The 144179-nt window shown below is 44.8% G+C and overlaps 2 protein-coding genes across 2 annotated transcripts in view; both read right to left on the reverse strand.

Annotated features, from left to right (window-relative positions):
* Positions 1-26916: 26916 nt before the first annotated feature.
* On the reverse strand, positions 26917-89088 carry SCARF1 (scavenger receptor class F member 1). The gene is made up of 11 exons (XM_068265998.1): positions 88850-89088; positions 64378-64439; positions 62831-62932; positions 61107-61632; positions 59261-59479; positions 52852-52980; positions 49736-49839; positions 48187-48301; positions 37696-37820; positions 37415-37552; positions 26917-28085 (listed from the first exon to the last, which is right to left on the reverse strand). Exons 1-11 carry the CDS (start codon positions 88966-88968, stop codon positions 27046-27048), a joined length of 2679 nt encoding a protein of 892 aa, XP_068122099.1. The 5' UTR covers positions 88969-89088; the 3' UTR covers positions 26917-27045.
* Positions 89089-114612: 25524 nt separating this feature from the next.
* Positions 114613-144179, reverse strand: part of RILP (Rab interacting lysosomal protein) — a 109792-nt gene continuing 80225 nt past the window's right edge. The window contains exons 4-8 of the mRNA XM_068270293.1: positions 138425-138619; positions 127850-128010; positions 122776-122898; positions 117335-117418; positions 114613-115127 (exon numbers count right to left, since the gene is read on the reverse strand). Of these exons, the coding sequence (XP_068126394.1) occupies positions 115016-115127; positions 117335-117418; positions 122776-122898; positions 127850-128010; positions 138425-138619 (675 nt within the window). The 3' untranslated portion in view covers positions 114613-115015. The remainder of the gene's footprint in view (positions 115128-117334; positions 117419-122775; positions 122899-127849; positions 128011-138424; positions 138620-144179) is intronic.

The raw sequence follows: 144179 nt of genomic DNA on the forward strand, positions 1-144179 counted from the left end.
CCTCTAGTATAGGTAGCCAGATGACTCCCTTAATCCCTCCTTTTCCCACCCCCACACTTTTCAGTATAGGTAGCCAGCTTGCCTCCACACCGCAGCAGCCATCAGTGTCACTCATTTCTCCGCTCATCCCCAGTGCCGAAGCTTCCTCTTCCCCTCTGTCTCCAATGCTGCCCAAGTCCATAGCCGCCGGGCACAATGCAAACATGCACAGAGAGCAACAGGCTGTTGGCCGCAGAGTACCGCAGTCAGGCACTCTCCTGATCTCCCTGCATTGCAGCATTTGCAAGTTTGCAAATGCTGCATAAGTTCAGCCTGCTGCTTTGGTGCCCTTGCTCCTGTGGTGCCCTAGGCCATGGCCAAGAAGGCCTTGCCTGAAATCCGGCCCTGCCTGGACTGGTGGACTTTCCAGAGCCAATTGCAGGAGAACCAGGAGGCAGAGGAAGACAGCGAGGGAGCAATAAGCCTGGAGGGAGCTGGAGGAAATCCCAGGTATAAAATTCCTCCCCCCCCCCCATCTCAGGTTTACTTTAACTGCCAGAACTGCTATTTCCATAGTGTAGTAAGTGTTGCATATGTGCTATTTGATTGGCTCATGCCCAGTTAGCACCTCCTCAGTTCTGCTATAGTTTTCCTTGTCTGTGAGTATCTATTTGAAACCAGGTGGCCTGGCTGCTGACTTTTACTGCTCCATAACCCATTTGCATTTTTAAGCTCTTTGATATTGTATAAATGATGTATGAGTTAGAATATGAATTGTTTACTGTAAATTGGTTCAGATGCGTCTGGGCTGCCTTGCGCAGATGTACCACTGTCACCCAGCAGGGATGGGACTTGATCCCTCAGGCAACAGTTTGGGGCTAATACTTTACAGATGTGCCCCTAGCCTGTATGTTAGTGGCACATTCTGTTGCAATGAAAGAAGGAACAACCATGCAGCGAACTACACAGTGACATGGAACATGCGGAGTGAGTAGAAGAACAATGCCCTTGGCTGAGAAGATCCAACCAAGCAGATCGCTCACCCACAGTGTTAAGGGGGCCACTATACACATGCTAGATTTTAGGAATGCATGTGATCCGACAGCACAATTTTCATCCCTGACCACGAATTTAGATAACACCTCTTGATAAGTAGATCAGAAGGATATGAAACTAAAGAGGTGTATAGAGATGGAACACAAAAAGAAGTCCAACAGCCTGAAGTTCAAGGAGAACCCAATAAAGAGGTCCAATGCCCAAGTGACAGAGAATTTTAAGTGTGAGTATTGTTGATTTGCATCTAGAGGAAAGAGAAGCCTGCAGACCAAACCTGCATGAGTGTGCACTCATACATGCGCAGTATAGAGCAACCTGTTTTTTGAAGCTCTCTCAGACAGGAGTGCTCTCAAAGCCTTCTAGGACTCCCGAAGGCTTCAACGGGGACGGGGTGAACCGTGTGGAACTAAGGACACAGAGAAAGGATCGGGAAGGTTCGATGGGATCCAGAGCCTTACCACTCTGTAGGTGAATATCTGATTTAAAAAAAAAAAATTTACAGATCGCTTTAGTGTTACTTAAAGATCCATATTTTGTGAGTTCTTTTTGTGAAATGTTGTTGCTGGTAATTCATGCTGCCAAATAGGTATCGTGCAATATTTCTTACAGTGCTATATATGGTTCAGGCTATAGGTTGTCATCCGAGGGGATCAGGATTCACTTTGGGCAACAGTTTGGAGGTCAAGCGCTGTATAGATGCCTTGCTCTGCTATAGCATCAGTTGCTATGGAGGGGGGAGGAGTGATGACGCCCAACACACAACAGTGGCTTCATGTGGGAGGGGTAAGGAGGAGAACAATACTCTCAGGTGCTGCTGTCATTCAAAGATTCTGTGCTCCGGATGTTTAAACAAGCTTGGAAGACACCCATCCACACACTCAATTCTCCACTTTGGCTGAGTTCCATCTAGTGTGTGTACACACCTTTGGTGTAGTAGCTTATCATCGGGAAGAACATTGATGTGGTTGGTCAGCGTTAACAAATTCTGAACACGTTTGTGAAGTCATAAAAAGCTGTCACGGACGATTGCGGGGACGCAGGCGCGTCCTGGAACCGCCCTTGAAGAAAAGCGATCGCACTCGATTCTCTGCGTCGATTGCGCTTCAAATCGATAGAATCTGGATTTATTGTGTAGGAGGTCTGCAGTCCCTTCTTAGCAGAGGAATAGCATCACCTTAACTGCAGGATGGCTCTTTTGATATGCTAATGAGCCTGGGCCCAGAGAGTCCCTGGCTTCAAGCTGTGCTGATGGCCCATCCATCAGGTATAAGGTGACAAACACCATGACAGAACCAAATTTAGAGTGAGGGAACTCAGACACTCCGACTCCTTTTCCCAGCAGGGAGCCGACATGTGGCTTGCTGCTGCCAACTTCAAAGAACCTTTGCCTGGGAATGACCTGGTATAAATCCCAGGGGTCTCTCATATTCCATAAATGGCTATATGTATCATATTTTCTGTGTTGCCAGGCTGGCAGACCCTCCAAACTAACAGAGCAGGTAGGGCCCTGCCTGGCGTTGGGTCTGAGAACATTTCAGAACCTTCTGAGGTAAAGACTGCCCGTTAGGCAGTCCAACAGTGCCCTAATGGTACCACAGGGGTCCCACCCCTCATGTTTGGTATCAGACTGCTGGGTACATCGAGGCAGATCTGAAAATATTAGTAAATCTGCCCTGACCTGTACGGTTCTGTGAGATAGAGCCCATATATGGTTAAGGCATGATTTCTGGTCTCCGGGACAAGGGCAGGACTCATCTCATGTTCTAAGGGGGTGTGTGGGCCCGCCCTCACTTCCTCCTACTGAATCAGGGGCATAAGAATGGGAGAGGAGCCAAAACTCAGGGTCCTCCACACTGAAACATCTTGCACTCATCAGATGCCAGCTTGAGGATATGCTGGCATCCACCTGGTCTGAACTCTGAACTCTGGACTTTGAAACCAAGGACTTTATGATTCTTCCCACAATAAGGACATCTTTCCAGGAACTAAGTATTTTTTCTCCCTTCTTTTATTTTTCATACTGGCTATTACTGTTTTCATAATTGTTGATTTTCATAATTGTCTGTATATATTAATTATTTATATTGCGTGAATAAACGACTTTCTCCAAGTCATTCACTTTCCGCTACCCTGCTTATCAGCACACACAGAAATGATCCCGGGTCTCTGAAGATACGCTACTGTTTGTTTGTTGTTGGCTAGACAGAATATCGTGTGTTTAACTGTTTTATTCGCAGGATTAGTCAGTCAGTTAGTGGGCCCCACGGTCCCATAGTAACCGCGGTGGTGGCAGTTTACTCTGAACCAGTAGGTGACGTTGTAATCACCCGTGTCTCACAGGCTCCCTTCTGAGTTGTCTGCGGCTAATTCTTAACGGTTCCTGCGCATTGACTGCGACCAGAGTTCGCACGATCTGTGCGCTGGCACCGTTTAGAAGGCTAAGTGCGGTCAGCCACGGAGGGCTCCTGTGACAGTGTTAGGCAGCGGTTGGATCTGTGTTGTGCTGAAAGTATCTACGATAGCGCTAGCGCTATCGAGAAACGAACTAATTCGTTGGTGTAGCTGGAAGGCAATATATTTTTTATATATACAGAGAGACTGTGTAGCCAGTACCCCTCCCCAAAAGTTTTATTTTATTTGGCATGGAAATGTCCGGGAACTACCAGAACATGTGCCTAGCAGACCTGGAAAATCTTTGCGAAGAGAGGGGCATTGGCATCCTCCGCAAGACAAAACGGGACCTGATGGCAGACTTGTCCAGATGGGATGCCCAGCAACTGCGGGAGCTGGGAGTGTCCGCTGAGGTGGATACCAGCCCATCTGACAATCAAGGGGAACCAGAGGCTGAAGATCTTAGGCGTACAGAGGTTGAGCATCCTGCGGGCCCTGTTGCAACAGTTACGCCAGAGAATGTCAGTGTGGACCCCAACCCCAGAGTTTCTGAAAGTACTCGCCTGGAACCGGCCAGTACTGGACTGTCCATGGGTGCTGACCCGGTAATGCAGCAGGCATTACAAAAGCTGATGGAGACTGACCTGGAAAAGTACATGCAGTACATGGAAGCACGAGAGGAACGGGAGCGCCAATCTGCAGAACGCCACGCGGAGAGGGATGCCGCAGAGGCGCGGGAGAGACGACAGCATGAGCTCAACATGGCAAAGGTGCAACAGGCCAGCCGGAGTTCACCGCCCAGCCTCCCTGCTGAAGGAGCTGCAGCACCCGTAAGTGCAAAATTTAAATTTGCTAATATTGAAAAAGACACAGACATTGACTTGTTTTTGCGGTCTTTTGAAAAAGCATGCCGTCAGTATCGTCTGTCCCCAGACCAGTGGGCCAGACATCTGACACATTTGCTGCGCTACAAAGCGCTTGATGCCTTCGCAGAATTGCCTGCGGAGAAGGATAATGATTATGCTGCTATAAAAGACGCTATCATTACTAAGTACCAGCTGACGCCAGAAGCCTATCGGAAAAAGTTCAGGGCCTGGCAGAAAAAGTCTTCTGATTCGTACCGAGATGTGGTCAGCAGCTTGCTCACCACACTCCGCCAGTGGACGCTAGGCCTCACCAACGGGTCTTATGGCGTCCTGGAGGACTTGATAGTCCTGGAACAATTTCTGAACATTTGCCCTGCTGATGTACGACAGTTTGTGTTAGAACGCAGGCCGGCTTCAGCCACTGTCGCTGCAGACCTTGCTGAGACTTTTGCAACTACCCGGGTGGCTGATACACGCAGAACTGTCCCATCCAGCTGGAGAGGAGGTCAGCCCAATACCTCGGCAGACCCTCCTGCCCCTGTGAGCCGTCCGCCACAGAGGCCACCCAGCGCAGCTGCTGCACCCAGGCCTGCAGCGCCTGGAGAGGTCACCTGTCACTACTGCCGCCAGCCCGGACACATGAAATTCGACTGTCCGGAGCGGAGACAGACACCACCAGCACCTGGATCATCTGCATCACCTGTACCTCACCCACAGCAGAGGCAACCCGCCAGCGAACCACAGCCTGGATCATCAGATTTTGTCCTGTTTGCACGCGGACAGGAAATCCGCGACCGAACCGACCAGCAGCAACTTGTTAGAGTGAACGGCAAAGTTGTCACCGGATTTCGAGACACCGGAGCTGACATCACGTTAGTTCACTCACATCTTGTGCCAAAGGAGAGCATCAGCTCCAGCCGATCCCTTGCCCTTACTGGAGTAGAGGGCACCCTTTTCCACATAGCCCACGCAAGAGTGAAGCTGGATTGGGGAGTGGGAGGGGTCCAAGAAAGGGTTGTTGGGGTTATGAAGGATCTCCCAGTCCCTGTGTTGCTAGGGACTGATTTGGGCAAGCTTGTGTCCTACTATGAACCTGCCACGACCGCCTTGTCGCTCACGGAAGGAGACGGACTCTCCACCCACCACCAGGTACTTTATACACTTGGGGGAGCACCAGGGGGAGGTGGGTTGAATGTGCCCAGTTCAAGGGTACCAGGTTCAATAGTGCCTGCTTCAAAGGCACCTGAGTTTGAGGTACAGACTGTCTGTTGTGATGATGCTGTAACTGTACCTGAGTCTCCTGTACAACCTGTCTGTAATGAAAAAATGTCTATACCTGTCAATGTCATTACTGCATGCAATGATGATCTGAGTAATGTCCGTCTGTGCCATTCTGACAGTGTACCTGTGCTAGCAATACCGCGCAGCTGCACTGCTCAGAACCCGAGCTCAGAACAGGTGGAGGGGGTTCCGGCCTCCTCCCCCTCCTCTGACCGCAGGGATGAGACCTTTCAGCCGCTGGCCTCGTGTGACATGAGCCAGTTGGCTGAAACTGACAGCGCCGTATTCTCAGCCGCACTACAAAGTGACCCAAACCTGGAGGTGCTCCGGCAGCAAGCCGCTGAGCCCCTCGCAGACGGGGCCGCTTTCAAGGTGTACTGGGAAGGTGGGAGACTGTACAGTGAGTCTGTACAGCCCCCTACCGGTAGATCACACGCGAATACCAAATGGCTTGTGGTCCCGAGTGCGTTCAGGGGACATGTGCTGAAATCCGCACATGGTAATCCTCTGACAGGGCACTCAGGGGTCCGCAAGACACTCGCCGGTATTCGGAACCAGTTTTATTGGCCCCGGATGAACAGGGATGTAGCAAACTACTGCAGGGCATGTGCCGTCTGTCAGGAGCTGGGAAGGTCCAGGGATTCCCGCGGGGTTCCCTTAGGTCCACAGCCACTTAGCAGGGGAACCCTGCGTGGGCTGGCTGTTGACCTAACCAACCCACTGCCCGTTGTCAGCAGTCCCGGCAGACACCACGTCCGACTGCAGTGGCGCAAACGCCCTGTCCAGAACGGTCCATGTTGGGTCAACCCTGAGGGTAGCAGACCGCGACCGGTCCAGGGGAACCGAGCCACAGGCTCCAATAGGTTTTCCCGCCGTACCGGCAACTCGAGGCCCGTCAGCCAGGTTAGCGGCGCCGCCACACATCTTGCGGATGAGTGGCTAAGCCACGGACAAGGGGGGGGGGGCTGTCACGGACGATTGCGGGGACGCAGGCGCGTCCTGGAACCGCCCGTGAAGAAAAGCGATCGCACTCGATTCTCTGCGTCGATTGCGCTTCAAATCGATAGAATCTGGATTTATTGTGTAGGAGGTCTGCAGTCCCTTCTTAGCAGAGGAATAGCATCACCTTAACTGCAGGATGGCTCTTTTGATATGCTAATGAGCCTGGGCCCAGAGAGTCCCTGGCTTCAAGCTGTGCTGATGGCCCATCCATCAGGTATAAGGTGACAAACACCATGACAGAACCAAATTTAGAGTGAGGGAACTCAGACACTCCGACTCCTTTTCCCAGCAGGGAGCCGACATGTGGCTTGCTGCTGCCAACTTCAAAGAACCTTTGCCTGGGAATGACCTGGTATAAATCCCAGGGGTCTCTCATATTCCATAAATGGCTATATGTATCATATTTTCTGTGTTGCCAGGCTGGCAGACCCTCCAAACTAACAGAGCAGGTAGGGCCCTGCCTGGCGTTGGGTCTGAGAACATTTCAGAACCTTCTGAGGTAAAGACTGCCCGTTAGGCAGTCCAACAGTGCCCTAATGGTACCACAGGGGTCCCACCCCTCATGTTTGGTATCAGACTGCTGGGTACATCGAGGCAGATCTGAAAATATTAGTAAATCTGCCCTGACCTGTACGGTTCTGTGAGATAGAGCCCATATATGGTTAAGGCATGATTTCTGGTCTCCAGGACAAGGGCAGGACTCATCTCATGTTCTAAGGGGGTGTGTGGGCCCGCCCTCACTTCCTCCTACTGAATCAGGGGCATAAGAATGGGAGAGGAGCCAAAACTCAGGGTCCTCCACACTGAAACATCTTGCACTCATCAGATGCCAGCTTGAGGATATGCTGGCATCCACCTGGTCTGAACTCTGAACTCTGGACTTTGAAACCAAGGACTTTATGATTCTTCCCACAATAAGGACATCTTTCCAGGAACTAAGTATTTTTTCTCCCTTCTTTTATTTTTCATACTGGCTATTACTGTTTTCATAATTGTTGATTTTCATAATTGTCTGTATATATTAATTATTTATATTGCGTGAATAAACGACTTTCTCCAAGTCATTCACTTTCCGCTACCCTGCTTATCAGCACACACAGAAATGATCCCGGGTCTCTGAAGATACGCTACTGTTTGTTTGTTGTTGGCTAGACAGAATATCGTGTGTTTAACTGTTTTATTCGCAGGATTAGTCAGTCAGTTAGTGGGCCCCACGGTCCCATAGTAACCGCGGTGGTGGCAGTTTACTCTGAACCAGTAGGTGACGTTGTAATCACCCGTGTCTCACAGGCTCCCTTCTGAGTTGTCTGCGGCTAATTCTTAACGGTTCCTGCGCATTGACTGCGACCAGAGTTCGCACGATCTGTGCGCTGGCACCGTTTAGAAGGCTAAGTGCGGTCAGCCACGGAGGGCTCCTGTGACAAAAGCCTAAACAATGCTACAAGCACTTTTATTGCTGTCTGTAAAAAAAATAATAATGTGTATCAAGTTTGAGAAAGCACAAGGTTAATATGTGTACTTATACAGCCTAGCCAGGAGCATACAAAGATCAGGCAAGGATCAAGTGCGCATCAAGTAACTAAAGGTGATGTTTTAATGGAGTCCTATGACTGTAGTTATGACTGCAGTTATGTACACATTGTCGGTGAGCAGGTGATAGCTGCAGAATATGTGCATAAACAGGTTACCTGTGGACAGCTTGTGCAGATTGTCACTGGTATTTTTGGCAGATTATCCATTGTTGCATTGGCCACAATCCCATGCCCTCCCAGTCCCACCACACTGAAAAGATCAAAGCTGCAATGATTTCCTGCTAAGTTTTGTGGAGAGTAGGGTTGAGTGCAGGGGTGTAACTATAAGGGAACAGCTCGTTCGGGGAAGGAGGGGGGGTGCAGAGCTGTGAGCTCCCTAAGTACTAACCTTCCCTACCTCCAATCAAGGGGTCCATCCTTCAGATCCACTGCTTTTGTGGCTACATGGGTTCGAAGATTATGATGGCCACACTCGTTTTATGCCCCTTTCAAGATGGGCCCCCAGACTGTGCGGGTCACCAAGGATAGACAAGGGAAAGGGTGTGAGCATTTGGAAGGCCCCATCAAAGCTATGCAAGGGAGGGGGCATTTTTAGTTATGCCCTTGGTTGAGCAGCACGTTCTATAAACAGGCAGATTTCCACTGACCCAGGAAGTGGAAACAGTGGGGATAAGGGGGTATCGGGTTCTGATTGGGATGAAGTTCAATCCTAGGTTAAAGTTCCTCTTTAAGAGTAAGTTAGGTTAGTTAAAGCGAATCTAAACTGAAAAATAATAGTCAAAATAAACAAGCACATGTCATACTTATAGTACCTTCTGTGAAGTCTACCCATCAATCTCTTTCTCCTCTCCTACACCCTGTTTGTCCACTGTGATAGATGGAATTCTGGAGGAATTTGGAGGATGACCCCGTAACAGCTTCCGGGTCAGCCCTCCATTAACCAGTAATATTGCTTGAGCCATAGAGATATGTGGACTAATGTGGACTCAAGCAATATTACTGGTTAATGGAGGGCTGACCTTGCATATCAGTTGTCCTTTCAGTTATAACGGACTGCAACTGATATAATGAAAAAGGGCCCTAAGGCTTTGAGCTTCTGGAGAAACAAGTCTGACTAGATCTAGTCAGAAATGGAGTTGTTGTTATAAGAAAATGGTGGGCTTTTTAGAGGAACTGATGGTATGTGTGTATTATTTATTTGCAGGTACATTGTGTTTATTTTAAATAATTTTACTTGGTTCAGGTTCTCTTAAAGTATATTGTTTGGGGTAAGTATCAGATTTAAATTGCATTCAAGAAGGTGAGTTGTTAGGCCTATGTATGCTAGGTACACACGTTAAGGTTTTTCGTTCAATAGATGCGTTCAATTGATATTTTCTGCAATGTCCGATAATTACTCTCAATCGTTTACTGCTCGATTTCTCATAGAAGTGAATGGAAATTGATAAGAAAAGATGAGAGTATTGAGTGGGAAATCGAGCGGAAAAACAATCGAAAATCAATCGAACGGCAGAATTGACCGAAAGAACATGATGTGTGAACCCAGCAATAGGCACCAGGTAGGGGAAAGTCTAGGAAAGGGGTTAATGATACATTTATATGGGGGGTACAGTGGTGAGAGATGATTAGGATTAGGCACAGAGCAGGGGATTAGATTAATGTAAAGCTATGTTCAGATACAAGTTAAAAGCTTCCCAAAATGATTTTAAGGTGACAACTTATCAGTTTCTGGAGATGTACTCTTATCTCACTCCTTGTATTGAGAGGTGGCAAAGCAGCAGGATTCCACCTGAAGTTCTCAGTAGGAACTACAATCTTGGTCAGCTGAGAAGTATCCAATTCAGCATCATTATGCTTTTATTTTTGCAACACTTTTGGCTGCTGAAGTCTATCTTTCAATGGGTATGCTTGAAAACCCTTTAAACAGCAGTGTTTGGAAACCAGTCACCAGGTGCTGACGTACTGATTTGTGCCTCTCTAGAGAAGTTTTCTCTCATGGTGGCATGGCTTGCCAACAACTCCTTTTTTTTAACTTGTGTTGCACAAGAGTACTCAAATATTTAATAAATGGTTGCAAAAGCTTGAAAAACACCAGCGCAATACACACAAAAAGCTTGTTGTCTTACCATGTGAAAATTAAGCCTTGTACACTATCATACATCTGAATACACCCCTTGTTTTCACAGCCAGCCCTCCAGTCTTCCCACAGTCTGACATTGTAAAGTATGTCCCCTGAAAATCAGAGTAGGCTTCCATAGAGCAATGCCCAGAGCCTGCTCATCCTGTTCAGAGTACCAATTTTGCCCCAATGAATGTGGAGAGCGCTCAATGCTCATACTCTGACATTCAGGAAGCAAGTGTAGGTAGTTTTGTGGTTTAAAAGAACCTGAGGTGAGGGACATATGGAGGCTGACATATTCATTTCCTTATAAACAATACCAGTTGCCTGGTAGAGATGTCACAAACATAGAATTTTCCATTCGCAAATGGCGAACGCGAACTTCCGCAAATGTTTGCAAACATGTGAACCGCCATAGACTTCAATGGACAGGCGAATTTTAAAACCTACAAAAACTGTTTCTGGCCACAAAAGTGATGGAAAAGTTGTAACAAGGGACCTGGACTGTGGCATGCCAGAGGGGGATCCATGGCAAAAGTCTCACCAAAAATTATGGAGTTAACGATGAGTCGGGTTTTAATCCCTAGAGGGCAGAAATCACATTATGCACAGCTCTGGGTGTCAGTGGGCTGTGGAGTGTCACACAGAGAAATGCAATAGTACTATCAGAATACAGTGAAATAATGCATGGGAGTGGTACTGTGTCTGCAGCTTAATGAGGCAACAGCAGAAGTGTGCACACAGCTCTGGTTGTCTGTGAGCTGTGGAGTGTCACACACAAAAAAACCACACAGGAGACCGATATGCTAGCCCTCAAAAGGGCTGTTCGGGGTGAGGAACCAGAACACAGGCCCAGCTAATGCTTATCCTACCTATTTTTAGCAAGTCTGACCATGCACTCACTAACAGGCAGCAGCCAGCAGAGAATGAATCCAATATGGCCACCGCAACTGCTTTTTGATAGTGGGGTTCAGGAGGGGGTGCTAGCTGATTGGCTGCCATGTGTCTGCTGACTGTGATATAAGGGGTCAAAGTTTGGCGCAATGATGATTTAAGGGGGCCGGTTGAACACGCCATATGTTCGCAGTTCGCGGAGAACGCGGACAGAGGAAGTTCGCTGGATACTGTCTGCCAGCAAATTGTTCGGGCCATCTCTATTGCCTGGCTGTCCAGCTGATCATTCTAGCTGCATTAGTGTCTGAATCACACGCCTGAAACAAGCATGTGGCTAAACTTGTCAGATTTTTGTCAGAAACCTCTGATCTACATGCTTGTTCAGGATGTATGGCTAAAAGTATTAGAGGTAGAGGCTCAGTAGGACAGGCAATGTGCATTGTTTAAAAGGAAATAAATATGTCAGCCTCCATATGTCTCTCACCTTGGGTTTCATTTAAGGTTTCAATCACTTCCCATTTCAAATAACCTTTGTGCAGAAGCCAGTAGGTGTCTCCCTATTCACACCTCCTAAGCAGTGACCCTGCGAATCTTTGCAACATGCTTTGCTTCAGCGAAATCCTTCTGATACAAACATTCAACTCTTTTCTACATAGCAACCCCTCTTTCATGTTCAGGTGCCCCCTTGGGCTGCTGCCGCCCAAGGCCCGGGTCTTAGTGGCCTTTCCTGAAATCCGGCCCTGCTAGTTTCACTGTCTGTAGTTAGCAACAATACTGGTGACCACACGCAGCAATCTACCCCACTGACTACATGTTGAACTTAATTCTGTAAAATCTACTAATCTGACTGTTATTTCTTCTGAAAATACTGTAAAATGCTTATTCAATTGTAGGGGCATTGTTGATAAAAACCAATGGCAAACAAGCAGTGGGTCATTAGGTAGAAGGTATGTAGTGCTACATGAAGCAGTGCAAAACTATTCAGACTGGGCTTGCAACTGCATGGACTCCAGTCAGAGAACTCCTCTAAATCTTAGGCTACGTTCAAACTATGGGCAAAGCTGGTTCAAACCACGGAACAGACCACAACGGACCAAAAAACATCAAACTTATTAAAAGTGTACTTGTCATATGTAACAAGATGTGATAAACATATACACAAAAGCCCTATTAAGAAATTATCTCAAGTGTTTTTCTGTTTTCCAGAACAGCAAGAGTAAAAAAACGTAATTTGTGCAAAAGAGTTTGTCAAATTTAATTGTTTCCTGAAAAGTAAATAGAAGCTAAAATGCTGATTTCTGTCAGTGAGAATGTAGATAATATGGCATTAGGTTTGGTTCCCACAGTGTGTGCAGCCAGCGAGAGCAAACAGTGTAGTGTCTGCTCTGATGGTCCGCTGTGGTCTTGCTGGAGCCCAGAGTAGATGGCCATGGGTTATATGGGGAACGTATCTGCTAGGCATGGGCTCACGAGTACTCACAAGTGGCTAAGCACTCGAATATCTGATTTAATTGAGACTTAAGGCCCATACTCACGGGCTGCAGAAGTTGCCTGTCGCCAGCACACGTGAGCGTGTGGGCGACAGGCCGGCGACAGCTCCTCGCCAGGTCCCTCCGCGTACACACGCGGAAGAGGGACCAGCGGCGAGGCGGAAGCTGTCGCCGACGTTCCTCCTCCCCCCGCCGGAAGCTCCATATGATACAATGGAGGTTGCTGTCGCTAGTCCGCGTACTCACGCGGACTAGCGACAGTTGCGGGGGAGGTGCGGCGGCGACTGTCGCCATGCGATTGAAAGTTTCAATCGCATGGCGACATGAGCGGCGGGCGACAGTTCGGGGTGCGCGCGCGTGCGGCGGCCCATACTCACGAGCGACCTGTCGCCGCAACACGCGCGTGCCGTGTGTTGAGGCGACAAAAGTCCCTCGTGAGTATGGGCCATTAATTGCCTCAGCTGTGCGGCCGGGAAACAAGGGGTTATTTACCCATAAGTCTGTCGTGCGCTACAAATATCTTGAACACGTCCTATTGGACGCGTTGCAAGACTCACTATCATGCACTTCCTCCTTCAGGCTTGAAGGAGTAGTGAGTAGTGCGTGGTAGTGAGTCTTGCAACGCGCCCAATAGGACGTGTGCAAGCTATTTGGAGCGCACGGTATACGACGGACTTATGGGTAAATAACTCCTTGTTTCCCTGCCGCACAGCTGAGGCAATTAAGATTCATTTAAAACACGTATTTGAGTGCTTAGCCACTCGTGAGTACTTGTGAGCCCATGCATAGTATCTGTCTGTCCAGAATTATCGCAGACTACACAGAAGTGCAGCCCCCTTACAGGCAGCAATGGATCCATTGCAAGCTGACAAGTGTGAACGGCTCCTATATATAAAATAAGATCCGCACACTGTCAGTTTTGTGTTGAGCAGAGAACAAACCAAAAATGTCTGTTCCCAGCTCATTTGGGTACACAGCCTAACTGCATGAAAGTTCAAAGGGTCATTACTTTTTTTTAAATCTATTTCCGCTTAAAAGGCAGGATGTGTATTTTAGTTCATACAACAGACAGGGATATATGAGGTCCGGCACTGCATCAATTGTAATAAAAGAGCTTTATTTCTAATGGCTCTTCCAGTTGCTAAAAGATTCCTCATGCAAAATGAACATGTATGGTGCACATACCCGTTGTGGTCAGAGGAGGTTGTGGGGCATGGTGGTGGTTACGGCCCGCCTAACGAACGTTTCGCTTTGGCAGCGTCTTCAGAGGCAGTGTGGACTGGTGTATTTGCAAGATTGGAAGAAGTGAATTGCCTTGCACGCTGTCGTAGTGCCAGTTGCTGTGTTTTTCTACTGCCATATCAAAAGGATGTGTATTTTAAACTGCAGCTGTGAAAGCCTGATGAAATCTTAAAATGTTTTTTCTCCCCGATGTTTTTAATGATGTTTAGCACCATTCACAACCTCTAGCGCCCCCTGTGGTCCTCGCACTGCTCATCCCTAATATTCGACTAAGCAGAACCTTGATTATGGACGGGGAGGAAGTGGCAGTTCCACTCTCCTAAGCCTGTCCTTAGGAACACCCCTTTCACTCCCTGCTTATTGTTCCGATACTGCACACGGTGTGCAGGAGAGCTGTGATGGGCGCGTGCATCCGAACAGTTGTAGATACTTGTGCGCAGGGGCGTTGCTAGCCCCAAAGATCAGTGGCACGTGCCCCGTATGTATTCTGGGGTGCCCCGAATGTCCCCCAGGCAGAGTCAGCTGTGATGCCTCAAAGGCGGGCATGCTGGGTGCATCAATCAGGGTATGCTGGGTGCTGTGGTGCTTCTATGTAGGCATACTGGGTGCTGTGGTTCCCTGCTGGGCACTGTGATGCCTTTATGGGGGAATGCAGGTAGTTATGGTTCTTCTGTGGGGGCATGCTGGGAGTTGTGGTGCCTCAATGGGGGGCCCGGGGGAGCATGGGAGGGGGTCCACTAGAAGGGCAGGGAATGCTATGGGGCAACTGCCAGGTAACCTAGACGCAGGCCAGCCCACTCAGCAGAAAGCCAGACCAGCCAGCACAGAAGCCAAGCAACTCTGCCTATTTATGTGATATGCCGCATTTTTTTTTTGTATATAAATGGAGAGGGGGCTTCAGCCAACATTTTGCTGGGCAGGCCCACTTAGACCTCTGTTCAGTTCATGTAAATGTGGCTCCACCCATGACCACACCCCCATCCTAGTGCATGACCACACCCATTTTCTGGAGTGCCCAAAAGTGCCCAGGATCTCTTGGGATCCTAGCAACGCCCTTGCTTGTGCGCATACATATAATTTTGCTGCCGGGAGACTTGGGTGCAGGATACAGCTTATCCTGCTGCTGCACAAAATCCCGGTGGCGTTAATTACTATTCCCCCTCCAGGTCGATGTGGATAGTGGGGAATTATGTAGTTCGGCTTCCAGCTATTACTGGAAGCCGAATTACAGTGTTTTAAAGTAACTTTAGCTCCGTCCTCTGACGGCACCGAAGTTACTCACTGAGCGCCGCTATAGCCGTAATTCCTATTACGGTCTATTGTGGCACCGGCTGCGGCCAAACCTCCTGCGCTGTAGTTACAGCGCTCGATTTGTGCAGCAGAGTTCCTTATGGTCTGACCATACTAAATATAAAGCTATAAAACTGAAACAACAGTATATTACTAATGTTCAACACAACAACACAGAACACTTATATCGTGTTTTCTCCTGGCGGACTCAAAGCGCCAGAGCTGCAGCCACTAGGATGAGCTCTATAGGCAGTAGTAGTGTTCGGGAGACTTGCCCAAGGTCTCCTACTGAATAGGTGCTGGCTTACTGAACAGGCAGAGCCGAGATTCGAACCCCGGTCTCCTGTGTCAGAGGCAGAGCCCTTAACCATTACACCATCCAGCCAATTCTTACACCATCCAGCCACTTTATCCAGCCATGTTCTATTTATCATCCATACTGCACATACTTCAAACGTGCACGATTTTTACTGGACACCGGACAGAAGTCAGACACATCATAGATAGCATGTAGCGGATGTTCCAGAAAAAAATGGAGTGGTGCTGTACACAGTGGCAGCGCATGCGCTATCGCTCTCAATGGCACAAACCCATTTATAGTAAACCTGAGATGGCTGCAAAGCAAAAATGTATACATGCCATGTATTAATACGGATGCGCGGCCCCGCCATGTGCCCCATCGCACTATGCCTGTGCCGACTGGCCGAAGTTACCAAGAGAATTACAGAGGATATGGGAGGCGGAGGATGACGTTGAGGGAGCAATCAAGCCAAAGGGGGCTGGAGGAAGCCCCAGGTATGTATACATTTTTGCTTTACATTCATCTAAGTTACACAATATGGCCCGTATGCAATTCACTTTTTCACCTGATTTTTCTTCGAGGGGATATTTTCACAACTTCTCATAAAATGCCTTTTAAGCTACCAGCACGCAAGAAAGTACTCAATCTGAATTTATGAATGCTGAAAAGCTTGTTTAAAGAGAAAATGAAAATTATCTCCTAGGAGATATCTCAGGTGAAAAAGTTAATTGCATATGGCCCTAAGTGTGAACCAAGCCTGAAGGTGCTTTGACAGTTTCCCTTTGGTTTTTTTCACAAAAATATTCAGCAGGACCATGTTAAGCTGAAACTGCTAGCGATACTCTCAAATTCCCCACAACTGTTCACATTCACAACCTGATTATACTAAAGGCTTATCAGTCCCAAGTGAAAAGTTTGTTTAGACAAAAGGATTGTTTGTTGGTGCCCAAGAACTGTCCCTGGTATTTATTTATCTTTCCACATCATTGGGATTTTTAATTTTTGTAATAATGACTATTTACAAATTATTTTGTTTTTAACTATATAGTCCTAGTCTTCTTCTGACAAACACTTTGGGCGCGATCCAATTAACTTTTCCTCCCAAGTCGCCTAGAGATTATTATTATTTTTATTTATATAGCGCCAACATATTCCGCAGCGCTTTACAAAGCACAATAAGACGACAAGGGGAACATAGATACAACTAACAAATGTACAGCAGAGTTCCAAGCAGCCCAAATATTGTTACAAAAACAGTAAACATTAGGAGGAGGACCCTGCCCTTCCGAGCTTACAAGCGAGCTTACGAGCTTAGAGATAATTTTTCATCTTCCATTTAAAATAAATTTTCAGCAATCTGCAATTGAAAACGTACCAAAAAGTAGGAGAAAAAGCACTGTCAAAATAATTCTGAATATTTTCTTGATTGCTAGTGGCTTAAATTGCATTTTATTTATAAGATGTGAAAATATCACCTAAGAGAAAATGGAGGAGAAAAAGTGAATTGGATCAGGTCCTTTAAAGGGTACCTGAAGTGCGGAATGTTTAGAATAGAAGCTAAGAAATACTAATCTCCCTCTCCATGCCGAACTCTAACCTCCCCTCTCCACTCCTAACACTCCTAGCCTTCCTCACCATTCCTAACACTATCCTCCCTTCCAGGGCCGGCGCTACCATTAAGGCAAAGGAGGCAGCTGCCCCAGGGCCCCAGAGCTTGTAGGGGCCCCCAGTGGCTACAAGAGGAAAAACATTTTTTTCAAATCGGCCTTATAGTTTTTGAGAAAATCGATTTTAAAGTTTCAAAGGAAAAAAAAAACACATTTAAAAACCTGCCGACTTTAATGGTTAATAGCAAATCCACCTTAAATGCTAGTAACCCTAAATTTGCAGGATATGTTAAGGAGATCATTAGGAATAGTAGAAAAAAACAATTTTTCAAAAAGACCTTATAGTTTTTGAGAAAATCGATTTGAAACTTTCGAAGGAAAAAAGTATACTTTTAAATGCGGTAAATGTCACTTTTAGTAGCAAACCTAACGGTAGTGTAATTTTACATGCATCAAACGAAAGCGCAATAAATTTCCTGACGAGGTTTCCAGGGGGTCTATACGCTTTGGCCAGGGATCGCTATACAGCCGCAATATGGCTGTATGAAGATCCCTGGCATTTTTTCCTATTTTCCCAATTTTTTTTTTATGTTTAGAGTGTGGGAATTTTTTTTTTTTTTTTTTAATTATGTGGGGTCCCCCCTCCTGAAACTTTTTAACCCCTTGTCCCCATGCAGGCTGGGATAGCCAGAATGTAGAGCTCCGACCGATTGGGACTTCACACCCTGTTATACCAGCTGCAAAAAAGGTCCCCTAATGCCGATTTTTGTTCCGGGGTATATGTTGGGGGCCCCCCAGGTTTATTTTGCCTTGGGGCCCCATTGTTGCTTAAACCGGCCCTGCTCCCTTCATGCCTAATGCTAGCCTTCCTCTCCACTTCTAACACTATCCTTCCTTCATGCCTAACACTAGCCTTCCTCTCCACTTCTAACACTATCCTTCCTTCATGCCTAACACTAGCCTTCCTCTCCACTTCTAACACTATCCTTCCTTCATGCCTAATGCTAGCCTTCCTCTCCACTTCTAACACTATCCTCCCTTCATGCCTAATACTAGCCTACCTCTCCACTTCTAACACTATCCTCCCTTCATGCCTAACACTAGCCTTCCTCTCCACTTCTAACACTATCCTCCCTTCATGCCTAACACTAGCCTTCCTCTCCACTTCTAACACTATCCTCCCTTCATGCCTAACACTAGCCTTCCTCTCCACTTCTAACACTATCCTCCCTTCATGCCTAACACTAGCCTTCCTCTCCACTTCTAACACTATCCTTCCTTCATGCCTAATGCTAGCCTTCCTCTCCACTTCTAACACTATCCTTCCTTCATGCCTAACACTAGCCTTCCTCTCCACTTCTAACACTATCCTTCCTTCATGCCTAATGCTAGCCTTCCTCTCCACTTCTAACACTATCCTTCCTTCATGCCTAATGCTAGCCTTCCTCTCCATTCCTAACACTATCCTCCCTTCATGCCTAACACTAGCCTTCCTCTCCACTTCTAACACTATCCTTCCTTCATGCCTAACACTAGCCTTCCTCTCCACTTCTAACACTATCCTCCCTTCATGCCTAATGCTACCCTTCCTCTCCATTCCGAACACTATCTTCCCTTCATGCCTAACACTAGCCTTCCTCTCCACTTCTAACACTATCCTTCCTTCATGCCTAACACTAGCCTTCCTCTCCACTTCTAACACTATCCTTCCTTCATGCCTAATGCTAGCCTTCCTCTCCATTCCTAACACTATCTTCCCTTCATGCCTAACACTAGCCTTCCTCTCCACTTCTAACACTATCCTTCCTTCATGCCTAACACTAGCCTTCCTCTCCACTTCTAACACTATCCTTCCTTCATGCCTAATGCTAGCCTTCCTCTCCATTCCTAACACTATCTTCCCTTCATGCCTAACACTAGCCTTCCTCTCCACTTCTAACACTATCCTCCCTTCATGCCTAATGCTAGCCTTCCTCTCCATTCCTAACACTATCCTCCCTTCATGCCTAACACTAGCCTTCCTCTCCACTTCTAACACTATCCTTCCTTCATGCCTAACGCTAGCCTTCCTCTCCACTTCTAACACTATCCTTCCTTCATGCCTAACACTAGCCTTCCTCTCCACTTCTTAAACTCTCTTCCCTTCATGCCTAATGCTAGCCTTCCTCTCCATTCCTAACACTATCCTCCCTTCATGCCTAACACTAGCCTTCCTCTACACTTCTAACACTATCCTCCCTTCATGCCTAATGCTAGCCTTCCTCTCCACTCCTAACACTATCCTCCCTTCATGCCTAATACTAGCCTTCCTCTCCATGTCTAACACTATCCTCCCTTCATGCCTAATGCTAGCCTTCCTCTCCACTCCAAAAACTATCTTCCCTTCATGCCTACCGCTAGCCTTTCACTCCACTCCTAAGACTATCCTCCCTTTATGCCTAACGCTAGCCTTCCTCTCCACTCCTAACACTATCTACCCTTCATGCCTACCGCTAGCCTTTCACTCCACTCCTAACCCTATCCTCCCTTCATGCCTAACGCTAGCCTTCCTCTCCACTTCTAACACTATCCTCCCTTCACGCCTAATACTAGCCTTCCTCTCCATTCCTAACACTATTCTCCCTTCATGCCTAATGCTAGCCTTCCTCTCCACTCCTAACACTATCCCGCCTTGTCATGCCTGACACTAGCCTTCTTCTTCACTCCTGAAACTATCACCAATTTTCATGGCTGACACTAGCCTTCCTCTCCACTCCTAGCACTATCCCCTCCCTCTTCATGCCTAACACTAGTCTTCCACCACTTCACTCCTAACACTATCCTCCTCCCTCTTCATGTCTAACGCTAGCCTTCCTCTCCACTCCTGACACTACCCCCCCCCCTTTCATGCCTAATACTAGCCTTCCTCTTCACTCCTAGCTCTATCCTCCTTCCTCTTCATGCCTAACACTAGTCTTTAACTCCACTCCTAACACTATCCTTCGCCTCTCCATGACTGACACTAGCCTTCCTCTCCACTCCTAACACTATCCTTCTCCCTCTTCATGCCTAACACTAGTCTTCCACTCCAACCCTAACACTATCCTCCCCCCTCTCATGCTTAACACTATCCCCCCCTTTTCATGCCTAACACTAGCCTTCCTCTTCACTCCTAGCACTATCCTCCTCCCTCTTCATGCCTAACACTAGTCTTCCACTCCAACCCTAACACTATCCTCCCCCTCTCATGCTTAACACTATCCCCCCTTTTCATGCCTGACACTAGCCTTCCTCTTCACTTCTACCACTATCCTCCCTCTCTTCATGCCTAACACTAGTCTTCCTCTTCACTCCTATCACTATCCTCCCCCTCTTCATGCCTAACACTAGCCTTCCTCTTCACGCCTAACACTATCCTTCCCCCTCTTCATGCCTAACACTAGCCTTCTTCTTCACTCCTAACACTATCCTTCCCCCTTTTCCTGCCTAACACTATCCTTCCTCTTCACTCCTAACACTATTTTTCCACCACTCCATGCCTAACACTAGCCTTCCTCTTCACTCCTAACACTATCTTCCCCCCTTTTCATGCCTGACACTAGCCTTCCTCTTCACTCCTACCACTATCCTCCCCCTCTTCATGCCTAACACTAGTCTTCCTCTTCACTCCTATCACTATCCTCCCCCTCTTCATGCCTAACACTAGCCTTCCTCTTCACGCCTAACACTATCCTTCCCCCTTTTCCTGCCTAACACTAGCCTTCCTCTTCACGCCTAACACTATCCTTCCCCCTCTTCATGCCTAACACTAGCCTTCCTCTTCACGCCTAACACTATCCTTCCCCCTTTTCCTGCCTAACACTAGCCTTCCTCTTCACGCCTAACACTATCCTTCCCCCTCTTCATGCCTAACACTAGCCTTCCTCTTCACTCCAAACACTATCCTTCCCCCTTTTCCTGCCTAACACTAGCCTTCCTCTTCACTCCTAACACTATCCTTCCCCCATTTTCATGCCTGACACTAGCCTTCCTCTTCACTCCTAACACCATCCTTCCCCCACTTCATGCCTAACACTAGCCTTCCTCTTCACTCCCACCACTATCCCCCCCCCCCCCTCCTCATGCCTAACACTAGCCTTCCTCTTCACTCCTACCACTATCTTTTCCCCTCTTCATGCCTAACACTAGACTTCCTCTCCACTTCAAACACTTTCCACCCCCCCCCCCTTTTTCATGCCTGACACTAGCTTTCCTCTCAACTCCAAACACTATCCTCCCCCCTCTTCATGCCTACAATTAGCCTTCCTTTCCACTCGTAACACTAACCTCCCCCTTTTTCATGCTTAACACCAACCTTCCTCACCACTACCTTATCAATGAACACTAACCCTCATGGCTTAGCTATAGTATAGCTGAACCTTGTTCTTATCTCCTACCTTGTACTAACCTACTGGCCCTGTTGTTATCTGAGTGAGCCTGTCCCCCGTCATGTTTTATAAAGGAGTCTCAATCATTGATAATATCAGAAATTTGTCACTAGAGTGTGGCCAGCTAAAGCCTTGAGGTTGTCACCAGGGTAGACCACTTTAACAATCTGCTTTTATGTGATGGAGAAAACATGAGAAATGAAGGGTTGTGCTTTAGCTACATTGCATGCATGTAGCTGTGGAATCACCATAAGATTTGTTTTTTTACAGATGCTCTACTTTTCCCAATTAATAGATTATTCCTTGATCTGGGGGCGTGCAACTGGAAGTCTACAAAATTACAAGACTTGAGAAGAATTTTAAACCCTACTGATTTGCAAGAGCCAGCTGTATTTTTTGTATTTATTCAAATCTCTTGGAAAGATTTGAGATTAAAATGACTTTTAGAGGCTGTTGTTGATCAAGGCCCTAAGAGAGTTCAGTAAAGCTTTGTTCTGAGCCACGGTAAAACAGCACCCTCTTCTGGGTATTTCTGATCAGTTCATCTGTTTACTGTTCAGTTTATCATCAGTACATTATTATTACTCTTTTTTTGTTATTGCATTTATAAAGACTCCAACACAGTATACAGTATTGTATATTTAAACACAGGTGTAAACTGCATAGTTTAGAAAAACACTAAAGGCATTTGACAACAGGACAGATCATCCTAACAAATTATTTCGGATGCAGCCTGCTGTAGGATGCGCTGGCCCTGACCTCTCTGTCTATGAAATGTAAGTTACATATTTTGCCTAGCCTGCTCCCAGGTTTATACATTTGTTGTTTTAATTATAGGTTAGGTCTCTTGCCCGGAGGTTTACCTCACCGTGGTGCAAGAGTCCAGTACATGATACTTTGCATGCACACTACATTGGAAGCCAAAATTCCTCCATAGTGTAATAAATGCAGCATTTATCTGGACGCAGGGTGTGCATTGTAACCTGGTGGTAGAGGTGCATGCCTGAGCGATCAACCAGTCAAGTGCAGCATGTTTAATGTTTTTGGATATGTGCAGTTCCCCCTCACCTTCTTCTTTTTGCTAAAATATCAGTAATATTTACCCATATTTCACTATGAACTAACCTCTCCCTAGTCTCACACTGGACCCCTACCCTGGTGATGCCCAACTTTAACCCCCTGGGTGGGTGCCTACAGCTGGCACTCAACTATACAATAGCTGATCACCAGTGCTTGGCTGTTCTAACCAAACACCTGGTGTCATGGGGAAATTATAATCAGCACTTGGCTAAAGATTAGCCAAGCACCAGCAATGCAATAGCCAATATGCAACTGCAGAAAACCAATGCCCAAAGTAAGTACCCTGTACTACATAGCCACAACTTTACATTGTGGTCTATGGCGGTGCCTAATATAGCCAAGTGCCCCCGTACTCAAATCACCCGATCTGCTCTGCTGCAAAAGATTAGCCACAGCATGATAACCTTTATGAACAACATTTCTTCATTATGATTTAGGCTACTTTCACGCTACACGCAGCACCTTGTGTTGCAGTACTCTCCCCCAACCTAGCTCGATGCGAAGGCAATGCAACTCTATGGAGACTTACAATTGCATGTCAGTGGGATAGAAGTAGCGAAATCACCCCAAGTCCACTGAAAACTTTCCAGTGCAATGCCGCATGATCCTTGCCTACCACAGCAATGCATATGGTGACGGACAGTAATACGATAAGTGTAAACCATTGATCACAGTAGCGGTGGCACCAGGGCCGGCTTTGGGGGGGGAATTAGAGGGGGCAGCGCCCCCTCAAATAAATATCTTGCCCCCTCAAATTAACGGGGGAAAACTCTTCTCGTCTGCCGCTGCGCATCAGCCGACAGTTCCTGGTCCTGAACCGCAGAGAAAGAGGCGAGGCAAGCAAGACACGTCACATCAGCTGAGCAGTGGCCATGTGACTGCCCAGTCACATGACCGCTAGCCGGCTATTTCCTCCTTCCTCCTTCACTATGTAATGCATAATGACGTGCAGCGGCAGCGCGCCTACGCTTATTGTCCCACCACTCTCACGGACGTAAAGAGAGCTGACTGAGCACACCACTCAGCACTTCTGTCACTGTGCTTGCTACTTTGTCTTCAGTGACAGTAACACCACGCGCCACGGTCACCACTGCCGCCTTTGACATCTAGTCTGCCTGCCAGTGTCAAATATTGCCTGATATTGATCGCTAGTCTGCTTGCCAGTGCCAGATATTGCCTGATATTGATAAAGGACAGACCGCCAGACCAGTAGTCTGTTCCCCAATTCCCCCAGCTGCTCGAACATGATGTGTACACATGATGCCCCCTTCATATTTCTGACTGCCCCCTCATATCTGCCTGTCTAGAACCGGCCCTGGGCAGCACGCATCCAGTGTTCCAGTAATCCAGTGACTTACTTCCTGTCCAGCAGCAAGTACAGCGCTACGCATATTACCCTGTCAGCACAATCTGCTGCAGGGTAATGTCATGTTCATGGGGTATTAGCTATGGTGTGATTATCCTCCCCCCAGGCTCTCCTGCTGAAGGACAACCAGACCGCACAAGTGTAAAACCAGCCTTATGGCACGGGCGTAGCAATAGGGGGTGCAGAGGTAGCGATCGCATCTGGGCCCTTGGGCCAGAGGGGCCCACCCTCAACTACAGTATTAGCTCTCTAGTAGTCCTGTGCTCATAATAATCACTTCTATAGATACTTTGAATAGTAGTAATCATTAACAAACTGTTCCCTATCCCCTTCTTGCACCTCTGACACTGTAGTTGCCATTGGCAGATTTTGGTGCGCCGTATCAATTGTTATGTATAGAGTGCTTGGGGGGCCCCATTGTAAAACTTGCATCGGGGCCCACAGCTCTTTAGCCGCATCTACACGCGTAGATGCGGCTCCGATCCTCCTTATCAATCGAGCTGCTAATGCGGCTCGATTGATAAGATACGACAAGACGGATCTTGCTTCCGCCGATTCCCTGCTCGCTCCCCGCGAGGGGACAATGGCAGGGAATCGAGCGGAAGATAAGCGCCACCGGCGGGGACGAGCGGGGAATCGAATGCGGCGCACGCGCGGCGAGAGGGGACGCGGCGGGCACGAGCAGGGACGCGAAAGAGGCGATCGGGCGGCTAATCGAGCCGCCGGATCGCAGCCTCATCTACGCGTGTAGATGAGGCTTTTAGCTACGCCACTGCCTTATGGAAATTTAAATTTACAAGTTGTATTTAGTCTGCAGGGAGCAATGAACCCGAGCTCCACCAGTCTACTTACAGCTGCTGATAAACAACCAATTAGACACTTTAATCTGTCTAAACAAGCACAGGAACAAAGAGCAGCACAGCACAGATTTCTTCAGCACCTTTATGTGGAATAAAGACTTTTCATTGTGTATTGCTAGAGTTTTAGGGTGCGTACAGACATGCGACTATAGTCGTTTGAAACGATCGTTACGACGGCATTGCCCGACGATCGTTTGTAAAAAGTGCACAAACGATCATTAAAACGACCGACCAACGAGATATGTCGTTGGTAAAGAACGATCCATTCTGCCAGATCTTTTCCAACGACCATCGTTCAAAAAGTAATGTCTGTACAACGATCGGTCGTTGATCGTTCGTTCTCAAAGCTTTGCACATGCTCAAACAGTTCTTTTTGACACTTGTGTTTGAAATCAGTTTATACATCATGTTGCGCACGCAACGCTCGTTCCAAGATCGTTCGTACACGAACGATGCTCAAAGTAGCCTTTCTTCAAACGATCATCGGCCGATACCTCCTTTAACATCGTTCGTCGTTCAGAACGAACGATCGTTATCGTATGTCTGTACGTACCCTTAGTCGGCTTTAAGCTCAGTTCAGTACACTGATTTGTTTTGGTGTAGAAAAAAATTTCACCAAACCTACAGACCCCTGCTTAATGAGAGCAGTGAGTGTTATAATCCCCTGAGCATGCTATGCAGCCATAGCATGCAATGTTAAATTACGCTCTGCCGAGCATAATTTAACAGCGCATACTATGGCTGCATAGCATGCTCAGGCAGGCCCGCCATCAGGGGGGTACAAGCGTGACTGCCGTCACGGGCCCGGGGCGGGCCTAGGGCCCGCAGCCTCGGGCCGCCCCCCCCCAGGCATTAACCTCCTGAGAGGTCTTTTCCCACCTCCCCTCCCCCAGCGGCCGCCGCTGTTAATACCTTAGCAGCGGCCGCTTTCCCCTCTCCGCCGCACGTACTTTTCAGCAGCTTCTCCCGGCTGCTCTGTGTGAGGCGGCAGGAAGCATGGCTCGGTTCCCATAGTAACGGCAATACAGATCGCCGTTACAGGAAGCCGCTGCCATGCTTCCTGCCGCCTCACACAGAGCAGCCGGGAGATGCTGCTGGAAAGTACGCGCCGGAGAGGGGAGAGCGCCGCTGTTAAGGTAACAACAGCGGCGGGGACGAGCACCACCTACCCATACTGGGGCGCTATACTGACTATACTGGGGCACTATACTGACTATACTGGGGCACTATACTGACTATACTGGGGCACTATACTGGCTATACTGGGGCACTATACTGGCTATACTGGGGCACTGTACTGGCTATACTGGGGCACTATACTGACTATACTGGGGCACTATACTGGCTATACTGGGGCACTATACTGGGGTACTGTGCTGGCTATACTGGGCACTGTACTGGCTATACTGGGACACTATACTAGCTATACTGGGGCACTATACTGGGGCACTGTACTGGCGCGCTATACTGACTATACTGGGGCACTATACTAGCGCGCTATACTGACTATACTGGGGCACTATACTGGCTATACTGGGGCACTGTACTGGCTATACTGGGGCACTATACTGGCTATACTGGGGCACTATACTGGCTATACTGGGGCACTATACTGGCTATACTGGGGCACTATACTAGCTATACTGGGGCGCTATACTGGAGCACTATACTGGCTATACTGGGGCACTAGACTAGCTATACTGGGGCACTATACTGGCTATACTGGGGCACTATACTGGGGCACTATACTGGCTATACTGGGGCACTATACTGGCTATACTGGGGCACTATACTGGCTACACTGGGGCACTATACTAGCTATACTGGGGCACTATACTGGCGCGCTATACTGGGGCACTGTACTGGCTATACTGGGGCACTGTACTGGCTATACTGGGGCACTATACTGGCTATACTGGGGCACTGTACTGGCTATACTGGGGCACTGTACTGGGCGTGCACAGCAGTCTGTAGGGGGGCCCAGGCTTGATGTTGTGTGAGGGGCCCCAAAATTTCTGATGGCGGCCCTGTGCTCAGGGGATTATAACACTCGCTGTCACTGCTGTAATTAAGCAGGGGCCTATAGGTTTGTGAATCAACCTCTGTATCTGTAATTACACATTTGTAATTTTCAAGAGAAACTTCAACACAAAATGAGTAGAGTTGTGTTATTTTCCTAATAATAAAAACAGGAGAAGGTTGCTCATGTAACTTTGTTCTTACATAAACCATAACCAACAATAAGAAGTTACTGTGTGATATATACATTGTCCTTTAAGAACTTTATGTCTCAGAGGTCATTTGTGCATCTTCATATAGGGGAGAAGGGTTCTGCTCACTCTCTACGAAATTGTTAGGTATGGTTACATTTTCATACTTTGGTTCTGAGTTTTCCCCACCATCTGGAGTCTGATAAATGTGTTCAGCAATATCAGTATCGGGCCCTGGTTGCAAGGTCACAGCTTCATGCAAGTTGGAATACATGTTCTCAGGCTTATCACAGCTGTCATGTCCATCTTCAGGGAAATTTTTCTTCAGGATAGAAGATGTCTGGTTAACTGGTTTCTTTGCCGAGTTGTCATGCAGCTTACCAGTGGATGAATGTTTATTTGAGAATTTTGAATCTTCTTCGTTAGAGTTCTTTATCTGTGAAAGTCTAGAATTAGATTGCTGCAACAAGCTTTTTCTAACGGGTTTTGGAATCCCTTTCTGAAAACTTCCAAAACGTTTCAACACAGCCTGAACTGCACCATCTACGTTGCCTTCTGACCTCCTCCTAGGCTTGTAAGGCTTCCGGGGAGGACCAACACTCACATAAACCGTAGTAAGATTGTGGCTTTTCTTTTTTGCTTCAGAGCTGAAGTCTTTTAGGCCACACTCTGTGATTTCAGTTTTAAAGGTTGACTTTTGAGCATTAGACATAGTCCTTCGTCTCCCAACTGGAGCATTTCTCTGAAGCTTAGGGTGCTCTTCTGGTTCTGGATTGGGGCTTACTGTGTCATAATGTTCAGAGCTGTCCTCATCCTGCTGAGACTCATTTTCATTCGTTGCTTGTGACTGTACAGACGGCAGTTTCGGGAGGCTTATGGCAAGTTTTGGCTTTCGCGCAAGATTAGGGGTATCGGTTGTGGAAGATCTTCTGCTTTCAAACTTGGTTCCTTCAGCAAAGGATACAGATGGCCTCTTGGCTTTGGCAATGCTAGATGTCCTTGGTATGGCAAATGGAAGAGAAACCTCCTCTGCACTGAGAGCCATCACATCGGGGAACATGTTGCATTTGGAGCTTATCTCTTGAAATCCATTAATGTCAGCGACAGACATTCCTGTAATGTAGAGGCATAGATATTAGTAATTCAGCTGTTTAAAGGGCTATTCGAGGTACAGACCTTAGCAGCTTGGCCCAAATTACTGTACATGCCAAAAGAGCAATCTCGCTATCTTTAGCTAACACCCCTACTTTTATCTTTTGAGGCCAAACTAATACACAAATGTGTCAGTCTACACAGTACATATAACAGAAGCAGTCAGTCTGTCATTTCTATCTTTTTAAAGTTCCTCGCATCACATTAGTATATTATTATAGGTTATTAGGTTCATATGCATTAAAATATTACCACTCGATGAAGCTGGTTGAGACTAGCGATGCGTAATGTGTGTTTTTTTAACATAAAAAGTCATCCACCCCAATCCATCATGTAGCACTCCACCCATATACTGGCCTAACCAGTAACCGTGCAGGTGAATTTTCTTCCACTGAATAGTTCATTGGAGGTAACGCCAATACTTATTGTTCATTTTGAAAGGATAATAATTAGTTGATTTGGGTAAATGCTTCTTGATTGCTTTTCTTTTGGTCCTGTTTTCTTGGCACTTGTCTTTGTAAGTCAGTGTTTACAGGGTGACATCATTAAAGTCCCATACCCACCAAGCAATTTTTCCAAACGGTTTTGCGTGATGAACAATTTTTTTTGCAATATCACACATCGTTTTAACGAAAATTCATTAAACGATGTTTCGCGACACACCCCACCCGAGACGATTGTTTGTTTTTGAATGGACGCCATGTTCGATTAGATTGTGGAGGATCAATCCTATCCTCAAGGGATCAAGTCCCGATGTCGGTGGGTTCAGTGACCGTGAGTATGAGGCTTTGCCATAACTTCCATCTTTTCACAGTGCATAGCCCCTACATGTCTATCGACCATTCATTAACCTTATCCACACTTAACCCTTTCCAATCCACTGTCAGGCCTGTCTGGTCCGATAGTGGTTTCCCCCAGCTCCTGTCCTTATGTCAGACATAGCCCGTTCTGGAGCAATACAGTTGCTGGAGGCGGCGTCATTGGATATAATCTGACAAGGCACCAAGTCTAGCGTCCCCATGCTGCACCATGTCCTATAAATATTATGTGGGCGCATTTGAACTGCCCGATCCCTCTGCGGCCGGATCTAGTCAGGCATGGCTTTAGGCCCCTCTGATCAAAGTGTCAGATCCCCACTGGCACCATGATGCAGAGCTGTCTCCCTCCCCCGGCAGATCACCACTTGCATAGTAATAGGGTATGCAGATGTTGTGACCACACTGGGGCCCCTGGACAAGAGGGACCCACTAGGGGCCCTCCTTCATCCATATTATTGGCTAGTAATGAACGTCTCAATATGTGCATTGCATGGTGATAGATAACTGTTTCCTTACTCTGATTACACCTCTCTGACACTGCAGCTGCCCTTGGTAAGTTCTACCATATGCATGACAGTCAGGTAAAGTTGTGTTGGACAGCTTGTGTAGCACGTGTTACTCTACCAATGCTTGCGTTACTTAGGTAACGCGGGTTGCTCTAATTGCAAAACGGATGCTACATTTTCAGCATGATTAACAATAACATTTCCCTGCAGATGACAACTTTACCAGACTCTCGTGCATTTGTCCCACAAACTTAACAATCCGTTTCCCAAAGTCTGGCCTGAGGAAGAATATCATGCACATTATAAAAGTATCCATTATTAGAGATGGTCAGTGATATGCTAATCTTTTTAGCTTTATGCAAATGTAGTGTTAATATTATGCAGCTTGGAATTGGGCAAATTAGTATTGACAGCAAATGTTTTTAATTGGCCAATTTCCTAGCTGCATAGAATTTGCATTAAATTAGCATACAAGTCAGAATCATTATCATGTCATTCATCATCAACCATCAATATTATCTTATGTTTATATAGCATTAACACATTGTGCAACTTTTACTCTGTGGCATTGTGGTAAGCTTTTTACCGCAAGAGGCTGCTAAGCAGTGGCACTGGCATAGCTAAGGAGCTATGGGCCCCGGTGCAAGCACTCTATATATAACAATTGATATGGTGCACCAAAACCTGCCAAGGACAACTACAGTGTCAGAGGTGCGAGAAGGGGATGGGGAACAGCTTGTTAATGATTACCACTATTCTAAGCATCTGTAGGAGTGATTATTACCAGCACAGGACCAATAAAGAGCTAATACTCTGGGTGAGGGAAGGCCCTTTGGGGTCCTCTGGCCCAAGGGCCCCAATGCAGTCGCAACCTCTGGCTACGCCACTGTTGCTAAGTCAATGGAGAATTTCACACCTACGCAATGCACTGCACGGGAAGTAGTTAATTTGCCACATAGCCGCCACAAAGTCATCCATGCATTACCGTAAGTGTAAACGACGGACCAACGGGAATCCCAGTGATGTACTACCTGTCCAGCAGAGAGTACGTCACTAAGAGTGGGGCGGCCCTATGCATATGGCCCTGTCGGTGCACTCTGCCGCAGGATCATCTGAGTACGGAATAGTGCGGTGATCCACTGGCAGTCTGCCCTGCCATGAGATCACTGCACTGCACAAGTGTAAAGGTGCCCATACACGGTACAACCAAATAGTTTGATTTTCCTGTTTATTCAAACAAAACGATTGAATAGAGAAGAAGTTGAAAAGAATCTTTTTTTCTTGATCGATAAAAAACAATTGATGATTCAATTTTTTTCTGTAAAAATCTGATCAGATGTGTTGGGAAAATGAGGTTGATTGGTTTGAAAATTGAATGGTGTGTGGTAGGTTTGATAAAATGATCTAATAGATCAAAATCTTGTAAAAATAAAAAAATGAATCGAGCATGGGTACCTTAAAGTGACACTGAAGCAGAAAAAAACGTATGATATAATTGAATTGTATGTGCAGTAGGGATAATTAGTAGAAGATTAGTAGCAAAGAAAAGAGTCTCATGGTTTTATTTTGAGGTGTATATATATATATATATAGCTTTTTTTAACTAACAGACTTACGTTTAAAATTAACCCCTTATCTCCCACACTCCCCAATAAAAGTATACAAATAAATAAAAGAGTATACAATTTAAAAAAAAATCATAAATCCTTAGGAATTGAACTTTTTTAAATATGTATGTCAAGTGGGTATATTACTGTTACTTTATAAATGATGGGCTTGTAATTAGTGATGGACGCAAAACTAAAAAAAATGCACCTTTATTTCCAAATAAAATATTGGCACCATACATTGTACTAGAGAACATTTTTAAACGTTGCAATAACCAGGACAATTGGACAAATAAAATGTATGGGTTTTAATTACAGTTGCATATAATTTTTTTAACCTATAATGGCCGGAAACTGAGAAATAATGAGTTTTTTCTTATTTTTCCTGCTAGAACGCATTTAGAATAAAATAATTCTTAGCAAAAAGTACCCCCAAAAGAAAGCCTAATTGGTGAGGGAAAAAAATAGATATAGATTGTTTTGTTGTGATAAGTAGTAATAAGGTTATAGGTGAATGAAAAGAAGGAGCGCTGACAGGTGAAAATTGCTCTGGTTTTTTAAGGGGAAAAACCCTTGGAGTGAAGTGTTTAAACTTCCATGCAGTAAAAATATTATCTGAAGCTGCCTCTCACTGTTTCTTTGAAGTATAAGTGCCTCAGAAAATAGCACTGTAGCCGACTAAACTGCTCAGAGAAGCTCTTTTGCATATATAACAACTGAAGTTTCTTAATTCTCCCGGTACTGGAAACAATATAAGGCCTGGAACCCACTATAAAGCACAAAGCGCTATCACATGGCCGTTTCTAGGGCCGTACGGCCCGTGCCGCCGCCCTGAGCACTGTTGGGAGGGGGGCGCTGTAATGGAGGGGGGAGCCGGAGCCGTGGGGAGGGCAGCCCGACCTCTCCCTCCCTTCCTCTCCTCTCCCGGGCCCTCCGTGCTCCCCCCTCAGATGCAGAGTGAAGCGAAGCAGGAAGCGCTGTATACAACTCACCTCCCTGCGTTCCAATTGCCGTTCACTAGCCACTGGACTCGTCTCTGCATAGACGCTGATACACACACTGCTTCCTGTTTAGCAGGAAGCAGCGTGTGTATACGTGTCTATGCAGAGAGGAAAAGACCGGCAGCTAGTGAGCGGCGATTGGAATGCAGGGAGGTGAGTTGTATACAGCGCTTCCTGCTGCGCTTCACTCTGCATCTGAGCAGGGAGCACGAAGGGTCTGGGAGAGGAAGGGAGGGAGAGGTCGGGCTGCCCTCCCTGTGGCTCCAGCTCCCCCCTTCATTATGGGGGGCAGCTACCTATCTAACCTATACTGGGGGCAGCTACCTATCTAACCTATACTGTGGGCACCTACCTATCTAACCTATACTAGGGGGGCACCTACCTAATATAACCTATACTGGGGGGCAGCTACCTATCTAACCTATACTAGGGGGGCACCTACCTATCTAACCTATACTGGGGGGCAGCTACCTATCTAACCTATAGTGGGGGGCAGCTACCTATCTAACCTATAGTGGGGCACTTACTTATCTAACCTGTATTGGGGGCACCTACCTACCTAGCTAGCCTATACAGGTGGCAGCTATACTGGCTACCTATATTGGAGGCACCTACCTAACTAACCTATACTGGGGGCACCTACCTATCTACCCTTTGCTGGGGACAACTATTCTGGCTACCTATATTAGAGGCACCCACCTAGCTAACCTGTACTGAGGGCACCTACCTATCTAACTTATACTGGGGCACCTACCTATCTAACCCATACTGGGGGCAACTATACTGGCTACCTATACTGGAGGCACCTACCTGGCTAACCTATACCAGGGGCAACTATACTGGCTCACCTATGCCTGGCTACCTATACTGGGGGGACCTATAGCTGGCTACCAGTGGCGGCTCCAGGAATTTTTTTTAGGGGGTGCTATGCAGGTGCTGGACCAGTTTCCGGGGTAGCTGATGACCTGCGGTGCGCGAAGCGAAAAATGGGTGTGTCTACAACCTGCGGTGGCAAAAAAATGGGCGAGGTCCTGCCTGGATGAGGGCGGGGCTAACTGTAATTTAAAGTGAACCCGGGGTGAGAGTGATATGGAGGCTGCCATATTTATTTCCTTTTAAACAATTGTAGTTGCCTGGCAGCCCTGCTGATCTATTTGGCTGCAGTAGTGAACTGAATTACACCAGAAACAAGCATGCAGCTAATCTTGTCAGTTCTGACAATATTGTCAGAAACCCCTGACCTGCTGCATGCTTGTTCAGGGTCTATGGTTGAAAGAATTAGAGGCAGAGGACCAACATGGCAGCCAGGCAGCTGGTATTGCTTAAAAGGAGATAAATATGGCAGCCTCAATATTATTCTCACCTCGGGTTCCCTTTAAAAGTGCAACGCAAAGACAGAGGGCCCAAGTTTTGGTGACCCTTTCCCCAGAAAATTCACATAATTGTGCAGGTTTTCTAAAGAAAATACACGTAATGTGAGCAGATTTGAACAAAAAACACGTTCAATAACCCCAATATGCACAATAGTTATCAGATAGGACCCCAATATGCACAATCGTTATCAGATAGGACCCCAATATGCACAATCGTTAGCAGATATGACCACAATATGCACAATCCTCGGCAGATATGACCCCAATATGCACAATCCTCAGCAGATCTGACCCCAATATGCACAATCCTCAGCAGATCTGACCACAATATGCACAATCCTCAGCAGATCTGACCACAATATGCACAATCCTCAGCAGTTCTGACCACAATCAGCAGCACCACCTGAAAAAGAAAAGAAAACCCATTTACTCACCTACAGGCAGAAGACCTCCTGTCCCGACCTCCTCCTGTCCCGACCTCCTTGTGGCGCGCAGCTCCCACGATCCTCTTCCTTCACGTGACTTTCTGCCTGCAGCCTGCATTACCCGACGAGCAGGGCTACAGGAAAATGGTCGCCCGAAGCCCTGCACTGCAGACTCCAATTCTGCAGAGCAGGGCTTCGGGCAGCCATCTTACCGTAGCCCTGCTCTGCTGCTTCGGGCTGCCGCTATGAACTGACTCTGCATCTCTTAGACGCCTGAAGTCAGTTCACGCCAGGGGGTGCTTTGGGCGTGCTTGGACAATTCTAGGGGGTGCTTGAGCACCCCCTTGCACCCCCCTGGCGCCGCCCATGCTGGCTACCTATACTGGGGTACCTATTCTTGGCTACCTATACTGGGGGGACCTATACTAAGTGCAACTAGACCTGGCTAACCTATACTGCGGGCACCCATACCTTGTTTGGGGGGGTTGTGCAATTTTTACTCCCTCGCCCTGGGTGCATTTTAGCCTAGAAACTGCACTGCGATATCGCTAGCGATTTTGAGAGAGATTTCCCTGCTCCTATACAATTCATTAGAATGGAAACGCTCCCAAAATGCTGCATGTCCTGCGATTGTGATTTTCTTAATCGCAATCACTGTAGTGGAATTTATCCCATCCATTTACATTGCCAGAGCATTTAGGAAAATCACTAGTGATTTAAAGAGCTCCCTAAACACTCTAGTAACCCACACACTACAAACGATATCCTATGCGATTCACCTTCACATTCGATTTGACCAATGTTGTGTCTCCATGCTTTGAATGCAAACATTTATCCAGAGTCGATCGAATGACATATGAACAGTAGCCGATTCATGTGCGATGGACCGATATCTTGCATCCGACTAAGCTTTTCGATTTGACATGAAATCAGCCACTTTTCATCGATTAAGAGTTCTGGAACACACTCGATTCTCTCACGATTCCCTCAAATGATCGAATCAAATAGTCAATCGCACAGCCAAATCGTTAGATGACCTTATGGCTACCTTAAGGATGATTTCTGAGTTAATCAGAATCAGAATCAGAATCACGTTTATTTCGCCAAGTACAACGGGGGTTGTACCTGGAATTATTTTTGGCACAGACAGGGTCGGAGATGGTACAAACACGTGCATGCAGTCCAACATATACAGTTAGGTACAGTAGAACAAGTAGCATATACTTATATACACAGCACTTATATATACAGCACACTAGCTATACTGACGGACGAGTGGGGAAGTCTGGAGAGCTGTGTGAGGGGAGCAGCCGGTGGCCGTCTGCCGGTGGCGCTCGCTCAGCTCCGCAGCAGCTCCAGACGCCCGCCGTGTGTCCTGGAGAAAAGTGGACAGCGAAAGAGAGAAAAGTGGACAGCGAAAAGAGAGAAAAGAGAAGGAATAGCTAAAAAGACTGAGGAAGGAAGAGAGAAGAGAAGGAGCCAGGGCAAGAGGAGAGAGACAGAGGCAGAGTCCCACCCCAGGGCTGCAGGATAAAAAAAAAAAACAGTCCGAAACAGAGTCTGTCCCCATGGAAAGTCGCCAGGTGCCTGGCTGAGTGGTGGAGCAGGCACACCGCTGGTCCTTCCGGCTGAGTGGTGGGCGATACGAGCTTCGGCGGTGGCGGATGACCCTGATAAGGGCTGGGGGCTGCGTCTGGAAAGGACCCCCCTACCACGTGGGAGACCCGGAAGGTAAGGCCTCCTGCACACATGGAGTGGCGGTGGCTGTTTGTGCGGCCGGGCGCACCGCTGGAGGCCTGCACGGAGGCCTGCATGACATTTGTCCCCTGAGTGTGCGGAGTATGGTGGCCTCTCCCTAGGAGCCAAACCTGGTCGTCGGGCCTCAAATGCTGTGTGGGGGTCGGTGGCTCCGGCGCGGATGGTGTCCCTGATGTTCCGTGGGCAGCGGCGACAGATCAGCGAAGCTCCGTGCAGCTAAGTTCCATGCTGCACGTGGGCTCCTGAACAGCTGATCCTCTGCGGCGCGGATGGTGTCCTGATGGTCCGGGGGCAGCGGCGGCAGATCAGCGGAGCTCCGTGCAGCTAAGTTCCATGCTGCACGTGGGCTCCTGAACAGCTGATCCTCTGCGGCGCGGATGGTGTCCTGATGGTCCGGGGGCAGCGGCAGCAGATCAGCGGAGCTCCGTGCAGCTAAGTTCCATGCTGCACGTGGGCTCCTGAACAGCTGATCCTCTGCGGCGCGGATGGTGTCCTGATGTCCGGGGGCAGCGGCGGCAGATCAGCGGAGCTCCGTGCAGCTAAGTTCCATGCTGCACGTGGGCTCCTGAACAGCTGATCCTCTGCGGCGCGGATGGTGTCCTGATGTCGGGGGGCAGCGGCGGCAGATCAGCGGAGCTCCGTGCAGCTAAGTTCCATGCTGCACGTGGGCTCCTGAACAGCTGATCCTCTGCGGCGCGGATGGTGTCCTGATGGTCCGGGGGCAGCGGCGGCAGATCAGCGGAGCTCCGTGCAGCTAGTTCCATGCTGCACGTGGGCTCCCGAACAGCTGATCCTCTCCGAGCAGCTCACCGCTTCCTTGCCTTCCCACCCGCGGTCCGTGGCTGTTTGCGGGGCCAGACTGGTTCCACCGATGCCCTCCGCCTCTTACCCCAGCACAAGACGAAGCAAGAGGTGAGTGGAGGGAGAGACCTCCTCAAATGGAAGAAAAAGGCCGGAGCCCTGTGGCCGAGGCGTCCGGGTCCGGCGCCATCTTGATCTTGATCTTAATGTTCTATTTCTTGGCTGTACTACACATATGATTCATTATCTCATTTCACTTCAGATTCCCTTTAAAAGGCACTAAAGCATATCTGTGATACTAAAAAAATAAACTGATGGTCCCTTCCTTGCCTCTGACTTCCAGGCCCGGATTTACTTATACAATACAATACAATACAATAACATTTCTATAGCGCTTTTCTCCCATAGGACTCAAAGCGCTTAGGCTCTCTCAGATTCAGTAATTAGTAGGATGAAGTATTCACACAACAAAAGTTATATTTCTGCAAATGCCAAACTGAACAGGTGGGTTTTCAGTCTGGATTTAAACACGTCCAGGGATGGAGCTGTCTTACTTAACAGGAGCCTATAGGCACAGATGTCCAGGCACCCTAGACTTCACCCTCCATAAACCTACAAACCCCCACCGAACCGCACTGCAAGTGTGCTGGCTGGTCCAGCTATGACTTCTCCGTTACTTCCTTTGCCAGTCATAGGGAGCTATAGGCGCCCCTGAGTATTAGGTAGCCAGAGGTACCTTCAGTACTAAGTAGCTAGAGGTTCCCCTGACTGAAGGGAGATCTCGTCAATGGAATGTCGAGAGCTCGGTGAGTAACCTCTCATTTACTCTCTGCTCCGGACTTTGCATTGGGAGGGAGGCGCTCTAGAAGCAGAGTGAACCGCCTTTCTATCATTCATCAGGTGCCTGTAGGCACGTGTCTACAGTGCCTTATGGTAAATCCAGCCCTGCTTACTTCTATTTGTAATAAGAGCTGACAAAAATTAATGTTACATAACATTACCTTCTTTTGGAGGAACGCAATAGACTGGACCTTCCTCATCTGACTCAAATGAAGAAAATGAATTTTCCGAAAGCCAACCCGTGGAGGGAGATTCGATGAAGCTATGATTGAAAGGAAGTTCTGCATCATGGTGAGACACTACAAAATAAAACAACAGGAGCTAAAAACAAGTATAACACATTTTTTTACTGTATCGATAGTAATTATAAATATATAAGAGTTTTATATAGTCAACAACCATAAGTACATTCAGTCAGGTACATTCAACCAGTGTTTTTTACCTGTAACCCAGGAAACTTTATTGTTCCCAACAGAACAGCATGATAACAGGGAGCTTATGTTTATCAGAGTACCCTGGAAATTGTGCTTCATTCTTGATAAACATCCTTCATCTGCATCAGAAGAGCTGTAATGAGAAGGAAAAATACACATGAGGAATTAGCAGAGAAAACCACAAATTCGGTTTGAAGCGGAACCCACAGAAGACATGGTCGCCCAAAGTGCCGCTTATCAGAGCAGTGGCTTTGGGGAGCTACTTGTATCAAAACTTTACTCTTAAAGTGTACCTGAGACGAGAAGCATCTCAGGTACCATACTTACCTGGGGCTTTCTTAAGCCCCCTTTAGGCTGCTCGTCCCTCACTGTCTCCCCGGGTGGCTCCTGTCACCTGCAATAGTGCCCGGAAGCCGGGCCAAGTCACGCTTTATCACGCATGTGTGGTCCTGCCAGGAGTGCTCCCGTCACGCTCCAGGGGCTAGGAGTGTTCTGCACTTGCACAGTACTACGGCGCAGAACACTCCCAGGGGCTGCAGCGCAACGGGGGAGCGCGCCTGGCCACGCATGCGTGATGAAGCGCGAATCGTCCTGGCTTTCGGGCCCTATTGCGGGTGACAGGAGCCACCCGGGGAGACAGTGAGGGACAAGCGGCCTCAAGGGAGCTCAAGGAAGCCCCAGGTAAGTATGGTACCTGAAACGCTTCTTGTCTCAGGTTCTCTTAAAGTACCTGATCTTTTCACAAGTCCTTCTGAAAGAAAGTCCTGCTTTACTTACAGAATTCCAATGTGGTTTTCTGCTACTCTAGGTGGTTAACTTACAGCCCAAATACAGGCTATTTTTATGTCTCTAATAAAACAGCTATGTAGAAAACATTTTTGTAAACAGTTTTTCATAGAAAACTGTCTGCTTAGAATAGACTGCCACATTAGACAGGCATGATTACAGCCAGTACTGTACATCAACCAATTCATGCAGAAAGCCCAATCATACCATATCACAACTCGGTCCTGGTTTGGTTGTGTCCTCCCCAAAACCCTCTCTACCCCCACCCCCGATTCCTATTCAATTTCTGAAGCTACATCCCCAATTTTCGACGTATAATTTGAAGGCCAGCATGAGCACAAGTTTCTTTTAGCTTTTTGGGACATTTCCTTTTGGTTTAGAAACATTTCAAGCATACGGAGTGCTTATGGACATATGATATCCACCTCCTCTTAGCCACACACCATACAATTTATTTTAGTATTATTATTGGTTTATAAAGCGCCAGCATATTCCGTGGCGCTGTACAAAGTAGGAAAACAAACAAGGGATACATAATGATACAGACAATGATATACATCAAATATGGACACTGGTACAGAATACTGAACTGGTGGTTACAATGACAGAGGTAACATGATGAATAAAATGTATAACAGAGTGTGAGCTACGAAATGAACAACAAAATCCAAGACGCGTAAGCGTTAGAGAGCCCTGCCCTTGTGAGCTTACAATCTAAAGGAATTTTGTTTTGTTTCGAGCATTCCGATCCAATTTTCCGATTGATTGGAGGTTTCGATCAGAATATTCGATGTACCACACACGGAAATGCGAGATTGCCACAATTTCAGGATAAACAATTGCATGCTCCAAAAAATTGGTTGGTTTAAATAATCGAGAGAAAAATGTACTGAATAGTTAAATACACTTTTTTTCTGGTTGAATACAATTTCAGAATCCATCACACACCATACAATTCTTGATTAAGTTAAAGTAAACTTTTAATTGTATGGTGTGTGACCACCTTAAGGCTTGGTTCCATATCAACAGAATAATTTTGCGTGGAAGCAGGAAATTGGGGCAACCGCTAGCAGCGGAAGTTTTGGCCCACAACGCACGATAAATATCAGGAGTTGCGGTCGCCCCCAATGCAAAACAGCCCGCTATACGTAGTCATCTTTTGCATTGTGGACGGCCCAGACTCCCGCTATTTATCGGGCGCTGTAGGCACCCAGGTTATGGGGGGGAGGCAAGGGGGTGTGTGTTGGGGGGTTGTTTGCGTATTGGAGTGCCCGGGAGGGGGGGGGGTGGCCTTAAAGAGAACCTGAACTGAAAATAAAATGTCAAAATAACCATACACAGGTCATACTTACCTCCTGTGTAGTCTACTCCTCGATTGCTTTCTCCTCTCCTGCGTCCCATTTGTCCACTGTGAACAATGGAATTCTCTGTCCTCCATTTTAAAAATGGCCATTACCCCATAACAGCCAGGGCCGGAGCTACCATAGGAAAAAATGGGCAATTACCCCAGAGCCTGTAGGGGCCCCCAAGGTGTCCCTCCCCCATCTTAACTGTTGCTCCCCAGGGACTCTGCAGAGTCTGTTAAGTTGGGAGGTGATTGGGGGACGGTCAGCAGCCAGCTCTTGGGCCCAGGAGGAAAATTTGGCTGCAACAAAGGGCCTCCAATGACGCTTTTTGGTCGGGGGGGGGGGGGTGTCTGTTGAGGGCCCCCCAGGCTAATTTTGCCCTAGGGCCCAATTGTTACTTGAACCGGCCCTGATAAGAGCTTCCTGGTCAGCACACTGTTTAACTATAATATCACCCACTTGAGCCATAGGGAAACATAGACATTACCTGGCACATGCAGTTATAACTGACAGCTGCTGATATCTAACTGACAGTAACTGGTATATTTCAGTTCTGACAAAATATTGTCAGAACTGGAAAGGATCGATGAAAGAAGAAAATGAGAGCTTCTGAGAGGAACTGACAGTGAGGTTAGTATGTAATATTCATTTGCAGCTACGTCATGTGTTTATTTTAATTATTTTACCCACTTCAGGTTTCCTTTAAGGTTAGGTTTACTAATGTTTAGCTCTAGTAGTATATCAGTATCTATTACTAATATTTTACTATAGATATACATTTTACCGATTGTAAATTTACCAATATTCTACTACCGGCAGGACAGCCAGGCAACTGGTATTGTTTCAAAGGAAATAAGTATGGCAGCCTCCATATCACTCTCAGGCCCAGTGCACACCAAAAACCTCTAGCAGATCTGCAAAACGCTAGAGGTTTTCGAAGCAGATTTCAGAGCGATGCTAGGCATGTTTAGATATGTTTTCTAAACATGCCTAGCTTTTTTGGAGCGTTTTTGTGAAAACCGCTCTGATCTAGCGTTTTTCAGAGCTGTTTTCCACTTTCCTATACTTTAACATTGAGGCAGAAATGCCTCAGAAATCTAAAATATGCTGCAGCCCCTGAGTTTGTGTTTGTGGAAAAAACGAGCAGCTCTGGTGTGCACCATCCCATTCACTTTCATTAGTCAAGCGGTTTTGCCCCTGCAAGCGTTTTAAAAAACACTTCACAACCGCTCTGGTGTGTACCAGCCCCCACTTCAGTCCTTTAACTTTTGCAGCACTGACTAAACGTTAAGTCTGTTGCAATCAGCATCATTTCAAGTAATTTTATAATCTTAAGTAAGTGAATTATGATACCCACTGCATTGGGGTAATCCAGGGGAAGAATGACTGCCTTCTCCCAGTTTATCTGGAAACCACAGTATCTACAATATTCCAGAATATCATCCAAGATGGCTATCAGGGAGGACCTGAGTGTGCCAAGTAAAGGTGCAGGTCATCACCATAAAGTAACACCCTCTCTACCCTAGAGCATAATTTTAACCCCACTACCTGTTCGCTGGACTGGAGAAGCATTTGCCAGAGGTTAAACAGCCACAGAATATAAAGTTGGGGATCCCTGCCATGTTCCCTTAGTAAGAGGAAAGGAAGGAGATACATTAAAGTGAACCGAGCACCTTTTTAGCACTCAGGACATTTCTATAGCACATGAAAAATGCATGCCAACAATCTGTTTCATTATTAAAATAAACTTTCATTTACCTTTGTATTTTACAATCAAAGTAGCAGTATTAGCCTGTTTCAGCAGACCTGACCGTCCGCAGAGCTCTCAGGACGCTAATTCTTTTATTGAGCTAATTACCCATAAGTGAACAATAGCTTTTCTCTCAACAAAGGGGGTGGGTAATTAGGACTGTTTGACACACACTAGGTCTTTGAAGAAACAGTCCTTCTGGGTAATTAGCTCAATAAAAGAATTAGCGTCCTGAGAGCTTTGCGGACTGTCAGGTCTGCTGAAACAGGCTAAAAATACTACTTTGATTGCAAAATACAAAGGTAAATGAAAGTTTATTTTAATAATGAAACAGATTGTTGGCATGCATTTTTCATGTGCTATAGAGATGTCCTGAGTGCTAAAAAGGTGCTCGGTTCACTTTAAGTCCTGTCGTGACCCTGGACTTAAATGTGGTGTACAAGATCCAGAGCCACATAATGAAGGTGCTACCAATGCTCGATCACTGAAGGACCTGCCATAGTCCACTACATTGAAGGCCTTTTCTGCATCTAATGAGATTACCACCCGAGAACCCATCATAATTCCTCTTAATGCATGCATAAAAAAACCCTGACAGAAGTGGAGCTTTAGTTGTAGTGTACCGTTAGTTCCTATATCATAGTGGACATTATCCTCCTTGTTTCCTGTCCTGACTCCTGTATGAAGCAGAAGATTAAAGTTTTTACCTTATACTTGTACAGCCTCTTGCTGATCCCACCACCTGGCCCTTTATGTGCTTCCATACAGCCATGTCCTACCCCCAGATGACCAACAATAGTGTGCAAGGGCTGTGATACAACTATATGTCAGTCTGAATTACAATTCATGTAGAGATTTGGGGGATTTGGTAGTAGGTGGCCTGTTGGCTTTAGACAAAATTAGGACATATGGGTTTTTTTCTAGTAAGTTTTCTCCTAGGAGATCATTTTTCATCTTCAGGTCAAAACAACATTTTAGCAATTGAAAAAAGTACCACAATGCAGGGGAAAAAGTACTATAAAATGATCCTGAGTATTTTCTTGCTTGCTGGTGGCTTATAATGCATTTTATTGGTAAGGTGTGAATATATCACCTAGGAGAAAACTTGAGAAGAAGTGTATTGCTTATGGACCATAATGTTAAAGCCACAGCTTGAGCCAACACCTCCAAATCAAAAGTAAAACTATTCCCCTGAAATACATTTAGGGTACAGAGTTTTCTCTCCAGGGTTTTGGATTTTCATTTGGCCCCCCACTTTCTCCTCATCCGGACCCCTGTGTCTCCTTTATGGTCTGCAGGACATGTGTGTCAACAGGAGGCCAAACAAGAGATTTTCAGCTGCTGAGCCCAGAATGAGTTGGATGTATTAAGGGATGATGATATTGACTGTAATAGTATTCAATTTTGTTTTCAGTAAAAAATAAATAAATAAGGAGAACTAGGAGAAGATGTAATTTAGTAAACAGATACATTTGTAGAATCACCACTAGGTGGCAGAGTGGGAATATATATAAATATCACCTCCGGAGACTAACAACCACCATATACCACAATTTTTGAACAGCAATGTGAAGTAATAATGTAATGTGTTTGATCTCCAGTAAATAGATCGCTTCATGTGTGAGTTTTAAGTGTTATCTGCTGCTGAATAAAAACTTTGTGGCTTTCCTTTTCACATGGTTTCTTCTTTCCTTAGTTTCCCTGAATTGTTCCCTTTGCTTTAGAAAGTCCTCATTCTGGTTACACAATTTTAAATCAGGATGATACCATTTATTGGCTAACTAAAAAGAATAAGAATAAGCAAGCTTTCGGCCTTGCAGCCTTCGTCGGGCTTAAATCCTGTTTGCTTGCAGGCTGATAGTACAGACAGCTTTATACATGCAAAATCAAAAGGGAAGCATATGAATGGACACAGGCACACTATTAACGATACCAAATCTGAACTCCCAGTTGCTACACACTTTTGTTCCAATGGACACAGCATGTATGATCTTCGTGTCACTGCCCTGAAGGGTGGCTTCAAAACGTCAAATGATCGATTAATAGCAGAAACAAAATGTATAAATTGGTTCAAAGCTGTGGACAAGGGCTTGAATAAGGACAAAAACTTTTTTATATTGGTATGAGGCTGACGATAATTAAACTCTTTCTCAGCCTATATAGCTGAACTTGTGAACTCAGAATTTACGATACTTCTGTGTCAGTCCAACTCCCAGGTCTGTGAGCATGGTATAAACAAGGATTCTTATCTCAGCTAGTAGTAGCAGTAGGGTATTGTACTGTGTAAACTTCTTGCTTTTATCTCAGCTAACAACCTCTCACCCCATTTAGATGTACTGTTTCACTTAAGGCATCTTAATGACATGTATTTACGCTTGAAAAAAAAAATCTATGTTTTCCCTTTTGATGTTGCATGTATAAAGCTGTCTGTACTATCAGCCTGCAAGCAAACAGGATTTAAGCCCGACGAAGGCTGCAAGGCCGAAAGCTTGCTTATTCTTATTCTTTTTAGTTAGCCAATAAATGGTATCATTCTGATTTAAAACTTCTTGCTTTTACTAATGGCTAACACGGTACAATACCCTACTGCTACTGGTTACACAGTGTGAGACAGTGGCCTCGCACACCGTATAACCAAACTCCTCCTCTTCCACTGCTTTTCAAAATGCCAGACATAATTGGGTTGATTAACGATAACAAGTAGCATGCCTTATCAGAGTTAACCTGCCTTATCAGAGTATCTTGACGAGCACTACGAACGTATGCCTGCTAATTGGCATTGACGAGAGCTCCACTCGACCTGACCCAGCCCCGGACTGACCCACCGAATTGCCGATGATCCAATCGGTGGGCCCCAGAGCTGGCACAGCGCAGAAAGGGGGGAAATTGGGCACACAGAGCGGCGGGGAGGGGGGAAGCTTCCCCCCTCCCTCACCTAGGGGCCCCCCCTTCCGCGCTCCCCCTTCCGCACTCCCCCTCCCTCCAAAATGTCAGCCAGCGGCAGCGAGCGGGGAATAGCTTTACCGGCATAAAGACATCAGTCTTCAGAGGAGATCCATCGCTCTGCGTGCCGCTGGCTGGTCTCCGTCTCTCCTGCAATGCACTGACCAATCATGCTCTTACAGGAAGTACTGCAAGAGCGTGATTGGTCAGTGCATTGCAGGAGAGACGGAGACCAGCCAGCGGCACGCAGAGCGATGGATCTCCTCTGATGACTGATGTCTTCATGCCGGTAAGCTTATTCTCCGCTCGCTGCCGCTGGCTGACATTTTGGAGGGAGGGGGAGTGCAGAAGGGGGAGTGCGGAAGGGGGGGCCCCTAGGTGAGGAAGGGGGGGCAAGCTTCCCCCCTCCCCGCCGCTCTGTGTGCTCACTGCCCCCCTTCCTGCGCTGTGGGACACCTGTGACCTGCGGCCTGCCTACCTAAACTGGGGGGGGGGGGGGCTCCAGGTGAGGGAGGGGGGGGAAGCTTCCCCCCTCCCCGCCGCTTTGTGTGCCCACTGCCCCCCCTACCAAGCTGGGGGGGATATTAGACCTACCTAAACTGGGGGGGGGTGCTCCAGGTGAGGGAGGGGGGAGCTCCAGGTGAGGGAGGGGGGGGGAAGCTTCCCCCCCCCCACCTGCCACTCTGTGCCCACTGCACCCCTTTCCAGCATGGGGGCCCCCACTAACAGGGGACCTGACTTTGTGGGGATATCTGCCGCCAATTTGATTGCATTTTGTGGGGATATCTGCCGCCAATCTGTTTGCATTCTGTGGGGATATCTACCGCCAATTTGATTGCATTTTGTGGGGATATCTGCCGCCAATCTATTTGCATTCTGTGGGGATATCTGCCGCCAATTTGATTGCATTTTGTGGGGATATCTGCCGCCAATCTGTTTGCATTCTGTGGGGATATCTGCCGCCAAATTGATTGCATTTTGTGGGGATATCTGCCGCCAATCTATTTGCATTCTGTGGGGATATCTGCCGCCAATTTGATTGCATTTTGTGGGGATATCTGCCGCCAATCTGTTTGCATTCTGTGGGGATATCTGCCGCCAATTTGATTGCATTTTGTGGGGATATCTGCCGCCAATCTATTTGCATTCTGTGGGGATATCTGCTGCCAATTTGATTGCATTTTGTGGGGATATCTGCCACCAATCTATTTGCATTCTGTGGGGATATCTGCCGCCAATTTGATTGCATTTTGTGGGGATATCTGCCGCCAATCTGTTTGCATTCTGTGGGGATATCTGCCGCCAATTTGATTGCATTTTGTGGGGATATCTGCCGCCAATCTGTTTGTATTTTGTGGGGATATCTGCCGCCAATCTGATTGCATTTTGACGGAAAATCTGCTGCCATTTGACTATTTGATGAATTATCATGAGGCATGTAACTACTTGATGATTTTATCTAAAATGTATCTGGTCGGACCTAATCTCTGTGAATACAACCGCTACTTATTTTGTGTGTTTTTTTTTTTTTTAAAGTCTGCCCATGACCCATCATGACCACGCCCATGTTCCAGTGCGTGGCGACACTCATTAATTTTTGCTGTGGCGCGCTGCGCGCGCCGCATGTGGACATGCCCCTATTGGACACTGTCCTCAGAAGTGTTTATAATCTATTCCCTACCATAAAATCATGCAAAATTTCTAGAGTACATGTATATGTGAGCCCAAAATGGGATGGGGCGGGGGGAGGGGGGGGATGGGGGAGGGGGGGGGCGGGCCCCAGGCTGAAACTTCCTCGGTGGGCCCTTAGTGTCCCAGTCCAATCCTGCCCTGACCTGAGCCCCTGCGGGTTCAATCACTTTAAAGGACATTATCCCCTCACTTTGATTGGCTCAGTAGGCTGCCTGTCAAGTTTCCTGTTAAGTGGCAAATCAATGTGCGGGGATAATGTCCTTTAAAGTAATTGGACCCACAGGGGCTCAGGGCAGGACGAGTGGAGCTCTCATAATTGCCAATTAGCAGGCATAAGTGCATAGAGCTCGTTATGCTACTCTGATAAGGCATGTTAACTCTGAAAAGGCCTATTAACTCTGATAAGGCATGCTAACTCTGATAAGGCATGTTAAATCTGATAAGGCATGTTATTTGTTATAGTAAATCAACCCCATAGATTGCTGAAATTTGAAAAAAAAAGACACAAGGTGGCCACTAACGATCCAATCTTTACCAAATCTATGTAATATAAGGGTAAATTGGGTGAATATATAATATACTCTCCCAATTTACCTTTATATTACATAGATTTCAATATACCGTATATTGAATGAATAATTTAGTCAGTTCGCTTATATTACACAGAAATGGTTAGATTGAATGAAAAAGATCGGATCATTAGTGGCCGCCATTAGTAAAGCAAGTTTAGCTCAAGAGCTTCCCTGTTGGTCAGTGGAGGTTTCCATCACGCTAAGGACTGTTAGGAGGGGTCAAGCATTGGAAGAGGTGGACTCAAGGTCAACTTTTAGAAGAGCAGTTGATATGTTCATATTGCTTCAGCAAACAAGGGGCCACATTCACAAAAGTTCATTAAAGTTTACCGTTACTTACACTGACAAGCTTGCACTCATTGCATTAGCACGGCCCCTGTTACCTAGGTAAGAATTGTTGGAGAAGAGCATGTTACGCAAGTAGCGTAACTTGTGTAGCGTGCATTACTCAAGCAATGTAACATGGGTTACGCTAATCACGCAACATGTGCTACCGTGTCAGTTCAAGTAATGGTAAAATTGCTGTGTGCTCCCTGCACATGGCAATTTACTGAAATTTTAGGAATATGGCCCGATGTATCATAATTAGAGATGAGCTTGTTGTGTTGGAGTCGGAGATCAGCATTCTGACCATCCCTAATGTGAACCAAAAGAGTATTCTGAAAAGAAGGTTTCACTGAAGACATTGATTAAGTATGGTTAGTCATATGCTGAGTATGGATTATGCAATCTGGTGGCAAGTGTATTTTCAAGAAATGGACAAAAATTTTTTTTCAGATTGACACCTGTTATCCCTAATACACTGGAGACCAGGGTTTGAATCTTGACTCTTCCTGTTCAGTTAGCCAGCATCTATTCAGTAAGGAGACATTGGGCAAGACTCCCTAATGCTACTGCCTATAGAGCACAACCTAGTTGCTGCAGCTCTAGCGCTTTAGAGTCCAGCAGGAAAAAAGTGCTATATTAATGTTCATTTCATATTCATGTCATTAGCAGAGAGGAAAAACAGATTTAAAATTGTTAGATTATTTACATCAATAAAGTACCATCATTATGAGTATGAATAACTGAAAACGGAATTACAAAAGGATTTGTTTTGCATGGATACATTAGTCAAAAGTGGCATTACATTTAAAAACATCTTATCAGAAGAACAACCAATCATAAATAAAGAATAAAAGTTCAATGATTCATTGATAACTACAGACAAAGCTGCAGAAGAAACTGTCTAGGGAAGTAATACCGAGTGACAGTGATATGCCAGCCCTGTCTAAAAAAAGAAAAAGAAAAAAACACGCTGTCTACATTTCATTTAATGAGTAAGATCTGCACTGAAAGTTTGTGAATACGTCTTCCGCTAGGATTTGTGCTTGGCGACAGAATTTGATTTTAATGCAGATTGCTATTCACCTGTGTTTACTGTCCAGTTGATTGTTCCCACAGCAACAGCAACAGCAGCAGAGGAGGAAGAGCAGGCATATGGGGACCAGAACTCCAGCAATTATAGCTCCTTTCTGGCTGGAGGCTACGGAGGAAAAGCATAAACCTTTACTAATGAATGCGTGTCACTTCAATGATTGTCACAATATGAGAGCAGGAATATATTGTCTTAAAAAAATAAATAACAGATTGAATTAAAACTAAATAAATGCAATAACATGCTGAAGTAAAGGAGAGTAGTCAAACCCTTAAAGCGATATCACACCCCACCTCTCTTTTCCTAACAGGACCAGGGACCATCAAGGTAGGCACCAATCCCCATAACCTAGATATATTAGTTACTAACTAGCAGAAAAATATCCTAATATGCAAATCTCCATTAACGGAGTAAAGAATAACATTTAGCTTATCACAGCCTCTAGCTGCTGGCTTATTAAAGCAGACCTCTGGTTTTAAAATAAAATCCACACTATTACTGCAGACAGCAGACATTATAACATAGTAGCAGGAAAAATAGTCTACAAAAATGACCACTGGTGCCATAAAATCTAGGGTTTGTTGGGTAGTCATGCCCCCTTTCTGAAAAACTGCCATGGCAGTTGCAAACACTGCTAAGAGATTGTGTCATCTGTGAGTGGGAGGAGCCTTATAGTGTGGCCTGAGGGGTACTTTGCTTCTACCTGTGCCTCTGAGCCGTTCTATCACAGAGAGGAGAGGTGAAGAGAAAAGCAGTGCAGTACAGCCACAGTATGCTGTATTCCAGAGCTGCCACAACGCTTCTGTGCTGCAATCAAAAAGTCAGCCGTTGCTGTATTGGGTAAAAAAGAGGGGAAAATGTACATATATGCACAATGCTCAGCGATCAGTTCTAAGCCAAACTGCCTTAGGTCATTGTGTCCGACTCGGCCTACTGTGCTTTACACTTCATTTTCCAGCTCGTGAAGGAGGAAGTATTCGAGAACTGGAACATAATGTGGTGCGCAGCGGGCAGAGGCGGCGACAAGGGTGAGTTAACATCCCCTGACGCTTTACGCATATGTAAGGATTCAGGCTTTGATTGGAAGAATGTAGAACAGGGTTCCGAATTCAAATATTCTGATCACGTCAACGTCGACACTAAATTGGATAAACTGTTACAACATTAAATAAAACAATAAATAAATAGATAAAGGGTCCAGTTCAGAGAGGTGGTTGTATTGGTGGTAGTTAAGCGGTTAAGCAACTGCCAGCTAATTGATAGGCAGCTGCTCACTTTGCTACTTTGACTTCTCCCAAGCCAGTGGAAATTTGCGCATTAGGAGAATTTTTTACTCATCACTGATAATAGATTAGTTGGTCTCCACAACACGCAACACTTAAACAAATATTTCCGGTCAATACTGACTGGATGGATACATAAATACTCATGAGATGCTTATTTAATAAAGAAATGCAAATCATAATGATAAAAGATGAGCCCACAAAATAATTATGATGAGCATAAAAGTTATACTGTATTCATAGCAGGAAGGGAACTTACTGAGCAGACACTTTCCATACATTGGGTCACAGGGGCCACCACCACAGTCACACGCGCTGGAACAGTTACCACCGAAAAAGCCATTCGGACATGTTTCATTACAGCTGTAACACGCAAGAAAGAAAACACTCATTAATAAATGTTTGGCAGGAATTTTTAGGTGACTTTTAATGCATAAAACAAGTAGAAGTTGATGGCAGTCTGCTAAAAATACAGATACTAAATAATATTGGAAGAGTTTAGTATTCATTTTTGACTTGCATATGAAAAAACACAGATGAGCTGACAACCAGGTTAGGAAAACTACATTCACCTTTTTACCTTTTTCTATCTTTGGTATATTTTCTTGGCATTCGTAATATTCTCAATATAATTAAATTAATACTTAATTAGATTTTTAATTCATTTAAATCCTCCTGGCCATTTTAGTATTTTCCATTTTCTGTGGTTGTCATGGGATATGGGGCGGGGTGGCCTTTGCTTATAGGCCTGCCTGCCACCATGCTGCGTGGAACTTGGTTTGCTGTGCTCTCCCTGACGACACCAAGGTATCCCCAGTGAAACTTGTCGGCTTCTATGCTGACAATTCTATACTGGATGAATTGTTAAATTCTGTGGCTGTGCCCTACTCCCGGTTACTTGCCTCACCTCCACGCATGGCAACACTGCGTGACAACCTATTGTTTTTCTACTACCTGGGAACTGTGCAAACTCCATATTGGACACTCATTGACTATCTTGACCGTCACACCCAACTGCCCATCACTACAGGCTGGAGAACACAAGTATCAGCCGATTGCAACCTTTCAACTCATACATTATTATGCTGCACATCTGATATCTGTGAACTGTGGGAGTGTACGAGATCCAGAAGCCGTGAATGCGACAATCGCATAGTGCTGCGTCAGATGACTTAAGAAAGTCAGCTGTATGTTCTCTCTGTACTATTGTCTAATCCTTATTACATATTTGTAAAGCAAACGGCTTTCCTGTGTATAAAGACTGCTTCTTCCACCAGCAGGTAGACTCTAAACATTTCTGAAATATTCATTTGTAATATTTGTAATATTTCATTGATTGAAAACTATAGTTTTTTTAATTCTATTTTTTTTTAATCTTCTAACTTAATAAAAAGATGGAAGTGCAGGTTTGGTCATGTCCTGCCTGGACTCCTGCAACGCCCTCCTTTCAGGACTTCCTGAGAATGAACTGACCCCTGCAATCTGTTATGAATGTTGCTGCCAGGCTTATCCACTCCATCGTTGCGCCTCTTCAGCTGCCCCACATCGAGACAGTCAACACATTTTTTTCAGTAGAAAAATACATATATTAACACAGATCTGTACATCAGTCCTGAAAGGGGGACAGAGGGATTTGGTTCCCAAAGAGGGACTACTGTCCCTCCAAAAGAGGGCCAGTTGGGAAGTATGCATTAGCAATGTCTAGATTTCCCTCCTGACTCCATGCAATAAACAGGCATGACTAGCAGAGCTGACATTTCCTGTTTATGACAGTTGGTAAGTAGTTCTATCATAAATATCTGCATAACTCATCAACGTTAAGTGTCAACAGGCTGGCAAATATGTAGTAAACAACAATGGCTTTCTGATCAGGAGAGCAGCAATTGCTGTGTTTCTACTCTCCCTTTCCCTCTCCTGTGCACCTCTAGTTCATATTTTCTCATCTCAGCGCAGCGCAACACACAGCGGAGGAGGTATATTACCTGTGCCACCACTGTATGGCGACTGCACTTGCTATGGGCCCGTTCACACCTAGGGCGTTTTTGCCCTTTTTTCAAGCGCCGACGATTTTGAAAATCGCCCTAAGAAGCTTGTGCAGTGATTCCCTATGAGAGTGTTCTGAGCGTTTTTTTTTCCGATCCGCTCAGCCTGTACCATTTTCTTTGTGATTTTGCTCAATAGAAGGTATAGGAAAATCGCAAAGCGCTTGAAAAAGCGATTTGTATAGTGATTTCCCCAGCGCTTTGATGAATAAATACATTGTATTTTTTCATTTCCGGGTCCAAGAGTTCACTTCCTGACTTGCGTCAGGAAATGAAAAAAAGCCGAATTGCTCTGCAAAAGCGATTAGAAAATCCTGCAGTGCCCACCTGAGCGCTGGGAGGGGGAAAAAAATCACCCACAACATCGCAAATCACTGGCGTCAGCGATTGCGATTTTAGATGTGAGCAAAGCCTAAATGACCCTGCTGGAGTCATCACAGTGGAGGGGAACACAGGCAGAGGGATCCCATCAACGCTTTAGGCCCAGGTCACATTGGCCTAAAACAAACAAACGGTTTTGCAGACCGTAACAGAACAGACAAAAACAGATCCAATTTTACCCATTAGACCCGTTCACATTGGTTTGTTCGAACGGGTCCGTTCTGCCACACGGGCCACAAGTTTGGGTCTGCAGTGATTTTTCCAGATCGCAGCATCCGGCGCATTGAGTGCAGGCTGATGGAGAGTCACGGCTGGAAAACTGAAACCTTTAAAGACTGATCCATTCCACAAATCAGTTTTTACATGGATCAGTCTTCCATCTGTGCCAGTGTGAACCAGGCTTTTCTGGGGAGCCCATGATTTGGAAGTTATACCGGATCCTTAAAGAGAATCTGAGGTGTGTTCTAAGAATCGAATAAGCATACAGAGGCTAGGTCTGCATATAATGCCCAGCCTCTGTTGCTATACCGTCTCCCCCAGTCTCCCCATGCGCTCTGCTGTGCCCCCATAAATCAATCGCTGTGCTGGCGACACGCAGCCGGCTGTGTACATCTGAAGTGTCAGTCTCTGCCGCTCCCCCGCCTCCGATATCGCCGCTCCCCACCTGCGTTGCTTCCCTCCAATCAGCGGGAAGGGATGCAGGCGGGGAACGGCGCTATGGAGGAGGCAGGGGAGCGGCAGAGACTGACACTTCAGATGTAAACAAACAGCTGACGACACGCTGCATGTCGCTTGGCACGGCGATTGATTTATGGGGGTACAGCAGAGCGCAGGGGAGAGACTGGGGGAGACGGTATAGCAACAGAGGCTGGGTATTATATGCAGACCCAGCCTCTGTATGCTAATTTGATTCTTAGAACCCACCTCGGGTTCTCTTTAATCTATTGCTTACCTCTGTCTCCAGTATCCTAAGTTGCAGACGCAGTCTCCTGTCACTGGGTCACATCTGCCATATATACACGATGGACATGTATGCTGACATTTCTCTCCATAATTCCTTGCTGAGCAGCTGGTTTCACATCTTTAAAAGAAAATTCAGCAGTTAACACCGGTGTCCAGCCTGTCAGGTATTCCAACCAATATAGTTATATTGCTGTCTACCAGGCAGCTAAGTGGGTAGTGCTTCTGCCTTGCAACAATGAGGTTCATTTCTTCAGGCAACATCTACATGGAATTTGAATACCTGACTGGTGCTCCACATTCATCAAAGAGAGTATACACCTATAGACAGCTATACATGTTTACAGCAATATTATGTCCTATGGGGCATCATAGAGCCATAGCTACAGAACATGGAATTGCATGGAGGACTAGAATAGCAATACAGAGGAATCACTAATATCCAATAGCGTAGTATGGATACAGAGGCGCCAAAAGGATAAAAGCTTCTAAAAAATTTCAAACATGAGGAGGCAGTGGTGGACTTACCTCCTCCAAGCAAAAACAAAAATTGCCAATGTGTTTGTCAAATAGAACAAGTTTATTTACATACTTCGGGGGACAATGCAATGCGTTTCACAGGTTTCATCCCACTTCATCAGACAATAACAACGGAGTAATAGCATATGTGGTAAGTAGAAGAACCAGGCACCTCCTGTCTGGCTCTTCTACTGACCACATATGCTATTACTAGGTTATTATTACCTGATGAAACGGGATTGCATTGTCCCCCGGTGTATGTAAATAAACTTGTTCTATTTGACAAACACATTGGCAATTTTTGGGTCTGCTTGGAGGAGGTAAGTCCACCACTGCCTTTTACCCTGTTGGAGCCTCTGTATCCATACTACGCTATAATAAGTCCACCCCTGGAGGAAGGGTGTTACCCCTTTTTTTCTCATCTACGGAAAACGACTTCTTAATCCTGAGTGGGGTCAGGACTAATCTCCCCACCTGCCTATACAGTGGTTGCCTTTGAGGTAACCCTGCTTTGTGAGTATAGCTTATTATGCTATCATACTTCATTTCAACTACCAGTACATACTACACTATATTTGGATCTTGTTGTCCCTACTCTGTGCACTAATATCCAATATTTAATCATTTATCAATATTGTAACACCATTTGGCAATGTATTTCTAAAATAATGCCTAGGGAATATAATTTACAAGATGTCAGACTGCTGCTTATCAATATGTTATGTCCAGGGCCGGATTTACCATAAGGCACTATAGGCTCGCGTCTACAGGTGCTTGATGATGGAGGGGCGGTTCACTCCCCTCCCCTAGCGCCTCCCTCCTTCCCTATGCAGAGTCCTGAGTAGAGCATAAATGAGAGTTTAGTCACCTGGCTCTCTGCATTTCACTGACAAGAGCTCCCTTCAGTCAGGGCACCTGTAGCTACCTATGACTGCTAAGGGAGAAGTCACAGCTGGGTCAGCCAGCTCACTTGCACTGCAGTTCTGCGGGGTTTGTAGGTTTCTGGAAAGTAAAGTTTAGGGTGCCAGGACATCTGTGCCTATAGGCTCCTGCGATGTAAATCCGGCCCTGGTTATGTCTCAATATCATGTTTGCTTTAGCTGACAAACAATATTCAGTGTTGCTGGATGCCATCATACCACACATTCTGTACTCGTGTTGTTAGATGTTCTAATTGTACTCAGTGGGGTCGCAATAAGGGATGCAGAGGTTGTGACTCACCAGGGCCCCTGGACCAGAGAGGCCCATTAGGGACTCTCTTCATTCATCTTATTAGCTATTCATTGGTGCTATGCTCGTAATAAACATCTCTATATGTGCACTTCCCTTGGTGGGTTTTGGAGCTTCGTATCAATAGTGTTTTGGGCCCCATGTAAAATTCACCATGGGGCCCCAAGCTCTTCAGTTACGCCACTGTATAAGCTATGTATGTATTTATGGTCCACAGTATTGTACTCTGTACAGTGAAAATGATGATGCTTTATAAATAAAAATGGATAAGAATAATAAAATGTCACCTAACAGCAGCTAAAGAAAAGAAAATATTGGGATGTATAAAAAATAAAATAAAAACATGAACGCTTATATGCTGTTGCCCCTGCTTATATGGATAGTGAGGCCACATCTGGGGTATAGGATACAATTTTGGGCACCACATTACAGGAAGAACACTGGAGATCTAGAACGGTAACAGGAATGAACTACACTATACCGCTTTATAAAAAAAGAAACCAGATACTTACCTGAGGAGAGGGAAGGCTCTGTCCCAATGAGGCTTCCCTCTCCTCTGCAGGTGCCCCCGGTGATGCCCTGGCTCCCCTGTTCAAATCCCCGCTGCGGGGACTTCTGAAGTCTTCGGGAGCCGAGTCCTCCCCAAGACAGGCGGCTCCATACTGCGCATACTGAGCTCCCTTCAGTCAGGGCACCTGTAGCTACCTATGACTGCTAAGGGAGAAGTCACAGCTGGGTCAGCCAGCTCACTTGCACTGCAGTTCTGCGGGGTTTGTAGGTTTCTGGAAAGTAAAGTTTAGGGTGCCAGGACATCTGTGCCTATAGGCTCCTGCGATGTAAATCCGGCCCTGGTTATGTCTCAATATCATGTTTGCTTTAGCTGACAAACAATATTCAGTGTTGCTGGATGCCATCATACCACACATTCTGTACTCGTGTTGTTAGATGTTCTAATTGTACTCAGTGGGGTCGCAATAAGGGATGCAGAGGTTGTGACTCACCAGGGCCCCTGGACCAGAGAGGCCCATTAGGGACTCTCTTCATTCATCTTATTAGCTATTCATTGGTGCTATGCTCGTAATAAACATCTCTATATGTGCACTTCCCTTGGTGGGTTTTGGAGCTTCGTATCAATAGTGTTTTGGGCCCCATGTAAAATTCACCATGGGGCCCCAAGCTCTTCAGTTACGCCACTGTATAAGCTATGTATGTATTTATGGTCCACAGTATTGTACTCTGTACAGTGAAAATGATGATGCTTTATAAATAAAAATGGATAAGAATAATAAAATGTCACCTAACAGCAGCTAAAGAAAAGAAAATATTGGGATGTATAAAAAATAAAATAAAAACATGAACGCTTATATGCTGTTGCCCCTGCTTATATGGATAGTGAGGCCACATCTGGGGTATAGGATACAATTTTGGGCACCACATTACAGGAAGAACACTGGAGATCTAGAACGGTAACAGGAATGAACTACACTATACCGCTTTATAAAAAAAGAAACCAGATACTTACCTGAGGAGAGGGAAGGCTCTGTCCCAATGAGGCTTCCCTCTCCTCTGCAGGTGCCCCCGGTGATGCCCTGGCTCCCCTGTTCAAATCCCCGCTGCGGGGACTTCTGAAGTCTTCGGGAGCCGAGTCCTCCCCAAGACAGGCGGCTCCATACTGCGCATGCGCGATTGCACAATAGAGGGAGTACTCGGGCTCCCGGAGACTTTCCGAAGTCACCTTCACCGGCGGAAGGAGCAGTATTTGACCAATTTAATCAGGCAGAGGAGAGGGAAGGCTCATTAGGACCCAGAGCCTTCCCTCTCCTTAGGTAAGTATTTGGTTTCTTTTTTTTATACAGAAGTTCCCAATGACTTTAAAATAATTTTTTTTAGCTCTTTTCAACTTAAAAAGTTCTGAAAAGTAGGTGAAAAAATACGATCAAAATTATTTTGAGTATTTTCTTGCTTGCTGGGGGCTTAGAAGGCATTTTATTGACATGATTAAAATATCACCTAGGGGAAAACGCAGAAGAAAAAGTTAACTGCATATGGAAACTAGTTATGGTAAATTCTATGCGCACTAAAACAGGGCTTGGTTGCCTCAGTTACTCCGAAGGACATCCACAGCTATAATTACTAGGTATAGGCTGGTGACACCTTGTTCAGGGAGAACATATTTACCTTTCTTTTTTGTAGATTGAGGAAAAGAAAGGGTCAGGAGGTTGATGCACAGGTGTCTTTTTTATCATCCTAGAAAGCTATGTAACTTTGTAAGCTTAAAGGACCACTATCGTTATAAATGCATGCATATGTATCTAAGATTTGCATGTGTTCCAGGATACCATGTACTGTAAATTACTTTTTTTCTATGTTGCTTAAAGGACCACTGTCACGAAAATCATAACATTTAAAATATATATAAACCTATACATTTAATTATTATTATTATTATTATTATTATTATTATTATTATTATTATTATTATTTATAAAGCGCCAACATATTAAGTGGCGCTGTACAATGTAAGAAGACAAACAAGGGATACATAATGATACAGACAATGATATACATCAAATATGACCACTGATACAAAATACAGAACTGCTGATTACAATAGCAAATTTAACATGATGACTAAAAAGTATAAATGTCTAACAGAGTGCAAGCAATTAAATTAATACCATTCCAAGACACAAAAGGGTGAAAGCCCTGCCCTTGCGAGCTTACAATCTAAAGTAATGGGGTGGAAACAAGAGGTGGGGGAAGTATACAGTATATGTACAGGCAGTGCGTAATTAGGTTATTTAGTGGGTGCATGGCCTAAGCTAGAGAATATGCTTGTCGGAAAAGGTGGGTTTTGAGGGAGCGTTTAAAGATTTAAAAGGTGGGAGCATGGTGGATGTGCTGTGGAAGGGCATTCCAGAGGAGGGGTGAGGCACGTGAGAAGTCTTGTACACATGAATGTGAGGAGGTAATTGTGGAAGAGGATAAAAGAAGATTGTGTGCAGATCTGAGATTGCGGTTGGGTTGGTATCTAGTGAGGAGATGTACAGGGGAGAGAGATTGTGGAGAGCTTTGTAGGTTAGGGTTAAGGGTTTGAAATGAATCCTCTGGTTAATTTGTAGCCAGTGAAGAGCTTGACAGAGAGGAGCAGCAGAGGAAGAGCGAGAGGAGAGATGAATGAGTCGAGCAGCAGAGTTCAGTACAGAATTGAGTGGTGTTAGTCGGTTAGTTGGAAGTCCACCAAGCAATATATTGCAATAGTCCAATCGAGGTATAATAAGCGCATGTACTAACATTTTGGTTGTGTCATTAGAGAGAAAAGGTTGGATATGTGCTGTTTTTGAGTTGGAGATGACAGGAGCTGGTCGGGGAGTTAATGTGAGGAATAAATGAGAGAGAAGTACCCCTAAGTACCCCTAAGCACCGTGCTTTGGGAACTGAAGTTAAAGACCTGTTGTTAACATTTATTGTAATTTTAGGCAAAGAGGTGGACAGGGATGGTGGAAAGACTATTAGTTCAATTTTATTCATATTAAGTTTTAAGAAGCGAGAGGACATGAAAGAGGATATAGCGGACAGGCAGTCGGGAACCCGTGTGAGGTGGGAGTTAAGGTCTGGATCTGAGAGGTACAGTTGTGTATCATCTGCATATAGGTGGTATTGAAAACCAAATGAGTTGATTAAGTTACCAAGACCATGCATGTAGATGGAAAAGAGGAGGGGACCGAGGACAGAGCCTTGAGGTACCCCTACAGACAGAGGATGTGAAGAGGAGGCCTGATCTGAATAAGAAACAGTGAAAGACCTTCCAGAGAGGTAGGAAGATATCCAGGAGAGAGCATAATAAGAAGTATGTTTCTTCCAGAGTAAAATGAGCTAAAAATCACTTTGTTCCTGTCACATAATGTAAGTCGTAGAAATCTGACAGAGCTGACAGATTTTGGACTAGCCCATCTCCTCATGGGGAGTTCTCAGGGTTTTTCTTCATTTTTTAAAGCACATAGGGAATGGCAGTTGCTCCGTCCAACTTCCACAAAAGTGTACGGTGAGCGGGGAGGCTGGCCAGCATCTTTGTATGAATCTTTTTCAGGAAGTGTTTTTATAAAGAATAAAGGCCATGCTGAGAATCCCCCATGAAGAGATGGACTAGCCCAAAACCTGTCGGTAATGTCAGATTTCTACTACCTATTGTAAGTGAAAGCAACATAGGAGAGAAGTAATCTATGGCTCATTTCACTCAGGAAGAAACTTACTTCTTGTTTGTATGTGTTTACGTGCATTTTAAATTTAAAGATTTTTTTGCGACAGTGGTCCTTTAAGAATTTCTTTTTAATTTGGAATAGCTGATAAGATTTAATATCTTATCTGAGAAATAGTGTTTACATGTGTTGGAGAACCTTTTCTGATGGCTACAGGTTCTTCAGAGAAAAGCTGCAGTTAAGGTCCGTATACAACCTCTCCCTCCTGATCTTTAGCATCAGATAAAATCTCCAGGCCACTGTCCTCAGGACTCTATAAATATAATTGTATTTTACTTCTATTTAAAATAATGTCAATACATAGATATGTTGCATCGATTCTGAAAAACAAGTTCCAAACTCCTCCTTCTGCCACTGTCCTGTATACAGTATGTATTTAATGTATAGACATACCGGGCCCCCATCTTGCCGGCGTCACAGTTCTGACACGTCCCCGTTCTTATGTTGCACGCTTCATTTCTGCGGCACTTTGGACATCTCTGTGAGCAGTTCTCTCCATAGTAGCCTGATGAGCAGGGCACATCGCACCTTGTGCCATTCCAGCCAGGGTCACATGACACGCAGGAGCCATCCTTCCTGGAACACATCTGTCCATCTTTACATCTGCCACAGCTAGTTATATGAAAGGAGAAACCAGGATGACCACATGCAGCTGTTTTCCAGTAAAATAATCCTCTCCACTGTGTGCCAAATAACTACTTTTTAGATGACTATTACAGTTCTTTGCTCTGTTGTATGGAAATAAATATGTGTTGCGCAGACATTTGTAGGATATATCCAGTTTTTAAAACTTTACTGTTACTTACACTAACTACACAGCAGGCATTGTGTAATCGGCGCAACCCGTGTTACCTAGGTAACACCTGCATTACTAGGGTAACACTACGCAATCCATGTAAGTACAGCAATGGTAAAATTGCCATTACAAGTTTGCCGAGCGGCTGTGAATATGGCCCATGGTTTATGCTTTTCCTTATTTGTTGCCTAATGCATGGAGATACTGGGCTTGATTCACTAAGACAAATAGCATGCCTCAAAGAGGAAATCCAATACCTTATCAGAGTAGCATAGTGAGTGCTACGAACTTATGCCTGCTAATTGGCAATGACAAGAGTTCCACTCGTCCTGCCCTGAGCCCCTGCGGGTTCGTAGCGCTCGCTATGCTAATCTGATAAGGCGTGACATCTTTGATAATGCATGTTAACTTTGATAAGGCATGCTATTTGTATTAGTGAATCAAGCCCACTCTGTGCATTAGTGTCTACAAAAAACCTTATGCAGCTCTACAAGATAAAAAGGTACCGTATTTCAGTATGTCATCATCAAAAAGGGGGGGGGGGGTACAAACTTCTGCTACCACTTTCTTCACCTATCAACCCCCTGGACTCCACAGTAGTAGCAGAGCAGGATCATCCACAAGGCAACCAAGGGAGGTACCTGGCACTTAGTGGGTGTTGGGGGTCCAATTACCACTTTGACCGACCCCTTTCCAATCTCAGATTAACAAAAGGCTCATAAGGGGAGGGGGCAAAAATGACTAACTTGCCCAAGGCCTTATTTAATTTTATCCCATTTCTGAGTAGTAGATATAACCACTGCTGCGTCTTTATATCTGTGCAGTTGTCCTGATCCAAACCCATCATATCCATGAAGATGTGATTATCTGATAGGATATTTATTATGTATCCCATGTTTGTTCCTTACTTTGTACATCGCCAAAGAATATGTTGGAGCTTTATAAATCAATAGTACTTATTATAATATTTGAGCATTTATAGTGCTATCAGAATTCCATCCTCTCATAAAACTGTATATTGACTTTAGGACTAAATGTAGCAACACACCATATAATGTTCTACTTTTCTTTTCAATTCAAGATTTACAATCAATTTTTCTGATTGATTTTAACATTTGAAAACCTGACCAATGTACCACACATGTGCGTTCATTTTTTTCCTCAATTATGAAAAAAATTACTGAAAACTCTAAAAAAAATTGCTTGCATCTCTACATTACAAAATTGTAAATCTACCACACACAATACATTCTTGCAAAAAATAGATCAGATATTTCCACCACTCTCGATCGAGAAAAATCAAATAAAATGGAAAATGTTATCAGAATCTTTACTCAAAAAACCTTCATTCTTTCTGTAGAAACTATAGTTTTTTATTGAATTGCTGTAAAATTGGATCATGTTGTTGTATCCGGTGTGGCCACCTTTACATTCATGACTCACCTTTTTTGACATTTGGGGCCGTAATATCCAGGAGAACAAGGCTCTGCACATCTCTTTCCATGGTAGCCGCTGTAGCAGTCGCATTCCCCATTGATTGGGCTGCACTTCCCATGCACACAGTCACACTGATGTTCACACTTAGGCCCATACCAGCCTTCTCGGCATTTGCAGGTACCTTTGCTTTGCAGGCAAGGTGATTTGTTGCAGTTACATTTGATGCCACACCGCAGGCCCCACCAGCCGCTGTTGCACATACACTGTCCATTAGTCTGGTTGCAGAGGGAGGTTTCCAGGTTACACTGACATGATTTGTTACAATGCTGGGACCACCAGCCTGGCTCACAATGACATAATCCTGTGTGGGGGTCACAAGTACCATGTGAGCCGCACTGACAATGATGCTGGCAGTTAGGACCCCAGTGACTAGGAAAGCAGGTGCACTGTCCAGTTTTTCCATCACATTTCCCATTAGGATAGCAGGAACATCTCTGTTTGCAGTCTGAACTCCAGTACTGGTCAGGACACGCTTAGAAAAAAAACAATTGATATTTAATTACTTTTGGATTGATGACAGTAACCAAATAAAACATAACAAAAATCTCCACTGTTGCTAGACAATAAGCAGTATAACACAATACTTAAATGACAACTAAAGTGAGAGGGATATGGAGTCTGCTATGTTTATTTCTTTTTAAACCATACCAGTTGCCTGGCAGCCCTGCTGATCTCTTTGGCTGCATTAGTGTATGAATCACCCACCTGAAACAGGCATGTGGCTAATCTTGTCAGATTTTTGTCAGAAATACCTGATCTTCAAGCTTGTTGAGGGTTCTGGCACGTTTACTGCCTGAGGGAAGATGCTGTTCCTGTGCCTAGAGGTTTTTGCTGGTTTATGCCTGAAGGCATAAGTTGGAAGATGGAGTGAGCAGGGTACCTCTCACCAGTCGGTCAGAGGAAATCTTGGTCACTTTCTTTCTGCATAAGATCCTGCAGGGAAGGTAAGCTACAGCCAATTATTTTTTCCGTATGATATATGAAGATCCAGTGAATAATTCAGAAACTTCCTGTATACGGTTGTCAGCATTTCTTGATGGTTTTTTTTTTTGGTTCTACACCATCTCTTCCTTGCTTGATGAAAACTTTAGAAGATGAATTGGGTTAGGCATAAGCCACCAGTGAGGACCGTAGTGCTAACCACAAATACATCAATTGTGTATCAATCTAGACCAGGCATGGGCAAACTTGGCCCTCCAGCTGTTAAGGAACTACAAGTCCCACAACGCATTTGCCTTTATGAGTCATGACTGTGACTGTAAAACTCCTGCAATGCATTGTGACTTGTAGTTGCTTAACAGCTGGAGGGCCAAGTTTGCCCATGCCTGATCTAGACTCTACTAGGTTTTCTTTCTATTTGGTAATATTGTTCTCCTATTTGCCACACACTTGTTTGTTGTTTTAGTACAGTATTATGTAACCAGTTGAATAACGTCTGCTTGCTATTTCTCATATATCTATTGGGAAAATAAAAATGAAAGGGATGTTCACATAGTTGTATTATTGATTGGTCTGATTCCAGCCTGTGTGTGGGCACTAATAGTGGCAGTCAACCATTCGTGCAGATCAGTATACATCAGGTGACCCCGGCCGCAACCACTGCAGGTCAGGTCAGTAACTGCCTGTCATTATTCTACTACATCTATAGCAAGTCCATAAGTTGTACTCACGCGAGTTGCAATCAGCACCAAAGAATCCTGGCTTGCAGCGACAGACTCCAGGCCTAATACAGACTTCATCCTTTTTGCACTGGTCAGCTCCCTCACAGATAGCTAGAAAGAATCAAAATTATTATTAAGTCAGTATGGTTTAAAGGACACCCGAACTGATAGGGATATGGAGGCTGCCATGTCTATCTGCACCACTTTCTGTTGCTGCAAAATTTCATTTATAAGCGGCATGCCCAAATTATACACTGGGTGTCACTATGGCCACAATGTTTGTTTACTGTGTGTTCCAAAACCAGCAGAAATAATACCTGGTCTCCCAGAATGCTCTGGAAGGAAAATTCGGCATAACTAAAAAGCCTAGGCTAATCATCACTAGGAAGGCTGAGTTACAGATGAATATGCAGCAATATATAGCTATAGAAAGTGTTTCTGATGCAGCATTATTAAAAGTGGCTATCCTGAATAATTTATTACATTGTACTATATGTTACTATGGTGCCTCTTTACTGTTTACCCAGCATGGTAAACATGCAGTGAGAATGTTCACTCACTGCAGAACAGCTGGACAGGGTAAAAATACCAAAACAGGTAATTTGAAAGCAATTGGCGCGCTAATAAAATAGGCGTTACATACATTGCAATCTTAGGGCCGGTTCACACGGACGCTTGTGTGGGCGTTTACTGCTATCATCCGGGACTCATCGTTACACGCTCCCATTCAAGTGAATGGCATCAGGCGGCATGTATCGTTTACCGACGTTTGCACAAACATGGCACTCTGATCCCGATTTTTCCCGTCGTTCCAGGCTAGGGGTGTTCAGGGCTAGGCATTGATAGAGGGCGTTACATACATTGCAATCTTAGGGCCGGTTCACATAGACGCTTGTGTGGGCGTTTACTGCTATCATCCGGGACTCATCGTTACATGCTCCCATTCAAGTGAATGGCATCAGGCGGCATGTATCGTTTACCGACGTTTGCACAAACATGGCACGATCCCGATTTTCCCCGTCGTTCCAGGCTAGGGGTGTTAAGGGCTAGGCATTGATAGAGGGTGTTAGGAGATTGAGATTCATGTGTCTGCTCCACCTACAGTGACATGGAAGTGCTGCATTCTGGGTACTGCATTCTAGCTGTGTGTAAATGTTAATATTGTGTTTCAATAAAGTTGTTGTTGTTCCTCTCACCATAAGGCTGTGTTAACAGAGGGTGGGTTCAGATGAGAATAAGATTAGGTTTAGAATTAGTAACATATCAGTAAAAATTACTAATAAAATTACTAATACTATCGTAATACCCATTGCCCAATAGTAAAATATCCTTTTTCACGTGTATGCGAAAACACTACCCCATTAAAATGGCTTATGCATAATGTGTTAGTGTTATGGTATTTATGAATATGCATTATTATACATAACATTCTATAATGTTCACTGAAACCCAAAGCTGTTAAAACTCCTGGCGTTGTCAACTTAGAAGACGCTATAACATGAACAGTTTAATGTCCAGTGTTCTTTTCATGTTCAAAGATCAGCATTCTGACTTACCAGCTGTACACTCTCGCCCTTCCTGTTTCCAGCCGGGGCAGCAGACCAGGCCCTTGGTGACACTAAGGGAAGGGAGAAGCAGGAAATGGATTATTTTCACCATTTTGTTTTGATGACATCCTGGAGTTCGGTTCTAGGCAGAGGATAAGAAAGATGGTCCTTTACGTTAAAACATCTTCCTCTATTTCTCTACTTCCTGTTCTCTTGAGTTCTGTGCTTGCGTACATGCTGTATTTATCGTTGGCTTTCATAAGTGACCAGTTAAGAGAGCAGACATGGTCAGACACATCTTAAGAATTCAACTCCGTGTACACATTTTCCACTTACACAAGAAACATTTCCAATTATTATATATAGCTAATACAACTATGTATTATTTTGTCCCCTTCCTAGTGGCCATATAGCGTCTCTCCCCTATACATGTATGTTCTCCTTCACAAGAATGGGTGGTCTCATACTAAATTATATAAGTTCTCTGGAAATGTATAAGTAGCTGCAGGTATGTAATCTCCAGGATGGGAAACTAGACACCTAAGAATTAGGGAGCCAAAATTGACATTCAATTCACCATATACCGGTATGAAATTCCTTTCACATCCCTTCTTTGTGTCTACTACAAATTATGCATTTATGAAGCTTACTGTAATTAGGAATACTGTCATGAATAAACATATACAAAAAAGTGTATGAAGTTGACGGTAGTTCCTTGCTCCTCCTTTATGGCTGTATTAACCACTTGAGGACCGCCCCCAGCCGATGGGCGGCGGCAAAGTCCGGGCCCAAACGACCGCAATACGCCCATCGGCGGGGGCGGCATCAGCGGTGGCTGTGCGGCGATCGCGTCATCAATGATGCGATCGCCGCCGGCAATAGGCTCCGCCCACCCTACTCGGAAACCCGCCGGCCAATCAGCAGCGCCGGCGGGTTTCAAACTTGCGCGATCTGGCCAATCAGAGTGTATAATACACTTTGTTATTGTAACAAAGTGTATTATACTGGCTGCCTCCTCCGCTGATGGTCACTCGTCGTGCGACCATCAGAGAGGACAGGCAGCCTTAGCAGCTAAGTAAAAAAACACTTTGTAACCCACACAGACCCTCCGATCGCCCACCCCAGCCCTCAGAACCCCCCCTGACCACCCCAGCACACCACTGCTAGCACCCCACCACCCACCTAAAAACCCATCAATCACTCCCTGTCACTATCTAGGGACGCTATCCCCTAGGGTAGGTCCCTAACTGCCCCCTAGGGTACCCTGATCACCCTACCTACCCTCAGATCCCCCCCAGACCACCCCCCCAGACCACCCCCCTGTATACTGTATACGTTTGTATACAGCTGCCTTACCCACTGATCACCTGTCTATCACCTGCTTATCACCTGCCTATCACCCCTTGTCACCACCACCCATCAGAGCAGACCCTAAACTGTCCCTTGGGGGCACCTGATCACCCACCCAGACCCTCAGATTGCCCTCAGCCCCCCCTGCTGATAACCTCCCCAGTGCATTGTTTACATCTATTCTCCCCTGTAATCCCTCACTGATCTATCGTCACCCCCTGTGTCTGCCACCCACCAGATCAGGACCCAGTCTGCCCCGTGCGGACACCTAGTCAACCCCCCACACCCTCTGATCGCCCTCAGACCCCCCTCTCCCCCCCCAATCACCTTCCCAGTGCATTGTAATTGATTGTGCTGTAATTGCATTTGATTGTGCTGACATTCAATTTCATTGTGCTGACATTCAATTTGATTGTGCTGTAATTGTATTTGATTGTCCCGTGATTGTCCCGTGATTGTCCCGTGATTGGCTTTGATTGGCCTGTGATTGGCTTTGATTGGCCTGTGATTGGCCTGTGATTGGCTTTGATTGGCCTGTGATTGGCTTTGATTGTCCCGTGATTGGCTTTGATTGTCCCGTGATCGGCTTTGTCCCGCGATTGGCTTTGATTGTGCCGTGATTGGTTTGATTGGCCTGTGATTGGCTTTGATTGTCCCGTGATTGGCTTTGATTGGCTTTGATTGTCCCGTGAATTGAGTGCCCTGTGATTGGCCTGCGATTGCCTTTGATTGTCCTGTGATTGTTTCTGATTGCCTCTGATTCCCCACTCACCACCACCCCCCTGTCACTATCCTAGTGATCTAAAAACAGTGATCAGTGAAAACTGTCACTTTTTTTGTATCACTAGTGTTAGCAGTTAGGCCAGTTAGCTAGGCCCCTTTGTAAGTGTCAGTTAGTGCTCAGCCCACTGCACCACAGTCACTAATTAGCGTCATCACTGTCGCTAATCAACATTGGTACTATATAGTATCTGTAAGTGATCATTACTGATCGCAGTCAGATCTATTAGGGTCACTAGGATCCACAAAAAAAAAACCGCAGTGTTTGCCCGATCAGGCCTGATCGCTCGCCTGCACTTGCGTTCAGCCCGCCCCACCGCAGTGACAGAATTTTTTTTCTGATCACTGCAAAAAACACTGTACAATAGCTGTGGCACTGTAAACCTCAGTTTTGATTTATTTTTTTTATCAAAACTCAGTGACCACAGCTTTCTACCTCTCAAATACTCCCTAAATTTAGCAGCCCACCATGGCAAGAAAGGGGTATTCCGATGATGAGGTTCTCAGGTACATGGCCCAGTCGGATGAGGACAATTGGGACGCCTCATTCGACGAATCTTCCGGGTCAGAGTTTGAACCTGAATTGAGCAGTGGCTCACTGACCGATAGTGATGACGAGGTTGAGGTCCCGGCTAAAGCCAGGCGTACCACACCCCATGTTGTTGGACCGCAGGTGGCGCAGGATCAGCCTCAAGGGCAGCAGAGTGGTGTTCGTGCTGGTCTGAGATTTCATGGTGGGGCAGGCACCAGCAGCACAACATCTCCTGGACCTAGCACCAGTACTTCCGTAAACCCTGGTGAAGTGGCGAGCACCAGCATGGAAGTTGAAACTGGTTCGGTGGCACGTGCAGTAAGATCCCAGTCGCAGCCACCAAGAAGACGGGCCCGTACTACCCCTAATTTACCAGAGGTGCTGGCAAACCCAAATTGGCAATCCCCTGATTCCGCCGCACCCGTACTTCCCCCTTTCACCGCCCAGTCTGGAGTCCAGGTGGAGACAGATAATCTAGGATCGGCCCTAGACTTTTTCTATCTGTTCTTCACCCAGGATCTCTTGGACTTAATTGTGGCAGAGACCAACCGTAAGGCCACACAATATATAACCGCCAATCCGGAAAAGTTCCTTGCCCAGCCTTTTCGGTGGAAACCAGTCCAAGTTTCCGAAATTAAAATTTTTTTGGGCCTTCTCCTTCACACGGGACTAGTAAAGCAGAATGTGTTGCGGTCTTATTGGTCTACGGACCCAGCACATCATGTTCCCCTGTACTCTGCTGCCATGTCCAGGACACGATTTGAGAACATCCTGCGCTTCCTGCACTTCAATGACAACGAAACCTGTCATCGAAGTGACCACCCTGCTTTTGACCGGCTCCACAAAATTCGACCCCTCATAGACCACCTGTCATCCAGATTTGCAGATGCTTATACCCCTGACCAGGACATCTGCGTAGACGAGTCCCTCATACGCTTTACCGGGCGCCTTCGCATTAAACAATACATCCCAAACAAGCGCGCCCGGTATGGGGTGAAACTGTATAAGCTCTGTGAAAGGGCCACAGGCTATACATCTTATTTTAGGGTCTATGAGGGAAAAGACTCAAAATTGGAGCCGGTCGGATGCCCTGACTACCTGGGGAGCAGTGGAAAGGTTGTGTGGGACTTGGTGTCACCCTTGTTCCAGAAGGGGTACCATCTTTTTGTGGACAATTATTACACAAGTGTGGCCCTCTTTCAGCACTTAAAAATAGAAAAAATCCGATGCTGTGGCACCGTGCGGCCTAGTCGCCGGGGCTTCCCCCAACGGCTCATTACCACCAGACTTCAACGGGGGCAGAGGGCCGCCTTGTGTGCTGATGACCTGCTCGCGGTGAAATGGAAGGACAAGAGGGAGGTTTACTTCCTGTCCACCATTCACGCAGACATGACAGTTGAAATTCAACGGCGAACTGAGGTCATTGAAAAACCCCTTGTCGTCCACGAGTATAATACTAACATGGGAGGGGTGGACTTCAATGACCAGAGGTTAGCGCCCTACTTAGTTGCCCGAAAAACAAGACGCTGGTATAAAAAAAGTGTCTTTTTACCTCATTCAATTGGCAATTTACAACAGCTTTGTTCTCTACAGTAAGGCTGGGAGAACTGGCTCGTTTATTCAATTTAATAAACAGATCGTGATGGAACTCCTGTATCCAGGAGGTGCCGTGGCCCAACCCCAAGATGCAACTAGCCGGCTGCATGGAAGGCATTACGCCTATCCAATTCCGACTACCCCAGGTCAACGAATCCGAAGAAAACGCTGTCGTGTCTGCAGCAGGGCTGGAATAAGGCGTGACACCACTGTTTATTGTCCCACCTGTCCTGACCAGCCTGGCCTATGCCTAGGGGAGTGTTTTGAGAGGTACCACGAGCAGGTACACTATTAGAGAGTAGGGAACTCCACACACAGCGGTAGGCACACAAGGGTCTCTCAGTGCTATTTCACACTGCTGCGATGCGTTAGGGCAAAATGCCTAGCAAAAGTCACACTTTGCGGTCCCCCCCTACGCCGGAAGTGCTTGACTTAACGCTAGTGCATGCCTACGTTACTGCGTGGCTTCTGTGGCAATATCGATCGGCCCGGAAGTCATGTTAGTCTATGGCGACGCAGTTCATTACTAGGCCGAATGCTACTCTTGTGGTATTGCCTGAAGGTCTGTTTTGGACGATACGGTGCGGCGGGCTCGACCCACCGGATATGTCAATATGCAGTGTGAAACCAAACATCGGGTTTCCAGAGACCCTAATACACAGGGCTGCCAGAAACCTCTCCTTTCACTTGGGACAAATTGCGTAATGTATTTCGCCACAACTCTGTGCGATTTGCACTTCGCACATTGTTCCATGGGGGAGGAGAGGTTTGTCCTCGAGAGGTAAGTTAAAAAAAAACAAAAAACAGGTAAGCAAAGAAGTTAATGTTTGGTTTGCAATGTTAAGTTTTTTATTAAAAAAGTTCAAAGGTTATTAATGTTAATGAAGTAATTGCTTTGCTGCTTGCTTGTTTTTTGGGTTTTTTTTTCTCTTTTTCCATCCAATAACCTTCCAGGTGGACCGAGCGAACGACTAACCAGCTGCAGTACTGATGGTGCATCCTGACAGAACGTTGCGCGTCTGTCAGCTTACACACAAGTCGGTGCATGCAGCGCTGCAGGACGAGATTTCTTCTCCGCAGTCAAAAAGATACGTTTGCCGAGGCATATGGACCGAGGAGTGGTGTTGGGGATTCATATGCTTTGGCAAACACTTTGTATCAAAAAAGAACTCTGGCAATGATTTGTTCATCCACATCGATCGGTGTGAATGGATAAATCAGGTTTGCCAGGGCATACGAGCTGGTGGGTTTGGATTTTTGGGGCGGCAGCTCCTATGTCCTGGCAGACGCCTTCCCCTCCTTTTTGTATTGTTTTGTCTTTTTTTCTTCTCTCTTTTTTTCTATCCAGACCGACCAATCAGCTGCAGCACTGATGGTGCATCCTGACAGAACATTGCGCGTCTGTCAGCTTACACACAAGTCGGTGCATGTAGCGCTGCAGGACGAGATTTCTCCTCCGCAGTCAAAAAGATATGTTTGCCGAGGCATATGGGCCGAGGAGTGGTGTTGGGGATTCATATGCTTTGGCAAACACTTTGTATCAAAAAAGAACTCTGGCAATGATTTGTTCATCCACATCGATCAGTGTGAATGGATAAATCAGGTTTGCCAGGGCATACGAGCTGGTGGGTTTGGATTTTTGGGGCGGCAGCTCCTATGTCCTGGCAGACGCCTTCCTCCTCTTTTTTTTTTTTCAAAATTTTTTGGCAGATATTTTTTCATCCACATTGATTGATTGTTTGACGTTCATTTTTCCTTTCAGCCCACAGTGCATTACCCTTATGCCCAATATAAGGAGTATAGCAGAAACTCCTAATACTAGCCATACATGTAATGATTGCAGAGACCCTAAAATGCCAGGACAGACCCCACGAATGATGCCATTTTGGAAAGAGGACACCCCAAAGTATTCCGTGAGGTGCATGGTGAGTTCATAGAATGTTTTATTTTTTGTCACAAGTTAGCAGAAATTGTGGTTTTGTGTTTTTGTTTTTTTTCACAAAATGTCATTTTCCGCTAACTTGTGACAAAAAATAAAATTTTCTATGAACTCACCATGGCCCTCATGGAATACCTTAGCGTGTATTCTTTCCAAAATGGGGTCATTTGTGGGGTTTGTTAACTGTCCTGGCAAGTGGGCGGGGTGCTAAATTTTGAGCACCCCTGTAAAGCCTAAAGGTACTCATTGGACTCTGGGCCCCTTAGCGCAGTTAGGGTGCAAAAAAGTGCCACACATGTGGTATCGCCGTACTCGTGAGAAGTAGTATAATGTGTTTTGGGGTGTATTTTTACACATACCTATGCTGGGTGGGAGAAATACCTCTGTAAATGACAATCTTTTGATTTTTTTACACACAATTGTCCATTTACAGAGTTATTTCTCCCACCCAGCATGGGTATGTGTAAAAATACACCCCAAAACACATTGTACTACTTCTCCCGAGTACGGCGATACCACATGTGTGGCACTTTTTTGCACCCTAACTGCGCTAAAGGGCCCAAAGTCCAATGAGTACCTTTAGGATTTCACAGGTCATTTTGCGGAATTTGATTTCCAGACTACTCCTCACGGTTTAGGGCCCCTAAAATGCCAGGGCAGTATAGGAACCCCACAAATGACCCCATTTTAGAAAGAAGACACCCCAAGGTATTCCGTTAGGAGTATGGTGAGTTCATAGAAGATTTTATTTATTTGTCACAAGTTAGCGGAAATTGATTTTAATTGTTTTTTTCCACAAAGTGTCATGTTCCGCTAACTTGTGACAAAAAATAAAATCTTCTATGAACTCACCATACTCCTAACGGAATACATTGGGGTGTCTTCTTTCTAAAATGGGGTCATTTGTGGAGTTCCTATACTGCCCTGGCATTTTAGGGGCCCTAAACCATGAGTAGTAGTCTGGAAATCAAATTCCGCAAAATGACCTGTGAAATCCTAAAGGTACTCATTGGACTTTGGGCCCTTTAGCGCAGTTAGGGTGCAAAAAACTGCCACACATGTGGTATCGCCGTACTCGGGAGAAGTAGTACAATGTGTTTTGGGGTGTATTTTTACACATACCCATGCTGGGTGGGAGAAATAACTCTGTAAATGGACAATCGTGTGTAAAAAAATCAAAAGATTGTCATTTACAGAGATATTTCTCCCACCCAGCATGGGTATGTGTAAAAATACACCCCAAAACACATTATACTACTTCTCCCGAGTACGGCAATACCACATGTGTGGCACTTTTTTGCACCCTAACTGCGCTAAAGGGCCCAAAGTCCAATGAGTACCTTTAGGATTTCACAGGTCATTTTGCGGAATTTGATTTCCAGACTACTCCTCATGGTTTAGGGCCCCTAAAATGCCAGGGCAGTATAGGAACCCCACAAATGACCCCATTTTAGAAAGAAGACACCCCAAGGTATTCAGTTAGGAGTATGGGGAGTTCATAGAAGATTTTATTTTTTTGTCACAAGTTAGCGGAAATTGATTTTAATTGTTTTTTTCCACAAAGTGTCATGTTCCGCTAACTTGTGACAAAAAATAAAATCTTCTATGAACTCACCATACTCCTAACGGAATACCTTGGGGTGTCTTCTTTCTAAAATGGGGTCATTTGTGGGGTTCCTATACTGCCCTGGCATTTTAGGGGCCCTAAACCGTGAGGAGTAGTCTTGAAACCAAATGTCGCAAAATGACCTGTGAAATCCTAAAGGTACTCATTGGACTTTGGGCCCTTTAGCGCAGTTAGGGTGCAAAAAAGTGCCACACATGTGGTATCGCCGTACTCGGGAGAAGTAGTATAATGTGTTTTGTGGTGTATTTTTACACATACCCATGCTGGGTGGGAGAAATAACTCTGTAAATGGACAATTGTGTGTAAAAAAATGAAAAAATTGTCATTTACAGAGATATTTCTCCCACCCAGCATGGGTATGTGTAAAAATACACCCCAAAACACATTATACTACTTCTACTGAGTACGGCAATACCACATGTGTGGCACTTTTTTGCAGCCTAACTGCGCTAAGGGGTCCAAAGTCCAATGAGCACCTTTAGGCTTTACAGGGGTGCTTACAATTTAGCACCCCCAAAATGTCAGGACAGTAAACACACCCCACAAATGACCCCATTTTGAAAAGTAGACACTTCAAGGTATTCAGAGAGGGGCATGGTGAGTCCGTGGCAGATTTCATTTTTTTTTTTTGTCGCAAGTTAGAAGAAATCGAAACTTTTTTTTTTTTTTTTTTTGTCACAAAATGTCATTTTCCGCTTACTTGTGACAAAAAATAATATCTTCTATGAACTCACTATGCCACTCAGTGAATACTTTGGGATGCCTTCTTTCCAAAATGGGGTCATTTGGGGGGTATTTATACTATCCTGGAATTCTAGCCCCTCATGAAACATGACAGGGGGTCAGAAAAGTCATAGATGCTTGAAAATGGGAAAATTCACTTTTTGCACCATAGTTTGTAAACGCTATAACTTTTACCCAAACCAATAAATATACACTGAATGGGGTTTTTTTTATCCAAAACATGTTTGTCCACATTTTTCGCGCTGCATGTATACAGAAATTTTACTTTATTTGAAAAATGTCAGCACAGAAAGTTAAAAAAATCATTTTTTTGCCAAAATTCATGTCTTTTTTGATGAATATAATAAAAAGTAAAAATCGCAGGAGCAATCAAATAGCACCAAAAGAAAGCTTTATTAGTGACAAGAAAAGGAGGTAAAATTCATTTAGGTGGTAGGTTGTATGAGCGAGCAATAAACCGTGAAAGCTGCAGTGGTCTGAATGGAAAAAAAGTGCCTGGTCCTTAAGGGGTAGAAAGACTGTGGTCCTGAAGTGGTTAAATGTGAGTAGATTCAAAAAAGTCTGAGAGTCTGCAGAGACATACAGTTGAAACCATAACTATTAGCCCCCCCCCCAGGAATTCTGGAACATTTTCCTAAACTTCTTCCTAATGTTTGCAGCATTGAAGTAACTTGATATAATCAAAAATTCATCAGTTCTATTGAATAGCTTTTGGTACATTTTCGTAATACGAAATACATTTTTAGGCAACCTTTATATCAAATGTAGTAAAAATGGGGTGGTTAAAAATATTAGCCCCATGTGAATGTTTGCTTTCAAAACACACCTACAATGACATTCACCGGAGCCATAAGTGGGGGGACCATGGAAATGAACCAGAGGATGCCGAGGGACCTTGCGAGCTACGGGAGGGGGGGGGGGGGGGGGCAAAAGAAGCCCCAGGTTTGTCCAGATTGTTTTTTTTTTCAGGGTCAGGGTCACTGTTCAGGGTCCCTTTAATGGCCAGAGGGGTAATAATTTTGGATGTCTTATTATTGTCCTTTCTTGTTTCAACTCGGTGTATCAATAATATATACTAATTAAACTTGGTGGGCATTGTTTTTTTATGGTGTATTTTTTTTCCAAAATAACAAACACTTGTTGTTATGGCCATTTTCATAGAGCAATCCAGAGTGTTGTCTAATTGCATAAGGTGGGGCTAATAACTTTGGCCTCAACTGCACCATTATATACATTTATTGTTCTTCTGCATTTAAAGAAAATGCTGTCAACAAACCATTTCTATTATTCAACATTGGAAATTAACTTGAATGGAAAAAAAAATAAAAGACAGAAAAGATGCAAGTGTATTAAAATGCTAACCAAATGATGCAACTTGTAAAAGGGAGAAGGTAATAGAAAAAGAAAAATAAGCAAGATCAATATGCAAACTCCTTCCTGCAGTTACTGTCAGAGCCTGGACAAGGTCCCCCAGCACCCAAGGCTCCCCACCATCCCTCCCACCCCCACTGTCACACACTTATTGCTTTTAGAGTACGCGGCGCCTAAGGCCCACCCCCCTTCACACACACACGCACGCACACACACGCACGCACTCACGCACGCACACACACACATACACATACACACCTTAATCTCTAGTTATATCTGGCTTGCAGTCACTGCCATGTAACACCTTTTCTTATTTCTCTTTGCTTCAAACACAATAGGGGAATGATAGCTGAGTGAGTTGTGCGCCCCCTCCTACACTGCGCCCTGAGGCTGGAGCCTCTCTCGCCTCTGCCTCGGCCTGGCATTGGTTACTGTTTAAACTTAAGTGGTGTAAAACTGCTGTGCACAGAGGACGCATGGAAATGGTACTGGTACTATGGATGGTTAGATAGCGCACGTCAGTTGCACAATTAGCACGACCTGCATTTCTAACAAGTACATTGCCTGACTATGTATGCGTTACCTAGGTAATGTGTATTGCGCTAAATGTGCAATGCAAGCTACCTAACTGTGGTTTGTACTATTTGTACATGGCAGTTTTACTGGTGCTTTGTGAATGCAAAATACAGAAAATACATGTATAATTTTAAATATGCTTAATTCTGGTTAAAATAATAAAAAAAAAAAAGAAAAAAACTACTGTACAATACATGGCACCACACGGAAGCCATATCTGTTCATAGTAAACAACAATATTAGGCATGATCGTTCCAACAACTTTCAGCATTAAGGTCTGGCAATTGTTTAACGTGTGGGGAAAATAATTTCAGATCTGATAATGGGGGCTGTTGATTTCTCACTATTATTGGTTGGTTCAAGCTACCATATTCAGTACCAGCAACCTCCCAACAGAGAGAGTATTCCAAGTCAATTTATATTGAGCCTCCATTAGATACCTCCCGTTCTACAACATGGTTCTGCATGGTATGCTTGCAGCAGCAGTATTCTCTGCTGACCATCGCCGAGCTCCCATCACAACTTGCTTCGGTCATGTGATAGGAAGCTGGTGAATGGCAGCAGAGAGAGAGTTCTGTGATGCATGGAGGAGACCCGCAGCACTGGAACAGGTAGCGAGTGTAATATTGCCTGCTTCCAGTGCTGCAGGTTTCATTGGTGCATCACAGCACACTCTTTCTGTTGCCATTCACTGGCTCCCTATCAAATGACTGATGTGAATCATGTAATCGGAAGCTAGGCGACATCAGCTGAGAGCTTCTGCTGTGATACATGGAGATATGTGGTGCTGGAAGCAGGTATATATAACGCTCCCGGCACTACTCAGCATGCGGATGGGAGGAGGAGGAGCCCCTAAAGTTCTCGGGGTTGCGGGGGGTATTGTTATGCCCATGCCTGTGTCTGAAACTCCTACAACTATACATTTCTTAGAAACTCTAATGCCTATATAGCATGTCTGGTGCTAACGTTGCCACCCTACCGCATCAGCGTCCACTGGAGTTACCATGTATTCCAAGACATACTGTAGGTGCATCACCTCTTTATGGACAACTAACCTCTCCATGACCCCAACATCATTCACTTATAAACAGACTTTCCAACACATTCTGAATACTGACCCATATCACCCAGCAAATATACAGCATAGATCAGCGAATGGACAGACAGATGAACGTTTGGCAATTGTAATTATAGTGGAAACATGGAATGCAGTTGATTAAATTGGCATTTATATTTATATATCCTCTGTGTTTTCCTGCTCTAGACAGTCTGTTATTTCTGCAGATATTAATGTCATTTAAGAAGCGTATCCTGAGCAATTCCAGGAAATTATGTCCGAGCCAATTGTCTGTTTTACAACTGTTAACTGACTTGACCCATAAGTATGCCAGGCTGGTTCTCCACAGTACAGTGCTTACTGCTGGGTTGTGCAATCAGTAGGTACTTAGCAACAACATGCATTATAAAAATTATCATTCTGTTGTAGTACTCTAAAGATGAAGTAGGATTTCTACCTGTTCTAGCTGTATCTTAAAGTATACATGAACTTTTGCAAACAATTTCCTCTTGACAAAGATAATGTCATACACACCGTAAAGAGGAACTTTAGCGAAAGATTGCAATAGGGGAAATTATAAACCAATATACTGCAAAGCGAGAAGTTAAAAAGTAGATGATAGATCAAAAAAAATGATAGATAATCACTTTGTAATTTGTTCATGTTGTTTGAACCACAATGAGCCTGCGGGTAATCAATCATCTTTACTATTAAACTAAGATTGATATACGGTATATACGGTATATACATATATAAATATATATATATGTATATATATATATATATATATATATATATATATATATATATATATATATATATATATATATATATATATATATATATATATATATATATATATATATATTAGATAAATGGATTTCTCATGGGAAGAGGGGTATTGGATACGTCTAGAGTGAAGAGCTGTGATCGTACAGTGCTGACTGTTTGACCTTTGTGTTTAAACACTTTCACTCTCAAAGGAACTTAGAGGTGGATATAAAATGTAGAGAAACCGAGAGCCCAATATAGTGTAGTATGTTAAAACATAAACAAAGTAAGGCAAATCAGTGAGAAGAATATACTCACAAACGTGGGTTACCACACAGGCAACCACTGTATAAGCAGGTGAGGAGATTAGACCTGTCCTCACTCAGGGTTAAGAAGTCGCTCTCTGTAGATGAGAAAAAGGGGTAGATCGCCCCTCCACCAGGGATGGACACGATTTTGCAGTAGGAGAACAGAGGCGCCAGTAGAATAAAAGTGGATAAAACCTTTAAAATTTGCTTGGAGGAAGCGGTGGACTTACCTCCATAAAGCAGACACGAAAGACTGTCTTTTCACAGGTATGTGACTTTCTCCATCTGCACACGATTCTCAAATTGCATCTGCCTGTGTATGTGACTTTCTCCATCTGCACACGATTCTCAAATTGCATCTGCCTGTGTATGTGACTTTCTCCATCTGCACACGATTCTCAAATTGCATCTGCCTGTGTATGTGACTTTCTCCATCTGCACACGATTCTCAAATTGCATCTGCCTGTGTATGTGACTTAATTATTTTTTCTGATCTGCCCTTACTCTAATATCTAAATTGCTTTCATTTACCTGTAACCCCCCCCAAGCTATTGTTATCTTACTGTCTGCTCAATTCACACCTTCTCATCCACCCAGTTCTAAGTATTTGCATAGTCCACCCCCATGCTGGTCAACTTCCTGCCCAGCTCACAGCTGATTGTAGTGGAGGCTAATGGTCTCTAGACCAATCTTATTCAAACACTAGGGCTGTGTGGATGTTCATAAGGATGCTGTGTAATCGGCTTTGACGATTGTCGGCTCGCATTTTAAGGATCTTACTAATTGAATTTACCAGAATTCACCAGCAATACAGCAGCATTAAGCAGCCACTGAGGTATTTGCATTATTTACAACTTTAAACACTGCCAAACATCTCGGCCTGCACAAACCATCTCTCCCTACTCTCAAACTCCATGACTCCTCCACCTTTCTGCACACCTCTTCCTCCTCTATCTACATATCACAATATGCTCTTCCTCCACCTGCTCTTTCACCACCTAGTCCTCACTAAGGTCACCTTATGTAACTCTAGCCTCCCATTTTGCCCTCCAACCCCACGCAACTCCCATACCACTCCATCACTGACTCCATGCACACCCCACTCTAAACATGTCTCCACCCCCCTCACAGTTCCTTCCCGCACCCACACTCACTCCCTCTCCTCCCTCATTCCCATCCAGACCTTTCACAAGCACACCACTCGTCTCTCCTCTGAAATGCTAGATCAGTCCGTAATAAACTAACTGAAATCCATGACCTTTTCCTCTCCAACTCCCTCACCCTCCATGCCCTCACAGAGACATGGCTCACCCCCTCTGACTCTGCTGCAGCAGCGGCCCTCTCCTATGGGGGGCTTCACCTCAGTCACACCCCCAGACCAGAAAACAGGTCTGGGGGAGGGGTGGGTCTGCTCCTCTCCCCGTCCTGCACTTTCCGTGTCCTCACGCCACCCCCTTCCTTAAACTTTACATCCTTTGAGACACATGTTATCCGCCTCTACCATCCCCTTCCAGCAGTCATCGCAGTCCTTTACCGCCCCCCATCCACCTCCATTAAACAATTCCTGGACAACCTGGCCTCTTGGCTCCCACACATCCTCTCCTCTGACCTCCCCACAATCATACTTGGGGACTTCAACATCCCCATGGACAGTCCTTACTCCCCTGAAGCCTCTCAACTGCTCTCCCTTACTACTTCCCTTGGCCTCTCCCAACACACCAATTCCCCCACCCACCGTGCTGGCCACACTCTCGACCTGATCCTCTCAAAATCCGCCACCCTCCCCAACCTGGACATCACACCCTTCCCCCTCTCCGACCATCACCTTCTCACTTTCTCCATCTCCCCATCATGCTCCCCCAACCCTCCACCACCCTCAGGTCGTTGGCAGAGAGATTTGCATAACCTAGACCCAACTGCACTAGCCAACCCCCTCCACTCCCTCACATCCACCCTCCCAAACGTTACCTGCCCAAACCAAGCCGTGGCCAAATACAACCAGGCCCTTTCAGCAGCCCTAGACATTGCTGCACCCCCCACATTCCGCCCCAGCCGTCCCATCAACCCCCAGCCCTGGCACAATGCACACACTCGCAACCTCCAAAAACAGACACGCACCTATGAACGCAAATGGAGGAAATCCCGCAGCAACTCCGACTTCTTGGCGTACAAGGCCAACCTGCAGCTGTTCTATACCGCATTAACTGATGCTAAACAAAAATACTTTGCTGCCTTGATCGGATCCCAAGCCTCCAACCCTCGGCGCCTCTTCGCCACCTTCAACTCCCTCCTTAACCCCACCACTCCTCCCCCCACCTCCGCCCTCTCAGCCACTGATCTGTCCACCCACTTTACCGACAAAATAGCCAGCATCCGACGGGAAATCTCATGCCTCCACTCCACCACCTCTTCCTCCCCCACCAATACCTATTCCCCACCCCACCCACCACTCACTGCCTTTTCTCCTATCACAGAGGACCAAGTCAGCCATCTCCTAGCCACTTCTCCTGCCACCTCCAGCCCCCTAGACCCTGTGCCATCCAAATGCCTCCGTCCTCACTTCCCTGTTCTGGCTCCTGTCCTCACCACTCTGTTTAACCTCTCCCTCTCCACGGGTACCTTCCCCTCTGACTTCAAACAGGCCACTGTACTTCCCCTACTTAAAAAACCCTCACTAGACCCCTCACTTCCATCCAGCTACCATCCCATCTCCTTACTCCCTTTTGCATCTAAACTCCTGGAGCGTTTAGTCCACCAACGCATGACCCATTACCTTGACTCCAACTCCCTGTTTGACCCCCTACAATCAGGATTTCGGCCAGGCCACTCCACCGAGACTGCCCTCACCAAGGTCGTCAATGACCTCACGCTTGCCAAGGCCGAAGGAAAATACACTATCCTTCTCCTAGACCTGCTACTCCAGTCCCTGCAATCTGTGGGTATCCAAGACCGTGCCCTAGCATGGTTTTCCTCCTACCTCTCAAATCGCTCCTTCAAGACCTCCTTCAATGGTTCCTCCTCAACCTCCTTTCCACTTTCAGTTGGGGTCCTCCAAGGCTCTGTTCTTGGTCCCCTGCTGTTCTCCATTTACACCGCCTCCATCGGAAAACTCCTCTCCTCTCTGGGTTTCAACTATCACCTATATGCAGATGACACCCAGATTTACCTCCATACCACTGACCTCTCCACCACCACCATGGAGAAGGTGTCCTCTGGTCTCTCAGCTATTTCATCGTGGATGTCTGCCAGGTTCCTAAAATTAAACCTGGATAAGACTGAGCTCCTAATCTTCCCGCCCCGTGCTGCTTCACCCCCCACTGACCTCTATGTCACTGTCAATGGCACAATCATTCATCCAACCACACAAGCCCGCTGCCTGGGTGTCACCCTAGACTCGGCCCTCTCCTTCACCACCCACATCCAAACCGTAGCTAGAGCCTGCTATTTCCACTTACGCAACATCTCCAAGATCCGGCCTTTCCTGACCCCAGACACTACCAATCTCCTTGTCCATGCCCTCATCATCTCCCGCCTGGAATACTGCAACTCCCTCTTGTCAGGCCTACCTCAAAACCGCATCGCCCCCCCTAAAATCCATCATGAACGCAGCAGCCAGACTCATCTACTCCTCCCACCGCTCTGTCTCCACAACTCCCCTACGCAAATCGCTTCATTGGCTTCCAATTCACTTCAGAATCAGCTTCAAGATCCTATGTTTGGCATACAAATCCATACACAAGTCCTGCCCTACCTACATCTCTGGTCAGCAGATATACACCTGGCCGCCCACTTCGCTCCTCCAACGACCTTCTCTTAACCACCCCACGCATCTCGCACTCCCATGCCAGACTGCAGGACTTCACTAGAGCTGCCCCTATCCTGTGGAACTCTCTCCCACTGCCCATCAGGCTCTCTCCCACCTTCAACACCTTCAAAAAAGCACTCAAAACTCACTTCTTCAAGGAGGCCTACATCAACTCAACACTACCCTAATCCTTTCTGCCAATAACTTCTTGATGCACCCCCTCCTTTTGTGTCACCAGCCCCTCCCTCTAGATTGTAAGCCTTTGGCAGGGCCCTCCCCCCTTGTGTATCATACTTGACTGTGTGCACTTTACCCAGAATTTGGAACTGGTAATTTTTTACCACTACCATTACAGTTTATGATCTGGCATTGTACTATTATCTGCATTGTGTTGTGTATCTTATTGCTATTACCTGTATTGTTATATCTATGGTCTGTTACCTGTATTGTTCTGTCAACCCTGTTATCATTGTCTGTAATCCTATTTATTGTACAGCGCTGCGTAATATGTTGGCGCTATATAAATCTAATAAATAATAATAAATAATAATAATTACATTTATTATATAGTACCCCAAAAGTGCAACATGTTTCGCAGGCCGAGCCCGCTTCATCAGGCAATAAACGTGGGGACAAAACTGTAGACAAGAGACAGTACATTATGCTATAGTGAATTCTGCAGTTACAAGATGCATATTAATATATTACATATCATAAAGCATACCATATGAAAAATTGCTTAGTGGAGATAGCATAAAAGGTTGGGTGTACAATTAAACAATAGGGCGTAGAGGCTTTGGTGCTCGTGATAGTAATGGGCTATGGGTGTTTTTTACACAGATTTGCAATGAGTGGTATTGGTAATGAAAAAGGGTATATGTCAGCAAGTGTAATGGGTAATAGAGCTGGATATAACCTTTTATTGTCTGAAAACATATTCGGATAATCATGAGTTATGGAGGTAATATCATGTTCAGAGTTTTCAAGAAACAAGGTGGCAGCTCCCATAAGGTAGAGACAACATATTCTGCAACTCTGTCCAGCAAGGTTAGATGACAGTGTGCATTAGTAAAAGTACTTAGGTATGTAGAACATGACAGAGATATGATTAATGGAAGCTAAGTTTCATACAGATTTACTTCAACACTGCAGTGAGATTTAATTTCCCGTTTCATGCATCCCAGAATTGTATTTGCTTTAGTTGCTTCTGCTTGCCGTTGAATACGTTTCATTTGTTATCAACCAGTGTCCCAAGTCCTTCTTCAAATCTGATGTGTGCAGCTTTGTGCCATTTATTTTGTATGGTACTCTGCCACTGACATGTACAAGGTGCATGACCTTGAAAAGTGCACTGTTACTTGCGTAGAGCACATAACCCTAGTAATGTGAGTGTTACCCAGGTTACACGGGTTGAGCTAACTGCAAAATGCGCACTACACAGCCTGCAGCAGTAATGATATTGCTGAGTGCTCCCTGTGCATTATTTCTGGGACTAGATAACAGAAAGTTTGCACTGTTTAACTTTATCAGTTAGCCATTAAAAGGTATTACTTTTACAAGACTTTGTTTTTTTTCTACCTACATATATTGTTTGGCTAACACGGTACAGAATTTTTTTTACTGAACATAGCCCAAATTCAATATACCACTATTCTGATTAATGCAGATAATGCTGCATAATTTTGTATAATCTACATAGATGGCAACATTATTCTGTATTCCATCCATTAACCTCCTTGGCGGTAATCCCGAGTCAGGCCCAAGCCTCTCAGGGCAACTCAGAGTAGTAATCCTGTGCCAGTTGAAAGGGAATGGCCCTAACATCGACCCTTGTGGTTCTCCTCTGTTCTCAGTTTCCCATTTAGAGTGTGATCTGTTTACCACTGCCTTCTGTCCTGTACCTAGTTTTCCTACTACCTGTACTCCCAGCTTCTGCATCAGGCTATTGTGGGGAACAGTATGAAAAGTCTTTGCAAAGTTTGAGTATACTAAATCTATTGCTTTTCCAAAATCTAAATTTGCTTTCACTTCTTCATAAAAACTGAGCATATTGGTCAGACAAGACCGGTCTGTAGTAACCCTTTTAAATCTGTATTGCTAGATGTGGTAAGTACAGTGTGCTGCACCCTATAATTGTTTTGATCTATCATCAAATTTTTAACTTCTCATATTTCACCACTTCATCCCATAGGGGTTTTTACCCTAACGGACAAGAGCAATTTCACCTGTCATTGCTCCTCCCTGTTATTCGCCAATAACTTTATTACTACTTATCTCAACAAAATGATCTATACCTTGTTTTTTTCGTCACCAATTAGGCTTTCTGTGGGTAGTACATTTTGCTAAGAATTTTTTTATTCTAAATGCATTTTAATGGGAAAAAGAAGAAAAAAGGGGAAAAAAATAATTATTTCTCAGTTTTCGGCCATTATAGTCTTAAAATAAAACGTTCTCCAGTAAATAAAACCCACACATTTTATTTGCCCTGTTGTCCCGATTATTAAACCATTTAAATTATGTCCCTATCACAATGTATGGCAACAATATATTATTTGGAAATATAGGTGTTATTTTTCTGTTTTTTCTTTGTCCGGTCCATAATTACAAGCCCCTATGTAGCAAAGTAATAGTAATATTCCCTCATAAAAGATAGATTAAAAAAGCTGAGTCCCTAGGCCAACTATTTATGTAATTTTTTTAAACTGATTTTGTGCAGAGCAACGGCGGGAGCAAGCGATTTATTAAAACATCCTGGAGCCGTTAACAGGCTCAACACAGGACGTTTTAATAAGTAGGTATGACATAAAGTGGTTAATATATATAATACAAACATAACTGGAACTGGTGTGTAGCCTTTTTAAAAATAGCTAGCAGTGTAAGGCCAGGTTCACATCTGCATTTGGAGCCAAAAGGATCCGGTGAGCGGATCCGGTCTCCGCTTCACCGGATCTGGATGGCTCTGTCCGCGGTCCGGTTCACATAGTGAAAACGGATCTGATTAATGATTGATTGGATCCGTTTTCACTCAGCAAATACATACCTAATCTTTAGTAGCAACTGGCGGTAGAGGCTTCCTCTTCTTCCGCTGTGACTACACAGCGCGTCATGTGACTAGTCACATGACGCGGAAGAAGATGGATGCCGCTACCGCCAGCTGCAACAGAAGATTAGGTATGTATAAACCCTCCCTCACCCAACCGCCTGGCTGCTGCACCCTACCCTACCCTCCTGTTGCTCAGGTTTGCATCGGCCCATGCCCCCATACCCCGTGGAACGGTCCGTTTCTTCGCTAGTGTAAGGAAACGTTCCGTTTTCCATTGTCCCATTGCTGCAGCATTTTTTGTCCGGTTCCGTTTCGCTGGGCAGAACGGTCTTGAAAATTAGGGCCTGCAGCAATTTTTAGATCCGGGGACCGGAACGTATGAAACGTATCCATACCAACGGACGCATGTGAATGGATCCATAGGTTAACATTGGTATCCTTTCACATCTGTTCCGTTTGTACAGTATAAATTTACGGAAAAAAATGCTAATGTGAACCGGGCCTAAGGGTTAACAGAACACCTTAGTTTGGCTTATTTATATGTAAACACATAAAACATAGGATGCGTTTACACTATTGTGTTGCTGCTCTGTGCGTTGCTGCGCTTGAATGCAATTCCCATACAACTGTATGGGCATGTTCACATCTCTGCATTGTAATGGACCACACTATCCAAACACACTTTCTACAGTACATTTCTGGATAACACGTGCATTAACAAGCATGTTACCATAGCAATCTGCTACCAAAGGGTGACATGCCTTGCAGCCTTGTGCCCCCGCTTTCTACTTTTTTTGCATGTTACATATGACATCAGTTTCCCAGAATGCTCCTGTTTACATGGGCCACACCTGGGACAATTGGGTTGGCCAACTGATGTTAAAGCAAACTTGTGACTTTTACGGGGGTGGGGGGAAGATACTTACTTCGGTAGAGGGAATCCTCTGGATCCTCCTCCGCACTACCCCTGTTATCCAGGACCCCCTGAAAGTTTGCAGCTGCACTCCAATGAATGAGCATGGCCGCAAGACGAGCAGCTTCATGCTACTGCGCAGGCACGGACTGTCAGTGTGCATGTGCAGTAGAACAAAGCCGCTTGTGTTGCTCCATGCTACTGTGCAGCCACATACTCTTTTGAGCCAGCACTGTACATGGAGGGCAGAAAGCCTCTATGATAAACATTCCCAGAATGCTCCTGTTACACGGGCCATGCATGGGACGATTTGGTTGGCCAAACTTGTGATTACTTGACCACTGCATGTGGTGTTACCCTTAAAGAGAACCTGAACTGAAAATAAAAAGTCAAAATAACTATACACAGGTCATACTTACCTCCTGTGTAGTCTACTCCTCAATCTCTTTCTCCTCTCCTGCGTCCCATTTGTCCACTGTGATCAATGGATTTCTCTGTCCTCCATTTTAAAAATGGCCATTACCCCATAACAGCTTCCTGGTCAGCACACTGTTAAACTGTGATATCGCCCACTTGAGCCATAGGGAAACATGGGCATTACCTTGCGCACTCAGTTATAACTGACAGCTGCTGATATATAACTGTCAGCAACTGGTATATTTCAGTTCTGACAAAATATTGTCAGAACTGGAAAGGATCACTGTAAGAAGAAAATGAGAGGAACTGACAGTGAGTTTAGTATATAATATTCATTTGCAGCTACATCATGTGGTTATTTTAAATAATTTTCCTTGCTTCAGGTTCACTTTAAGGACCAAAGCAATTTTCACATGTTAACACTCCCACCATTCGTTTCGCCAATAACGTTCATTACTTTTTACACCAATTAGGCTGTCTTTGGGTGGAACTTTTTGCTAAGAGTTATTTTATTCTAAATGCATTTTAAGTGGAATATTAAGAAACATTTCTCAGTTTCAGCCATTATCGTTTTAAAATAGAACATGTTACTGTGGATAAAACCCACACATTTTATTTGCCCATTTGTCCCAGGTATTACAACGTTTGAATTATGTCCCTAATACAATGTATGACGACAATATTTTATTTAGAAAAAAAAGTGTATTTTTTCTGTATTGCATTTGTTTAGACATATCACTAATTACAAGCTCTTATTTGCAAAAATAACATTAATATACCCTCATGACATACATATTAAAAAATTTCGTAAGGTAACGATTTTTGTATTTTTTTTTGTAACTATGGGGTGTGGGGAGTAAAGGGCATTATTAAATAGGAATTTATTTATTGTTCTTTAATATAATGTTTGTAGGGTGTCTTTTTACTTTTTGGCTACTAGATGCCCCCCCAGGTTATTCCTGGGTACTGTGGACAGTACACTGGAAGTAATGTGTGTATGCCTTTACTTTCACTTTAGAGAATGACTAACGGCATCTCGCCGATCGGCATCTCGCTGATGCCGTGGTCATTCATTACAGGCAATTTGATCTGTTAATTGGAAAACGTGTACTAACCTTTGGCAACAAGAACGTGCGCAGGAGCACGGAGCGACCGATTGTGGTGAGGTACGTATATCTACACCCCTGGAGCTAAGATGAAGTGTCAAGGGGCATAGATATACTGCACCCAGGACAATAACTGGTTAATGGAGGACAAAAGGCAGATACCTACTTCTGTAGAGGTAATCCTCTTTAAAAACCAAAGAACATGTGGGCTCAATTAAACTGCATGCCACTGTGTATAACTGCAATTATCCAGCAGATAGTACTATTCAAGGCAACACTTCCCCCTTTCTGGGTACACCCAACATACAGATCTTCCGGATGACAGGGAACCCTCTCATTCCGCCTCCACACTATCTCCGTTACCCAGGACCCTCTGAAAGTTTGAGGCTGCACCCCGTTCCATGAATGAGCACAGCCGCAACACAAGCGGCTTCATGCTACTGTGCAGGCATGGGCTGTCAGTGTGCTGTGCTTGCGCAGTAGCACAAAACCACTCATGTTGTTCCATACTACTGCACAGCCACATGCTGTTTTGTACCTGCATAGTGGCGCCGCGCTTGTACACGGACATGAAAGCAGTGGCGCAAACGAAAAACCTCTTTGTTGAAGAGGTTAAGAGGGTGCCAGCACTGGAACGGCGAACTCGAGGGTGATGCAGGATGCCCCTGGATTATCTGCCTTGGGCACTTTTTTCCCTACAGGTACACTTAAAATTTAAAAAGAATACGATCATATCGGCAGGAAATGACATGCAAATTTTTCTCCCAAAAATAAAAAAAACAATCAAAATTGATGTAAAAATTGATGTTTGAAAGGTTAATTACAGTGGGAAATTCTACTTGATAGCATCTAATGAAATATTACAGCCTGGAAGAATTGTTCACATTACCTCAGCAACGATGGTTTAAAATCAGTCCCGCGTGGGGCCAATACTAGACAGACCTTCAGCTTTACTACCTAAGCAAAGACACCTGATAAAAGCTCCAAGGCTTTTTTACTATTAAAGCATGCTGGGGCGTGGGGCCGATTCCTAACACTTTTCTCATGAATTATCTAATTTTACTTATTTCTCTCCTCAGCTATAGAGAGAGAAAAGTCTTGAGATAAACAGATAAAGGCCTTGCTTCAATTAACTTTTCTCACAAGAGATACATTTTCATCTTATATACAAAATAACTTCAGAACCTATCAATCAGAGATGGATTAAGATGTAATGGGATCCCAGGCAAGGTAGAGGCAGATGTGCCCCCCTCCCCTTGTGGGGCTTTTGGTAAGCTGAAGTGGAGAGAGGTCAGAGAAGGGGGTTGGTGGGCCCCTTGATACCCACTAGCCCCAGGCAGCTGCCTAGGTTGCTAGGTGGATGAAACTGCTCTGCTGTCCATTAAAAAAGGTTAAAAAGTAATATCAAATGTATATTGAGTATAACTTGCTTGCTAGGGCTTAAAATATTGTTTACACCAGAGCCGGGACAAGGTCCTCCAGCAGCCAAAGCTGAGACACCAAGCTCCATCCCTCCCACCCCAACTGCCACACACTGATTGCTATTAGACTAAGAGGCACCCCAGGGCCCCCAACACCCTAATCTCTAGTTATCTGGCTTGCAGTCACTTCATGTATCCCCTTTTCTTATTTCTCTCTGCTTCAAACACAATAGGGGAATGATAGCTGAGTGACTTGCACCCCCTCCTACACTGCACCCTGAGGCTGGAGCCTCTCTCGCCTCTGCCTCGGCCCAGCCCTGGTTTACACTATATATTCAAATCCAACGTTGTCCAAAAGAAAATAATTTATCCACATTCCACTATACATAAAACATGACTTAACTTTCAAACGTATTCAACTTTCAAACAACCTCCTGGAACGAAACCAGTTTGTAAGTAGGGCACTGCCTGTTTAGGCAGCCTGTTTATGCAAACCTAAGCCTGGTAAGTACTTTTTTCAAAGGCCAATCATTGACCAATTTTACCACCTCCATGTAGTATGAGAAGCAACAGATTTTGAATACTAAGACCAGATTGTGTAGGTAAGCTCTCTTTCTACATGGGGGTGGTAAAATTGGCCAATCACAATTGGATGTGTGTACACACCCTTTAGACTAGAATGATAGATCCCCTTTAGCTAACCAGTCAAAGCACTGACAAAAATATGAACTAATCATTCACAGGCAATGACTGCAGACAAAGCCTTTTGCTGAAATACACACTACCATCACACTATCATGGGCTGTAGTCATGTGATATCGGTAAAATTGCTGTGGGCAGTGTGTAGTGCGCTGCACCCTTGCAACGTATGCGTTACCTAGGCAATGCAGGTTGGGCTTGTGCTACGGAACTGAAGTAATGGTAAAATTGCCGCACACTTTCTGCGCATGCCAATTTCATAGAAATTATGTGAATACACCTCCCATTTCTGTAGAGTTCTGTAGAGTAGCCCAGATAGCCAGCAGTGTCTTTCCCATAAAGTATTAGTGTGTACTGTAGCTCTGAAAAAGTTAAATCTCAGTTGTAGCTAGAGAATGATTACCAATAGCAGGCTTCAATACTTACCCATCAGACCTACAGACATTCTTCCCATTGGGATCCAGACCATCCTGAGAGTTTAGTCCTGGTGGCCAGTTCCATAACATCAATAGCATTAGCGTGAGCTTTGAGGTATGAATGAGCATTGTAAGTGTCCATAGAGTCCGTGTGAGGCCGGTAGCAGGAGATTTCTAGATAGGCTGGGCATAGATAAGCCAGGGGCTGTGCTGGACCTCTTCCACCATATTCACAGGCTATTCTCTTCCCTGCACTGTCCCACAGTAAATGTCCTCTCTCTGAGATCAAGTTCCTATTTGACTTTTTTTTTCCTGAGGAAGTATAGGAGGGGGTGCAGAATTCCTGCCATTGAATCTACGCAGTGGGAGGGGGATCGATGACACACAGGATCTTAAGTGTAATAAAGACCTGCATGCCTAAATGTTGCAACATAAATAGATGCACAAAAGTCTTAGATCTCCTGTACATAAATTACAATACACTTGTATTGCTTATGGACTTTACTTCAGGAAGGAAAAGGAATATTCTCATTTTTACCTATAAATATGTATACATCAAACATCACATTAAATAGACTAGGAAAGCAAGTGGACCGACATTTACCTAGCTGTGAGCTTATATAAGGGGTTGGTACCGCTGGTATCACTATATGAACCATTTTATAACCAAATTCTATTGGATAATGTCTAACAACATCAGTCTGTAACTGCTATAGCATTTTTAGGAAGCTTGCTGTAAACCATGGCAACAGTATACAGCTTGATGTAAGAGTAAAGGTGGCCACTAACGATCCAATTTCTAGTGGAAAATCGTTTGAGCGATCAGAAATTCTGATTGGAAGAAAAATCGTTCACTACACCATCAAGGAACCCATCTTTGCTTACCATCTATCATAACCATCAAGAAAATCCAAATTTTGGTTTGACCAAAATCCAATCGGACGACTATTTTTATAATCGTTCAGTATCAATTGTGCCCATCAATGGAGATTATTTACAACCAATCCGATCAGAATTTCTGATTGCTCGAACAATTTTTCGCTATAAATTGGACTGTTAGTGGCCACCTTAAGTTAGAATGCTCCCCATTTGTTTAATAAGTCTACATAAAGCAGGAAGTAATATTAATGCACCCTTTACATGATTGGCTGCTTTACTGCAATGAGAGGCGCCTTATTTGTGGCTACAAGCACTATTAGGCACTGCTATTTGGCCTGAGGAAGTGGTTATGCACCCACGAAACGCGTTGCCAGTGCAATAAAATTCTTTTAATACGTGAATTTGTCTTCATTGAGGTAAGCCACCTCACTTTTTTATTTTATTTGTTTTTAACGCATTTTATCTTCTCTGGGCGTATCTTTCCCCTTTATCCTGTGCCTTCACCCTCCTTTTGGAGGGGGATCAACCCTCTTTGACCAATTTAGGTCATTTGAAGTTTGCTTTTTATCAACAGTGTGACCATCACCAACTCTGGTCACTCGAGTGGAGTCGGGGTTATACATCTCCACCTGCTTCTAGTGGTCAGTTGCCCTTCTGCAACCCAACTGTGAGTATAATTCATCCGCATATTTTACATACTTCTGGTACTGTGACATATTGCACCATTTGGGATCCTGTTGTCTGTTTTCTTTTTTTTTTTTTTTTTTATTATCCCTACTTTTTGACCTTACTGCAATGAAGAACACTATAGGTGCTCACATACAAAGGGATGCTGGGATATGTACACATCCGTTATGAGTAATCAATTCCATTTCAGAGAGGAATCAATTGTTCTGCCACATTGGGTGGCAATCTAAAGCAGGCCATACACTTAACCAATTTTTTCATTGATATCCGTCCGATTCCATCATTCGACCGAATCCACTAGAAATTGATGTTTCAAACTATTCCCAATCAACTAATTTTCATCCAAAATCAGTCGATCAGCGGAGGATCAGGAGCACATCGCTAGCAGAGTTCCACTCGGTGACCAACAATGCTACTCTCACCTGTCCATGGTGAAGTTCAGGTCTCTCTTCTCCACTGGCTGCTTCTTCCTTCACTTCCATGTCCCTGAGCACCTGAGTAATGTAATGCAGAAGTCAAATACTAGAGGCCTCTAGTGGTTACAGCATCCCTAGTGTCTGTCTTCTGCATAACATTACACAGGCACCCCGGGACTCGGAAGTGAAGGAGAAGCAGGCGGGGAGAGCAGAGTCCGGGACCGCGCGGTGGACAGGTGAGAGTCAACTGAAATGTGGATTAATGATTTACTTTCAGACAACTCTGGATTCAGACATACCTGTATAGTATAAACTATATTTTTTGATTGTTTTGAAAGTGATTTTAAATAGTTTTGTATTATAACAGTTTAGCTTAGCTATGCCACTGGTTGTGTGTAAGTAGGGTACTATCTGTATTAACTGATCCATTACAGAAAGGGGATATAGAATTATTTATGATTAATTGGTACAGGACTCCTTCTCTACTGATGAAGAGGGGCCTCCTGACTTCAGATAGTTGCTTCAGAGGGTGTAGTCAGTTGATAGAGTAGACACACTATTTATGGTCCGGGCCCTATAGCCCAGATCTCAGTGGCGTAGCAGTAGGGGGTGCAAAGGTAGCAACCGCATCGGGGTCCTTGGGTTAGAGGGGCCCACTGGGGCCCTCCTTCATCCATCTTATTAGCTTTTTATTGGTACTATGCTGGTAATGAACACCTCTATACGTGCATTGCATAGTGGTAATCCCGAACAAGCTAATTTCTTACTCTGTTGTACCTTTCTGACACTGCAGCTGTCCTTGGTAAGTTTTGGGGCTCCATATTAATAGAGTGCTTGGGGCCCCATATAAAACTCGCACCGGGCCCCAAGCTTCTTAGTTAAGCCACTGCCAGAACTTGTAGGGAAATTGATTTCGTTTGACTTCTGAGGTGCTGGAAACTCCCAATCCATAGGCGGTTCTATTTCACTGAAGAGCTTCTACTCTCACTAAACTTCAAAATTCTTTGTTGGTGCAATTTTGTAATGCATGTTTATGTTGGTATACTATTACTGAAGACATTGGCCTCAATTCACTAAGCTTATCTCCTGTCTTTAATAACGTTTCTCTAGTTATCACCAAAGTGACAAGGCATGTAGTACTCAGGAAACATTTTACCTCAGGCAAACCTAAAGTTAACTCTACTGTCTTTAAGTTAACTCTTCAATCCTTAAAATAACTCCAGCATTCTAGACAGGCTGTTAATTAACTGCATGTGAAAATAACTACAGAGGAGGTAACAATTACAGAGGAGGTAACAACTACAGAGGAGGTAAATTAACTACAGAGGAGGTAACTTAAGGAATGAAGAGATAAGATAACTCTCTCACTGTGTGGAGGTAAGTTTTCTCTTGCCTTATTATGTCCAGCATGATCTTAGTGAATTGAGGCCATTGGCCCATATGCAATTCCCTTCTTCTCCTAAGTTTTCTCCTAGGAGACAATTATTCAACTTCTGTTTAAAATAACTTTTCAGCATTTCGCAATTAAAAAGAGTACCAAAAGTAGTTGAAGAAGTACTATCAAAATCATTTTGTGTATTTTCTTTCTAGCTGGAGGTTTAAAAGGCATTTTATCAACAAGGAGTGAAAATATCAAGTTGAAGAAAACTAAGGAGAAAAAGTTAATTGCTTTATTCAATTGACATTTTCTCCAAAATTTTCTCCTAGGTGATATTGCATGCAGGGCGTTACCATTCCGCAACCTGTTATCCCGCATCACACCCAATGCACTGTGAAGGTCGCATTGGTGGTGCATTGCAATGCGGCAAGCCAAATGACAAAGCAGCCAATACACCACACCGCACCCCACCACTGTGAACGTGGCCTAAAGCCAGGGCTGTGGAGTCGGTCCAAAAATCCACCGACTCCGACTCCTCAGTTTAGGATTCCACCGACTCCGACTCCACGACTCCGACTCCTCTAATTTGCATATTACAATTTTGTTGATTAAAAGTATGTAACATGAAATTCGTCTCTTAACTGCCAACGCTTAGGAATTTTACAAGACAACTGAAGTGAGAAGGATATGTAGACTACTATATTTATTCCCTTTAGACTAAAACTAGTCCTTGGTAAGAGTACTTGTAAAAGGTACAAACCGGAACAAAGAACATCTATCAGGCCCTAGGCAATGTAAGTGTGGGTACATGTAAGAATGATGTGCAGGTACTCTGCAGGGGAATGAGGAGATTGTAAACAGACAACACCTCTGTGTTCAATGTGGACAGCATTCTCAGTGGATTCCCTGCACCTCTGTGGGGAGTGCATATGTAGAGTATAGTACTACTGTGTAACAAAGTAAACCTGAGACAGATGAAATTAAAGTTTTATACATACCTGGGGCTTCCTCCAGCTGCCTTCAGGATAATCAGTCCCTCTATGTCCTCCTCCACCACCTGGATTTTCTGCTATGAGTCCAGGTACTTGAGCCAGTCGGGCGTAGTGCGCATGCACACACTCCGCCGCCAGGAGCATACTACACCTGTGCAGCACTATTGCGCAGGTGCAGAATGTTCCTGGCTGTGGGAGCGGCATGCGGCCGGACAGCGCTGACTGGCTGAATTACCAGGACTCATAGCAGAAGATCCGGGTGGTGGAGGACAGCGAGGGACTGATTAGCCTGAAGGGGGCTGGAGGACAAGTAACTAATTTTGACTGGTTTATTTCATTTTTGTGGACTAAGCACAGCTATTACTGTATATATACATTATTTTTAATGACTATTATCTGAGAAATAGAACATTTTATCATATTTTCTATTTTAATTACAGTTACAAATTCATTAGGAGTCGGAGTCGGAGTCAGTGCATTTTTTCCCGACTCCGACTCCAGGCACCCAAAATTGCCCGACTCCACGACTCCGACTCCACGACTCCGACTCCACAGCCCTGCCTAAAGCTGGTCATACCATGGTTGTTGTGGCTCAACAGATAGATCCATCTCAGATCATTATCTAATCAGAGAGAAATAAATCTGATTGAATCCCTTCACACAGATTCTCAATAGATTTCAGCATGAAATTATGTGCGCACAGCCTGCCAGGGCCCCAGGTCTCCCACGCACCTGCACCGACCACCAGACATTCAGGAAATCAGAGTTAGCATGTCAGTGAAAACATGTCCATGCGCTACAGAATACTAACAACTGTTTGCTTTGAGTCAGAAGACATGTTCTTCCTGTATTTGTGTGTTCCAGTGACTATGGATCAGCTGTGTAAACTATGGAAGGAAAGTTTCTGTGCCAACCACCAAAACCTGGTTTCTATATTATCTTTTATGTACTTAAATAACGTCTGGAATCTGCTTTTTTCTTTTCCGATCAATTGTTGGCAAGGGTTACACAGACACTCTTTTTTTTAATACTTGCAGTCTACATACAGCACGTGTATCGGTGCTTCTATTGGTTCTTGCCTGTGGCGAGGTCACTGAAGCATGTAGACATTCATTAGGAATTGAAACTGAACTTGCCAATGTCCTTGTCAGGAGTTAAAGGGTGGCATATGGCAAATTTATGAATTTGAGTTACCTAGCCTAGAGATAAAAGAGAGATAAGAACACAATGAAACATTTAACTTGTGTGACAGAGCAAGGTCTCCGTCCCTCCGATGGATTCCTGTGCTGGAATTCAGGCTACAGGGATGCCCATTAATCTTCTACATGCTGCTTGTTGAATAGTACCAGTACTCGGTGTATGGAAATGTTGAGTGCAGGAATAACAGAATAATTGTTCTCCCAATAAACTGTGTTGGGACAAAAAAAATGTGGAAACTGGATAACAAACAGAATGGGACCTCTAAGCTACTCTCACTATCTCGTGAAAGTTTCACCTCATTCATTTCCAAACAAGCTGGTGGTGCTGGTTTGAAAACAGCTTCTCATTGGGCAGTAAGAGTTTTAGGAGGGTGCATTCTGGAATACACATCACTTATCGCCTACTGCGGGACTAATTCAGTGTAATTGTTTAATATAGTTTGTATTTAGTTTTTCTTTACATTTTTTTGGAAAAATAAAGTGTGCTTGAATTGAAGTATTTGTTACACAATTTTTCACTGGCTGTTTGTGGTGTTTCATTAGGCATCTGACAATAGACTCTTGGCCCATATACAGTAATCTTCGGTAAAGTTGCTGTGCACAGGGGCCCATATGCAATTCACCTTTTCTCCTGAGTTTTCTCCTAGGAGATAATGTTTTATCTTCAATTTAAAATACCTTTCAAGCACTTTTCAAATGAAAAAGTAATGAAAAGTAGGTGAAAAAGTACTTTCAAATTTATATTGAGTATTTTCTTGTTTTCTGGTAGCTTAAAGGGCTTTTATTTACAAGTTTAAAAATATCATCTAGGAGAAAACTCCAATTCCATATGGGCAAGGGAGTGCATGGAAATGTCACTGTTACTTCCTCAGACTACATAGCACGTGCTGTGCAATTAGCGCAACCCGCGTTACATGGTGCCCAGGACACTCTTAGCCTGCTGTGCACACCGATGAGAGGGCGTGCCCAAAGAGGGCAGACAAGTGGAAAGAGCAAGTGCTCTTCATGGAAGAAGGGGGCGGGATAAAGCTGCAAAATGGAGGGTAAGCTGGTGAAACGGAGGGGCTATACAGTTTATGGGGGCACAGAAGGAGCCCTAGGTATGGACACCTTTTGGTGTGCTTTAATTGTCCTTATGCACGTAGCCTTTTTTTTTAGAAACAGGAAATAAAGCAGGAATATAAGAAAAGTAGTAAGTAAAGAAATGAAACATAAGAGCAGAGTAGACAAATCCCAGAGACCTCCACAATTTTGGTATTTTCAGTGTGGTTCTTATATACTAGTCACTAGTATAGAAGAGACACACACACACACACACACACACACACACACACACACACACACACACACACACACACACACACACACACACACACACACACACACACACACACACTTAAATAGTGACCTTTGTTTTGAAGCAAATGCTGTGAAGTCACGGCGTGCTGAGTGTATTGTGAAGAGCTGCAGCACATTGATGAGTCATCACACCCATTTTGTCCTCCTGCGGGTGTGATCAGTGTGTTTGACCGGCAGCACAGGATGGCCACTCCCCCTATCAGATTTCAATTGTATAGGGAATTGTAGGAGACAGATTTAAGCATTTACTCTAACTGTATATACAAGTATATAATGTCCTTTCTTTTTCAAGTATAAAGTAATCCCAGTGGCAGATCCAGAATGGCTCAGAGTGAGTTCACTCGCTTGCACTTCCCTCAGGTACTTTGCATGTTCCTATCATTGTTACAGCCTCTGCTTCTCCTTGTCATAATTCACTGGCCAGAGGAGTCAGCAGATTTGTAGGAAGCACCTTTTTCCTGAGTATATCAGCAGATCAGGCCAGCTCTTCCTGGCAGCCCCACTCTGTCCTTTGAGTGAAACAACCAGGACGCAGCTTCTTCTCCTTCTGTCCCTTCAGCTTAGGACCATTGCCTGACCTCAGACTGAAACCATAACTAACAAGAATGCAAATTATTAAAGTATAAAGAAAATAAACGGAGTCTAAATATAGCTATCACACAAGGCAGCTGAGCATTCGCCCGACTAATAGGAAATCCAGCACACTCGTCTTATGCTTTTCTTTAAGGCCAGATTGTCTTTGAGGAAAGCACAGGAAGTGTGTAAACATGAGAGGAAGTGAAGTCCAGTTTTTCAGTGGCTGGCAGGAGAATGACTCACTGGTCATTGTGTCTGAATCTGAGTAGGACAGACGTACAAAGAGCTCAGGATCTGGGCCGAGCAAGCTGTGGAAAGGCCATGCTGGTTATACAGAAATGTTGCATTTCAGTTTGTTCAGGGTTTCTTGGGCATCTATGATGTGGCATCATACGTCTGTCACACGTTATCTGGATTGAGATCTATTTACATTTTTTAAACTGGCATAACTAGAAATTACTGGACCCCACTGAGAAAAAGAATGTTTTACTGCTTGACACAGCAACTACATCTAGAATCTTAAAGCACAATTAAAAAGGCGTATCACCCAAACACCAATTAGGCAAGATACCCCCTGCTATCACCCACAAATAACACAATTAGGCACCATTCCTCCTCCCCCAAATATAAACAGGCCTGCATGACCCCCAAATGATGAGGCAACATTTAGGGTACGTTTCCACTTGAGCGGCGCGATTTGCTCGCGGAAACCGCGTCAACGAATCCGCATGCGGTTGCGGATTCGTTGACGTTTCCATGCGGATTTTCACACGGAATCGCCCGCGGTTTTAACGATGCGATTTTAACCATGTCAATGCCGGCAAGCATTGACATGGGTTTTTAGACGAAATCGCACGCGGAAATGCCAGGAAAACCACAAGACTAAAGAGCTTGCGGTTTTCCTATTTAGTTACATTACTGACGATTCGCGTGCGGGTGTGCGGCGTGTGAATTCTGACGGCTCTGCTGTGCAGATTTTTTCTGCATAGCGAGCTGCACAGAATTCCTGACAAGTGGAAACAGCGCCATCCACTTGTATTGGTTGAGCGAATCTGCATGCAGGAAACGCATGCAGATTCGCCCAAGTGGAAACGAGCCCTTACTTCCAAAACCAAGGAAATAAAAATCACTTCCCCTAAAAAAAGCATCAAGCAGAGGAGCATTTATATTTGCAAGTTCTCTGTGTCTGCCCACAGTACTGGTCCTGAACAGAGCCTCCAGGATCCTGTTGCCTACTACACCGGGCAAGAGGGGATTGCTCAGGATGCACTAGACAGGAGGGGGGAGGCTCTGAATAACCCTGCCACCCCAGCCAGATGCTAGTGACAAGTGGCCTGGTTAACCTGATGACAGACCCCAATGTGTCCTCAGGGCTGCAGGGTCACAGGGGCTATTGATATACTCTCAGGTTTAAAGCGACTATCCAGTCAGGATATAAAAAGCTTTCAAAAACATTCTTGTACAGTAACTGTCAGAGTTAGTTTTCTTACCCCCTTACTACTGTTGGCTGGAAACAAGGTTAGTCCACGCCCCCTGTAGGAAGGCGTGCAGTGACACTGCACTGCCTTATAGGACAACTGTAGTGAGAAGCATACGGAGGCTGCCATATTTATTTCCTTTTAAGCAATACTAGTTACCTGGCAGCCCTGCTGATCTATTTGGCTGCAGTAGTGTATGAATACAAGCATGTAGCTAATCTTGTACCTTGTATTACTTAAAAGGAAGTAAATATGGCATCCTCCATATCCCTCTCACTACAGTTGTCTTTTAACAATTAGTGCTCTGCTTCTCTGCACTTCACAGATGCAGAGTGATGATGCAGTTTCCTGCATCTAGTGTGCGTGTGTGAGATTAACATACCACCACCCCTAAAGAGTGTATACTGACATCTTCAACTGCCCTATCCAATATGGCTGCTATCACAACATGCCACATCACGGGATATTACTGTGTCTTGCATTCATATGAAGAGGTAACAGGTCACTATTTAAATCATGTCTATGTCTCTTTATTTGATCTCTGGGCTCAATTAGCATAGCGGTTTTTCACTGATGGTCCTCCTTAAGGCTCGTACACACGTCTGACGGAAGGCAACGACGGGTCCGCCGGCACCTCCCGCTGGGCGGGTTTTCAGCAGACAGTACAGCGTGTGTACAGTCTGTCGGCGGACTGATAAGGCTGTTTCTGAGCAATCCGCCCGGCGGATAGTGGTGTTTCATGTAGCTACCACTTTGCTAGCCGCGCGCACAGCTTGATCGCCGCCACTCTGCGGCGATCGCCCGCACGCAGCGGTGGAAGAGGGCCCCCGCCAGATCCCTGCGCTGCCCGGACCAATGAGTTCCAGGCAGCGCTATGGGCTGGATCGGAGGCGTCTGACGTCAGCTGACGCCCGTGACGTCATTCCGATCATCGCCATGGCGACAGGAGAAGCCAAACAGGGGAACGCGTTATATACGCGCTCCGCTGTTTGCTATTGATGCCGGCGACGATCGCACTAGAGGGACACATGCGCCCTCCAGTGGTGTTTCATGTAGCTACCACTCTGGTAGCTTCACATGAAACAAAAAAAACAAATTAAAAAAAAAATCGACCGCCAGGAGGGTTAAGGCTGCTCATCCCTCGCCATCTCCCCAGGTGGCAACAGTCCACTGCCATTTAGCCAGAAAGTCTGGCCAAGTCGCGCTTCATTGCGCTCCTGCGAGTTGGAGCGTTCTATGCTTGTGCAGCACTACTGCACAGGTGCAGAATGCTCCCAGGAGTTCGCGCCTGGCTGGGCAAACGCGAAGAAGCGTGACTCGGTCAGGCTTTCGGGCTGAATTGCGGGGGACAGGAGCCACCAGGGGAGATGGCAAGGGGCGAGCAGCCTTAAGGGGCCCCAGGTAATTATGGAACCTGAGACAAAAAGTGTCTCAGGTTCCCTTTATTTGTGACTGCGACAAGCAGTGGTGGGGAGAGTAACGTGACGTGGCAAGTGTAAAAGGACCCTAGATCACTGTTTTAGGGCTTGTTCACACTAAGGGCATTTTTGGGTTTTTTTAAGCTACAGTGATTTGTAGCCTCCCTGGTGGTAAAGACGAGGATGACTCGTTAAAAAACTTGCTACAAATGGTCTAGATGAGTTGGCTTCGTCCACGCTGAAACTAGCCTGGAAAGAGTTATAATGGTGTATGTGCACCACCTACTGGCAGTAGGCACATATTACAGCATTACAGAAAATTACAGAAGCATTACAGAAAACGTCTGGAATCTAATACAATACTGAATATTGTACAGAGAATGACACTTATTGCCACACTGGTCTGAACTCGGCCGTGACGGACTATAACGACCACCATGGCTAAGAGTTGTGCAGCAGACCAGAGTATGTACAGTGGCCCAATGACGATCCCTAAAGATCTGGCATGTCGGACCTTTAGCTATGCCTAAGCATGGCCCAATGGCTTTGTTCTTGGCACCTCCCCACCCGCTGCTAAGTCAGATGCGCTTGTCGTCCCTTCACCCCCCACGCATTGCAACAGAGGCGTCACCAGCCAAAGGCAACAGCGAATTAACAACACTGTACAGAAGTGTCATCAGCCTTTGCACATGATGAGTCTTTTGCTATGCAGGAGGGAGCGGAGAAACAATGAGTGTGTGTAATGGAGAAGTTTCTGGTGGTAGGAGCAGCGAGAACAATGCAATGAATTGATAAAAAAAAAATCGAACACGCTGGATCTTCATGTAATCATTATGCGCCTGATGTAGCCACTCAGGTCTGACCATAATGACCTCCCCCGCCATGGCAGTCATTATGGTGCACCACTCAGAGTTCAGACCAGCGTGTGTACGGACCTTTAGGGCTGGTTCAGGCGGATGTCTCAATCACCTGCCCAGAGACCCTGTCCAAATGCTTTTCTGCAAGCTTGCAGAAAAGCATTTGTCAACTTTCAGCAGCGATTCCCAGCGATCATCATTTTTCATCCGGCAGGGGGATACAGGAGTGTGACGCTAATGGACCCCAGAATGACCAGACCCTGCTACTTCCAGATAGTGGAAAAATAAAGATCAAAATGCTGCTTTTGCATAAGCGGCAGTAAATGACGTGCAAGTGTGAACTGGCCCTTAGTTGCTGTACCACACCACACAAGAGAGATTTTAGGTAAACACTGTACGGTATTTATTTCTGCATCTGTAGATTTATTTCTTCATCCATATTTGAGAAGGATTTTTCTATTTGTGATTAAAGTTTATTTTTAGAAATTGTAATTTAATTTTTTGACATGATTTTGTTTTGAAACTTATACTCAAAATGGATACTAGACCCTTGCTTCACGAATTATAGTAAGATGCGAGCAAAAATTTAACGAAAATTAATTGAACCACTTTTTGCACAGAAATCCTGCAGAAATTGAATGCTAGGGAGGTTAAAATCATCCTAAAAGCGCTTGTGCAATGATTCCCAATGCGAGTGTTCCCATATGAGCGGTTCGATTACGATCCGCTCAACAAAGTGCTGCCTGTACCATTTTTGGGGTGATTTGCCTCAATGGAAGGTATAGGGTAATCGCAAAGTGATTGAAAAAGCGATTTCTATAGCGATTCCCCGAGCGCTTTTAGGAATAAATACATTGTATCTATTCTTTTCTGGCTCAAAGAGTTTATCTCCTGACTGCCCTCAGGAAGTGAAAAAAACAAATCGCAGTGCAAAAGCGCATAGAAAAGCACTGAACAGAAAAACGTGCAAGTGCCGGGAGGCGCTAAAAAAAAAAACACGCACAAAATCGCATACGCTGGCGTCAGCAATTGCGATTTATGATGAGAACAAGGCCTTACTGTTTAATATTACATTTGCATGGGAGGAAACATTATGGAGAACCACAAAATAATTAATTTTCAATTTCATTACTTCCATTCTTACACAAATTTTGGGCATCTGTCAAAACATACATCAGGCTATTTTAATAAAACATACAGGTTTACTCAATTAAGCAACGTGTGGTAATATAGCAGCGTGTCAGATTTCATTCTTCACATCTGTTATACCAGTAGGAAGCAATCCGATTGGTTTGCATAAGAATGTGAAATCTTTTGTCCAAACTACTCTGCTAACCATTTGAGTTTTCATAAAGTAAACAATATTGCCATCTAGTGGATAGTGGTAATATCTAGGTCTGTAGAATGGTAGAGTTTTGAATTATACAGCATAGCTCCCAAATGTCCCTCTTTGGGAGCCCTGTCCCTCATTTGTCCCTCTTTCAGGATTTTGTCCCTCTTTCTATGTAAATATATATATTTCTATACTAAAAATGTGTTTGATAGACTCTAAACTTTATTCCCATCCTTTAAATTGATATATTACTCATTTTAAATGTTACTATGAAGCAGGGGAGGACTGGCCAGGGGGGAAGGGGGGAAATTTCCCCCCAGGCTGCCTCTCATTTAATGTTTTAGGGCTGGTACAGTGCCTGGTACATGTTTTTGTATAAGGCAATGTGAACCACTAGGCTGGTCGAGGGAAATCAATGCCTAATTACAGAGTAATTAGAGGGTGGGCAAGTTGGTAAATATAAACAGCATGATGCAGAGCAGAGGCTTTCCTGCAGGTCCGTGGGAAAATATCTGTCTGATTTCAGGTGGAAATTGGTTGAAAGTATCGATCTGAGAGGCTGGGCAATCTCGGGCTGATGAGGTTGATCCAGTGTGATAATCACGAACAATGAACGCGACGGAAACCCCGGCCATTGTAACTCAAAATATTTTATGTGTCCCCCCCCCCCAATTGCCAGTGCATTATACTTTACCTGTCACGCTGTTCCTCATTTGTCCTTGCTGTATTTCCCATAAGACTTTTGGCATATAGCACGTGGGGCACGTGTGTGATGTAATTTAGGGCCCGGGCTGCCGTGAAAATGGGCCGCTAGTTTGTGTTTTCCCTCCAGGCCAAAAGGTCCCAGTCCTCCCCTGCTATGAAGGAAAATGAACCAGGATAGAAAAGACCAGTGTGGTTTGAATTATAAAACAACAAATTTTCTTATGAAATCTTTATAGTATGCACGACTAGGGGCGTGATGGGGCGTAATCAGGGGTGTGGCAGGGGCAGGGCTTAAGTGTACATTCTTCTCATCTCAAAAAGTTGGGAGGTATGTACAGGATCTTCTCAAAAAATTTGCATATTGTGATAAAGTTCATTATTTTCTGTAATGTACTGATAAACATTAGACTTTCATATATTTTAGATTCAAATACACACAACTGAAGTAGTTCAAGCCTTTTATTGTTTTAATATTGATGATTTTGGCATATAGCTCATGAAAACCCAAATTTCCTATAAAAAAAATTAGCATATTTCATTCGACCAATAAAAGAACAGTGTTTTTAAAACAAAAAAAAGTCAACCTTCAAATAATTATGTTCAGTTATGCATTTAATACTTGGTCGGGAATCCTTTTGCAGAAATGACTGCTTCAATGCGGCGTGGCATAGAGGCAATCAGCCTGTGGCACTGCTCAGGTGTTATGGAGGCCCAGGATGCTTCGATAGCGGCTTTAAGCTCATCCAGAGTGTTGAGTCTTGTCTCTCAACTTTCTCTTCACAATATCCCACTGATTCTCTATGGCATGCTTTCTCAACCAGGGTTCCCTGGAACCCCAGGGTTCCTTGAGGACTCTGCAGGGGTTCCTTGGCATTTTACCCCATCGTGAGGGAAGTATAGTAGAGCACATTATAATAGGGGTACTTGTAAAAAGAAGCACTAAATTGGGGTCAGAATAATAATGAGCACATTATAATGAGTGTCAATGTAATATGAGGCAGTGAAATTAACAGCCTCACCCACTTTTAAAGACCCTGCCTTCTGCAAAATAAATGCAGGGGTTCCTCAAGATCGAAAAATTGTTTGCAGGGGTTCCTTGAGATTCAAAAGTTATTTGCAGGGTTCCTCCGGGGTAAAAAGGTTGAGAAAGGCTGCTCTATGGGGTTCAGGTCAGGAGAGTTGGCAGGCCAATTGAGCACAGTAATACCATGGTCAGTAAACCATTTATCAGTGGTTTTGGCACTATGGTATTACTGTGCTCAATTGGCCTGCCAACTCTCCTGACCTGAACCCCATAGAGAATCAGTGGGATATTGTGAAGAGAAAGTTGAGAGACGCAAGACTCAACACTCTGGATGAGCTTAAAGCCGCTATCGAAGCACCCTGGGCCTCCATAACACCTGAGCAGTGCCACAGACTGATTGCCTCTATGCCACGCTGCATTGAAGCAGTCATTTCTGCAAAAGGATTCCCAACCAAGTATTGAGGGCATAACTGAACATAATTATTTGAAGGTTGACTTTTTATGTTTTAAAAACACCTTTCTTTTATTGGTCGGATGAAATATGCTAATTTTTTGAGATAGGAATTTTGGGTTTTCATGAGCTGTATGCCAAAATCATCAATATTAAAACAATAAAAGGCTTGAACTACTTCAGTTGTGTGTATTTGAATCTAAAATATATGAAAGTCTAATGTTTATCAGTACATTACAGAAAATAATGAACTTTATCACAATATGCTAATTTTTTGAGAAGATCCTGTATACAGTACCAGATCAGAATGGGGCGATGTGAAAAAAACAATTCTTAAAGATGGCAGGAATGCCAAAAGTAATGAATGCTCTAGACTGCACTCATGTGCCATTAATTCCACCAAAAAAAGCAAAGAGGTAGTGTACAGAAACCGTAAGCATTTTCACTCCAGTAATCTGCAAATCCTGTGGAATGCTGACATGATCACCACAAGTGTGGTGAGTGGATTGCTGCAGCCCATATATGGTGGATTTCCTCCCAGCAGCCATTACACAAGGTTTCTCCTTCCCTTGACCTCTCTTCTAGAACTCCAGACTGCGAGTGGCAGGAAAAGCAGGTCACGTGTTGTCTAAAAGGGACTCCGAGCTCTAATTATAATCAAAATCTGAACTTACCTGGGGCTTTCTCCAGCCCACCATAGGTCGGGAGGTCCCTCGACGTCCATCTGGCTCTTCTCCCAGGGCCTGGTCAGAAATTGCTCCCCGGCGGCTCCGGGCCCGAGTGTCGGGCTCCTCTTCCTGAAAGGTGACGTCAGTCGTCACCATGCTGGCCGACTCGCATCATCACGGCAGCCGGCGTGACAGTACTGCGCATACGCGGTTTAATCGTGCATGCGCCGTACTGTCACGCCGGCCGCCGTGATGACGTCAGCTTTCAGGAAGAGGAGCCCGACACTCGGGCTCAGTGCCGCCGGGGAGCCATTGCTGACCAGGTCCTGGGAAAAGAGCCAGATGGATGTCTGTTTAGGAGTTGGAAATTTCCTGCTGATAATCATTGACACTTACCATGTTTACTGCACTTTTTCTTATGTTCTGCCTGTCTGCAAACATCTACAAGTTGCATTGCAATATGCATCCTCCCAGTGTACCTCACTCCATATTCATTTCATCTGCTCTGCTTTGCTCACCTTACTCAGCTTTTCATGAACTGTTAGCTCTCCTGAAATCTCTCTCTCCCTCCAGCAGCTCAAAAACCTCACAAACATTTAAATCCCATTCACATTTGCTTACTCTCTCCCTCCTACTCTTACTTGCTGCTGGTGATATATCGCCTAACCCTGGGCCACAGCCTGCTGCCAGACAAGCATCCCCTGCTGACCCGCTTCACAGCTCTCTGTCCACAAATAACTTCAACACCCATCCTCGCCCCAACCTCATTTCCATCCATCCCACTCACAAGCACATGCTCCCCCTACCCTGCGGTCTCTGGAATGCCAGATCCGTCCGCAATAAACTTACAGAGGTCCACAACCTCTTCCTCTCCAAATCCCTCACCATCCTCGCACTCACTGAGACATGGCTCACCCCCTCTGACTCTGCCGCAGAGGCTGCCCTCTCATACGGGGGGCTTCACCTCAGTCACACCCCCAGACCAGACAACAGGACCGGGGGAGGGGTGGGTCTGCTCCTCTCCCCATCCTGCACATTCCGTGTCCTCACTCCACCTTCCTCCCTACAATTCACATCATTTGAGGCCCACACTATCCGCCTCTACAATCCCCTCCCAGCCATTGTTGCAGTCTTATACCGCCCTCCGGGCTCCACACGACAATTTCTCGACAACCTTGCCTCCTGGCTCCTACACATCCTCTCCTCTGACCTCCCCACCATCATCCTCTGGGATTTCAATATACCCATCAATGAACCCAAGAACTCTGTTGCGACCCGGCTACTCACCATAGCCAACTCCCATGGCCTAGTACAACACACCAACGCCCCCACTCACACTGCACGTCACACTCTCGACCTTATATTCACTAAATCCACCACCATTGCAGACCTCGACATCGCACCATTTCCACCCTCAGACCATTACCTTCTCGCCTTCAACCTCCTCACGGAAGGCACCTCCAAACTACCCGCCCACCCACCTGGTCGATGGCAGCGAGACCTACGCAAGCTCAACCCTGGCGTCCTTGCTGACTCCCTCCATGGCCTATCCTCCACTCTCCCCACCCTAACCTGTCCTAATCTTGCTGCAGCTCAGTATCACCAAATTCTCTCATCAGCCCTAGAGAAAGCTGCTCCACCAATATTCCGCCGCAACCGACCCCCTAACCGCCAGCCCTGGCGCACTACCCATACTCGCAACCTCCAGAGGGAAACACGCGCCACTGAACGAAAATGGCGGAAAACTCGACTAAACCAGGATTTCCTACAGTACAAGACTAACCTGCAGCAGTTCCACACTGCCCTTGCTCATGCGAAGCAGGAATACTTTACCAAGCTCATCGGAGCACAAGCTTCCAATCCCCGGCGTCTTTTTAGCACCTTCAACTCCCTGCTTAAACCCACCCCCCCACCTTCTGTTTCCTCCCTCTCTGCCACAGATTTAGCCACCCACTTCACCAACAAAATAGTCTCCATCCGTCAGGAAATATCCAATCTTCAATCTTCACCTCCCACCTGCTCACAACCTACTCCTTCTCCACCCTATCCTCCCCTCACCTCCTTCACTCCTACTACCACTGAGGAGGTCAACCACCTACTGCAGACTTCCCATACCACTACCTCCCCCCTTGACCCTATCCCTTCTGATCTACTTCAGCCTCACTTCACGGATCTGGCCCCAGTCCTCACTACCATGTTTAACCTCTCCCTATCCACAGGCACCTTCCCCTCAGACTTCAAGCAGGCCGCTGTACTGCCTCTGCTCAAGAGACCCTCCCTCGACCCCTCGCTACCCTCCAACTACCGCCCGATCTCCCTCCTCCCCTTCGCCTCAAAACTCCTTGAGCGTCTGGTTCACAAACGCCTGACCCAGTACCGCAATGCCAACTCACTACTAGACCCACTGCAATCTGGATTTCGGCCTGCCCACTCAACCGAAACGGCTCTCACCAAAGTGGTCAATGACCTTGCCTTAGCTAAAGCTGAAGGTAAATACACCATTCTCCTCCTCCTTGACCTTTCAGCAGCTTTTGATACAGTAGATCATCCCCTACTCCTCCAGTCCCTCCAATCCATGGGCATTCACGATCTCGCCCTGACCTGGCTTTCATCCTACCTCTCCAACCGCTCCTTCACGACCTCCTTCAATGAGTCCTCGTCCACCCCCAACCACCTCTCAGTGGGAGTCCCCCAAGGCTCGGTCCTTGGCCCCCTACTGTTCTCCCTATACACATCCTCCATTGGCAAGGTTATCTCCTCCATGGGTTTTAACTATCATCTGTATGCAGATGACACCCAAATCTATCTCCACACCCCTGACATATCCACCACTACCATGGACAAGGTCTCCTCCTGCCTATCTGCCATTTCCTCCTGGATGTCCGCTAGGTTCCTAAAACTAAATCTAGACAAAACGGAATTTATGATCTTCCCACCCCGGTCATCCCTGGACCTCCCAGATGTGCAGGTCACTGTTAACCACACTACTATTCACCCTACCTCTCAAGCCCGCTGTCTGGGTGTCACCCTGGACTCCGCACTCTCCTTCACTCCCCACATCCAAAACCTCACAAAGTCCTGCAACTTCCACCTTCGTAACATCTGTAAGATACGCCCTTTCCTGACCCCTGCCACCACCAAACTCCTCATCCATGCCCTCATAATTTCCCGCCTCGACTACTGCAATGCCCTTCTGTCTGGACTCCCTAAGACCCGAATAGCCCCACTGCAGTCCATCATAAATGCGGCTGCCAGAATTATCCACTCCTCCCATCGCTCCACCAGGGCGGCTCCCCTCCGTGAATCCCTCCACTGGCTTCCTATCCAGTCCAGAATCAGATTCAAGATATTGTGTCTGACCTACAAATCCATCCACAAAACCTGTCCAACCTACATTTCTGATCTTACTCAGAGATACACACCAAGCCGCTCACTCCGCTCCTCCAATGAACTTCGCCTGACCGTCCCCCGCATCACCCAGTCCCATGCACGCCTCCAAGACTTCTCAAGAGCCGCTCCGACACTATGGAACTCCCTACCTCCACCCATTAGGGCAGCCCCCTCCTTCAACACCTTCAAGAAGGCCCTCAAAACTCACCTTTTCACTCTTGCCTACCACCCCTCACAATTGCTCTAAACCCACAGCCGAACTCTGGTCCCCTACCTCTCGTGTCCCTACCTCTCCCTCTAGATTGTAAGCCTTTGGGCAGGGTCCTCACTCCTTTTGTGTCCTACCTGATCATGCACCTCTATTACTGTGCACCCATGCTATGCATTTGAGTGAACCTAACTTGCCTAACTCCATGCTCCCATCCAGTGACTGACTAAGCATTACCTTGTACTCATACTGTGCTGTGTGATCTGGTTTTCTTGTATTCCTGTATTGTCATATTGCTGTTTGTCACCCCTAAATATTGTCTGTAACCTAAATTAATGTCCAGCGCTGCGTAATATGTTGGCGCTTTATAAATACAACAAATAAATAAATAAATGTCGAGGGACCTCCCGACCTACAGTGGGCTGGAGAAAGTCCCAGGTAAGTTCAGATTTTGATTTTAATTAGAGCTCCGAGTCCCTTTAAGCCAGCCTTATTTATCCATAACGCCACACGTTCCGCCCGTCTGATTGTTATTTATAAGTGTGAGGTATTTTACCAAAGTGTTATGAAAGGCATAACGCACTGATACCTAACAGTTACCTAAGGCTTTCGGAAAAATAGCTCATGCGGCTGTGAAGTGATACAATTTTGATGAAGGCTTCAAAAGAGCTGTAAACTTCTCATGAGGTAATTAACACGCACGCATTTATCCAACACATGTTGATTAACTGAGGCCATAGATTTTAATACAAAGCGTTGGAATAATGTGATCAGTTACAACGGTGAACAGGTCCATAGAATTACATGGGCAGGCACGTGCAGAAGGGGGGGGCTCTGGGTGCCCAGGCACCCCCTTCTTTTTAATTAGCAATTAAGAGGCCCCTTTAGCTGTGGGAAGCCCCACCCAAAAATCACAGGAAGCCCCACCCACTAATCACAGGAAGCCCCCGAGAAGCTCAGCAAGTTCCAAGGGCAATGGCTTAGTCATTTCAGCCTGCCCTATCACTCAAAATCTCTGCCTCCAAGTCGTCGTCCCCCCCCTCTTCCCCAGCTGCGTGAGGGAGGTTCTGGGAAGACACCAGTGGTGTCCTGCTCTGTTCACAGGGCCTCCATGATAACCACATGGCCCCCTCCACATGCTGTGCAACTCCACCCCTGGTGCAAGTAGCTCCGCCCATCTAAGGAACATGCCTGTGTGCTGGTTTCTCCCCTGCCTTTCCACAGCATTGGCCAGCATAGCGCAGCTCAGTGAAAGAGGAGGAAGATGTGCCAGTCTGCCAGATACCTGCTCCAGAAAGGCTCTGCCCCAACAGAGGAACAGAGGGAAACTTTTGGTGAGACACTCTCCTCCTGTTCTCCATCTATTGCTATAGTTTACAGTAACCCTAATAATGCTCATTATCTCACTTCACTCCCACCAAACCCCTATAAAGACCCTCTCACCATCTGTCCTCCCACCTACCCCCAGCACCCTCAGTATGCCCTTCTGTCCTCCCAGCTACACCTCAGCACCCTCAGTATGCCCACCTGTCCTCCCAGCTACACCCCAGCACCCTCAGTATGCCCATCTGTCATCCCAGCACCCTCAGTATGCCCACCTGTCCTCCCAGCTACACCCCAGCACCCTCAGTATGCCCATCTGTCATCCCAGCACCCTCAGTATGCTCATCTGTCCTCCCAGCTACACCCTCAATATGCCCTTCTGTCTCTCACCTACCCTCCAGCATCCTCAGTATGCCCTTCTGTCCCCCCACCTACACATCAGCACCCTCAGTATGCCCTTCTGTCCTCCCACCTAAATCCTCAATATGCTCTTCTGTCTCCTACCTACCCTCCAGAACCCTCAGTATGCCATTCTGTCCTCCCAGCTACAACCCAGCACCCTCAGTATGCCCTTCTGTCCTCCCAGCTACACCCCAGCACCCTCAGTATGCCCTTCTGTCCTCCCACCTACATCCCAGAACTCTCAGTATGCACTTCCGTCTCCAGCACCCAGCATTTAGATTCTCCCACCCCAACCAGCACCTAGATGCTACCTCCCACCTACTCAACCCCCCAGCCAGCATCCAGATGCTACCTCCCATTCACTCACCCCCCTCCCCCAGCCAGCACCCAGATGCTGCCTCCCCTCCACTCCCACTCCCCCCCCCCCCAAGCCAGCACCCAGATCCTACCATTCACTAACCCATACACCCCCCCCCCTACCAGCCAGCACCTTAATGCCTCGCTAGCACCCGCCCAGTGCCTACTCCAGCCAGTGCCGTGCACCTAGATGCTCCCACCTACCACCTTGATTCTCTCTCTCCCTACCCCACCAGCACTGGTGGGGGGCAGTTGATAGTGGGCTTCGAGAGGCAGAATACCACAAGTGGGCACTCGTTGATTGCCTGATACCATCTCAGGGGGGGTTCCCTTTTTAGAATTTGAGCACCCCCCTCTTGACGATCCTCTGCACGGCCCTATATATATGGGCAGTGAGTTAACAAGCTTAATTATTCTGCAACGCAACTGACCACTGTGAACAGGGCCTTAAAGGGAAGGTCCAAGCACAAAAATAAAAAACCCACTTACCTGGGGCATCCTCCAGCCCCCTGTATCTGTCCTGTGGCCCCCAGTCCCTCCGATGCAGACCTAGCCAGGTTGGCATCTGCTTGCACTTCACAATGTGGCTCACTGAGTCGCACCGACGTCATCTGGACTGTACTGCGCAGGAGCAGTACTGTGCCTGCGCAGTAGTATGAAGTCAGTGCGACTGAGAGCCGCTTGCGCAGAGGCAGTGGGCATCTTGCGACGGAAGGGACCCCGGGCCACCGGCAGGGAGTGGAGCTGCGGTGAGGGCACAGGCGCTCGGATGTGTCCTTTAAACTCATACATTTTTCTAATACAAATGCATTCCCGGTATCTGTCGCCTCCTTGGATATTGAGAAGGCATTTCATACCCTGCAATATGCTAGAAACTTTACAACTGTTTGGAATTCATTTTAATAAATTGAGAATAGCCAATGTGTTCAAATTATCAGGGATCTATATTCAATGCCTGTAGTTTATATAAAACAGCCTCTCATTTCCCATCACTAGAGGTACAAGGCAGTCCTGTCCCTAGCAATTTTTGCTCTAGCTATGCATAGATCCTTTAGCCGATGAAAGTTGGTCACAGAACCTACAAAAAACAGCACTGTTTGTGGACAATATTATACTTGCGTTATCTGACCCCGCAGTGTCTTTACCAAATGTCCTTGATCTTATGAATCTCTTCTCTACCATTTCAGGCCTTACCCTCAATATCAACAATGTTCTTACATATGCATGCAGCTCAGGGCCCTTGGCTCCGTGTACACTGTAAAAGGCCGTCCACTAATTTGGGTGCCTGGTTAAGCCACCAATAGAAAAATCAGTAATACTGTATTACCGGTATTCTACTACTGAATACTATTAGTTATCTCACTAATATTATAAATGGGAAAGTTTGGAGGTTTGTTAATCACACAAAAATGGCAGAACAAATGAAATTTGGCACACACATACCGTAGTACATTACCTGAAACTTATAGAATACTTTTTATCCCCATAACCAAAAAGTGGGCGGAGTCCAATACAAATTTCACTGGGAAAATGTAATCTGCAGCCATTCTTACACTGCTAATGGCAGGGTTCTCAAACTTTGCATAGTTGGTCACTGGGTGACTGGGATACATATTCAGAAAAGTGAGTGGAGCCTACAAAAGCCAATCAAAATTCACCTATTGAGTTTCAAGGGGGATATTTAATTGCTGCCATTCTTGCACTGTTAATGGCACAAACCTCAAACCTGGTAGTTTGTCATTGTGTGACCAGGGTTTAAATTCAGAAAAGGGGGTGGAGCCACAGCCAATCAGATTTAATTTCAATGCAAATTATTGATTCCAAAGACCGTAAAGCTCACAAACTTGGTCATTGAATAATTGAGTGTTAGGGTTAGAAAAAGTGGGCAGCGCCAACACCAGCCAACTACATACTCGGGCAACACCGGGTAATCAGCTAGTAGTAGAATATTGGTAATCACTTTACCTAACCTTCCTACCTTATTTTATCAGTGTTTGTCCAGTGTAAGATCTTTCCTCTCCCCGATTTACATTCTGAAATGTATCACTGGTGGTGATATCTTTACTTCTGCCAGGTGATCTGTACGGAATGTTTGTTACTGAGAGTTCTATGCACAGAGGGGAGATATTACTTGCTTGGCAGTTGGAAAAAGCCATTATTACCCATAATGCCATGAGGTTCACAGACCGCAAACTATCAGGACCATGGTCATGATATAGTACTGTGGGAGGGGTTTCATCACAATATCAGCCATACATGGGCAGCATGGTGGTGTAGTGGTTAGCACCTTTGCCTTGCAGCGCTGGGTCCCCAGCTTGAATCCCAGCAAGCTCAACATTTGCAAGTGGTTTGTATGTTCTCCCTGTGTCTGCGTGGATTTCCTCCGGGTACTATGGTTTCCTCTCACATGCCAAAAACATACAGATAAGTTTATTAGCTTCCCCCTAAATTGGCCCTATACTATGATAAATGCACTACACCATACATAGACATAGGACTATGGTAGGGACTAGATTGTGAGCCCCTGAGGAACAGTTCAAGACAATATACTCTGTACAGCGCTGCATATGTCGGCACCATATAAATACTTAAAATAAATAAATACACAACTCCCTGACGATCTATTACAAAAAAAGGTAAAGATTTCTTGTGGGGTGTTCAATCCTTGGTTAAAGTTCCTCTTTAAAAAGCAGGTAGCAATTAAAAAGGAACTTTAACCAAGGATTTAACTTTATCCCAAATCAGTAGCTAATAACCCCTATACCATGAGATATTTTTACTTTTTTTGTCTAATAGATCATCAGTGGGGTCTCTGTGGCTGAAATTGTGGTGAAACCCCTCCCAGTGTAATGTCATGACAGTTTCCTAGTTTCCTGACTGTGAACCTTGTTGAATTATGGGAAATAACAGTTTTCAGCTGCCAAGCATCCAGTATCTCCCTCTGTGCATATGTGTATCTATTAAAAAAAAAAAAAAAAAAAACACCTTTTAGCCAATCACATTGTTAGTGGGTGTGTTCAGTTGTTTTGCAGAGAGCCTAATGGTGCCCATACATGGTACAATATTTTCATTTTCCTAAATTAGATAATTTTGTTCGGTTACTCAGATCGAATATAAAGATTTTTTCAACATGTCCGATTGGATATTGAAAAAACTGGAGTTTTTCTTGATCGAAAAAAAGATTTTCGACTTTCACTTGATCATTTTGGTCGAATAACTGGGAAAAATCAAATGTTTTTATTGTACTGTGTATGGGCACCATTAACGAGACTCATGGATGGAAAAATAGTAAGAATCGATACTTACCCGGGGCTTCCTCCAGCCCCATAAACATGTGCGAGTCCCTCGCTGTCCTGCCACGGTCTGCCATTTAGCCGCGATCAGCCCCGGTACCAGGTTCAGTCTGGGTCTTCTGCGCATGCACAGTAGTCCCGAACTGATGCGACTGAGCCCGTTACCGGGGCTGATTGTGACGTTAGAGCATGGGGGGACGGCGAGGGACTCGGATGTCTTTATGGGGCTGGAGGAAGTCCCGGGTTAAGCCCCCGTACACACATTCAAAGGCTGCCTTTTATGCTTTCACATCTTTTGTTGTGAAACAAGTTGAAACACCTAAAAAAAGTATTTTGCCATTGTTCAAAGAGCTGATAAGACTGATAAGAAGTCAATCCAACAGTTGGATTGTCTTCTTATCAGCTCTTTGAACAATGGCAAAAGCCTTTTTTTCAGGTGTTTCAACCTGTTTCACAACAAAAGTTGTGAAAGCATAAAAGACCACTATTGAGCGTGTGTATGGGGCTTAAGTTTGATTCTTTTAATTTTTTTTCATCTCTGAATCTCTAAAGAAAACCTGAACTGAAAATTAAAAGTCAAAACAAACATACAGACGTCATACCAACCTCCCGTGTAGTCTACTCCTCAATCTCCTTTCTTGTGTCCTATTTTGTCCACTGTAATAAAGGGAATTCACCATCCTCCATTTTGAAAATGGCCATTACCCCATAACCGTTTTCTGGTCAGCACACTGTTAAACTGTAGCATTGCCCACTTGAGCCATAGGGATACATGGCACATCAGTTGTCCTCTCAGCCATAACTGACAGCAACTGATATATTTCAGTTCTGACAAAATGTTGTCAGAACTGGAAAGGATAGTCAGAAAAAAAATGGTGAGCTTCTGAGAGGAACTGATGGCGAGGTAACGATGTAATGTTAATTTGAAGTTACCTCATGTGTTTATTTTAAATATTGTTTCTCAGTTCAGGTTCCCTTTAAGGTTCATACACGCCTACCAACAATCTGTCCAACTATCTTCCAAACTTGTCTGTTGGTAGATAAGGTGGGCGTGTGTACGTCTGACAAACAACCAGATGACCAACTGATTACAGGTTGTTTGTCAGATCAAACCAGAGGATCAATCTGACCAACTATCATGCAGGTTGGAACGTGTGTACAGATCTTTTGCACAACTATTGTTTTTGAATGCAGACATGTTGTGCAGTTTGTCATTTAGCTTGCATGCATAGTGTTTCAGTGAGTTGGTCGTTTAGTTGGTTGGTGTGAGTACGTACTTGTCAGGTAAACAGCTTGTATAACCATACATGTTGTTGGTTGTGCATTAAGTTGGACGTGTGTATGAGCCATTAGAGAAACAAGGTATTCAATAAAAAAAACTCCAATTAACAAACTGGACATCTCCAGAGCATTTATTTCAGTTGTCAAAATTAAAAACACAAAATATACATAAGGTTCTCTATGTATAATATTATACACACTATACACTTGCAAAAATACTCTATATAAACTGTACATACTGTATATGCATCTGATTTTTAAAAATCACTCAATATAGAATTATAAAATAAATTTCACATAGAAATAGTTAGAAGAATAGTGTCCTTCTCATTATATGAGAAAATCAATATACACACATACAGAAAGTGTCACCCTCTGTGTCACACAACACGCAGGACTGCACTGTCACTGACACTTATAACATGGATGCAGTCGTCAGATCAGTGACTGTCACTGCTCGGCCATTAGTGACATATTCTTAGTGAATGGAGAATGCAGACCTTCAGGCATCTCCGCTCTCTGACTCCTCCTTCTGTATCACGCTGATCTCTTTGGAGTTAATGATTTCCCAAGGTCCCGGTTCTGTTGTCTGTTTGCCGTACCACGTGCCAAACCTGAGAAAACAACACATTGCAAAATCAGCCAGTGTGGCCTTCCAGGTCAGGTCAGCTTCTATCTGATGTACAACAAACACCGCTCAATACAGACAGCAGTGTGACAACATACGGATGTCTCTTGTGTAAATAGCAAGAGGTTTCTAAACCGAGCACCACCGCCTGTACTGGGCTGTGTGTATTCACCACATCTCTTCCATTCCTACACATTAGTATAAGGGTCCGGTTCACAGGGGCGCTCAGGGATGGCGCACTTAGCCCTTGCTAAACAGTTCTCCCCAAACGAGAAGAAAAGCGTTTGGCATTGGTTCACATTGTCCAGTAAACACGACACTATCTGACCCCCAGAGGGACACAAAGTGCTGCGCTTAGCCAATTTTTCAGGACGAAACAAGACGCCAGGAGATGATGGGATCGAGTGTAGCGCTTGCACGTACAGGAAAAGCCTGTACCAACGTTTAGAAATCGATGTTCATTCATTTGAATGGACAAGGCTTGAGCAACGAAGGCCAAGTGCCACCATTAATGCTGGTTCAATGTCCTAAGTGAGTATTCTTCCTTAATAGGTTTGGACAAATATAAAGGTCATAGTGAACAAGAACTCAGTGCCAGCTTCCACCCTTAGTTACATAGTTATTTTGGTTGAAAAAAGACATACGACCATCGAGTTCAACCAGTACAAAGTACTGCAAAGCCTGCATTGCAATGACAAACCTGAAATGGTTTGCAGCAGAAGGAGAAGAAAGCTGGGCACCGCTTGGTAAAAGCTCTTTATTGTGGCTGGGTTAAAGAGACTAACAACATTTTCAGCCTTATTTCTTCTATCCTATAAGTTCCTGTACCTGTTCTAATGTGGTCTGCATTACTGCAGCCTTTTCTAGTTGCACTGTCTCTGTAATAGATCTAATTTTCTTTTCTTTGTCAAGCTTTGTCGACAGAGAGGAATGGGCTGCCTGTGTTGTAATGATGTAATGAATACAAGTTATGCACGCCCCCTGCAGGCTCTGTGTGCTTTGTTTACGCCTCACAGACAGGGGCGGGGAGCTGCCTGTCACATGCTGAGAAACTGAGAATCCCAGACTGGAGTGCAGATGAATCACTATGTAATAAAAACTTGTAATATACTGTAACATGATAGAAAAAAAAAAGCATGAATCATGGAGGAGGAGGTGTGATGGTGTGAGGGTTTGAAGGCATACTGAACCAACATGGCTACCACAGCATCTTGCAGCGGCATGCGATTCCATCCGGTCTGCGTTTAGTTGGACCATCATTTATTTTTCAACAGGCCAATGACCCCAAACACACCTCCAGGCTGTGTAAGGGCTATTTGACCAGGAAGGAGAGTGGTGGGGTGCTGCGCCAGATGACCTAGCCTCCACAGTCACCAGACCTGGACCCAATCGAGATGATTTTGGGTGAGCAGGACCCCAGAGTGAAGGCAAAAGGGCCAAAGGGCCAACAATTGCTAAGCATCTCTGGGAACGCCTTCAAGACTGTTGGAGGACCATTTCAGGTAACGAACGGCAAAGATGGGTATGTTTTTTTTATTGTACAAATCGGACAGTACAGATTCTCTTTAAAGTGGCATACAGCAGTGAGGGAAAGGCCTGAGAGCTGTTTTGCAAGGATAAATTATTGCCTTTGACGAAGCAAGGCTAGTCCTTGTGAAAGCGGTCAGGCCTCCCCTCCTGCTGTATGCCACTTTAACCCAGCCACAATAAAAGGCTTTCACCAAGCAGTGCCCGTCTCTTCTCCTACTGCTACAACTGAATGCTGCTGAACAGGAGCACGCTTGAGGTGAGCCCATCTGAAGATTATCCATCCCTGCTGCATACTGGGCCAGGACACTTTTTTCTACTGTTTTTTCATGAAACTATTTAAATTGTTCATGGCAAGAGTTTTATGTATCAATGTAGGTTTGCCTCTGATGAAGCAGTCTTTGGAAAAACGTGAAACGTGCATCAGGCTTATTCATTGCCACAAATCAAGTCATGATTCAAGGTACTTTTACTTTACAGATCTCCTTGGCCATTTTTCTGTCAGCATGGTGACTTTTTATTTGTATGCTATGGCAGGGGGCGGATCTTCCACATGTTTATTATCTCGGTTGTGTTTTTAGAAATCTGAGTGATTACTGCCAATAGTACACTGCACATCATACCTAATCTCTGCAGCACTTTTCTTTATTGCCAAATGATACTTACAAACTCTTGATTTGTGAATCGGGTGGCTTTGAATCCACGCAGTCCGTGGCTGTGGTCTGAGTCCATGTACTGTCATCATCATCACTGCAGAAACAAGACTGGCCATCAGGAAACATCAACCACCAGATAACAACACAAAGTTTAGTCTGGATTGGTTTCCACAATTATATTTCAAAATCAGACTACTTTACTAATCAGAGTCAACTTATAGGACCACCTGTTGCTCATAAATGCTGCTGGAACACCAAGAATTGAGAAGTGGTTGCTGGGGAAGTAATCTGATGGAAGAATCAGGGTGTGAAGGCAGCAGATCTGGTTGGATACTGTGACAGCCAATAGTAATCTGATCTTAAAAAGGGACATTCCACTTTAGTTGAAAAAAAATGCATCACATCCAGTTCACCTCTATAAAGTATATTGCAAAGGTTAATCTTTCTCTTTGTTAGGCAAATATAGATGATGTCATTCTGCTTCTATGTTTAAAGTAATGATACTCCTCCTGAATTATGTCAGGTGAGGACAAAGCAAAAAAACTGTTTACAATGAAAATTGCAAACTACTTCACCATGACCTGAAAAAAAAAAAAAAAAATACATGAAATAAATTCAGTTACAGGTGAAACTTGAAAGATTAGAATATCGTGCAAAAGTATATTTATTTCAGTAATTCAACTTATTATATAGGATATTAGTTTCACCTTATAATAGCCAAGTGTCCCTGCGTCATCCTGTCCCTGTGTCCGTGTGTTGCACTACTGCGCATGTGCAGGACGGACAGGAGGACGGGGCCAGGGAGCCGGGCAGACAGGTGCGCACACAGCGGATGGGTGCGCGCGCACTCACATGCGGTGGTTTGAAAAGACCTAGAGGCCGTATTTAAACAGGCTTAGGAGGTCAACTAGTATGAAATAAACTTATTACGTGCAAAGCGAGATATTTTAATTCATTATTTGTTAGAATGTTGATTATGGCTTACAGATTATGAGAACCCCAAAATCAAAATCTCATACCAATATAATATTGTGTAAATGTTCAATATTCTAGGCTCAAAGTGTCAGATTCTAATCAGCTAATTAATCCAAAACACATGCAAAGTGTTCTGATTCCATTTATTAGTTTCACCTTTTACATTGAATTACTGAAAAAATAGACTTTTGCACGTTATTGTAATTTTTTGGAATTTCACCTAAATATCTATGTGATAAAGGGGTTTATTTACATAGAAGAGGGGAACTGCAGCCTAAGGGCTGGTGTACACCAAGAGCGCTTTTAAAAATGCCAGCGCTTTAAAAAGCAATTGGCTAATGTTAACAGAAATAGTTGCAGCGCTTGTAAATTATAGTATTAAAGGGCTGCACGGAGCATATGAGGTTACTCCTATCCCCACGATAAAGAAACAAAGTAAAAATGAATAAACTCCTGCGCCTTCGCAATAAAATGTTGCTTACACATTTAAAATGCATAAACTGGCATTCCATCTACTGTTAGATCTGCAGGCCTAGTTTAGAATCTGTAAAAACACACCATAACCTGTATCTAAACAACCAGAATTGGAATGTGAATTAAGTTCCCAATCCTCTTCATTCAGATAGTCCGATGGGCAGCATAGATTTGTTTGCATGCACTACAGCAATCTGTAATCCCACAAGTAATAGTCCTGTCAAAGAAAACTTCAAATGGCCTCTAAGAACCTCTTTATGGCAGTTCATAAATCTTCTAGCAATAAAATGTGTCTTACACTAATACAATCAGAGCATACAAAATTATTTAAAATGCATAAACTGACATTCAATACACTGTTAGACCTGCAGGCCTAGTTTAGTACATACCCAGTGTTCTCCCCAGGATCAATCAAGTGGGCGGGCCGCCCAGGTAAAATCAATTACCGCCCGTCTGGCTGCGTTCCCATCACCACGTGGCCGGCTATCGCACTGGGTTAAGTAGCAAAAACCAGCGCTGCTCCCGAATCTGCACAGAACAGCGCTGCAGAGTAGTCGTCATTATCCGTAGCGTAGCGTGTCCGTCCCCCTCCTGCACATACAGGCTCTTTAGCAGAGCAGCTTTCACTCACCGCTCCTCGCCGTTCCCTTGCTTTTCTGTCACCGGCTCATACGCATGATGCCCTCTAGTGGCAAGGCGCCACTGCATAGCGACATAGATGTGAGCCGGAACACCGGTGACAGGCAAAGCAGAGGAACCCGAACGGCGAGAAGCGCGAGTGAAAGCTTCTCTGCTAAAGAGCCTGTATGTGCAGGAGGGGGACGGACACGCTGCTGGTAACTACTACTCTGCCGGTGCCGGAGGATGTTTGTAAACTCGCGGGGGAGGGGCGGGGTACGAGGAGAGGGGGCAGGACATTAACACATCAGCTCACTGAGCTGAGATTCTGTCAGCACTATAAATATGGCTGGGTCACTCAGGGGTCCAGGCTGCTATTGGATCTCATGGCTGGAGCAGCAGATGAGTCAGTGGAGCTGTGAGAAGCTACATGCACAGCTTGATGATACTCCTGAAACTGACATGCTGTTGTAGCAATGTATTGAAAATAAGAAGAGGTCATCAATGCTGTGTGCATACCTGAACCACAGATATACCAATGCAGTGTTCTCCCCAGGATCAAACAGGTGGGCAGCCCTGGCAAAATCAATTACCGCCCGGCGGGCTGCGTTCCCAGCTGCCATCACCGTGTGGCCAGGTATCGTGCACGCTGCTCTCGAATCTGCACAGCTCTGTGCACGAGATCTTGCGCTTCCCGGCGAGCTCGTGCAGTCATTGGCTCAGCGGTAGTAAGAGGCGGGACCAGCGCCCAAGGCTAAGCCGACAGTCTGTAGAGGCGCGCATAGAGGCTGTCATCGTGCACGGACACTACTGTCAAGCCTGTAAGTATCCGTATCTGCCACCTACCCCCCTAATGTGCCCCCGCCCCTACACTTTACCTGTCCGTGTGCACAGCTAGCTCCGGGCTGCGTCCATCATCCATACACATGCCCCACATGGTTGCCAGCGTACACGTGGGCGCATGTGTGGGACATAATTAGTGCATATTTAAATTTTTCACACCGCCAAATTTCCCCGTGCCACCCCACCTGGCTACTTTTTCATGCCACCCGGCTGGAAAAAAATCCTGGGGAGAACACTGCATACCCCATACACTGTATCTAAACAACCAGAACGTAAATTAAGTTTCCAATCCCCTTTATTCAGATAGTCCGATGGACAGCATATATTTGTTTGCATGCACTACAGCAATCTGCAATCCCACAATAGTCCTGTCAAAGAAAACTTAAAATAGCCTCTCAGAACCTCTTAATGGCAGTGCATAAATCATCTTTTAGCGTTGGTCTTGTTATATATAGTTTTGCCGTTATTGCGGCTAGTTCAAAATCAATAAAAACTCTTGCATAAAGCAGTTCAAAATTTGCATTTTCAAAGTAGTTTTTAGAATGCAGCTCCTGATGCTCGTAACATCTACCGTTGTTTGCGGTTAATCAGAAAACCGGCACTCACGCTTCCGAGGTCGGGAGGGGAGGTGAAGGAGGCAACTCAGCCTCCGTAGATCGCACTTGCAGCCCAAGCCCCAGCCGGTGGCTCGTTCGGTGGTATAACTGCTGCGGGCTTCTTAGTGCTGGCCTGCTTATAACAAGGCTATCCCGGATACCCAGAAGAACTGGGGTGACATCACCACTGTCTAGCTAATCACCAACGTGTTTCAATAGGCACGCCTATCTTCATCAGGGCTTGTTTGCAATAAGCCAGCTTCTACTTTCATACTCCATAACTCCACCCCCTTCCCTCGCTTGCTCAACCACACGTATTATCCATCTTATGCAGTGCTGCAGTTTAGTGAAATGCAAATATTTCCACATCAAGGTTTAAACCTTTTGGGGCCAGACTGTACATAGTTTATGTAGTGTATATCAGACTCTCATTGGAACCTACAGGAAGCGGTTAGAGGCTGTTTCTGCAAATGGAGGATCTACTAAATATGGATTGCATTTCTTTTTTGTGGTGTCCAAATTTATGCACCTGCCTAATTTTGTTTAAACAATTATTGAAAACTTTCTGTAAATCCAACAGTGTGTGTGTGTGTGTGTGTGTGTGTGTGTGTGTGTGTGTGTGTGTGTGTGTGTGTGTGTGTGTGTGTGTGTGTGTGTGTGTGTGTGTGTGTGTGTGTGTGTGTGTGTGTGTGTGTGTGTGTGTGTGTGTGTGTGTGTGTGTGTGTGTGTGTGTATATTTAACTGTCCTTTTTATCATAACAACCAACAATTTATACATGAAAATAATGATGATTAACAAGATTGCCCAAACTTTCGCATCCCACTGTATTTATGTGTTCCCAATTCTAGAGAACAAGTTCCTTTTAGTTCTTCCCACGTACTGCTTTTTACACCCGCATTCAATAACTTATATCCCTCCAGTGCTTGTGCAATTCAGATTATCTAAAATATCAAACTGCTCGTGAGTGACAGTATATTCGAACTTTGTAACCGGTGCTGCATATTTTGTGTTTCTTGGCTAATGTATTTGAATGGGATGAATCACACCAAAAGGATGCAATTTTCTCCCAAACGCGGGTCCTGCAGCATTTCTGCCGATTTCTGAGGCGATTCAGCCTCAATGTTAAGTATAGGAAAGTGGAAAATCGCTCTGAAAAGCTCTAGATCAGAGCAATTTTCCAAGCGTCTTTGTCACAGAAGCTGTTCGGTTACAGCTCTACTGTAACAAAATAAATAAAAAAAAACTAAAAAAAAAAAACTCCAAAAATAGTTAGGCATGATTAAAACATCACTAGGCACATGCCTAGAAGAATCACTTCAAAAAGGGATGAGCGTTTGCGATTATGCTACAGCTTTTTGGTGTGCACTGGCCCTAAATAAACTTGAGGAGAATGACAATTTAAGACATACACAAATCATGTCAGTTAACATAACTAAATATTCTGAAGCTTCTAGGCTTCTTGTACCGAAGATGCTCTTTATGTACAATGCAACAAAAATCAACAGAGAAAATAAAGAATAGGCTTGATTTTCAACATTGCTCTAAACCAATGTAACAGTTGGTACCACAACAATCCAGCGTTTCGTGGGTGACAATCAAGGGGGCGGGGATGAGGGACTTGAAGTTTCTAGGTATGTCACCCCCTGAATCAGCTGCGGGGAGGGGGGCTGGGGAATCCTTAAAGGGTACCACTAGACTTAAGGAATGGTTGAAGGGGAAGGGGCAGTACCACTAGACTAACAAGGAAATCTACTGGGGTGGATGGGAAGGGGGCTCTAGACTACCAGGGGGAGCTGTGGGAAAGATGAGGGCCATAAGACTACCAAGGAATGCCTTGTCTTGTACAGCATGTAGATCATTGCTTTTATGACTTGTCATTAGCATATCACAGCAAAGCAGACAAGGACCAGTATAGACTTCAGTAGGACACAAACTATTGCTGACCTGCTGGTTGGCGACTCCACACTTCCCAGCATTTTGGCTTTAATTTTCTTCCTTTGTTTTCTGATGGCAGACTTCACACCAACCAAGACAATACCCGGAATCCGCTCATCATTCAGCAGCTCCCTTCAAAACAAACAGGAAAAAAAATTATGTATCAAAGTCCTCTAACAAGGGTAGTGAAACACTGGGTCACATTCATGGGCAGTAAAGTTGCCCTGTGCAAGGAGAGCAAAGCAATTGTACCGTTACCCACTCCGAGGATAGAAAGTAAGCAACGCCAGCACTAGCATTGCGCGCTACATTGTCAGCATAACTGTAAATTGCCATGCTCTCCCTGCAAATTACAACTTTACTGAATGTGTGTGAATATGGCCCTAGATATGTAACAGAATCTGTGCAGGAAAACTGATGTACACAACTGGAAATAAATGAGATCTCACACAGATCATAAGCGGCTTCAAAGCACACATGAAGAGCTGTAGTCACAGGATTCTGAGGATGGCAAGGCACTAGCAGCATCGCTGGCCACTATATTGTGCTCATGACACGGTCATTTTTATGTTCACTTTGCTGAGCCCTCTGATAACTAATGCTGGAAATACAAGATGAGTTTTTTTAGGCATATAATTTCCGACAGGTCCGATCTGATTTCGATAGTTTATCGGTTTGATTTTCTCAGACGTGAAAAGCAATCAGAAAAACGATCGGCCAGTAAATCTGCCAAAAAACCCCATCGTGTATTGCTGAGGCCATTCAGAGGCGGCCTGGTGATGCGCTGATCCCACTTTTTTTGCGCAATTCTCAATTTTACTGGTAGCGCGCCCAGGCTATGCATATGCATAGGTAGAATTTAGTTAGTGTTAGGTCCCCTCCCATGGAGGAAAGACTTCTTCGACAGTGGGAGGGACGAGTACCTAACAAATTGCAAATTGTTAGTGGAAACTAACATCCTCCAAGTGGTAGACAGGTCATGTGTATGCTCATTGTGTATTTGAATCCCATGAGTGGGGTGTGCACTTTTTTGCAGGTAAGCACTCATCTGTTTTTAAGTAGCGCTGTTCATTTCTTTGCTATGTTTGATTGATTTATTTCTGGTCAGCTGCTCCCACTTAATAGTTTTCCTTTGGTGTATATGCAGAGCCTCTGTTTGGGTTCAAGGTGCGTTTGCAGTTTCTGGGGGGGCTCAGCGCATCTCTGAGCTGAGGCCATTCAGAGGCGGCCTGGTGATGCGCTGATCCCACTTTTTTTGCGCAATTCCAAGCATAAAGCCCATACGACACAGGTGAGTAGTTAGAGAAAAAAAAAGGTGTGTAGACAGGCATGAGCACCATCTCCCCATGATGGCACAGGAGAAGAATTCCTTTGGTTTGCTTTAGGCTACGAATATCCGGAAGTTTAGATTCTCCATATTTCTCAGCAACACATTGGGGGATCTGGTGTACCTCAGCAAAGATCCATCTAGCACAGGCCTGAGCAAACTTTATGTGGCCCGGGCCACATTGCGCGGACCACATACCTGAAATTCCAGCCAATGTGCCAACGTCCTGACGTCACGCCATGTTGCCGTGGAGATGCGATGCGGGACATCAGTGAGTGAGGCGAGTTTCAAAACCTCCCACTGCCCGCTCGCAACTTGTCACGGAGGGGGAAAGGAGGAGAATCTGGTCGCCTGTCGGAGGGCCTGAGAGCAGTGCATGCTGGCCAAATCTGGCCTGTGGGCTGTAGTTTTCCCACTGCTGATCTAGCATGTGTATTAAGCTTGAAGGGACTCAGAGCTGAACAATTAAAAAGATTTTATAGATACCTGGGGCTTCCTCCAGCCCCATCTGCTCGGATCGCTCTCACACCGCTGTCCTCCGCTGCCCGCAGCTCCGGGACCCATCATTTACGTCAGTCACGGCCTACTACACAGGAGAAGTGCGCCCTCTACGTATCTCTCCAGCGGCTGCTGGTGAGATACGGAAACAGTGCACCTCTTATGTTAGACTGGCTCCGACTGACGGAAGTGCGGGGACCCGGTTCCCGCAGCTGCATGGGAGCTATCAGAGCGGATGGGGCTGGAGGAAGTCCCGGGTATGTATAAAATCTTTTTAAACCAGTTCACCCCCAAGGGTTTTTACTCTAACGGACCAGAGCAATTTTCACTTGTCAGTGCTCCTCCCTTTTATTCCCTAATAACTTTATTACTACTTATCACAAGAAAATGATCTATACCTCGTTTTTTTCACCACCAATTAGGCTTTCTGTGGGTAGTACATTTTGCTAAGATTTTTTTTTATTCTAAATGCATTTTAATGAGAAAAAAACAAAAAAATAGAAAAAAAATCATTATTTCTCAGTTTTCAGCCATTATAGTTTTAAAATTAAACATTCTCCTATGGATAAAACAAACACATTGTATTTGCCCAGTTGTCCCGATTATTAAACCATTTAAATTATGTCCCTATCACAATGTATGGCGACAGTATATTATTTTGAAATATAGGTGTTATTTTTCTGTTCTGTTTTTTTTTTGTTCTGGCCATAATTACAAGCCCCAATGTAATAAATTAAAATTAATTTTCCCCCATAAAATATAGATTAAAAAAAGCTGAGTCCCTAAGGCAAGTATTTATTTATTTATTTTAAGCTGATTTTTTTTTTACAAGTGTTTTCTTTTGGAGGGGGGAGTGTTGAAAGTGGAATTTTATTAATTTTATTACTCATGTGTATGTACTTGTAAATGTATGTATTTTGTACGTGTCATATACTTTTTGGCCACAAGATGGCGCTAGTGAACACTCGTTATAGTAAGTGTTCACTTTTTTTTTTTTTTTTTACACTTTATTTAATTGTTACATTTCCTGTTTTTGTGAATGGACGTAGCCGCTGTTCGCGGTCACGTCCATTCACTCCAGGCACTGCGATTGGGTAGAGGACCGTTTGGTCCTCTTCCCCAATCCCTCAGCACGGGATCCTGACAGAAACGGCGGCCGTAGCGGCGCGCACACGGCGGTAGCAGCGGCGGGAACGCGCGACTTATTAATACGTCATGTTGCCGTTAATAGGGTAAAGCATGACGTATTAATGCGTTAGGATGCCACTAAATGGTTAATTGTTCAGCTCTGGTACACTTTAAAGCACTGTTTCCACTGAGTGCCAGTGTCCATCTCCAAAATGGACGAAACCCTCCTGCTGATGCGAATCAGAATGCTCCTGCTGTGCCAATGCACAACAATGGGAATTCGAATGCAATATGCGATAAAGGTTACATTTTTCCCCTACAGGTGAATCAGAAGCAGCCTATTGACTTCAATAGGCTGCGATTCCACTTCATGATTTGCGTGCAGGGAAACTGAGGGAATCGTGGGCAACAGATACTATGACATATTACATACACAGCTCAATCCAAGGAAAATCTCATTACAGCTGAATGGTTTTAAGTGGTTAAAGGACAACTAGTGAGAAGGATATTGAGGCTGCCATATTTATTTCCTTTTAAACAATACCAGTTGACTGCCAGCCCTGCTAATCTATTTGGCTGCAGTAGTGTCTGAATAACACCAGAAACAAGGATGCAGCTAATCTTGTCAAATCTGACACTGTCAGAATCATCTGATCTGCTGCATGCTTGTTCAGGGGCTAGGGCTAAACGTCTTAGAGGCAGAAGATCAGCAGGCCTGCCAGGCAACTGGTATTGCTTAAAAGGAAATAAATATGGCAGCCTCCATATCCCTCTCGTTACAGTTGTCCTGCGGTCATTTGTAAACACTGCAAGTTACACGTACACTCAGTTTCTGTTTACGTACTAAAAGCACATGTAGGAAGCTAATGACTGAGGACCTCTTGTGGCCAAATAGTAAAATTACATCTACATCCATTTATTTTAATAAAGAAACCTACATATAATTTAAAATTAACCCCTTACCCTCCACATTCTCTCATAAATGCCCAAATAAAAACTTTTGCATAAAAAAAACCCCAAAAAACAAAAACCAAAAATATAAATAGCTACCTTAGGGACTGATTTTTTTTGAAATTTATTTTTTTACTATGTATATCAAGAGGGTATATTACGTTTTTTTAAAGTATGGGCTTGTAAATAGCGATGGATGTAAAACTGAAAAAACACACCTTTATTTCCAAATAAAATATTGGCACCATACGTTGTGATAGGGACATAATTTAAACTGTGTAATAACCAGGACAAATGGCCAAATAAAATATATGGGTTTTAATTATGATAGCATGTATTATTTTAAAACTATAATGGCTGAAAATTGAGAAATAATGTTTTCTTTTTTATATATTTTTTTGTTAAAATGCATTTAGAAATAACTTATTCTTAGCAAAAGGTACCACCCAAAGAAAGCCTAATTGGTGGCGGAAAAAAAAAAAAAAAAAAGGATACCGATCATTTTGTTGTGATAAGTAGTGATAAATGAATGGGAGGAGCGCTGAAATGTGAAAATTTGCTTAGATGCAGAACGTGAAAATACACTGAAGGCTGAAGTGGTTAAAGTGAACCTGAACTCAGAACTCCTCTCTGCTCTAAAAAGATACACAACAGCATAATAACCTTTAAACAAAAGAAAAAAAACCATTTGTTACAGCTGATACAAATCCTAAAATAAATGTGCGCAGTTTCTACTTCGTGATTCATGGAAGCAGACATATTGTTTACAGCCAGTGCTTTCAAATGGACTTATCTGCCATAGGCAGTCATGTGACACAGGGGAGGATCAAATTACAATTTGTGATTAGACACAAATGAGGGGGAATTAAACAGGCTAAACTCTCTAAATACTGTACATACAGGGTGCATTTCTGTTTTCCTTCTGCCCTGTGCAAGAGTTCAGGTCCACTTTAAATTTGCCAACCCATATAACCTGCTGCTAATCTTGTACAAGCTGCAGTTCCACTTTACCACCACTGTGGCAGTAAAGAGCTGGTAATAATAATCTGGGACTTCACTACATGCATACAGTAGATATAACTCAATGCCAGACAGACAAAGCACAGATCAGTATTTCGATGCTGAGTTTCGGCACAGAAGTGACTATATTACTTGAGCAACTGGGGTGGATAATGTTACCTTTGATAGTAATTTAACTCTTCATTCACCAGAAACAGGTTCGTCTTCAGCTCATTCCTTTCCTGAATAATCTGCTTCACGTCTTCTTTGGTGAAACACATTAGGCTTAATGAGGGCTCACCATTCACGTTGTTTTCTTGTGACTTACATTCCAATGTATTCTAGAACATTGATAACAAGGGTCAAGAGACAGATAGAAGAACAGCAAACAAAGCCTGCATTGTGTAGTCTGACCTGCTTCTAAAAACTTCTGGCACATCCCAAAATGGAACGCTAACAGATCGGATAATGAACCTCACATCAGAAGAATATGAGGAGATCAATCACGTCTTTTCACCTCCCAGCCATTTCATGACCAGAAGTAATCACAACCAGAGTTAGAGTGAATCAGGGTAATTATCCCTCATCATAAAACAATCAGCACCTAACCCTAAATGTAAAGCTAGCTTTATGCGCACTTCTGAGTAATTTCACAGTCTTCAACAGCTGTTTATTGAGTCATACTGTCCTGTGTTGTAGATGCAGAAGAAGTGATGTTGAAATACCAGTTGGAGAGGACCTACTCCATGACTGCATTCCTGAAAATAATTAAGGCATAGCTCTCAAGAAATTAAGTCGCATGCCTTTGTTGCCAGAGATGACAAAACTATGTCCAATTGTAAACTGTAGAAAGATGTCATCAGTTAACAGCCATGGAAGTCTAAGGCAGGGGTCACACTTACCGGCTTTCGTACGCGTTTTCTGCACAGAAAAACTGACTTCAACTGAGAACTCATGTTAATCAATAAGCAAGGTCACACTTTAATGCAGATTTCGCATGCAGAAAAAAAAAACTGACATCTTGCGCAATTTGTCAGTTTTCTCTATAAATTACATTAGCTGTTGTAAGGCAGGGGTCACACTTGTCTTTCAGTTTTCTGCAAAGTGTAGAAACTGAAAGACAAGTGTGACCCCTGCCTTAATCTGAAGAATCAGGTTGTTTTTTTTAAAGTGAACCGAGCACCATTTTTAGCACCCAGGGCATTTCAGTAGCACAATATAAATGCATGCCAAAAATGTCTCATAAACCCCCCCCCCCAAAAAAAAAAACAACCTTAAATTGTACCTTTTTTACATTTAAAAGTTTAGCAAAGGTTTTATTAGCCTACTTCTGCGGCCTGCCCTTTCGCAGAATTTTCAGGCTGCTAAGGACTAATGTAATTGTTTTAATGAACACATTAGCAGAGAGGAAACAATACCTTTCATCAACAGAGGGTGGTAATTAGGAAACTGCTTCAAAGAAAGCAAGAAGTTTTAAGTCAGGATGATACCATTTATTGGCCAACTAAAAATGAATAAAAATAAGCAAGCTTTCGGCCTTGCAGCCTTCGTAGGATATAAGCCCGACGAAGGCTGCAAGGCCGAAAGCTTGCTTCTTTTTATTCATTTTTAGTTAGCCAATAAATGGTACCATCCTGATTTAAAACTTCTTGCTTTTACTGATGGCTAACACGGAACAATACCCTACTGCTACTACTATGCTTCAAAGAAGTCACAGATGCTGTCTAACACCAGCCTCTGTTGCCCCATGGTGTGCCTCCAAGACCCCCCTGCGCGCCGCTATACCCCCCGCAGCGTGTCGCCAGCACAATGTTTACCTAAGCCTGTCTGTTAGCGCCGCTCCCCCGCCTCCTCCGTATCGGCGCTACCCGCCCGCGTCACTTCCCTCCAATCAGCGGGAGGAAAGGGAGGCGGGCGGGTAGCGCCGATATGGAGGAGGCGGGGGAGCGGCGCTAACAGACAGGTTTAGGTAAACATTGTGCCACTAGCATAATAAAATCCCACCTCGGGTTCTCTTTAAGGGGCCAATACATTGGTCGATTTCAGCCATCGATCGCTCGGAAATACATTCTTTCAAATCTATCGATCTATCAAACACTGCCACAAATCGATTGATTGGATGGATTTGATCTGACAGGATGGAAGATCTAGGTCGATCTGCTGCTGGTAGCAGATCCATGGCCCATAGAGTTGCATTGGATCTAATGGTCCAATAATGCATTTAGATAGATTTCCAATAGATTTCATTCTGAAATCTATCGGAAATCTGTTCCTAGTGTGTGGCACACATCAGATAGATTCCTGTCAGAATTGACTGATTGATCTGATGGTCGATCTGCTGCAAATCTATAAGTGTATGGCCACCTTTAAGGGCTGATTCACACAGGCTTCTGCCGAGCGTTTGGATGCCAGCTTTTTAAGGCGTTAACTGCCTCTGAAAGCAACAGGTTTTCGAGACGAGACGCAATGCTGGGATCTTCCGCCAGGCTTTCATGACAGCCTGCAAAAGTCAGCTCTAAATGCTCCCATTGACTTGATCCCAAAAACGCTGTGTCTGAAACGCCGCGTTAAACGCCCATGTGAACCAGCCCTCACACCTTCCCTCAGCATAAATAAGGACAGATAGAAGGGGTGAGGGGAACATGGCAGCTCCTATAACTATTAGAAACCAGGAGAAATTCCCGGGGGAATAACAAGGGTGCTTAGTTCCCTTTAAAGTGATATCATGACATACAGCAGATTGGCGCACACAAGAGGGATAGGCCCCGCCCCTTCCAGTACCTGCTATTATATAGGGGTAAATCCAAGCATGCTTTGTGCATTAAGTGCTTATTTGTGGAACAAAAAGTCCACACATTAAAGAGTTCAGTGGACATTATAAAAATTGTAACTAAAATGGACTACGGTAACTGAAAAATCTATCTGAAATTATTTAAAGGGATTTCCCATTAACACAATTCTAAAATGCCCACAAAATGAAATTAAACTTGTCAGAAAACACCAAAAGGACACCATGACCTAATCTCCTGGACTTCAGTAAAAGAGAACCAAAGAGGTCTGCCATCAAGGGACAGTAGGGTCTTTTTTGCCACATTTTGATCCCATTTTTGGATTGAAAAAGATTTACCAACCACAAGGGCACCATGATTAACATAGCAAACAATATTAACATAGTTGGCACAATGCCCTTTTCCCATCCCCGATTACATTTTTACCTCAAAGGAGTACTGTAGGGAGGTAGGAGGAAAGAGAGTTGAACTTACCCGGGGCTTCTAATGGTCCCCCGCAGACATCCTAAGCCCGCACAGCCACTTACAGATGCTCCGGTCCCCGCCCCCGGTTCACTTCTGGAATTTCCGACCGCGCAGGTGCAGACCTTACTGGGCCTGTGCTATACACTCCTGGCGACGTCAGCGGGAGCAAGGGCACAGCCGCGCAGGCACAGTGGTTTTCCGACTATAAAGTCAGAAGTTCCTGAAGTGAACCAGAGGCAGGGATCAGAGCATTGGTGAGTGGCTACGCGGGCAACCATCAGAAGCCCGAAGTAAGTTCAACTCTTTCTCCCCTACCCCCCTGCAGTACTCCTTTAAGCCTTGTTCACATTGCGTTCGGCACGCGCGTGTCCACATTGGGCTGTTTTTGGAGGAGTCTTTTTCCCTGATTCTTGTCGCTTGGTTGGTCGATACGTTTTTGTGCTTGGTGGTTTTCTAAGAGTTTTTTTCAGAGCGGTTTTGTAATTCACTCCCTGACGTAAGTCAGGAAGTGAACGCTTTGACCCGGAAAAGAAAACGTGAATGCAATTGCTACACAAAACGATTTTGTGAGCGTTCTGTGTTGCTCCTATACTTTCCATTGAGTCGGAATCCCCTCAAAAATGGTCCACGCAACACTTTACTGAAAGGACAGCACACGACCCGAGCTGATATTAACCTTCTCATAGACATTCAATGTCCAAGCGGGCGGGGGGGAGTTTTGAAAAAAACTGCACGTAGGTGAAAAAAAGCCAAAAATGCCTGTAGTGTGAACAAGACCTAAAAGTGAACCTAAAGCCACTAAAAAAAAAAAAAAAAAAAAAAGAGATGAACTCACCTGGGGCTTCCCTCAGCCCCCTGCAGCCGATCGGTGCCCTCGCAGCTCCGCTCCGATGGTCCAGGACCCGCCGGCGAACACTTCCGGTTTGCCCGTCACCGGCCGCAATAGCAGCATAGGGGGCGATATACAGGCTGGGAACGCGAACATTCACTCGCGTTACCATGCCTGTCGGCCAGTGACGGCCAAACCGGAAGTGTTCGCCGGCGGGTCCTGGACCATCGGAGCGGAGCTGCGAGGGCACCGATCGGCTGCAGGGGGCTGAGGGAAGCCCCAGGTGAGTTAATCTCTTTTTTTTGTGGCTTTAGGTTCACGTTAAAGCGAACCAGAGACGAAGCACCCTCATGTATTTTACCATATATATCAGTGGAAACAGAGAAAACACCTACCCTGCTCTCTGTTTCATTCTTCACTGCTCAGCCTGCTTGTCATCAGCCCTGATAAAATCTCCGACCGAGCATTCAGTCTGGCTTTGCTCAGGAATCATTATAGCCGAGTCTGTCTTCTCTGATGTCTTTTCAAGCCCAAGCCTGCCCCCCTTCTGGCTGTGCTATAATGACTCAGCTATAATGATTCCTGAGCAAAGTCAGACTGAATGCTCAGTCAGGGATTTTATCAGGGCTGATAACAAGCAGGCAGAGCAGTGAAGAATGAAAGAGAGCAGGGAAGGCGTTTTCTCTAATGTTTCCACTGAAATATATGGTAAAATACATGAGGGTGCTTCGTCTCTGGTTCACTTTAAGGCCAACACAGCCCATGCTGAATTCTTTCCACATTGGCATTTAGGTAAAGGCAGTGGGAGCACAAAAAAAAAAAAAAAAAAAAAAAAAAAAAAAAAAATCACACAGCAATTGCAAAATGTTTACCTTAAGTGGAAAGGGGCACTTAATGCTGAAGACATGCCCTCCAATAGTAAGCTATGTCTTATTGATAATGCAATTTTAAAGCATATGACTTTTGTTCTGTTTTTACATGTACTGAGGGCTCTTTCATAACTGTACTCTCCTTATTTTCTATGTTCACAATAACCTCATTAGCAGATTTCAACTAGTACTGAAGCTAAGCCAATTAGATATAATGATGTCCTGTCTTCTTCAATACAGCAAACCAGAGAACAAGTACCATAATTAGATTTAACGTCTCAGCTCTCAGATCAGTTAAGGATAAAGGCTGTCTAGCTGCTGCAGATGATTGCCCTTTTCACACATGGCTGTCTGCTTTACTAGGCCTGTGTATTATTCTATCTGAATAGCTGGCCATAGACATGAATCCACTACTAAGAACAGCAGTGGTGAGATTCTCTTATAAATTGTGCGCAACAATTTTACAGTTTCTAATGCCGGGAATACACGGTATGTTTGTACCGCTCGATTATGCCGCCGGATCAATTCCGCGCTCGTCTCCGTGGGGGATTCTCTTATCTGCTCGTTTTCCTTATCTTTTGCCATGGTCCCCAACACGGTATTAAGCGCGGAATCGATCCGGCGGATGATCGGACATGTCGGAAATTATCACTTGAGCCATCTAATGGCTCAATACCGTGTATTCCCAGCATTACACAATAAAAGCGCAACGCTTGTCAACCTAGCTAATTGTGCTATCTTGGCAGCAAAGTTAGCAGCAAGATACCCACTCTCTGTGCATGACAACTTTATCAAACATTTGCTAATATGGCCATTGTCAGGTGAGACTATACCAAATGAGCACTTCTGGTGGACAAACTATAGTGTGCGTGTTTAGCTTATAACATTTCTATAGTGTTTTTCTCTCATAGGACTCAAAGTGCTTAGGCTCTCTCAGATTCAGTAATTGGTAGTAGGAGAAGTATTTACAAAATTATATTTCTGCAAATGCCAAACTGAACAAGTGGGTTTTTAATCTGGATTTAAACATGTCCAGAGATGGAGCTGTCGTGATCTTCTGAGGTAAGGAGTTCCATAATGTAGGAGCGGCATGACAGAAGGCTCTGGGACAAAAAGTTTCCAAGTGGACTCTGGGTATGGCTAGATTATTAAAGCCTGAGGATCTGAGATTTCAGGGAGTTTCTTTCATGTATCCAGGGCCCAGATTACCATATGTGATTTAAAAGTCAGTAGGCCGATCTTGAATAGGATCCTCCATTTTATAGGTAGCAGGTGAAGGGAGTGCAGGATCGGCGTTCTGTGGCAGTGAAGCTTATGATACGATTATTTACAAGTAGTAAATGCAATCCCATCTAAACACCAGAAACTGAGGACTGAGCTGCTTAGTAAGTAAGGGCCCTTTTCCACTAGTGGTGGGATGCAAAGCAACTACAGCATTGCAGCCAACCATGGGCACTTCCGGCCGTCGTCCAGATGTGGCCGCCTTTGAGAGGTATAGGGAGACAAATGCAGATGGAAGCAGTCCTGCATTGATCTGCAGCATGCTGTAGATTCTCGGATCGCACCCGATAACCAGCACACAATCAAAACTGCTCCATTGAGGTGCATTGGTTTTAGTTCGGGGTGGTGCGGTAATCGCATAGCACCACGCCAATGGAAATGGGCCCTAAGGGAGGATACAGGACTTGAAATCAGGAGGCTGCAGTAGAATTTGGCTGCTGGCTCTGTAATATAAATTATTATTGCAGTGTCAAGCCTTGTACACGTGCTAAATAATTCTCTGTTGACACAACTGACTTGAGTTATCTCAGCTGAGAACTTAGTATGTGTACAGCTGTTCCACAGGCAAACCTTTGTGCTGCACAGTTCTGTAAACAGTGGGAACTGGCTGTTCTTTAATACCTCCTCATTCAGAGAAGTAAAAGCAAAAATAAAATATTACTGCACAATTGCGTACCTCCCAAATTGATTAGTTTTGGTCAAAAGAATGGATTGAGCATACATTTTTAGCAGATTTGATCAATGGACTGATTTATTGCCATCATTAATCAGCTCTGCTGAGACACTAATTACCCACCCTGTGAATGCTTGCGCTTTGCTGCAAAACCTGCACTTGAGGACAGGGTTGGGGAAAGTATTCTATAGATGCAGCTCTGACATAACGTCACTTGTGCAAGTGATATACGTGTCAGCGATCAGAGGGGCACAACAGATCATGAGGCTCTATGGCAATTTTTTTTTTATAGCGTCCTGGCCCCCAAAGCACATCTGAACCTCTCTAATCTCTTATTAAAGGACATCCGAGGTGAAAATAAACTGATGAGAAAAACAATTGTACCTATCCTCAGTCTCCTAAAAATGACTTAGATTTCCCACAGTTTTATTTTAGATTTAAATCTAGGTTTCAAGTTTTTACTGTTTCATTTGTCTCTGTTCAATGACACCTTCATTGAAGTATGCCAGAGCTTCAATCTATGAATTATTGACCCTTTATATCGCTTTCCTGCTCTTAGAAGCAATTTACTAACAGAAAAAAATGTTTTTAATTACTTATCAGTGAAGGTTATGCTATAGTCTGACCCAGACAGAAACTGTCACTTGCATACCTGATGTATACCTTTTTAACCACTTAAGCCTAACTGGACGAGATTTGTCGTTAGGCTGCGCGCGCTCCCGCGCCCCCAGTGCGCGCTCCCGCTATCTGCCGTTAGCCCTGCGATCAATGAAAGGGATTATAGATCCCTTTCACCAATCGCATCCCCCCGGAGAAAAGCCGACAGCGTCTCTACAGACGCTGCAGCTTTTCTGCGTTCCAAAAAGTTCCCCTGCTTCAATCTTATTCCTGGGAGCGAGCTCGATCGCTCCCAGGACTATTTGACTGTGGCCATCTTGTGGCCAAATAGTACATTACACTCACATACATTTACATTACACAAACACTCTTTTACATTAAACAATAACTGTTTACCTCCTACACCAAAAATTACCCACATACAATTTTTAATAAAAAAAAAAAAAAAAAATTTACAATAAAAAAAAAAAACAACAACACAAATAGTTACTTAAGCGTCTGAACTTTATAAATATGCACGTCAAAGGAGTATATTAATATATTTAATATATTAGTATATTAATATATTTTTTAATAGACGCAAATTGAAAAATTGCACCTTTACTTCCAAATAAAATATCGGCGCCATACATTGTGATAGGGACATATTTTTAAATGGTGTAATAAGCAGGACAAATTGGCAAATAAAGTACATGGGTATTAATTATGGTAGCATGTATGAATTTTAAACTATAATGGCCAAAAGCTGAGAAATGTTTTTTTCCATTTCTTTCTTAATATTCCTGATAAAATGGATTTAGAATAAATTCATTTTCAGCAAAATGTATCACCCACAGAAAGCCTAATTTGTGGCGGAAAAAACAAGATATAGATCCATTCATTGTGATGAGTAGTGATGAAGTTATTGGCAAATGAATGGGAGGTGAAAGTTGCTCAGATGCAAAAAAAAATTCAACCCTGTGGGCAGAGAAAGAGAAAAAAGATTCAACCCTATGGGCAGAGAAAGAGAAAAAAGAAGGACCACAGCCTAGATTTGTGTGCTTGGCACTGTACTTACACATATCTATCTCATCATGTCACCTCGGTTGTCCTTTAATATGAAGGAATACGCAAACATAAAGCTTACAGTACATAAAACCCATGAAAGCCTATACTGATGAAGAACCTGCAGACAACCAGTGCTGTACAGTGTCTCCCAAATATGCTGTTAGAAAGGCCAAGCACGTCTCCTGCAGGGTCTTGTGATCAGCGATGTCAGGAGAGCAACATCACATCATTCAGTTGGTGTTAAAGAGCAATGCTGCAATACTTGGCACAACTTCCCTGGAAGCTCTGCATCTATGTGTACATAGCGATTTCCCCAATCCCCAAACTGCACATACCCTTTTCCCATAACACACATACCCTTTCCCCATACTGCACATAGCCTTTCCCCAATCCCCATACTGCACATAGCCTTTCCCCAATCCCCATACTGCACATAGCCTTTCCCCAATCCCCATACTGCACATAGCCTTTCCCCAATCCCCATACTGCACATAGCCTTTGACCAATCTCCCCAATCCCCATACTGCACATAGCCTTTCCCCAATCCCCATACTGCACATAGCCTTTCCCCAATCCCCATACTGCACATAGCCTTTCCCCAATCTCCCCAATCCCCATACTGCACATAGGCTTCAATTCATCAAGCATTACCGCATTCGGTAATGCTGAAAACAGCTGACTTAACGAAGCACTTTAGAAAATGTTAATTCATCAAAGCTGTTACCGAATGAGAAGCTGAAATGACACAGCAATGAGATAAATTACCGACATGTGCTCAACAAATGTTAATTCATCAAGGTTCCCACATTCGATAACACATTCGGTGTTTATCTCAAGCTCTCCCCTGTCGTTACAGGCTTCGAAAGCCTTCTGTGTGAATGTTTTCATGATTAGCAGTAGCAGGCAGCCAATAGAAACAGCCCCTGTTCTCCTGCAAGTGCTGCTGATAGGTCACACAGGCTTCTCCACACAAGCTTTCAGACCCCCCAAGCAGTGAGCAGAGAGAACGGGTCAAAATATATCCCCAGATTCCCTTCGGTGGTGTAACCCTTTCAGGCCCTGTTTGATAATGCAAAGATGCTGGTGGTGAAATCACCAAGCATGGCATTTGTAATGTCTCCAGGAAGTTCATCTACGTTGTGGCAAATAAATAAAATGTTAAGAAAGACTGATGGACAGATTCAGAGCTGCAGAGGCAGTACAAGTAACAGTAACTATAACACCTTTACATGTAAAGGGATGTCTGGATGCCTTCTATTGTTATCAGCTTGTAACAACACAGAGACATTCCAAGCTGCTCTGCACCACTCTGCTGTTATCGAACAGCCTTTGATGAATTGAAGCCTAGTAGTTCGGTAACTTAACGAACCTCTACCGCACATGGGAAAATATTGATGAATTAGCACAGTGAAGTGTAAAATACCGAATGCGGTATTTTAAGGACTGGGGTTTTGTTATCGAACACCCTTTGATGAATTGAAGCCATAGCCTTTCCCCAATCTCCCCAATCCCCATACTGCACATAGCCTTTCCCCAATCTCCATACTGCACATAGCCTTTCCCCAATCCCCATACTGCACATAGCCTTTCCCCAATCCCCATACTGCACATAGCCTTTCCCCAATCCCCATACTGCACATAGCCTTTCCCCAATCCCCATACTGCACATAGCCTTTCCCCAATCCCCATACTGCACATAGCCTTTCCCCAATCCCCATACTGCACATAGCCTTTCCCCAATCCCCATACTGCACATAGCCTTTCCCCAATCCCCATACTGCACATAGCCTTTCCCCAATCCCCATACTGCACATAGCCTTTCCCCAATCCCCATACTGCACATAGCCTTTCCCCAATCCCCATACTGCACATAGCCTTTCCCCAATCCCCATACTGCACATAGCCTTTCCCCAATCCCCATACTGTACATAGCCTTTCCCCAATCCCCATACTGCACATAGCCTTTCCCCAATCCCCATACTGCACATACCCTTCCTGAGCTCTACTGCTTGACTTGAATGCAAGCACCTGGTGGACACAAAGTGAGACGGACACAAAAAGTTTAGGTTAGGTTTAGGTTAGACTGGGCCTAACTGGTTACTGTGCTTCACTGTAGCTATGCCGCCCCCCCCCCCTCCCCTCCCTCCCCGCAATGAAAAAGGAAAAGTTTGCAACAGTATGTACCATGTTACTATCGGCAACCACTGGAGGTACATCCATCCTCAGAGGCAGGGAGTCGATCTCCTTCTGTTTCTGTTGGAGTGAATTCTCCAAGTCAGTTTTCCTCTGCAGTGAACTCTTCAGCTGGGCGTTGACCACAGACAGTTTACGCCGCAGATCTTCATTCACATTCATAACTCGAGTCAACTGTTCCTGCAGCTGTGGGAAAATGTTGCTCATATGATTATGCAAATAGGCAGCAACCACAGTAAACTCAAATGTTTCAGGCACTAGAAGAGCAACTCAATACATCAGGCAAGTTGGATTAGGAACTATGCAGTTAAAGTGACGTGACAAAAATCAGAAAGGCTACTCAGTTTAAAATTTAAACTGTGGAATATCTTAAGTCATTTTTAGGAGAACGGAAAATGGATACAAACATTTTTAATTAGCTTATTTTTGCCTCAGGTGCCCTTTAAAATTGATTTAAACTTTAAATCAATTTTAAAGGGCACCTGAGGCGAAAATAAGCTAATTAAAAATGTTTGTATCCATCTTCCGTTCTCCTAAAAATGACTTAAGATATTCCACAGTTTTATGTTTAAATCTACTTTTACTGTTTTAATGCTTTTGCTCAATGACACATTCATTGAAGTATGCGAGAGCTACAATCTATGAAATATTGTCCCTTTGCATCTCTTTCCTGCTCCCAGAAGCCAATTTCTGCTAGGAAAGTGTTTTATGGTTGGAATTTCTCATCAATGAGGGTCACACTGTAGTCACTTCCTGTCTGAGTCAGGACTGAGTCAGCCACTTATATACCTGATATTTAACATTTTCAGGAAGAGAAAGAAAAAAGGAACACAGCATAGTATATTTGTGCGCTAGGCACTGTACATACCCATGTCTATCTCATGTCACATGCCACTTTGGGTATCCTTTAAAAAGTCTGAAGCCTGAATTAAAAGGCTCAGTCTCCAGTGGCTTCCCTCTCCTTAGGTATCTTTTTTTTAATTTAGGCTTCAGATTCGCTTTAAATAGTACTCCAAATTTGAAGACGTTTCAAGTACAGACTTCTAAGCTTATTTAAAGGGGCACTACAGCAAAAACCTGTAAAATTTAAAATGTGCAAACATATACAGTACAGATTTAGTGGGAGGAGTCCCTGGAGGCCGGCCTCGCCCACCACTGGAAACATACGAGCGTTCGATCCCCGCCGGGACGCTGACGCGTAGAAGCAATAGGCGGGTTGATCGCGCTCACTACTGCCACTCAAGACTGCACCACTTGATGGAGGGATAACAGTGTGACTTGTGAGAGCAGCGATTCGGACAAAAACAGCGCCTAATCACCGCGGACTGCAGAGTGTTGGGGAGCTTCGAGTCGTGTCGGGTGTAATTTGTTCCGAATCGGTTGATGCATCAGGATACACAAGTAAGCTGCGGGGACTGTATTCTATCTATGTGAACTGCCATTAACGTGCTAAGGGAGTAGAGAGGACGTGCTGATACCCATAAGCTGTGATTAAGCAACAAGTTGGTTGATCTCTGTAGAGGAACTTTGCAATCATCATTATTCTGAGTGCACTCAGCACTTTTTGATTTGTCTCTCGGAAAAACGGGACTCCCAAAATAACATATGGGCAATGCATTAGCTCTTAAAGGGACAGCCACGTACAAAATCATTTATTGATACTTCCCTGCTTTGCTTTAGGTGCTGCAATATCCATTTACCAGGATCAATGTGCGGTTTGTATGTGTGATGCGGTATGAGGTGTGAGGGGTGGATGAGGAGCTCCGGGGGCCCTAATTTTAATTGATTTTATATGTGTGTTGAAAATCGAGATTTGGTCTATAATAAAGATTTTGTATTTTTGGATCCCTCTGAGGCTCTTCTTTAAGCTATTGGTGCTCTTGTTTTTTGCTTCAATCTAATTTTTGTTTTTTAGGGCCCAAGTGAGTTGATTTGGTTGAAGGGCTTAAAGCTTTCATGCAATATGGCCCTCACATAATATATCTCAACTCAGATTCATTTTTTTGGAGGACTGCTTTTTACATGTACTGTACATACCCATGTCTATCTCATGTCACATGCCACTTCGGGTATCCTTTAAAAAGTCTGAAGCCTGAATTAAAAGGCTCATTAGTCTCCAGTGGCTTCCCTCTCCTTAGGTATCTTTTTTTAATTTAGGCTTCAGATTCGCTTCATATAGTACTCCAAATTTGAAGACGTTTCAAGTACATACTTCTAAGCTTATTTAAAGGGGCACTACAGTGAAAATCTGTAAAATTTAACACATGTGCAAACATATACAGTACAAATAAGAAGTACATTTTTTCCAGAGTAAAATGAGCCATAAATTACTTTTCTCCTATAATGCTGTCACTTACAGTAGGCAGTAGAAATCTGACAGAAGTGACAGGTTTTGGACTAGTCCATCTCTTCATAGGGGATTCTCAGCAAGGCTTTTATTCTTTATAAAGATATTCCCTAAAAAGGATGTAAACAATGATGTTGGCCAGCGTCCCTGCACCCTACACAGGTTTTTGGCAGTTGGGCAGAGCAACTGCCATTCACTAAGTGCTTTTGAAAATAAATATATCCCTGAAAATCCCCTATAAAGAGATGGACCAGTCCAAAACCTGTCACTTCTGTCAGATTTCTACTACCTATTGTAAGTTACAGCAACATAGGAGAAAAGTAATTTATGGCTCATTTTACTCTGGAAAAAAAAATGTACTTCTTGTTAGCACATATTTTAAATTTTACAGTTTTTCGCTGTAGTGCCCCTTTAACTTGGCACAGAGCAGCAAGGTGGATGTAGTAGCCATGATAGTCAGCTTAGTCTAAGGACCATGTTATGTGAGGGCCCTTTCACACTGGGGAAGTGTGGTAATTTTACCACACCCCCCCGTAGGGCAATGAACAAGTCTATTGGGACTTTCATACTGACGCCCGAGATGAGACGGAAGTGACGTTTTGTTTAGATCTATGTTACCGCGCGGTTATGCGTCGACCTGCAGCAGACTAGAAAGCATGTAAGGCTATGGCAACGCAGGGGATTTAAAAAAAGATGGCGGCAGTGGTGGGCGGAAGCATATTTTTTTTACAATAGCCTTCCGTGCACTTCCGTATTGCCAAAACAGGAAGTGAGCGCAAGCGAGCGTGAATTTCTGTTTGGCTGTCGGCCAGAAAGGGATTACCTCATATTAATCCCCAAATGTCTGTTTTTGCCAGTGCTGCAAGTCCACAGTGTGAAACCGGCCTTGGATTAGTTGCTGCTACTATTCACAGCTACTAAGCTGCTGCGGCTGCTACTGTTGCCAATGCCGTTTACAACTATGTCACATGCTCACTTTTATGCCTGGTACACACCATGCAATTTCCGATCGCTTTTGTGCAGAGTGAGTGAACGGGAAAATAAATTGGAAATTAGATCGGACCTGTCAGAAATTATTGATTAGACCAGTCTGACAGGAAAGTGATTGCTATGTAGCAGGAAACACTTTCCTAGTAGTTAAGGGTCACCATGAGCTATCTGGGTATTATATTGTATTGGTCCAAGCAGGGCTGAGGAGTTGGAGTCGAGGAGTCAGAGCAATTTTGGGTACCTGGAGATGGAGGTTTCATAAACTGAGGAACTGGATTTTTGTACCGACTCCACAGCCCTGGGTCCAAGCCCTATCCCATACAGCCACATCAATCCATGCCATGCACTGATGAGGACCAGAAAGTCCAAAACAAGGCTGCCTGCATGTTGGGCTGATGTAGCTCTGTAAAATTCAAAAGCAAAAAGGCTCACTATACACCAGCTGTTCTGGATGTGTGCCTGACTTCAGGGGCAGAGAGATAATTTGCATATTCAGAAGTGATGCATCATGGGAAACTATAGATGCTCACTTAAAGCTGAATTAATCACAAATACTGTACCTGGCATATTACTCTAGAGCAGTGGTCCTCAAACTAAGGCCCGTGGGCCGAATGCAGCCCGTCGAGGCTTTTTCACTGGCCCCCCAAACACAAAATGTATAACTTATAGATGTGGCCAACTGCACCGTTAAATATCATCCGTCCGCGTATAAAATAGCAGTGCTGGCATCACCCATCCACATACTGTAGAAGCCAGTGAGTAGTAATTTGCTGGCTTCCAATCCCTTTCTGCATCAGGTAACGCTGCTGTGTAACTGGACAGCAGGTTGTCACCTGGGTATGCTTCACTGTCTGGTGCACAAATAAGTTATTTGAGCGCCACATGACTGAATAGCTGCTGTTGGGAGAACTCCTCCAGGCATGATTGGGGAGGGGGGGGGGGGAAATCAATATCTAGATTCAGGCTGCTTACACACAGGGACGTTACAGGCGCACGTTAGTGCGCCTGTAACGCTCCCCCAACGCACAGCAATGTAACTCAAGTGGGCTGTTCACGCAGCCCACGTTGCGTTACATGTAACGCTGTACGTTGCCCGGAAAGTTCAGCATGCTACGGCGTTAGAGTGGCTATAGCCGCGTTAGACTGTTTACACATGCGCAGTAGGGGGCGGAGAGGAGGCGGGGAGAGCCAGCTACAGTAGCCGCGCCCATGGCTACTTAATATTCACTGCACTGGTGGCCGCTGATTGGCCGGCGGGACCACGTGATGCGGAGTGTCTCGCTCCGCGTCACGTGGTCCCGCCGGCCAATCAGCGCCACTCTGGGAGACTATCGTAATAGAGCCGCCTAACGCGGCTCACTCTACAGTCGGCTCTTGCAGCGCCATACGTTGCGTTAGGTGCACGTTATGCGACCTTAACGTGGCACCTAACGCAACGTCTTGGTGTGCAAGTAGCCTCAATGTAATGTTTTTCAACATTTTACGTATGTTCTTCCCCCTCCCGGCAGTCTGAAGTATGTTGACCCGGCCCTTGACAGAAAAAGTTTGGGGACCTCTGCTCTAAAGCGTTGGTTGCTAGCAAGAAGGCTTTCCAGTCTTTTAGTCCACTATACTTTTTCCTAGTGGCTCTGGGTCACCATGAGCAATTAGGTATTCTATTCTGCTACAAACAAAGCAAACAATCTGAATGACCAGGAGAAATGGAGCTGAACCACTCTGGGGCTTGGGCTCTGATCTGCCAATGAATACGTGGACACAAGAATAACGTTTATGGATTTAAGACACTATGGTATTACGAATATACTGCATAGGATGCTCCTTGCACTCAGACAAACTTTGGCAATGTAGTGAATACACATATGGGAACACTGGTGAAACTACCATTGAATTGAATGCTAAACCACTGTTTATGTTATGTAAATCTGATTCATACAGGCCTCTTGTAGAGCAAAATCCTGGCTAAATTATGAACCTGCTGTATGACTTGTGAAAATGATGACAAACCGAAGTAGAAAAACTGTCGATATTATGCGCAGGGGAAATATCATGTTGTGACATGTAGGGGAACGTGGAATTTCACAATTCTAAAGGTACTTTCCCATAATGATTTTACTTCTGAGTCACAGACTTATTGCAGTCAATGGTCAGAGCTTATCACCTTCAAGTCACATGTAAACACGGCAATAACTCTGTATTGTGTGTGACCTCAGTATCAATGTGTACATAAGCAAGACTTCACCTCCAGCCGCCTTTACACAGTAGGGTTTTCCATTACAAGTACACAGAACTGTAAATGCATGGGCAAAAAAAGAGCATTGTCCTTATTTATAGTGTATCAAATGCGGATAGGGAAAAAGTTAGAGCTCAAGCTTCCCTCTTAGTCAAAGTGAAACCTTAAAAAAAAAAAGT

The sequence above is a fragment of the Hyperolius riggenbachi genome, chromosome 2 (genome assembly GCF_040937935.1).
Source record: "Hyperolius riggenbachi isolate aHypRig1 chromosome 2, aHypRig1.pri, whole genome shotgun sequence".
NCBI lineage: Eukaryota > Metazoa > Chordata > Amphibia > Anura > Hyperoliidae > Hyperolius > Hyperolius riggenbachi.

Coding starts and splice junctions, on each gene's coding strand:
- SCARF1 (XM_068265998.1), bottom strand. CDS start 88,968: ATGCTCATTCATACCTCAAAGCTCACGCTAATGCTATTGATGTTATGG. Junction 62,933..64,377: donor AGGGCGAGAGTGTACAGCTG/GTAAGTCAGAAT, acceptor GATTCTTTCTAG/CTATCTGTGAGGGAGCTGAC. Junction 28,086..37,414: donor TTGCGTTCCTCCAAAAGAAG/GTAATGTTATGT, acceptor TCTACATTACAG/GAATGTCTGTCGCTGACATT.